Genomic DNA, 130,752 nt, shown 5'->3' on the forward strand with positions numbered 1-130,752 from the left:
ATGTAGTTATGTACACCATGCACATGGGCTACCATGGCTACCGCAACCCCTTCACCTGCAACATGTGCGGTCATCAGGCCACAGATAAAGTGGCCTTTTTCCTCCACATTGCACGCTCTTCACATTCTTGAGCTTTGATGCCCTTCTATATTTGATGGTCTCACTAATATGATATGTGATCTCAGTGAAGAATTGTTGATCTCGCTGGCTGGTGCTGAGCTCAGAAAAGTCAGTGAGTACTGACCCAGAGCCCAGATGACCAGCTGTTACGGCTGGTTGTGAATGACCCCATGTGCAGGGCATCACGCCAACTTTAACCCAGTTTCCTGTTGTGGGTGCTTATAGACTAATGGTCGTGGTTCTCTGAACTGCAGCAACACATAGGCTCTAGTCAGCTGTAGGACTTGTATATATGAGAGATTATTCCATATAAAAAATAATTATGAAGAATTAGTTGGAAGAGGATCATTTAGTATTTTTGTTGCTTAATAAGTAATTCAAGTATAATTGATTCAAGCCACCTGAAATTGATTTAGCAAAATTAAATTCATCTAAATAATGTTTACTTGGATTGTTTTGAACATTTGTCACAGTATTAGTTTGGATATATGCGGGTATTAGTTTATAGTGATTTAAGTTTAAATCTGTGCCAATGATTATATGTCCCATAAATCCATTAGGTTTCCTTCTTCTTCATATACTAAGGAAGATGATAATGGGGTTTGTGACCTTAACTGTCTCTTGATGCTGTCCAGGGTAAATGTAGCATAAAGAGGTTAGAAATATCCAAGTGATGTCATCTCTGTTTTGACACAAGATGAACATGGCTCTCCATAGTAGACTTGTGTGTGATGGGCTCCAGTTGTGCGTATATAGGCACAGTGCCCAAACTATAGAAAGAAACAATTATTATATTTTGCAAATCATATATTATCTATATAATGTTGGGTCTATGACACTGAAAGGTGTCTTTACCTAAATGCCATCTGCAAAGGACAGTAATGATACTTCACTGCAGTGTCAATAGCCACTGGTTGATTTTTCCAGTGACAAATTACAGAGATGTTCCTTTTTGTAACTTTGTACTCAGGGATAAAACGAGTGAGAGACGGGGCCCCCCATATCATATCTTGTGTGGGCATGTCTGTTGAGTCCCACCGGACCAATTGTATCCCAAGTTCTATAGTCACCTCGCATTCTGTCAAACTCTTACCTTGTATTTTGGAAAAAAGCCACACTTTACGATGGCAATTTTTTTTTTTATATACACCAGTTTAAACTCAAATTTAGGATTAAATTCACAGACTTTGTTAAAAGAGATGATTTTGAAAGAGGAGAAATAGCACTCTTAAACTTCCATAACTTCTGTCCAGTCCAGGTACTTGCAGCCATAGTGGGGCACATCAGGCTGCATTTATGTACAGTTTCTTCTGTGTGTGGTGCTCATAGCTAAGTTCTGGAAACATTACTCTCAAAGCAGAGTACTGGCTACACACACTAACTGTGGTTACTTGTAGAGGAGTACATGTTACTCTGCTAGAAAGCTGTATTATAGTAACCACAAGAACAGTTCAATTTTCCTGTACAGGGACTTACATACTACAAATCCAAGATGTTCCTTCCAGTGTAATTGTGTCCTGGGGCAGTGGCTTTATGTGTGTAGTCTGTGGTCATGTAGGGTTTGCCTTGTGTTCAGGTACAATGTCATATCAAATAATAAATCAGTTACTGTTATATATATATACATACATATATATATATATATATATATATATAAATTTGTATCTTCTTTTACCATCATATTTCTGAGAATTGTACTTACTATTTGTACAAGGACAACAACATTAATGTAAATACAAATAGAAGTACAATAATTGTGGCTGCAGTACCCTCACTGCTATATATATTGGCAACTGTGTTAACAAGTGGACAACCTACCTGATTTTCTAACTGATGAAACAAGCTGAAGTCCAACGGCACACTCCAAGTCCCAGTGAAGTAACAGTAGTTAGTCTGCAACTACAGCAACTGACCTTCCAGCCTTGCCTTTTTGTCCAGAAAAACATTTTTAATATATTTCAATTAGGATTCTGCAAATGAAAAAAGAAATCCCATTTTGCAGCTATCTTTTGTCTGCACTAGGAGGATGAAAATAAGAAATTCTGCACAACAGGATCTACAGCTGAAGTTTTCAAGAGGTTTGTCATTTTTATGTTCCTTATTCAAAACTATGTGAAACTTTCATGATGAAATTTCCTACAAAGACTGATCAGTAATGCAGTTGCTACATAAATGATAAAGACTACTTAACCTAAATACAATACAGCTTACCCACCTTATCAATCTATGTATGTATATCTCCAATGCCCATTCCCTCAGGGAACTCCTATCAAGAGGGTGGCCACAGAAAATTATCATTCATACATGGCATAATATATATTTCTTATATTTTCTATGTATTCATTTTATTTATTTTGCTTTGTCGCCGTCTCCCGCATTAGCGAGGTAGCGCAAGGAAACAGACGAAAGAATGGCCCAACCCACCCACATACACATATATATACATACACGTCCACACACACAAATATACATACCTATACATCTCAATGAACACATATGTATACACGCACAGACATATACATATATACACATGTACATAATTCATACTGTCTGCCTTTATTCGTTCCCATCGCCACCTCGCCACACATGGAATAACAACCCCCTCCCCCCTCATGTGTGCAAGGTAGCGCTAGGAAAAGACAACAAAGGCCCCATTCGTTCACACTCAGTCTCTAGCTGTCATGTAATAATGCACCGAAACCACAGCTCCTTTTCCACATCCAGGCCCCACAGAACTTTCCATGGTTTAACCCAGACGCTTCACATGCCCTTCACATCCATTGACAGCATGTCAACCCCGGTATACCACATCATTCCAATTCACTCTATTCCTTGCACGTCTTTTACCCTCCTGCATGTTCAGGCCCCGATCACTCAAAATCTTTTTCACTCCATCTTTCCACCTCCAATTTGGTCTCCCACTTCTCCTCGTTCCCTCCACCTCTAACACATATATCCTCTTGGTAAATCTTTCCTCACTCATTCTCTCCATGTGACCAAACCATTTCAAAACACCCTCTTCTGCTCTCTCAAGCACACTCTTTTTATTTCCACACATCTCTCTTACCCTTACATTACTTACTCGATCAAACCACCTCACACCACATATTGTCCTCAAACATCTCATTTCCAGCACATCCACCCTCCTGCACACAGCTCTATCCATAGCCCACACCACGCAACCATACAACATTGTTGGAACCACTATTCCTTCAAACATACCCATTTTTGCTTTCCGAGATAATGTTCTCAACTTCCAAACATTCTTCAAGGCTCCCAGAATTTTCACCCCCTCCCCCACCCTATGATTCACTTCTGCTTCCATGGTTCCATCCGCTGCCAGATCCACTCCCAGATATCTAAAACACTTTACTTCCTCCAGTTTTTCTCCATTCAAACTTTCCTCCTAATTGAATCGACCCTCAACCCTACTGTACCTAATAACCTTGCTCTTATTCAGATTTACTCTTAACCTTCTTCTTTCACACACTTTACCAAACTCAGTCACCAGCTTCTGCAGTTTCTCACATGAATCAGCCACCAGCGCTGTATCATCAGCGAACAACAACTGACTCACTTCCCAGGCTCTCTCATCCACAACAGACTGCATACTTGCCCCTCTTTCCAAAACTCTTGCATTCACCTCCCTAACAACCCCATCCATAAACAAATTAAACAACCATGGAGACATCACACACCCCTGCCGCAAACCTACATTCACTGAGAACCAATCACTTTCCTCTCTTCCTACACGCACACATGCCTTACATCCTCGATAAAAACTTTTCACTGCTTCTAACAACTTGCCTCCCACACTATATATTCTTAATACCTTCCACAGAGCATCTCTATCAACTTACTATATGCCTTCTTCAGATCCATAAATGCTACATACAAATCCATTTGCTTTTCTAAGTATTTCTCACATACATTCTTCAAAGCAAACATCTGATCCACACATCCTCTATCACTTCTGAAACCACACTGCTCTTCCCCAATCTGATGCTCTGTACATGCCTTCACCCTCTCAATCAATACCCTCCCATATAATTTACCATGAATACTCAACAAACTTATACCTCTGTATTTTCTATGTATTAATGATATTTCTGCCATGGCCACCACCTTGACAGTAGTTCGCTGAGGGCAGGGGCATCATAGATACAGAGAGATGGAATGAAAAGGTGGGTAAGCTATATGTTCATTTAGTTTTACCATAAGGCTTACTTGTCATTTTAACATATCTCTGATGCCCGTTCCCTCAAGGAAATCCCATCATGGGGGTGGCCTTGGCAAAATTATCATCATACATTGTGGAACAGGTCCTAGGGTTATACAGCAACAGGAGTTTGTAGAGGGTTTCGGAAAAGAAGGTATAATATGGACGGGGGAAAAAGGTAGTGATAGTGAGTTTGCTTGAAAGAGAGGCATGTGTGAAGAGGTACTAGAAAATATCAAATGAAGAATGGCAAAAGGTGAGAGTCAAATGAAGTAGAAGTGAAGATGGTTGGGGGGTATTTAGGAAAGCAGTGCAGGTGGGCATGTGATAAAGGGTAGTGAATGGTGGGATGAGGAAGTTAACTTGCTAGTGAAAGAAATGACAGAGGTGAATGCATGCTAATTGCAGGGAAGGAGTGCATGTGATTGGGAGATGTAGAAGAGAAAGCAGCAGGAGTTCGAGGATGATGTATGGGCTGGATAAAAAAAAAAAAAAATGCAGCTTTTTGTGGTAAGTAAGTGTTAGCAAACTTTTGAGTGAATAATACAGTGTTTTGGGAGGAGGTTAACACTGTGAGAACAAGAGAACAAATGGGAGCATCAATGAATAGGGCAATGAATAGTGGCAACATGGAGACAAATTGAAGAGATGAGGTGAGTATTTTGAAGGATGCTGAATGTGTTTGATGATAGGGTACCAGATTTGAGGTGTTTTGGAGGTGGATGTGTGTGAGGATGTATGTGAAGTGAAAGTATCACGGCAATTAGTTTGGTGAAGATGGAAAACGTGGTTAGTGGTAAACACCTTGCATAAGATGAAGAGTGGTAAAATGGCTAGAGTGGATGGGACTACAGTTGAATTTCTTAAGAAAGGGGATGACTCTGCTGTTGACTGGTTAGTTAGGATTTTACTGTATCTATGGCTAATGGTGAGGTGCCTAAGGATTAGAGGAATATCTATACAGTACCAATGTCTAAAGGTAAGAGGGTTAAAAGAAAATGTTCAAGTTACATAGGTATAAGTTTGCTGAGTATACTTGGAAAGATGTACTGGGAATGGTGAGATGCAAAGAGCATCAGCTCGGGTAGGAACAATGTAGCTTCAGGAGTGGGAGAGGATGTGTGGATCAGGAGTATGCTTTGAATAATTTACACATAAAATACTTTGAAAAACAAAGATCTGTATGTGACATTTATGTACCTAGAGAAAGCATACTTAGGGTAGACAGATATGCATTGTGGAAGGTATTGCTAATATATGTTGTAGGGGAAAGATACTAGAAACAGAGAGGAGTTTTTATCAAGAAAGGAGTATGTTCTTGTGGGAAGAGAGGAGGGTGATACGTTCTAGGTGAATGTGGGTATGTGGCAGGGGTGTGATGGTGAGACAGGCGAGTGCAAGTCTTGGAAAGAGGGGCAGGTATTCAGAACCTTTCAAGGCTGACAATAGTACCACATCATCAGCAAACGGTAAATGATTCACTTCCCGGGCTCTGCCGCTCCCAAAAGACTGCAGACCTGCCCCTTTCTCCAAGACCTTCATATTCACCTCTCACACTAAACCATCAATGAAAAAACATTAATCAGTCATGGTTCCATCACATATTTTCACACCATTTTCCATATAGTATCTCACAAAACCCATCATGTGCTTCCTCCAGATGCATAAACGCCACACACAAATCCTCCTGTTTTTCTATGTATTTCTTAAATAAATTCTTCATAGCAAACAGCTGATCCATACATATTCTATGGGTACAAGGCATGGGCTCTAGATGACAAAGTATGAAAGTGGGTGAATATGTTGGAAATGAAATGACAGAACAATTTGCCACATGGGGAGGGTAGATCGAATAAGAAATGATAAGGTAAGAGAGAGGTATGTATGAGAGGATTGAAGCCACTATTGCTGTTCCTTTCATCATCTGGCACCCTGAGTAAGAGATACTGAAAATGTACAAAAAAAAACTGCTGCCGTAAATACAGTTCATATCATTCTTAATGCAGTTATATATCTCTAATGCCTATTACCAACTGGAACTCCCTCAAAAGGGTAGCCACGGCAATAGCCTCCATAACTAGTGAACTCCAGTGCTGCTCCTTAGCCTTTGGTACCTCAATGTTAACAGGCCACTAGCAGAGGGCAATTCTATTGCAGTGTTCCTACCAACTACTGCTATCTAATGCTCCTGCCTAATGTTCCAACCTACTACTTTACCTAATGCTCCTGCTTAAATGTCCCTACCTACTACTACTGTCTATTGTTCCAAACATTTTGCCAAAAGGCAGGACTAGCACATACTGCTCACCACAGGAAAATCTTGAGTTAAGATGAATGAACTGTGTGAGTTCAGTGTTGGCAAGTGTTATGTAGTATAAGAAGAGATTGTATGTTTGTGGACATGATGCCAGCTGTCCACAAGTGGGTGAGGTGGAAAGGAAAGCCACCTGGGTCAGAGGAGTGCAACTTGAACACCAGGGAAGTGCTGGCACTAACCCTCCTGATACTCAGGCAGGTAGTACTGGTAATATACCTCCCGGGTCGTTGGCTGCCTACCAACTACTACCTATCTAATGCAGCTTTACAAAAATAAAGACATGAATTTATAGGAAAGATTATAAAATACTTATGAGATATGTACCTCCTTTGAAAGAAAAATGTTTATTGATTGAATAAAAATTTTCCAAGGCTTTTGATAATAAGATAATGCAAGGGTTGTGCCCTTAATGACATACATAAATGTATGCATATTACCGGTGTTTTGAATATTGTATTGCCTAAAGATACCTGCACATGCACACACATTCCACTTATGCAAGAAATTTACATAACTTCAAAATCATGGACAAACAAAACAGACTCGTTGGGCAGAATGCATCTGAAGGGAAACGCAGACACACCAGGTTGGACGAAGCTATTATTTGCCTATTTTGATACTTGTGGGCTGCAAATATCATATGGATTACCAAGCACCAAAATCATATTCTAAATCTTACTACTTAAGAGCTTCCTGCTAGTTCATCCTACATACTTTTTCAGCAACAAAAGAACCAATTAATCATAATTCAAGTTTAATAACAAAGTGATAAAATTTTTAATATAAAAAAGGATGCAATAATATCCAGCACCCTGAGAACTTTGTGGGATAGTAACTTTAGTTAATAATAAATCAAGACCTAAGCTTTCAGGAGCCACATAACAGCAACTCTTGCAGACTAATACCAAATGTCATATTTTTGCATTATTTATAATCATTTCATGGATGATACATGTACGAAAATAAGTATGAGAATAAATAAGGCCAAATATTTGGAGTTAGCTTATCAACATTTACATTTAAGTGAATCCTGGAGAATCAAGGTCTTGGAGGAGAGCAAGATACATCCCATTAACAATCTTCAGGCCAAAATGAAGCACGTTCTAATTTACAGTGAGTAGAGATGCTCATCTTTTTCAATTAATACTCCATTTTACAAATATTTCAAAGCAACTGTTTACAGATATTCATCTGACACAAAATCTAACTATATATACATTTTCATAATCACATATTAAACACTGGAAAATTATTGCCCATAACAATACTCAGCCAACTAATACATTTCCAAATATCTCTAAACAAAACTTCATCAACTAAAAAACCTTATGGCTAAATAAAAAAAAAGACAATTTTCTCATTTCTAGCAAAAAGAGATCTTTTAATTTCCACCATTATCAAAAACTCAATATTACAATATGTTTTGGTGCAGAACCTTATGCCATGATGAACTTTGAACAATGTTCCTCATAATGATACAGTCATGCTGCATACTCACAAAGCAATGTTAACCCATGCATCAGTGGAAATAACAAGCTGTTTGCCAGTAGCTCAGCCAAACTAGAAAACCCACTGAACAAGTGAGACTGTACAGCAAGTGAGACTGCACACATTAAGGAAGAGAAAATGTCAGTTTCATTGGAATATATATTTTTTTGACAAAAGGCAATATTCATCAATCAAAGTATATATATATATATATATATATATATATATATATATATAAATGCATTCTTCTAATGCTTAAGCAGCAAATACACTTTGATTTCAACCTTAGCTCTGAAAATCACCCGCATGAATGGTCTTGTAATTACATCTATCATGCAAGCAGGAGTCATTGAACAAATACTCCTCTACCAAACTGGTGGTTTCTCTGAAAACATTCCCACCCTAATTACAGTCCCGATGTTTAGTTATGCATTCCCATTATATGAATACAAAAAATACCATTTCCCATGGTAGAACATTAAGAAAAAACATAGATAAGAGAAATAAACATAAGCACTGGAAAGTGGGGTGTTATTGCTTTGTGAGTATTAATAAGCAAATACGTAAACATAAGTTTACACTGTCTCTCATTTTTGGGGTGGCAATTAACAATAAGCTATGAAAATACTACGATGCTGATGACCTTACAAGGCTCAGGAATTCGGCTCAAGGATTAGGGACTGTAAATGCAAACAAAATCTGTGACCTAAAGTTGACCCTTGAACTTGGCCAGATAATCTTTACAATGGAATTTGCACAGCAGGTCATTATTGAATTTAGACCCTTCTCAATTTGGAAGAAGGCAACAGTGAGAAAGATCAATCTTGTGTCACGTCTAAATATGATGGTGACTAACTGCATATATGTCTGAAGATCACCATGCCAGGCTCACAGATTAAACTTGTCTCAGATGTAAATGCAATCACAGTCCAAGAGAACCTAGTCTAACTCTTGCACTAATGAAGACTGATACTGTTATCTGCTGTGATCTGTAGTAATGACTCACTGTCAGGGTATATGCCATTACTGAGCTATACCACCTTCCCTGAGATAATGTTACTCTATACCAAAGAGAGATGATATAAACAGATGTCAGGTTTAACTTTTAAAGTATATTCATTAACTTGCTTTGACTCTTAATATGGGCCTTAAAATCCTCTTGGATGAGGTTATAACACTAGCGAAATGTCACCTTTAGCGAGGCTATGTCATCATCAGCTGACAAAAGAGAGTACAGTGTCGTCAAATAACTCTTCACTTCAAGGGAGTTAATCCTGTCCTGCTACTGAGCTATGTATAATGCAGGCTTAGAGCTGCAGGAGCCCCAATAAAGGGGATCCTGGGATTAAAGCCCTGGGATCCCTTTGTGGAAACAGTCCTATAGTTTATAATAACAATAATAATAATAATAATAATAATAATAATAATAATAATAATAATAATCCACTTGCTTAAAGCAGTTTCCTCTAGTGCATTCTCTTTTACCACCTTTATGTACAAATATCAATTACTCTGAATATGAAAGCTAAATTTATTCTGGACCCTCAGTCATTCTTTTCAAACATCAAACTGTATAAACATTTCATTAATGATACTGGATGGCAAAAGGGATATATGAAGGTATGGTGAGGTATTGTACTATTGCTTCACTGAATCTAGGATTTCACTGAGAGGGTACACAAGTTAAATTTCTTATTACAGCATTTTTCACTGACACTGCTTACTGCACCACATAATATACACCACTCAATCATTTAGTAAGAAAACAAATGTGGATCCATAAATATGGTTAAAAGTCTTTGGGTTAGAGGAAACTCTCAATCATTTGTTCTAAAATATCCAGTCATGAAATATTTGGATGCATTTATTTTCCACCCATACTGTTACTGCCACTGTCTTGGGTATGTATTGCACTTACAATGAAGTTCCAAGCATCTACAGCTTCAGGAAATTCAATATTCTATCTGTAATGTCCAGTACAAAAATAAAAACTGTATGATACCAGGCATATTGGCTGGTTGGATTATTGGAACCAGACAATATATTTGAGAGGAACCTATGGTACTTTAAGTAATATCCACAATTTGGACAGCAAGTTTATATCTTTCTGAATTTCACAAAAAAATGACCAAAACAGACCAACATCTGGGAAAATTTCTTTAATAACAATAGCTGCGAAGTTTTGATTCAAACTATTAGTTTGAAAATTTCAAATGTTGATCAAAAAAGAACATATCTTTCAGTGCCATGATGATAATGGACATCATATCACATCTGAGAGGGAAATATGTCATTATTTACAATTCACAGCATCAGTTTTGAATTATCATAGGTAATTCATGTCAAATGTTTGTTTTTAATATCATTGATGCATTAAACACTTCATTCCATAAAACATCACAAAACAAATACATGTTTCATCTTACATCCAGCATTTAGACAAATCTTTCATGTATTTCACATAAACAGATATATGACTTTCTGAGGTTGTAGCAATCACTTTCCTGTCATATGCAGAGGGTGCATTCTACTTACAGAAAAAAGAGAGTCTGCAGAATAACTGCTCATGTAATTCACAAAAAATATACACTATATATACAATGCTGCAAGTGTAAATAAGTAACAAAAACCAAACCATTAACATATTTGCATTTCAATATCTTTGCACTTCACTAAAAATTTTTTAATTGAATGCAACTCCTGGATACTCCCAGTTGACTAAAAGACAATAATAAACAATAAGAGTTTAAACCCACCTCTGTAAAATACTTGATAATTCAAGTTATACTGGGGAATCACACTATTACATACCAACAAAAAAAAAATGCAATGAACAGACTTACAGTATGTGACTGAAGTTCCAGATTAACAAAACTTTCAAAATAAGAGAGACTGAAACAAGTCCCTTATTTTTTCCGATAAACAAATATACAACTTTCGTCAAGACCTTTACATTCAAAACATTGAATTCATCAAAATGGTTATTCTAGTGGTTTTAGGATTCACACAATTATGAAATTTAGGTTAAGTAATTTATGTTTGCTGTGTTTCAAGTTGAAAATGAGTCTTAAAAAAACCCTGTATATATACAGTTCACATTAGTATAATACACTTTCTATACCATTTAGATACACAAGGCTAATTTGACTACAATATGCAAAACAATACAAAAAGAATTCAATTATGCACATTATCAATAACCCGCATGCCTGCCTAAGATATCAACAAACTCTTGTGTCCATGATGGATGCCATCCCACTCATCAAAAACACTGTACATCACTGGTAAATATTTTTTTCACAGTCTGATTGAATGTTCAAACCACTTGAATAAAAAAAATGTATAAAAGAATAATGTCATGGATAACTAATTTTCTAGGTAATGGTTCTTATGGAGATATTTTAGTAATATGATTAAATAAAGTTGATTATCATAACATCTCATTCTTCAAACCACAGACCAAGTTATACCATTTACGACAGGAGAGGATGGGATTGTATCTTATATAGATGGACAAAAGTATATGTCACATTATGAAATGAGCTCACACGAAAGTGAAAATGATTCTATACAGTGAAATGATCTCAATGTACATAACTCATATTCAATAGGTTTTGGCATTCAAAGTTCCCACTTTTTATCATATTTTAAAAAACAAATCCCTATTTTCTACAAAATAATGTATAACAAGAAAATGTAATGAAGAATTTACTGACTACACCTGATTGCAGGCAGTAATTTCGTCCTACACATTATATAAGGAATGCTAACCCAATGCACATCCTGCTCTCACTTGATTGGTCGATAATACAATACGAGGTCTTGGGATGTGTTACCCCATATGAAGTGCTGCACTGTGCGAAGATCCATATTTGGATCCAATACCTGAATTGAAAATAGTAAATTTACGAAAGTTAACAAAAACTTATCAAACACTAAAAGAGCTCAATCTACCAAAAATACCACTGATGCTACTTCACACAAAACAGCAGAAATTTATACAGTTCCAGTATGTGGTAACCTTCTCCATATTCACAATCCATTTAAACAAGCAGTCTCTAAATTTGTCCTCCTATCTGATTCTGAACGCTCCTATTCACTTCATTCATATCTCTTTAATGCTCCAATTCCATCTACACCTCTAATGCTCGTTTCCTCCAGGAACTCCCATCAAGGGGGTGGCCATAGCAAAAGAGTCTTCACTTATCCCTGTCTTACATACCTTCCTCACATACACCATTCCATGCATTTTTCTTCCCTTTATTTTATTCATACCTCTTAACCTTTCCTTCTTTCTAAATTCATTACCTCTACCCATTTCATGCCACCTCAGCAATGTTTATTTCATCAACTACACCTTAAGATTATGACCTTGTCTCACTACTTTCATCATTTTCCACATTACCTAATCTACTAGTTCAATATTCACCGACAAAAAGGCAGCTTTAATCTTTTAGAGGCTCTAGTCTTTCCACTATAATCTACACAACCATGACTTATGCTTGTATGGGCTCGAAGTGAGTAAAATTAGATTTACATAACATCACAAGGAAAGAAAACATAAAAAGAAGTGTGAATGAGAAAGGGAGTGAGGAACACTCCTAACACTTCTTAATCACAGTTAGACTCAACTTAAATATCAAAGTTGCTATATAAATTGCCAATGAGATCATACACCCATTCCAGCTGTAAGGGGAGAGTGAGTATCAATTTTGCCATGATCAAGCAGTTCACATGGGGAAAACTTGTCAAATACTTAGAAAAACTTTTCTAGCCTAGTTCCAGCAAGAATTTCCTTCAGGAAATTATCATTATCAAACAGACACAATGATGCAAGTGCTAAAGAAGTGAAAAATCCAAAAGCACTTCATTTCACTTCATGGACATACAAGATCAGCACAGTGGAATGAATGACATCAATTCTTACCAGAAGGATCCACATAAACAATATCTAAGTAAGGAAAGATTCTTGTACAGTAAGACTTTATGGAAAGACTGTTACACTATGCCATTGATTGTGAAAGTTTTTAATACATCTAAGCAATAGGCATCATCAGCAACAAGAAAATTTTCTTTTAAGTGCACATAACATTTCAAAGGAACATAACAAAATGAGTCTTCAGAAAAACAAAGATACTACCTTGTTTTGTAAAATGAGAGCCAATTTCTGATATGAATGCTTATATGAAAGCCTGTCCTTATATATGTGTGAATGAAATTATGCATGATGCCCAGATGTAAGCGTGTGATCATTCTGATCAATATAAATAATCACATTAATCTATCTGTAAATGGATTGAATCAGGGCATGTGAAGCATCTGGGGTAAACCATGGAAAGTTCTGTGGGGCCTGGATGTGGAAAGGGAGCTGTGGTTTCGGGCATTATTGCATGACAGCTAGAGACTGAGTGTGAATGAATGGGGCCTTTGTGGTCTTTTCCTAGCGCTACCTCGCACATATGAGGGGGGAGGGGGATGTTATTCCATGTGTGGCGAGGTGGCGATGGGAATGAATAAAGGCAGACAGTGTGAATTGTGTGCATGTGTATATATGTATGTGTCTGTGTGTGTATATACATGTGTACATTGAGATGTATGGGTATGTATATTTGCGTGTGTGGACGTGTATGTATATACATGTGTATGGGGGTGGGTTGGGCCATTTCTTTCGCCTGTTTCCTTGCGCTACCTCGCAAACGCGGGAGACTGCGACAAAGCAAAAATATTAATCTATCAAAATAAATGCAACACTCTTACCTTATCATTACAGAGGAGCTGTACACGCTCTTCAGCTATTGATGCTGTTTCAGCTTTATCGTCATTTCCTCGATCATTATTATTGTTTGTAGTTGAACCTGCATCACTGCCACCCCCTAATACTTTTTCATATACATGCTCTTGTACTTTTCGTATTTGGATGAAGTCATTAGCACTGAGCCGATCTCTGAATATATTGCATATCAGTTAATAGGGAGCACATATCTTCATAATATACTTAGGACACTACTGAAATTATAACAATATTGCATATCAGTTACTAGGGAGCACATATCTTCATAATATACTTAGGACACTACTGAAACTATAACAAACATAATTATATCAAATTCAAACAATAACTCTGAACCTATGTATAAGAGAGATCTAACCCTCCACCACTGATGAGTAAGTTCATGAGGAAAGCCTATCAAAAAACATAGGTTGTTTACATACAGTGGGCACACTGAATGAAAAGGGGCTAGATCATCAAAATTGATATAGTCTATAAAACATACCAGGGGTGTTACCAGACTCCACCTGCTTGAGGTTACATGGCAAGTGAAAAGACACTTTTGACAAGGGTACAACATTTGGAGTACATTCTCATCAAACAACTCACTCGTAAAGGAGTCTACATTTCCCTGCAACTGGAAGTAGCACAGTACTGAGCTGCAGAGCCCTTTATAAAGGTCCTGGGCACAGGACTCTTTCCCAGAAACTGGTCCTAAGGTAACTATGAATGATAAATAAATACATCATGAGTGCTGCCAGACTCTGCCTGATTACCATTTCACTGTAAGTGAAAAGTCACCTTTGGTGAGGCTTTATCATCAACAGTTGTCATACAAGAATGCAATCTTGTCAGGGAACTTCTTTCCTCAAAGAAGTCCATCCTGTCCCTCCTACTGGATGTAGAGCAAACATGAGGCTGTGGGAATCCCTGGATAAATAGTCCAGGATTTACATTACACTGCAGATACCACTACTACTAATAATAATAATGACATGAATATCAATAACAATGATAAAAATCATATAAGATTTATAATTACCCCAAGACCATTATCTATGAGAGTTCTGGTGTTACCCAAAACCCTTCTCAAGGCTTCAGCAGCCCAAGAGTGTATCACTCCTAGTAGCAGGGTAATGGAGTGAAAAGTTCTTCAACTAGACTATACTCCCAATGCTACAGCCTCACCAAAGGCAACTTGTCACTCACAGTGTAACCTCCAGCAGGCAGAGTTCCACAACACCAATAATGATATCTTAGGTATATGTCAGGGGAGGATCTAACAAATACAAACTAAACAGACACAGAGCAAAAAAGAAAAATGAAAACATAAGGGTAGTAGGTATGAATATATTTGTGAAAGCTGTTAAAAATAGGAACTAAAAATTGATTCAGTCAAGGATACCTCAAAGCCTCTTTCCTTCCATCTCTTTCTTGGTCTTCCCCTTCCCATAGCTCTCTCCAATTCTATCAAGTAGATCCTTTTTGTCAATCCTTCTTCTCTCATCATCTCCATGTGTTCAAACTATTTCAGTAAATCTCGGTTAAGTCTCACAAACAGATTATGCTTATAAACAAATCTCACTCTTACTGTAATTTTTCAAGCAGTTAACCTGCTTCACACCACATACTATCCTCAGGCATTTAATTTCCAACACATCTAGCCTCTTCGTTTCTTTTGCATTCAAGGCCCAAGACACACATATACAATACCAACAGGATCATCATACCTTCAAACACCAATCTTTACCATCCCAGACTCTAACATCTCCCTCTACACACTCCTCAATACACTCAGGATCTCAGCTCCCTCTCCCACCCTAAGACTCACTTCAGCCCCCATGTATCCATCTGCTGCCACGTCTACTCTCAGGTACCTAATGCACTCCATTTTTCATCATTCAAACTCAAACCTAAATCATCATAGCTCACCCCTCTACAACATCTCTACCTCATTTTTGCCCATATTAACTCTCAACTTCCTCTGTAGTTACATTCTCCCAGACTAAGACAACAGTTCCTGTTGTTCCTCTTACGAGTCTGACATCAGGGCCATGTCATCTGCAAGCATATAATGTTTTCCCTTCACCCCCTTCCATTACATTCCTAACATGACAACTACTACTGTGCTGCATCTAAAAAAAAGAATTTCAATAACTTACTTTTTCTCTCTCAATTTGAGAAGAGGCATGAGAATACATGAAAAAGTGTGCTCTGTTCTTGACTTTTACATTTCTGATGTGCAACCACTACCTCAATGTGAAAAAAAATCCAGAAACTTACTTTTTCTCTCTCTTAATTCCAGAAGAGGCATGAGGAAGCAGGAAAAAGTAAACTTTGTTCTTGGGCTTTGGTGAAGTCTTCTCTACAACAATGTCAAGCACCCAAGGGGGAACTGTTTCATTAAGAAGTACACCTTCAGTATCACCACCAGCATCTCCACATAGCAATCTGTACAGCGTTCTTCCTTGTATCTCACTGTGTACAGAAATATCATATTCAGCTAACAAATAACCATATTTCCACAACTGTTACAGTATTAGGAATAATGGAACGGCTGATGCATATGCAAAGTTTCACTTTTGTTATAATGCCAGAAATAATACAGCATCTAAAAGAAATTAAAATTCAATATCTTAGCAAAAGATAAAACAATCCTGTACCTACACAACATTAAACAGATTCAAAAAATAAAAACTTGAGGAAATGGGAGGTGATTATGAAGAGCAGATAAACTCTTGTTGTCAACTTACGAATGTGGCTTAGAGACAGCACATCAAACCTGAAGACTGCAGACTAAATCAAACCAAAAAGATGTGGACCAAAAAAAAATCATAAAGATAGGTTCCACTGGTTAGATGCTGACACAACATGACAGGATACAACACATTAGAAAAAGTCAGAGAAACCCTGGTCAGGTCAGGTTAAGACACACTAGGTTCACTTTAGTTAGGTGTTACCATATGACTATTTCTAAAGTCTTCAGAAAATGAAAGGGATCATCTTATGGGAGAAAAGCAAGAGTCAAGCCAAATACATTATACTTGGATGGGTTGTAAGTCTTGACTTTTCTCCAGTCTCAGTTTAGTTCTGTGTAGCATCCATGGTCATATCTCCTCCAAGTCTGCATTTGTCTCTGTTCTTTTATGTCTCCATTAACAACACAATCAAACTCAAGTATTATCCATTACAATTAAAATCTGATACCATGAAAAACATGTCTTTTAGTCAAACACCGCAACACTTGAAGTTCCTGATCATCAAAAAAATAATCAATTAAAAGCTTAATATATGAAACATCAAAACACTAAAATAATAAATACACCAACCATTAATCAAGTACATACCTTATAATAACTGGTGTGTGAGGAGGAATAGTGAAGTATTCATTGCCAGGCCTTGGAGTGTGGCCGTTATGGTTTGTTACCCCACCTTCAGCACCATCTCCACTTTCATTCTCCTCAAACATATATGTTCTTGGCCAGTGTTCAAATAATGCCTTTAACAGCAATTCCCCATAATTTACTGAAGGAGAAAAAAAAGATGAAATATAAATTCTAAAGAAAAACTTTGGGATTGTAATGCTTTTTATGTAACACACACACACACACACACACACACAGACCTCTATGGTATATCAGATAGTGTGATTGACCAAAAGTCATCATGGACCTACCTAGGGGTTAGGCCTGCATGAGTCTGAATCTAGGGTGCAATAGTTGGCCCACAGCCAATCCTAGTTGTTCATCCTCTCCTCAGGATTTGTCGATAAATGGATACCTGGCTTAGGTTGGGGCGCATGAGTGTGTATACACAAAGATAGGGTTGTGTGGAGGAGGGCAGATGTGTTGCAAATGAAACGTTTGAAGACAATATGTGGTGTGAAGTGGTTTGTTCAAGAAAGTAATGAAAGGGTAAGAGAGATGTGTGGAAACTAAAAGGGTGTGATTGAGAAAGCATATGAGGGTGTTGAAATGATTTGGACATATGGGCATATACATATAATGCTACATTATGAACATCATAAAATCTGCTTCTTAAAAGTTAAGGGTGATGTGGTTACTTGTGAGCAGATATTCCATATCTACAGGGGTCTTACACATTTGGTGTGGCTGGCTATTCCTACACTGCTCTCTTGAGCGGGGTGAAATTACCAGCTATTTGCAATTCTAATCTCCCATCCCTATCCAACCAATATGATGCTCCTGCCCTCTCTATGTTCTAAACATATTATTTCTTCCACTGCTCTCACAAGCTATCCACATCTGTCCCAACCACAAAGACTTGGAATCATGGAATGCAAATGGCTGCATCTTTCATGGGTTTGTATGTGGAAATGAGCCACATGAGGGCTGACCAATATGAAACTTACTTAAACAGTGAAGCTGTAGAATTCTCTTTCCCCCTCCTTTGTCTTTCTCTCTTCCTAAAGCCTTTCCATTTCTAAGAATCACATCCACAAACACTTAAGAATCACTAACCAATATGTTCATATTTTCTCATACTTATTTTTCCTTCCATCTAAGATGGCCATGGTTGATTTCTTAGAAAAAAAATACATACTCTTAAGATCAACACCATCTTGAGTAGGAAAGTCTGCTTCTTTGGCCGATACCCACGCAGACAAACAATCAACTTCATCCCGTTTCTCAGCTAAGTGGATTGTCAGCATCTGTGGAGAAGACACTCATTAAATCTGGATACGTGGGATGGATATGATCGATATTTATGAAAAAAAAAGAAATAAACACTCCATTCAGTGTGACAAACTACATAAATTTCTTTATAATGGCACCTACACTAACATTAACCATTTCTGTATAAGCTATTAATATTTCTTAGTTAACAATACATTTAAACCTTTAACACTCATATTACAGTGACTCTCAAGTGTAAATCATCATATAAGATATACATCTGGAGTGGTTCATCTCTAATCTTACATAATGCACTACAGTGTATTTGGAGATTACATTCAGGAACATGATCTGAAATCTTTACATTAAAAATCAGATGTGAACCACTAGTTCTTTGATATCTGGACAAACCACAGCTTAAAAATGTAGAACACCTCTGATGTCACTGATAATCTACATAATCAAAACTTGCATTATGTGCATAACATGACAAAGTTATAGTATGAACATCCAATCAAGCTGTCATACCATAACTTTCAGTTTTTCACCTTTATACTCACTATATGTTGCAATCTATGATATTTACTGAGTGACAAGGTGATACCAGATACTGTACTAAGTGGACAATGTAAATTGCCGTACATCCCACCAAATAATGCCAATCACTCAAACACTTGCTATATTGTCCCATTTTCCCTTATCTACACTAATGATTTATGTAGAACACTAAACACATGTAATAAAAAGTGAATGATAATAAAAGATCATTAGGCCTATACAGTGCAGTAAACAATGGTAAACAGTGCACAGATTCCTCTATTCACATACTGCCACTGACTTGCCTACTAAGAAACACAAAGAATATGTGGGCAGAATTCCTTCTCCCTTATCCCCATGGATAGGTTGTGGTATGCACATTGCATCAGATGGGTGGAACAGCATGGTTTCTGGAATGGCAGAGTTTTAGTGAATCAGGTGCTTACTTTGAAGAATGTGAGTGGGAAACATCAAGAAAAACAGAAAGATATGTTTGTAGCATATATGAATCCAGAGAAAGCATAAGATATGGTTAATAGAGATGCTTTCTGAAAGGTGTTGAATGTATGGTGTGGGATGAGAGCTATTAGGAGCAGTTTTTATCATGAGAGTTCAGCAGTCAGTGTGAAAAGGTAGAGAGGAAGGCAAGTCTGTGGCAGGGGTACATGATGTCACTATGGCAATTCAATTCATCTACAGATGTAGTGATGAGAAAGGTAAATGCATATATCTTGGAGAATGGTGCAGGTATGCAGTCTGTAAGGAGTGAAGGAGTATGGAAAGTAAGTCAGTTGTTGTTTGCCCTGGCAGCAGACTTGCATAAGAAACTGAAGAAGTTGGTTTCAAAGTGTGGGAGAGTGAGTGAAAGGAGAGAACTGAGAGTAAATGTGAATAAAAACAAGGATAAAATTTAGGTCTAGCAGTAGAGAGAGACAGTTTAGCTAGGGTGCAAGTTTGAGCGGAGAAAACTTTGGGGAAGGGAAGTGTTCTAGATACCTGAGAGTGGACATGGCAGAAAATGGAACCAAGGAGGCAGAGATGAGTCATAAGTTGGGTAAGGGGGTGAAAGGCTTCAAAGCACTGAGGAATGTGTGGAAACTGAGGTCATTATCTGGGAGGGCAAAGTAGGTGTGTTCGAAGGTACAGTAGTCCAAGAGATGTATGGATGCAGAGCATGGGCTACTGATACAAATGTATGGAAGAGGGTGGAAGTGTTAGAAATAAAATATATGATACCAATAGACAATATGTAAAGTGAAGAAGGTTGACTGAATAAGCAATGACAGGGTAAGAGATAGTAGTAATAAGAATAGTATGGTTGAGAGAGCTCAAGAGGGTGTGCTGAAATGGTCTGGACACATGGAGGAAAAGGGTGAGAAGAGGTTGCCAAAGAGGATATAAGTGTCAGAAAAGAAGGGAACAAGGAGAAGGGGTAGACCAAATTGGAATTGGAAGGACAGGATGAAAAAAGGTCTTGAATGCACAAGGCTTGAACATGGAGGAGGGTGAAAGGTATGCAAAGCATAGAGTGAATTGGAGCAATATGGTAATCCAGGGGGTAGCATGCTATCAACCGACTGAACTAGAGCATGTGAAGCAGCCGCAGAAAGGTCTTCAAGGCATGGTTTTGGATTGTGGGCAGTGGTTTAAGTGCATTACAAATGCTAGCTAGAGAATGGATGAGGGTAAATGAGGCATTTTCTTAATTTGTTCCTGTTGCTACTCCACTAACGTGAGAAATGGCAAACAAATATGAATATAGATTAAGTAATAATAATGATAATGACAATCAAAAGACTTCTTTTTTAGGTTCCTGCTGCTGCTAGGCAGCACTTCACACAGAAGTAGGGATACAAAAGACTTCTTTGGAGAGAGAAGGTCCTCAATAAGATTTATTCCTTGCTATCTAGTGATGATGATACAGCAGTGCTGAAAAAGACTGCTTACATGCAGTGTAACCATCTGCAGGTGGAGTCCAGTAACAAGATATTTGCACTACACTAGCAACTTCAGGTCTGTATACCAAAGGCTGCCTCATACAATTGCAGCTCAAGATATGTCATACCATAAGGAGAATACAAAAAATTACTACAATTAAACCAAGGCTAAAAAGTTAACTAATCCTGAACAGCACCAAGCCTGGGTCTAATATACTGTTGCTTTGGCTCATTTCATGTTCCCAATTACCCACTGGAAAAAAGAAAAAAAAATCATCAATTGGCCACTGAAAATATATGAAAGGCACAAAAATCACAGCCAATGGTGCTTCAGAAAAAAAGCCCCATTCTACACTTTCCTTCAAAAAGACATTTTAATACATTTTTACACACACAAGGTTGCAGATGACATCTCTAAGAGCCTTCTAAATGGCTTCTGGGGATAAGGGGGTCAGAGAAGGATGAGGGCTGCAACAGTGCAGAATGCTCTCCTTTAACAACTCAGAATACTCTCCTTTATCAAGAGGTGACACGTCTGTCATCTTTACAGATGCTCAAATACCAAAGACTTTAAAAGTCTTTCTGCATGGAAAGGAAAGCTGTTGCAAGACATGCAACCAAAGTAAAATTAACTGTCTAAGAATCATGGGTTCTCTTAAAGATACGAACCTTCATAAACATACATCAAGAGTGACTCTTCAGATTTAAAGCAAAGATCCCATAGGACTCTTCACTGTTAAATTGACTGATTAAACTTCACATACTTACTCCAGTTTTAAGGTCCACTGTAAACCAGCTAGGTACATAAATAGGCTTGTTTCTCTTTTCCTTTTCACTCTCAAAATCCACTTTCCCTAATTCTTCAACCTTTACAGCCTGTAAGTAAAAAAAAAAAAAGAGAAAATTATGCAAAACAACAGGCAGTGGCTATTACAATATGAACAGTACAATTTCTAAATCTTTAATAATAAAAGAGGCTGTCATTAACTATTTGGACTGTACAAGGAGGGAGCTTTACAATCATGGGTCCCTGGAAGCCCCAAATTTTGGGTGTAGGTACAGTACTTTAGAATTGACCTTGAAGGCCATCTTGAGGCTAACAAAGGCAACGCTGGAGTCCTTTGCAAGTTTTAAATGAAGTATATGAATATGGAAACTGCCATAATACAAGGAATCACATAATTATACTTAACACAAATCTTTTTTCTTTTTCTTTCATACCATTTGCCATTTCCCGCGTTAGCGAGGTAGCATTAAGAACAGAAGACTGGGCCTTAGAGGGAATATCCTCACCTGGCCCCCTTCTCTGTTCCTTCTTTTGGAAAATTAAAAAAACGAGAGGGGAGGATTTCCAGCCCCCCGCTCTCTTCCCTTTTAGTCGCCTTCTACGACACGCAGGGAATACGTGGGAAGTATTCTTTCTCCCCTATCCCCAGGGATCTTAACACAAATATCACCTTGAAATCAGAAACTGGATGTAAAAACTAAAATATCACCTTGAAATCAGAAACTGGATGTAAAAACTAGTTTCTATGTCACTTCAGCTGGCATCATGATGTGAATAGTGCATTATTCATTATAAGATGATGGAACAGTCTGCTCCTACTTCAAGACAATCATTAAAAGAACTGTTATTCCATCTCTTATCACAGTCCTTTCACTTCAGTTTTTGTGCCCTTTTTACCAGATAAAGCCTTTCTATTTGTTTAATCATCTACCTAACTTGAATACATTAAAAAATGTAATATAAAGGCAAAAGACACCAACAAACAAATATCACAAATTGAAATGACTAAACTTACTTTGGAAGGCTTTAAAAACCATTCACTCCATCTCCATTCCACTCCACCATCACCATCCTCAATCCCCAATCACCACCATCTTTGGCAAAAATCATTAAATACTGTTTGATTTACAAATGAAATGGCAACTGTCGCTGAATCAAAGTGTTTAATGTACATCATGAGAGAATGTGGTATACTGATGGAAGATGATAATCCATTTCAGGTATAATCCATACATGAGAATTAGCGAAATTTTTGGCCTAGAATGTATCCTTCCTTACATCATGGGTTTCAATTACTCATACAATGACTTTCCACTCAAACGACAGATGTGAAGGAACATAACCCAGTCATTCTGTGAGAACTCCCTGCATATGAAAACAGCATCAGACAAAATCACACAAGTGCTCGGAAAAGAAAGCTGGAAAGATCATTCAATGAAACACCAAAAGAAAGAGGAAACATATTTGGAGCAACTACAAAAGCTTTCAAAAGCAAACTATTGATTAATGGTTGAGGTTAATCCCTGATCAACATAAGATGCATGGCAGCAGAGAGAAACAGTATTAATGAACAAGACAGATGTGGTGAGAACTATGTGCTAACTCTGCCATTCTGGCAAAATCTCCTTATAGGTACATGTAGGTAGTGTCTCTGACACACAGATCCTCTTCGCCTGTCTTTTTTGTTCATCCTTTCTATACTTCTGAACCATTTCAGCACATCCTTGTAAGTTATCTGAATCAGACTACACTTACTGCCACATATGCCACATACCTCTCTTATACATGTTTATCAACCCTCCTCACACCATATATCATCCTCAAACATTTCATTTCTAACTTACATTACAAACAGACATACATCACAAAAACAAATAACATTTAAAACCTGCATTTGATGTAAGAAATACTCTGCAAAGATTATGACATACTCAAAGCACAACTAAGGCCCCATTTTTCTTGAATACATAAAAATCCCGAATTCTCCCATTGATTGGCTACAAAATGTATCCAATTCTGATATTCTACCAATATTACAAAACTGAAGAGGCATGGGCATCCTACAAAAAGTCTCTAAATCGCGGGCTTCATTAATAACACTCGGTGTTTTCAACCTCTACTTTGAAAAGAGAATTTATATATTTTGCTGCAGGTCAAGACAAATGAAAATTCATAAAATATATAATGCTTAGACATCTGCACAAAAGTACAAGTTACACTAACCTTGAGAATATCCCAAAGAACTACAGTTTCCTCAGTGTCACGAGTCAGTAAGTGCCTCTTGTCATTGAGCACTGTATATTGTTTAATGGACGGTCCACCCCGTATAGTCCAATCAGGTTGTGTCATCACAGGCCGAAGCTCTTGCTCCTCTTCATTATCGCAGTAATCCTCTACATGCGATAATCTGTTGTTTAATGGCTGCGGAAAGGATAAAATCTTTAACTTTTTCATACAGATTTGCCATTTCCCACGTTTGCAAGGTAGCAATAAAAACAGAGGAGTGAGCCTTAGAGGGAATATCATTCCTTGCCCTCCTTCTCTGTTCCTACTTTTGGAAAATTAAAAATGGAAGGGAAGGATTTCTAGCACCCTGATCCCTCCCCTTTTAATCACCTTCTATGACACGCAGGGAATGTGTGGGAAGTATTCTTTCTCCCCTAATGTGTGGGAAGTATTCTTTCTCCCCTATCCCCAGTAAATTCATATATCTTATTAAAACCCAGTTTGTTATACTACAAAATCTGGTTTTGTGTAGCTTACTTCTTTAAGACTTGACCATATTTTGGTGAGAAGAATAAGACCAAAGAATAATCAAAAGTAAAGTATAAGGAGAAAGGGTATGTTTTTTTTTTTTTTTTTTTTTTTTTTTATACTTTGTCGCTGTCTCCCGCGTTTGCGAGGTAGCGCAAGGAAACAGACGAAAGAAATGGCCCACCCCCCCATACACATGTACATACACACGTCCACACACGCAAATATACATACCTACACAGCTTCCCATGGTTTACCCCAGACGCTTCACATGCCTTGATTCACTCCACTGACAGCACGTCAACCCCTGTATACCACATCGCTCCAATTCACTCTATTCCTTGCCCTCCTTTCACCCTCCTGCATGTTCAGGCCCCGATCACACAAAATCTTTTTCACTCCATCTTTCCACCTCCAATTTGGTCTCCCTCTCCTCCTCGTTCCCTCCACCTCCGACACATATATCCTCTTGGTCAATCTTTCCTCACTCATTCTCTCCATGTGCCCAAACCATTTCAAAACACCCTCTTCTGCTCTCTCAACCACGCTCTTTTTATTTCCACACATCTCTCTTACCCTTACGTTACTTACTCGATCAAACCACCTCACACCACACATTGTCCTCAAACATCTCATTTCCAGCACATCCATCCTCCTGCGCACAACTCTATCCATAGCCCACGCCTCGCAACCATACAACATTGTTGGAACCACTATTCCTTCAAACATACCCATTTTTGCTTTCCGAGATAATGTTCTCGACTTCCACACATTTTTCAAGGCTCCCAAAATTTTCGCCCCCTCCCCCACCCTATGAGGTATATATACATATGCAAGGGTATGTAAGAGGTATATTTACATATGCAAGTGTGCAGATTATTTGTATATTGCATTCTTGATGGAAAATGGCTTTCTGGATTCAAGCGAGAGATAATCTATGCACCACATAAAAAGTCTGACTAGGTATATCTTTAAAAGAGTGCAGTACACTGTATAAAATTGATTCTAAATAATGCATAAATAAGCTTACAATAAAGTAATTGAGAGATCTTCATATTTACCCAACACTTAATGGCTGAGTTGGTGGTGGCTACATATAATGATGAGTTATCCGGAGTTAAGAGCATTTTAAGCACTGGGGCAGACTCCTGGCACAGCAACACATACTTATCAGGTGCACGAGTCTCACATTTGTATATGAGTTTATCTCGCCCACCAGAGTACACAGAAGTGAAGGTTTCATTTGCCTGGAAATTTACATAAAAAGGATAAGTTAAAAAAAAGCTTTGTAAAGTACAGCAATGATATTAAACCCTAACCATTGTCCCTGAGTCTTATATCACTGCACTTCCACACATAAGGCCATGAAATTCATTTATCAACCAGTGAGTCTTAAACTGAAAATCCATTCCTTAAAATCAGCATTCAAAATGGCTCATAAATGTCATACTTCAGTGAGAGGGAGAATAATGTCTCAGACTTTACAGTGTGATACAAAACAGAAAAATCCATGGTAGAATATGCAGTGCCAAACAAAACATATAAATCCAGTGGGAGAGCCAGTACCCTGGTTGGGGAAGTAAGGGAGTATGGGATATGACTCAGAAAAGTGTGAATGGGATCGAATTTACTATGAAGCATTAGGATGAATCTTCCTTCATAACCACGACCCAAAGAGAAGCTTCCCAAGAATCAAGGTATCAGAAAAGTAGAATGAGACAGCAACAAAAGGAAAACATATTACAGACAGTTTTGTGTGTTATGATAAGCTTTAAATTTGTAAAATACATGTCAATATTATAGGTCTGTGTGATGTGCCTTACTGGTGTCTGAAAATAACTAATACTTTCAGCAAAAGAGAAATACCTGTGATTAAAGTGTTATATAGAGACTTATGGTTGATCCAATGTTGATAACAGACAAGGAGGTGTTATTTCAATACAGGAGTTCCCCGCTTTCAGTGATCGTGTACTAACAAAGCAATTAGAAATATTAAACATATGCAGTACCTGAAGGGCCCATATTCCTTCTTCATGTATCCTAATGGTTTTGATGCAGCGCTGCTGACCTAATGACCATAGCCTAATTGTACCATCTGAGCTGCCTGATATGACTTGAGTACCATCACGATTAACCAACAAAGCCTTTACATTGTCTGTGTGACCTGTAAATGGAACATAAATTCAGTCAAAAGATAGAGAAGTGTAAAAATATCAAGGTTATATTTGTTGTTCTTCAAATGAAATAAGTATATGCTGAACCATAAAATTTACATTGTTAAGGCTGCAAGACAATTATCTGAGAGCATAATCAATTAGTTACAATATATTAGTAATCATTACCAGCTAAATTGTGAATTCAAATAGCAATGTATCTATTCTCCAAGACGATATGCCGTAAATTAATTACTTCTCTATCCATAAATCTGTTTTGAACTGGATACAAAAAAAATACAAGGAAGCATTCAGCCAATCACTATATGTATCACTACTGAAAACATGTGCTTGTTCATTCATGAAAAAGTACTATATATTACATGTTTACTGCATTTGAGTTCCAAAAATCAATCTTATTTGATGGCTTAGGTAGTAGGTGGTAGGCAGCCAATGACAAGGGAGGTATGTTACCAGTACTACCCGCCTGGGTATCAGAAGGGTTAGTGATAGCTTCGCAGTGAGCTAGCACTTCAGCAGTTGTCAAGTTGCACTTCTGTGACCCAGTAGCTGTCTTTTCTCTGTCTCACCCACATGTGGACTACTAGCATTCTGTCCACAAACATACAATCTCTCTTTCTCACCCATAACACCTGACAACACTTAACTTACATAGCTGATTCTTCAAAACTCTAGATTTTCCTGTGGTAAGCAATATGCACTAGCTGTGCCTTGAAGCAAAATGGGAGGATCAATAGTTAGAACTAGCAAGTAGGAACATTTAGGCAGGATTATTAGGTACAAATAGTAGGTAGGAACATTACGTAGAAATTGTTAGTAGGAACATCAGGTAGGAGCCTCTGTAAACACTACACTTCAGTTGCCCTCTGACAGTGGCCTGTTAAGGGTGAGGCACTAAAAGCAAAGAAGATGCACTGGAGTCTACTTGTTATAAAGACTCTATTGCTGTGGTCACACCTCTGAGGGAGTTCCAGGAGGGAACATGTATCAGAGATATAGACAGACAGATAGACAGCTTACCTTCTTGAAGCATCTTATCTCCACAAGAATAAATTTGTGGTTTATCAGCAAGTCATGTGGCAAAAGTGTCCTGGATCTCATGGTATATTGTGTAACATCAAAAAAGAGTTGGAAAAACACTAATAATTTTATGAATACATAATCTTCATCATAAAACTAGGCATTATGTGACAAGTCTAACTAATGCCTATCAGGACAAGCATCAATCACAAAGCAGGATCATGATCAAAGGCCACAGGCCACACTCAGCCAATCAGTGCACTGCTCTTTCATCTCTGGCACTTGTGCTGATTCTGTAAGCATCTACACCACTTATGAGAACTTTTAATGTGCTTTTTTTTGTTATAGTGATAATTCCTTTATTCTTTTACTGCATCAGGGATAATAACAATCCACATCAATCCATGATCATAGATTTTTCTCTCCACACCATTTCACATGATATTAAGCACTATTTTGGAATCTAAAAAGCACTATTACATATCTTGATTTTTTTTTTTTTTTTTTTTTTTGCCGCTGTCTCCCGCATTTGCGAGGTGGCGCAAGGAAACAGACGAAAGAAATGGCCCAACCCACCCCCATACACATGCCTTGATTCAATCCACTGACAGCACGTCAACCCCGGTATACCACATCGCTCCAATTCACTCTATTCTTTGCCCTCCTTTCACCCTCCTGCACGTTCAGGCCCCGATCACACAAAATCTTTTTCACTCCATCTTTCCACCTCCAATTTGGTCTCCCTCTTCTCCTCGTTCCCTCCACCTCTGACACATATATCCTCTTGGTCAATCTTTCCTCACTCATTCTCTCCATGTGACCAAACCATTTCAAAACACCCTCTTCTGCTCTCTCAACCACGCTCTTTTTATTTCCACTCATCTCTCTTACCCTTACGTTACTTACTCGATCAAACCACCTCACACCACACATTGTCCTCAAACATCTCATTTCCAGCACATCCATCCTCCTGCGCACAACTCTATCCATAGTCCACGCCTCACAACCATACAACATTTTTGGAACCACTATTCCTTCAAACATACCCATTTTTGCTTTCCGAGATAATGTTCTCGACTTCCACACATTCTTCAAGGCTCCCAGAATTTTCGCCCCCTCCCCCACCCTATGATCCACTTCCGCTTCCATGGTTCCATCCGCTGCCAGGTCCACTCCCAGATATCTAAAACACTTCACTTCCTCCAGTTTTTCTCCATTCAAACTCACCTCCCAACTGAATTGACCCTCAACCCTACTGTACCTAATAACCTTGCTCTTATTCACATTTACTCTTAACTTTCTTCTTTCACACACTTTACCAAACTCAGTCACCAGCTTCTGCAGTTTCTCACATGAATCAGCCACCAGCGCTGTATCATCAGCGAACAACAACTGACTCACTTCCCAAGCTCTCTCATCCCCAACAGACTTCATACTTGCCCCTCTTTCCAAAACTCTTGCATTCACCTCCCTAACAACCCCATCCATAAACAAATTAAACAACCATGGAGACATCACACGCCCCTGCCGCAAACCTACATTCACTGAGAACCAATCACTTTCCTCTCTTCCTACACGTACACATGCCTTACATCCTCGATAAAAACTTTTCACTGCTTCTAACAACTTGCCTCCCACACCATATATCTTGATAAACCTTTAAAAATTTCATATCTTTTCATATAGTGAAGAATCAGAGACAACCAGGTCACATTCAGCTGATATCAGTTGATTTTCTGCAAAAAACTGACAGTTACAACTTTCAGTCATCTATCTTACACCAAACAATCAAAAAAACAATTAACAAAATTTTTATAGTCCACATACCACCAGCCTGATAAATAAAGGGATAGATTGTCTATTTTTACAAAAACACAATCCAATACTGAATCAATGCTGTTACAGCACACCAGTTTGAGTGAACTATACACAAGGGAATAATGTGGATAACAACATGTTGCTAAGCACTGATTTTCCAGTAATACACATCAGTTATCCATTCATAACTTAAAGTTATCCATTCATAACTTAAAGAAGTTGAGATACAGATTCTGAAGCAGGACTGCTAACCATTTTGCCACTTTCTCCATTAATCCCATCCATTTTGAGAAGTCTGATAAAATTCTCTTTGAACTAATACACTGTTGCTAAGCTCTCTTTAATTGCATTCTAACCAAAAATAATATCAAAAAGTCAGTCCATAACATAAGAGAAGTAACCTTCAACAATAACAGCATCAGTTGCATACCATTACCTTTAAGCTTCATGAGTTTGTTACCAGTGCGAGGATCCCACACTCTAAGTTGTTTTTCAGTGCTGCCACTAACAATGACAGTCCCAGGTGCATTCATGGCTAAACTGTAGATAGAGTCCTTATTGCCATTTAAGGAGGAAGCTGAAAAATAAACATATCTATTTCAGTTCCTAAAACAAGACTTGTCCATTGAACAAAAACTGAATACCATTACCAGAGCAGTAAACACAATCCTACTCTCTTCTGTTTGGATAGATACAGGAACATGAATGAACATTTGGGAGTTTTCAGGTTATACAAACACAGGTTTTCAATACTTCCACTCTCACATAATGAAAATGGCTTCAATATTTGCAGCAGTTGCAGTCCTTTTATTATTACTTTTCCTGACTGCAACGAGAAACACAACATTTTTGAAATCATACTCTCAAACATACGAAAACCGTTCACAAGCTTATTCTATAACCTTTTGTCCCATAACATCATACACATAAACGAAAATATGATAGCTTGTTGCATGATAAATCAAAAACATCACAGCCTAATCACAAACATTAAAAGATATGGTAGTTAAATGGACACTCACTCACATAACCAGTCAGTTGAACGAATGTAAATAAACACTAAATGCTGTGCTGCCTATTTTCTCCATAACCTCTGGTTTATGTATGCTTATAAGAGGATACAAAACAACCTCATGAACAAAACATCTGTAACTTACCTACAAATAAAAATATAAGCAAAAACATAATACACATTGATAATAAAGGAAGAGTAACAAGGGCAAAAACTGTAAACACAGACACATATCAGCACTCTAGCTGCTTATATTGAAATATCAAGCATATAATAGTACATCAGAGGATAGATAAGTTAACACTAAATACATCAACGATATAACATGGAATAAATCAATAAACTCAACCTCAAAACACGGAAATTAAGAGACCATGTCACCATGTAGTCAGTTAGCTGCTCTCTGTGTACAAACAATGAGTACAGTGTTACTCCAAGGTGGCATCAAGCAAGGAGGTATGGCAGGCTTTTCTGGAATGGTAGGGGGTACTGATGCTTGTTGTAGTATAGAAAAAAGGTTTCTGATGTCATGGTGTAAGTCCAACTGTTTTAGTTAATGGAAAGAACATATGGGTGAATATGTCCACCTGAGGCAGCAAAGGGGTTAATCATACATATTAAAGAAGAAGAAAGTTGTTACCATTAGATAATCTAATCAATAACTTGGGTCAAATCTTACTTGTAACTGTGTTGTTGCTTGCTGTGAGGGCTGTCAGAGTTTGAACATCCCATAGGAAGATTGCTTTATCTAACCCTGCAGATGCTACTTGTTCACGATCTCGTGCATATGCCAAGGCTTTCACATAATCCTTGTGAGTACGCAGAGTTGACATGCAAAAACCCTATGTGAAGATATGATCCATGTAATGTACACTGAATTATCACATTTCATGAGTATATGCAGTTGGATTAGTTTTAAATGTAATACTTCAAGATCTTTAAGAGATACCTTCATAAAACTTACCAGTTTGTGTGGCATTATCAGATGAAAGATCATATTCTTCAACTCCTTTTAGCTGATACTGACTTTGTTTATGGTATGGGAGCATAGGCCAAAACACATCCTCAGGTCTTAGACAACTGTATCTAAATGTATATATATGCAACCAAACACCCTTCCCATTCTGCTCATATCCAATATATGTGGTATCATTTCAGTTTTCTTCCTTCTGATTATTCCTTTAAAATAAATGAACAAATAAACCAACATCATAAGAGTAGGCACCCCTATACATTTACACAGAAAATACATCAACATAAGCATATACAGTCTCCACAAAAAAAATCCTATGATTACCGTTTAACATGAGGCTTTCATACCACGATTTTTATTTGGGAAACAAATCCTGTCACAATACTTGGTTACAATGGGGATATCGCATGTCTGGAAGCATGCATAGTCATACAAGTCTAGTGTCTTGATTTGCCCATGGTATTAAGAGTAGAGATGCAATTTTTGCTCACTTTCTTCATGTTTACAGATATTCTTTGCCATTTTTTGTTCTGAATATCTTCCTTTATCATTAATCAAACATGGGTCCTACAAAGCTGTCCTAGAATAAAAGGCCCATATTCTTGCATGGAAGCATGAAATTTTCTTTTTACAAGTGAGATATCAAGATGTAGTGGCAGGACCATGTTCACCATCAGCACTTTTCTTTTTCTTCCTCTTCATGTCATCCCTTCCTATAAGGGTTTGGTCAATCTGGGATGACCAATACGGCAACAGATACCCTGACAGGGAAAGTCTTTTAAACACCTCACACTTTATCAAGGTAAGTATCAATTGCCTTATTGGTCTGCATTTTAGGGAGGGATGCCATTAGAAAGAAGAAAACATAAAGAGGTGAACTTGGCCTTACCAGTACACTTTGATATTTTGCTTGAAGTCACATTTTCTTGCTTCCAAGTATAAAGGCTTTCCTTCCCAAGGAAAACATTTTTGGACCCATGGTTAGTTACTCATTATGAAAAATATCATCTTGAACAGAAATAGCGAAAATATCACAAAACACAAGGAAAGTGACTCCACTCTCAATACTACATGGTATCTTGGGTGGTAAATCATGTCATCTGACATCCAGGACAGTACCATACTGCCAGACATAAGATATCTCCAACATAAGTGAGTAACAGAATTTGTTTCCTAAATCAAAGCTGTCACATGAAAGTCTTATGGTAATGGTAATCATCATATTTCTTTTGGAGAGTGTATGTATGGAGACTATTGCACAAGATGAAGTATGGCAAGGTGAAAACAACAAAGGGGAAAGCAGCTAAGTTCCTTAATAAATGGGGTGAAACCACTGTTGATTGATTAGTCAGACTTTTTAACAACTGTATGGCCCACAGTAAGAAGCCCAAGGACAGGCGAAATGGAAAAAAGTAAATGCTTAAACTAAAGAGTATAAGTACATTAAGTATACAGTACATGAAAAGGAGTATACATGAAAAGGAGTACAGGGAAATGGTGGCATGCAAAAGGCATCATACTGGGAGTGATGTGCCTTCAGAAGTGGTAGAAGTTGAGAGTGGTTCCAAATGGATGTGGATTTTCATCAAGTTAGTGTGATTTCACTGTGGCTGTTTAACCTAATCATAAATATTTTGGTAAGGGATGTAAATGTGAGGGTATTGGAGCAAGGGGCAGGTCCAAAATATGACAGGAATAAAAAGGCTGGAAGGTTAGTCATTCGGTGCTTGCTTATATAAGGCATACTCCAGAAATAAACTCCTAGTATTGATATCCAAGTTTGGGGTAGTATGTGAAAGGAGAATGCTTTGAGTTTATATGAAAAAAAAGTAAGGTACCTGTAATGAGGTATGGCTGGAGTACAACAGATGGTTTGAGTGTGTTTCAATGGGGAGGACTTATTGGATGGGGAGTGCTTTAGGTACCTGGGAGGGGATATGGCAGCAGATTACACTATAGGTATGGAAAGAAGAGAGGGTTGAGTGGGATAACCACAGAAAAACTAAATTTTGTCAATAATATGAAAGATCAATTACACTATATATTATACAGGAATCTTCAAATACATGCAGTACACTAACTAACAGACTAAAAAGACATACCTTGTGAGCATTCCATACTTTCACTGTAGTATCTGAACTTGCCGATATTACTGTAAAAAGAAAAATAAATTAAGAGCAGAGAGAATGATTTTTCATCTTAATACAAATTCTTAGCAGCATATTCTAGGGTTTGATATTTTCAGTCACTTAACTGATGATAATTCTATATCTCAGAGAAATATCAAAATGTATATTAAATACAACCATTTCATTTCATCTCAGGAAATCTACAAACCCAGCTAGCTCAACATATACACTTTAATCACTTTTCTAAGAGCTAAAGTGAATAATTACAATTGTATATCACACAACATATCATTATAAATAACTTACAATTTTTTCCCCCACAACATAGCACGATATCATTGACCCAGTCAGTGTGATGTTCCATGGACTGGATATAAGGCTCCTTCTGATTCTTGCAATTCCATATCCGTATGATAGAATCTCGGCCTGCTGAATATAATCGCTGGAGGTACGGGTCATATTGTAAAGAGTTAACGGATGATCGATGGAACTTCTCCACTTCATCGCGAATTACAAAAGAAATCTGCAGATGTACAGTAGAAAAAAAAGAAAACAAAAATATGGTTAATAATGGGAACCCATTTCTATAAAATCTTATCCCTCTAAAGGTGAATGTATCTTTGGACATAAGAAATTATGTGTATACAACTCTGGATCATTTTTGTAGGTCTCCTATAGCTTTGAGAGTGCACACTACTCTGAGATGGGAAATGAAGGACTCCTTTAGAACAAAAAAGTGCATAACATGACTGTACTCCTTTCTGCCCACCCATTGACAGTGCTTTAGAACACCACCCATTGATAATGCTTTAGAACAAAGTACATGACATGACTGTACTCCTTTCTGTACACCCAATGACAATGACCCAGTCTAACTAAAGCTGGCTTCTTACTTGCAGATTAACCACTAGCAATGCAGTCTAGTAAAACTGGTCTCGAGATATGTAACTGCAACCAACTATGGAAGGATTCAATGGAATAAAATCTAAATTTACGCGGATGTAAGTGGTAGATATTTCTTGGATGGGTAATATAGATATACTCAGTATGTGCAAGAGTAAGGTAGCAGGAAGCAGAGCATTTCTCAGAAATACTGAAAAGTGAGGGGTAAGAGATCAAATTTTATGAATGCACAGATGGTTACAAAAAGGAACAGAATAGCACTTTGAAAAGTTGGTCACTAGATATGATATTCAAGGGTGCTAGATCTAAATTTGCCAACACATGCAAGGGTTGATAAATACCTCTTCTATAAGTATTACTTTGGTGTTAGTGCCAGAAAGCTGGCTGCTTGTGTGCTCCCACTCCTAGCTAAACCACACAATACCTGGCAAGCTACTACATCACACTGTTACTGTGTGACCACTGGCAACTCATGGGTGGTACATTATGATAACTGTTTCTTCTCCTACACCTTGAACCTTTGGAACTCTCTACCCTCTCATGTCTTTCCCAGCAACCATGACCTGGCATATCTTAAAATACAGGTTTTTCACTTCCTCCAAAATTCACAAATACTTTCCCTTGTCTTTCTTTTTTCCCCTTTCATTGACCTCACTGTATTTCAATTAAGGTCCAGCCTTGATGTGGACTTTTGCCCATGTCTTGGGCCTCCAATGTAAAAAGAAAAAAAAATATATATATATGAGGGGAGAGAGAGAGAGAGAGAGAGAGAGAGAGAGAGAGAGAGGGGGGGGGGGGGGCATGGGTCAGGTATTTGCTTTGAAGAATATATGTGAGAAGTACTTAGAAAAACAAATGGATTTGTATGTAGCATTTATGGATCTAGAGAAGGCATATGATAAAGTTGATAGAGACGCTCTGTGGAAGGTATTAAGGGTATATGGTGTGGGAGGCAAGTTACTAAAAGCAGGGAAAAGATTCTATCTAGGATGTATGGCATGTGTGCAAGTAGGAAGAAAGGAAAGTGATTGGTTCTCAGTGAATGTCGGTTTGCGGCAAGGGTGCGTGACATTTCCATGGTTGTTTAATTTGTTTATGGATGGGATTGTTAGGGAGGTGAATGCAAGAGTTTTGGAGAGAGGGGCAAGTATGCAGTCTGTTGTAGATGAGAGGACTTGGGAAGTGAGTCAGTTGTTGTTCGCTGATGATACAGCGCTGGTGGCTGATTCGGGTGAGAAACTGCAGAAGCTGGTGACTGAGTTTGGTTAAGTGTGTGAAAGAGGAAAGCTGAGAGTAAATGTGAATAAGAGCAAGGTTATTAGGTACAGTAGTGTTGAGGGACAAGTCAACTGGGAGGTAAGTGTGAATGGAGGAAAACTGGTGGAAGTGAAGTGTTTTAGATATCTTGGAGTGGATTTGGCAGCGGATGGAACCATGGAAGCAGAAGTGAGTCACATGGTGGGGGAGGGGGTGAAAGTTCTGGTAGCGTAGGAGAATGAGTGGAAGGCGAGAACATTATCTCAGAAAGCAAAAATAGGCATGTTTGAAGGAAAAGTGGTTCCAACAATGTTATATGGTTGCAAGGCATGGGCTACAGATAGAGTTGTGTGGAGGAGGGTGGATGTGTTGGAAATGAGATGTTTGAGGATATGTGGTGCGAAGTGGTTTGATTAAGTAATGAGAGGGTAAGAGAGATGTGTGGTAATAAGAATATGGTTGAGAGAGCAGAAGAGGGTGTATTGAAATGGTTTTGGTTTGGTCACATGGAGAGAATGAGTGAGGAAAGATTGACATTCACATGGAGAGAATGAGTGAGGAAACACTGACAAAGAGGATATATGTGTCAGAGGTGGAGAGAATGAGGAGAAGTGGGAGACCAAATTGGAGGTGGAAGGATGGAGTGAAAAAGATTTTGAGTGATCAGGGCCTGAACATGCAGGAGGGTGAAAGGTGTGCAAGGAATAGAGTGAATTGGAACGATGTGGTATACCGGGGTCGACGTGCTGTCAATGGATTGAACCAGGGCATGTGAAGCGTCTGGGGTAAACCATGGAAAGTTCTGTGGGGCCTGGATGTGGAATGGGAGCTGTAGTTTCGGTGCATTATTACATGACAGCTAGAGACTGAGTGTGAACGAATGGGGCCTTTGTTGTCTTTTCCTAGCACTACCTCCCACACATGAGGGGGAGGGGGTTGTTATTTCATGTGTGGCGAGGTGGTGGTGGGAATGAATAAAAGGCAGACAGTATGAATTATGTACATGTGTATATATGTATATGTCTGTGTGTGTGTATATATGTATACGTTGAGATGTATAGGTATGTATATTTGATTGTGTGGACGTGTATGTATATACATGTGTATGTGGGTGGGTTGGGCCATTCTTTCGTCTGTTTCTTTGTGCTACCTCGCTAATGTGGGAGACAGCGACAAAGCAAAATAAAAAAATAAAAAATATATATATATATATATATATATATATATATATATATATATATTTTTTTTTTCAAACTATTCGCCATTTCCCGCGTTAGTGAGGTAGCGTTAAGAACAGAGAACTGGGCCACTGAGGGAATATCCTCACCTGGCCCCCTTCTCTGTTCCTTCTTTTGGAAAATTAAAAAAAAATTGAGAGGGGAGGATTTCCAGCCCCCCGCTCCCTCCCCTTTTAGTCGCCTTCTACGACACGCAGGGAATATGTGGGAAGTATTCTTTCTCCCCTATCCCCAGGGATAATATATATATATATATATATATATATATATATATATGCACTGGAGGAGTTGAAAAGTAGATGAAAACAATCTTTGGGACTATGGCTAAAGATAAGGAAAAAATGCAAATTGTTAATGAGATAGACAGGTGCAGGGTGCAAAATGTTTCAGTCTGCAGGTATTTTTAAGATGCTAAGGAAATAACTCTTCATTTTGTGTAATGCTGGCATTTTGAGTGCAGTAACCTATTTGTACCATACAGGGAGGAGGTTCTATAATTGTGGGGATCCATCTGAAAATACTGTCATACAACATTTCAAAATCTTGTATTTTATCCATGCTCATGGTTTCATGGCTCAGCTCATTCTATACATCCACTACACTGAGTATCATGTTATAACAGTATACTTTGTGCATCTTTTCTAACAAAAGTCTTGCTTAATTTCTTGCTATGACCTCCAGTTGCTCTTTCTCTGCATCTCTCAAAGAAATTGTCCCAATTCTTCTCTTTTCCATGGTGGGCAACTTTACAGCCTCCAACTTCTCCCTGTAACTCAGCTGGCAACTTACAGCCTCAAACTCCTCCCTGTAATTTAGCTATCTTGTTTCAGGTACCATCAATGCAGTCACGACCTTCACCCCCTACTACAACCTGTGGCTCACTTCAGCTCCCATGGTTCCATTCACTGACATGCCCACTCCCAGGTATCTAAAACACTTCATTTCCTCAAAGTTCCCTCCATTCAAACCTATACTCTAAGTAACCTTCTTTCTCTACAGCTAAATGTAATGAACTTGCAATTACTCAAATTAACTCTCAACTGTTATGCTGATTTCAGTTGATTTGGAAAAGTTTTCACTTCCAGCAGAATGCTCTTCCTGCTCAATACAAATAATCTTTTAATGGAGTATAATGCATGAAAGATATTTCACTAAAAAGATTTTTCTTGGTGTGTTGATCTTATGTTTATGTACTATAACTGAAAAAGTTTCCTACTTTCAATGAACTGCTAAAATTTTCCTGCCATAGAGAATTGATGTTTTCTGTCTCTTGCTATTAAGTTTACCTACTAGTGTTACCATTTTTTTTGTACATGTTCACATTTCCTATGTGAGCATGGAAGCATAAAGAACAGATAACTGGGCCTTAGAGGAAAAAATCCCTACTTGGTTCATTGCTGCATTCATAATTTTGGAAAGTAATACAGGAGGGAAGTATTTCCAGCCCCTCCCACTCTTGCCCATTAGTCACTTTCTAAGAAATGCAGGAAATATGTGGGCAGTACTCTTTATCCCCAGCCCCCAGGAACAACCTGTGTTATTCAAAATTCATTCCAATTATGAAGATCTGATATTTCATATTCCATGTTAGTTGGAATAAACTTTAAAAGCTTAGGTACACTTAAACATTTTTTTCAAATGGGTGCATCTTATGTATATATGGTAACAGTGTATCCTTTAAGCCATATCATACCGTAGCTCCATACCGATCAGGTCAGAAAGAGAGGACTGGCTGAATTACAGATATCTTCAGGCTTATTCAAATGTTTCCTTCTGCTTTCAAGTAGTCAACTTGACTGCTAACTATTTTGCACTCGTTCCCTCTTTAGCTTTCTTATAACCGTCTCCCTTAATTCAAACAATCTCCATGCTTAGCTTTATTACCTATGAAAATGGCTCTGATTCTTCCAATCTCTCATTTTCTCAATCTTGGCTCTTGTATGTCATTCTTCATGCGCCACTTTTTAATATCATAAATCAACTTCACGTCCTTCTCTTTTATTACTCCAATTTCTCATGTTACACTTTCTTGCAAGCAAGCTAATTCTCCTCCCAGTGGCGTTTTAGGTGATTAATGACTTCCTCACTTAAATAATGAATAAGCATTAAAGTTACCTGGACTTTTTTTCTCGTAGAATGAGTACTGTTCTGCCTGTGGCCTGCAATCATAGACATGATGTAAACGTCTTGTCACCCTCCTCACTCATGTGGCGCCTGCTGTCATACTTGATTCTAAAAAGTAAAATATATCAGTTTCTGTACATATTGTGACATTATCGTACTGAAGCTTGACTCAACCTTGAATACAAAATGTTACTTCTAATAAAATATCCTATTGAATGCTAGCATACATAAACTATTTATCTAGGTAATGCAGTGACTCTAATAAAAGGAAAAAATCAACAATCTCAGGTTTCAAATAAAGGACCTGTAATTTGAAATGACGAGGAGCTAATATAAATAATGGGCTGCAATAATGAAAACAGAGTGTAAATTTCTATGTAAAGTTCCAATACCTCATACTGCCATTTTCAATTAATCTATAATTAACCAAATCTTATGAAAGAGGCTTGGTACTGCTTAAGATCAATCTAAAGTTTCATGCAGACCAAAGATGCACCACTTCCAGTAGCAAGGAAATGTAAACTTTCGAGTCAGAAGTTCTTTGACAAGAAGGTACTCTCATTGATGCAGCCCCATCAAACATGACTCTTCTCTCGTAGTGCAACCCTGAGCAGGAACAGTCCAATAACATTCTTTAGTAATATTAGATCATATACATATAAGTAATTAAGCAATGTGGTTTCATGAGTTGTAGCGGATGTGTCGATCAGGTGTTTGCTGTGTGTGGCTTTTCTGGATCTGAAAAAAGCACGATGGGGATGACAGACATGTGAAAAGAGAGGTCACTATGTGAGGAGTAAGGATGGGTGCATTCAAAGGTACAGTTGTCCTGATGGTTTGTATGCATGTGAAGCTTGGGCTATAGATCTGACTGTAGAGAAGATGGGGAATGTGTTGTACAACATGAGGTGCGAGGGGAGTTTGAATGCCCCAAACACTTGGAGGAAGTGAACTGCTTTAGATACCTGAGAGTAGACAAGGCAGTAAATGGAATCATGGAAGCTAAAGTGAGTGACATGTTGCACGAAAGGGTGAAGGCAAAACACAAACACACACACACACACACATATATCTATATCTACCGTCTATCCCCTACTTACAACCTATGCAACTTACAAACATCTGTACAAACGACCAGACAAAGATATAAATTAAAAAACACATTCATTTTAACTATAATACTTAGTCGCTGTCACCCAAGTTAGCATGGTAGCGCAAGGAAACAGATGAAAGAATAGCCCAACCCACCCACTTACATATGTATATACATAAATGCCCACACATGCACATATACATACCTATATATTTCAACGTATACATATATACACATGTACACGTCCATACTTGCTGCTTTCATCCATTCCTGTCGCCACCCCACCACACATGAAAATGGCAACCCCCCCTACACGCACGAGGTAGCGCTAGGAAAAGACAACAAAGGCCAAATTCATTCACACTCAGTCTCTAGCTGTCATGTATAATGCACCAAAACCACAGCTCCCTTTCCACATCCAAGCTCCACAAAACTTTCCATGGTTTCTCCACAAAACTTTCCATGGTTTACCCCCAGACGCTTCACATGCCCTGGTTCAATCCACTGACAGCATGTCGACCCCAACATACCACATCGTTCCAATTCACTCTATTCCTTGCAAGCCTTTCACCCTCCTGTATGTTCAGGCCCCGATCGCTCAAAATCTTTTTCACTCCATCCTTCCACCTCCAATTTGGTCTCCCACTTCTCCTTGTTCCCTTCACCTATAACATATATCCTCTCTGTCACTCTTTCCTCACTCGTTCTCTCCATGTGACCAAACCATTTCAATACATCCTCTTCTGCTCTCTCTCAACCGCTCTCTTTTTATTACCACACATCTCTCTCACCCTTTCATTACTTACTCGATCAAACCACCTCACACCACAAACATTTCATTTCCAACACATTCACCCTTCTCTGCACAACCCTATATATAGCCCACGCCTCACAACCATATACCATTGTTGGAACCACTATTTCTTCAAACATACCCATTTTTGCTCTACGAGATAACGTTCTTGCCTTCCACACATCATTCAACGCTCCCAGAACCTTCGCCCCCTCCCCAACCCTGTGACTCACTTCCGCTTCCATGGTACCATCCGCTGCCAAATCCACTACCAGATATCTAAAACACCACTTCCTCCAGTTTTTCTCCTTTCAAAGTTACCTCCCAGTTAACTTGTCCCTTAACCTTACTGAACCTAACAACCTTGCTCTTACTCACATTTACTCTCAACTTTCTTCATTCACACACTTTACCCAACTCAGTCACCAGTTTCTGCAGTTTCTCACCTGAATCAGCCACCAGTGCTGTATCATCAGCGAAATACTGTATGTAAATTTAAAAATCAAGCTTAGTCGTATGTCCACCAGTGCTAACGGCTGCGTGTGTGTGATAGTGACAGTCAGACAATATCCCAGCATTATGTACATCTTATCATCTCTCTCAGTTCTCGTTCTCCGTTACCATTCAGTAAGCATGCATTATCAAAGGGAATCTAACGAATTTTCATGATGGATTAAACAATTTTTGTATCAAACCCCAGAGAAGATGATGACCAAGAGGAAAACCCATCACATGTTGATAAATCTAGCAAGACACCAAGAAAGATGTTCGATTTGGAATCAAAATGAAGGTAATCACCTAATGTGAAGGAGGAAAATAGTTAATGTGATTGCACATCTTCAACAGTAGTCCCATTGATGATCTCCACATTTTAAAGGACAATGAAAAATACATGAAGCAGTGAAAGGTTCAGCAAGTATGAAATCTACAATGATAACAAAGCAACGACAAGGGCCCATTCACAAAATGGGAAAGCTATTGATGCTGTGGATGGAAAATCAAATTAAAAAAAGTGTACCACTAAGCTTAATAACAATTCAAGTGGAGGCTAGAAGTCATTTTGAGACTCTGAAGGAGTGAGCAGGATAAGATTACAACAACAACTTCACAGCAAGTCATGGTGGGTTCAACAGAGCTAAAAGAAAATATAGCCTACACAACATTCGAGTCACAGGGAAAGCAGCAAGTGCTGACAAAGGTGCTGCCAAAAAGGTACAAAATTAATCAAAGAACTTTTTCTAATGAACAACATGGTGATTTAAAAATGTCAATTCATAAAGCGGGTGAAACAAAAACGAGGAGGTACCAACAACATTTGAGGTTACATCAGACCAAGGCTGCAAAGCATTTAACACTCTCAGAATAACGCTCCCAACACAAATGTTATTTCTCCCTGAATAAGTTGAGATCTATATCAAATGTTTCTTAGCTCTTTAATCATCCATATATGACGTGCTTTCACTTCATACAAAAATCTGGTTTTCAAGTATAGTGAAAGAGCAGGAAGTATGGCATTATATCACTGGAGTGGATAAAGTGAAATATAGGAAAAAAACACACAGAAAAGCATAAGAACTTCAAAACAAAACATAAACTTCATTAGTTGACTGGGTCCCCTAAAGTATCACGAATCTCAATGAAATCTTGTAAATGTATGATCAGGCAGACCCATATATAAGCCTCCACACTCTCACAATTTTTTCAGATCATTCAATGAAAATGAATGCCCATGTTCATGCCCCACAAATGTTATTAAATTTTCTACACACTACCCGGGCATAGGAACAACATTACTCAATATTCAAAGGGAATACCGAGTATTCAAGGGCAACGATGATGCAGAGGTAAACTAGTAAATGGCACTTCATAATTACCGAAATCTTATCAGATTCTACACCAAATAAGCTGACATATATGAAGTAAAACATACAGTCATCTACACCACCATATTTATCAATTCTTGAGAGTCTTATAAAAAACATCCGTAGGGCTTCTTCTGCTTTTGAGTACGACTAGAGAATTCCTTTTAGTTTGAGAGTGATTAAATTAGGCCAGCTTCATCATATGGCGCATAGAAAGCCAAAGTGGTCAAGATCCCCGAACATTACCTCAACCGCTACCGGGTTATCGTCAGGTACTTACTGTCGCTGAGAGTTGGCTCCCTAAGACACCGCTAAGATACCTATGGTTCGAATATGCTACGAATATCACCCAGTTTGGTGGTCGTCATGACCCTACTACTCACTTCCTCCAGCCAATAAACTGTCAATAAGTCAAGAATTCTGTGAGCGAAGTTCTTGTTTGTTTACCATGATAGCCTGGGGCGGAAACAGCTGAAGAGAGCATAGCGCTAAATTTCAATAGCACATAAATTATTGATGTATATATATATATATATATATATATATATATATATATATATATATATATATATATACATATGTATATATGTATACTGACATTCGGCACTGGCGGTCATACTGTATCTCTTCGTCCATTATCTAATGTGGTGAATGAAAATACAATATGGTGTTCTACACAAATTTATATTAAAACAGGTTGTTCTTCAACTAACCATGTTATGCATTTGGCTCATGACTCTATACTTTCTAAAGGGCTCAGAATAGCATGTGTGGTCGAGAACACATAAGTTTTGCCTTTGATTTTTTCTTTATTATATGGTTTCGTTGTTCTGACTTATCAAACTAACCTGTGTTAACTTCATATGATTATAATACAGCTATATTAATACTGTATACTTGAGATATACAAGTCATAGCGGATTATCTTTCTATCAACTTCCTATTTTGCCTTAATGAACTCTCCTTCCACTTTTCAGATCTCAGTAACTGGCCCTGAAATTCCTTTTTTTTAAGTAACTAACATTAAAATCCTTATTCTCATTCTGGCTAGATCATTGATGATAATTCCTGAATACAGAGCAGTAAGGAAGGGCCTTCCTGTTGCATAAGCTGCTCAGCTGGTGAGAGGTCGCACTCTCAACAAAAATTCTGATTAAAATTCCGGATATCCATGAAAGAGGATCCCACCGTCGACTTGAATCATAAATTGGAGACATTTAAACACTCATATTTATTTCAAGACCTTATGAGCTAAATGAGTGCAAAACCCTCCAATGAGGTAAACCTTTGAAGGCTTTTTTTTGGCCTATCCTTGGTGGTTAAATTAGTTTTATTGAATCTATGGAAATGCCTTTTCCATATATTCATTCAATGTAAAGTTTACATGAGATTTGTAACTGAATTAACATTTCAATAGCTACTGGACCATTATAAATTGAGATTACTTCTAATTTTCACCATCCATAAAGAGTACAGCTGCGGACTCTTTTCATCTTATTATAGAGCAGCATCAATCAAAATGTCCTGAGGAAATATTGTCCTTATGTAGATGTCTCCAAGATTCTAGTTTTTAGGGGTATATGACCCTAGAACTTAATATTCCCTGTAAGTGAAGCCTTTGTCCATCATTCACTCTCACAGCAAAATCCTAAAAGGTGTGGTGTCATTTGCTCTTCATTGTGAGGAGAGATTCGAACCATCAATTACTATAGGAATTAATAAAGTAATGATAATAATGATAATAATGATAATAATAATAATTATAATAATAATAATAATAATAATAATAATAATAATAATGACCCCGAATCCAGGTATCCAATGAGAACACGACCCAAGTCCATTGTAAACAATAATACACGACCTCTAACGGTAAACAGAAGTTATCTCCAAAAGAAATCAAGATGATGTTAGGATGCGGTACAGTTGTGAGAGGTTGGCAGGTGAAGTATAATCATATTTATCAAAATACCATCACAGTACTGTCGCGGACTTGCCTGAGACACCGTAGTGCGCTGAAATGCGTCCATGTACGACATTGTCACACTGGAGTTCAACGCCCATCACTCAAGACAACGGGTGGAAATCGACTCAAATTTGAACAAGAGTACTCTGTTGATAAGGACACTGTCCTCTTCAGATACGAGAACAAACGATATTTTAAGATGATGAATATATTTGCCCTGTCTCAGTTTTTCTTTTGGTCCTACCTAAGTCACTTTGCCTTCACGACGATGAAAAGTTCTCCTATAACCTTACCTTCAGAAGAAAAGGAGAGTTTACCTTGGTGGCGAAAAGTAGATTTTGGACGATACAGAACTGGGATTTCAACCGGAAGCTTCTTACTAGGTATTTTTCAAGTTGTAAACAGTGGAAAAATTGTAATGGGCAGTGTTTAATATGCCTATAAGCTAACAAAGTATACTTCGATTCCCTGGTGCCGACTAGTCGGCAAAATAGCCTTTGCTTCCAGTCCATAATGGGCATCAGAGAAAGAAGCACAATTATTCTGGCTGGTCAGCAAAATAGTATTTATTCACCAAAGATGACAAAACATTTGTGGATGAAATACCTTTTGAATTAGATGGCACTGATGATTAAATGGTATTTTCCCGACTAACTAACATTGGGATTAAATTTTTTTTTTTGCCGACTAGTTAGCATCAGGAAAACATTGATTTGCTGACACTCCCAGTTGTTATTACTAACCCAAACTGAACCTAATATACCCTAGAGAATTAATCTACAGGGATTGATGTGTGAAACATATACAGGGGATGATATAATGGCATCATTGATTGAGTTCGATAGCACCTTTTCAAACAATATTTTCAAAATGTTTCCATATTATTTTTATTGAAATGACTATTTATCAGTCATCTCCTTCACCAGGTTGGGGTACTTTGGCCATCTGTTGGATGTACACTCTACGCTCTGTAAGGTGTCTTGTGCTAAAGAAAGGAGGCAAGGATCTGGTCTTCGTAACCTTCACACCATTTGGCCGAAACAGAATAATGACTGTGCCTCTGAATAAGGTATAACTGGAGTGTTCTTTTAGTCATATGCTGTTATTACTATACTAATATTATCATTATTATTATTAACAGTTTTAATATTAGCATTATTATTCTGTAACCCATGGGGCATCTGCTTAATGACCATCCTACAATCAAGCTGGGAAATGAAGGACTCCTTTCACTCGTTTCATCCACAGTGGTGTAACCTTGCTGAATGTGACTTTCCATTCACATTCTAAACTCATGCAGGCACAGTCCAGCAGTACCCACATAAATACACACATTTTTGTATTCATTTATAATTGCTGTGAAAATTTACTAAGAAAGAATCCTAATATTACCCTGGATGTTTCTGAGGGCTCCTATATTCCACAGCTGTACTACCTCCAGTGGCAGGGAAATGTGAACCCCTTTGGAGTGAGAAGTTTTTTGATAAAACCAAACGTCCAATGATACAGTCTCACCAAAGGTGACTTTTCAGTCATGTATAACCTTGCTCAGGTGGGGGTCTGTAATACCCATATATATATATATCATACTTGATCGACGTTTCCCACACTAGCAATGTAGCAATAGGAACAGATAAAGTGAGGCTGCATCCACTCAAATCCATTCTTTAGTTGTCATGTGAAATGCTTTGAAACCACAGGACCTCTTCCTAAGAAAGTCCTGGTGTTATTCAGAAACTCTTTCCAAAGGCTCATGCAGCCCAAGGCTGTACTACTTCCACTACCAGGGAAACGTGGACTCCTCTTTAGTGAGAATTTCTTAAATGGAATGTACTTCCAGTGATGCAGCTTCACCAAAGGCTTGAGTGTAACCTCAAGTAGACACCTACACCTGCTTTGTGTCCCCAACCCCTGCCCTTTTTTTTTGTTGTTTCACAATTCATTCATTATGAGTATGAGAAACAAGAAATCTATTATGCTTGAGGAAGTTTATGCCATCCTGAAAGCATCACCCATAAATACTTTATTTTCATTTTTCTTTCCCTCCCTGCCACCTGCTAGTAGATGTTTTTCCTAAGAAATATTGATGATGGTTTTGTCTTGATAAAAAAAAGGAGTGAAAAGGTATTTGTTGCTAATTCCTTATTATTGCTCTTGAATTGACAATTTGAGTACACATTTGGAATTTCATTATGGAGCCAAAGGGTTAATGTTAGGCCTTGATGAGGATCTTTGTTCATTCTCAGAGCCTTCAAACATAAAATAAAAAAAGCTCATACAGAGCCCTCAAATACTGACTTTCTTCCTTTTGACTGTTTTGACATTTGCCAAAGAATATTGTATGTCCTTATGTGCATCTGTGGCTTCAAAAAAAGTGTCAGTTTTTGAAGTTGATTTAAGTAAAAAGATGTCCTTTATCCTTTGATTTATTTTCAGGTATCAGCAAAACAAAGCCGAATGTCAGCAAAGGTACATCTTCCACTCAAGGTTCAAGGAACTTATCTTCATTATATCCTAGACATGCAAGGGCATTTCACAAATACAAAACTTTTTGATTACTCTGCGGGTCTCAGAAGAAGTTGGGCAAAATAATTGTTCATGTATCATTTTTCATTATTAGCCTGGAAGACATTACAAGACCCACTGGGTACTGTTGATCCATCTCAGGAGTATAGGCTGCATCTTATTATTATTTTAACCACATGCAGTAATCTTTAACTGTGCATAGTTTCATTGAAAAATAAATGAAAATTTTGTGTTGCTTTGCTTTATCCTTCAGTAATCCTATCATTTCAATGAAAGTTACAAGAGACCTTCAGTGATTACAACAACCTTCACAAAAAAACTGTGACTGTGGAACATGTGCTGTTGCATATGATTTGTTTTGTTTTACAGATTCCTAACACTGGTTACAATTTCCTCAAAAGATAGCAGATGAAGCTCCACATTTAAGAGCAACACTTGCAATAAAATTTATGCTGACAAGAAATGGCATATGAAAGCATTCAGCACTTTCTTTAGTCTACAAAGAATTATATCTTAAACATCTACCCCCTATTCACTGACAGTTCCACTCTACATACTAAACCCCTTTCCCAACCACTCTAATATACTCTTATTAGAACAATCAGGGAAACCTATGGATTGTTACAATATCCACAAGTCTGAAGAAGGCACAAAGTATGCATATAAATGTGTGATGGTGAAAACTTGGATTCTAGATGAGACATGAGACAAGGAGATGAATGAATTATGGGTACAATGCTAGCAGACTGGTGAATTGCACCAAAACTGAGAGAAATCATGCAGTGTAAGGCTGACAGACATAGGTCACTGATGATTTTTCAGTTGAAAGGAGACGTTATTCCTGCTACAAAAGAAAGGGTAGCAGAGAAAGAAGAAAACATCAAGAAACTACTTGGGAGTATGGACATACCAGATGCAATTCTTCAGGTAGGGGTATTCTGGAAAACTGGTTGATACATTCAAGATGCAAGAGGATGTCTAGTGAAAGTTTGGTTCACCATGAACTGGTTCATCAAGGAGGTACTTAGACTACGAAGTTTGCTAACATTAGAATTCTGTACGATTATTATCAGAGGTGATAAACCAAGTGAGAAAGAAATAAACAGTGCAGTCAAAAGATAAAGAATGGCAAGCATTTACTTAGGATAAAGAACAACACAGCCCCACAAGTAGCTTACGGAGGCCAGGAAGGCTGGGTGGTGAGGTTCAGATTGAAAGTAATATAAACGAATGTGGTTGTACTGGTTGGAAAAGCATAGGAAATGGAATTCAGGGGCTGAATTTTGGAAAGGAAAGCTGATATTGTTGAAGCAGCGAAGATGAAACTTACTAAAGAGTATTGTCTGACCTAATCCCTTGAGATGTGTATATGATAGTCTGAAAGGGAGAAGATAAAAATGGAGTAAGAGTTTTTTTTTTTTTTTGATGAAGGATAGCATCAAATTCTAGAAAACATATATAAGTGGCCTATACAATTAGTACATAACTGGGAGAGTGGCAGCAAGAAAGAATTGCAATGAACCAGAACAAACATTTAGTGGATACAATATATGAATAATCATGATGATTTAGGAGAGATATTTCTCAAAAATGGTAAAAATCTATTACTGGGAGTTTTCAGTCATAAAGAAAATAAATAGAACCTAGATTTTCCTGAAAAAGCTGATTCTTAGAAGTGTACATGGAAAAATCCCCTGTATGGACATGTCAGTGATCTAGCAAGAATCATATTGATCACACTAAAGAGAATAGCTAGTCAGGGTAAGGGATTCTGAAAGAACTGTAAAGTGTGATAGAAAGAGTGGATAGGAACTAAATGATGAGTTCAAAAGTGCATCAACAGTAGAGGACACTATAGTCCCAACACCATCAGAACAGGATGTAGAGGAAGCTTCAGAAAGCGTTGCTACAGAGTAAAACATAAAGCATACGATCAAATGATCCTGATTCATTATAGGTACTAAGTGAGCAGGAACAATTAACAGGCCACTTGAGAAATAGTTCAATTCACTGTAGAAGGGTGAAATGAAAAGAGGAGTGAAGGAGGGCAAATATTATGTTGAATTAAAGCCCAATCTTTCTGAAAAACATGGTCTTTTATACAACAGAATAACTGCCTGGTGTGGTAATTGGAAAGCAAATGAGTGATTCCTTACATGTGGAAAGAATGCAAAAGAGGAAGTTTACAGGGACAGTGTATGATAGTACGATTAAAGGGGTTTCTGTAAGAGGAAGACCACTTGTAACATGGGGAACAGAGTAAAAAGGACCAGAGGGGGTAAAATGGGGAAAGAATGCATGGAATGGTGTATGCGAGAGGCATGTAATAATAGGGATAAGTAAAGACTTTTGCCATGGTCGTCCCCTTGATGGGAGTTCCTGACGGGAATGGACATCAGAGATACAGATAGATAGACAAATTTACATAGGAGAAATTGTCCAAGGGTGAGGCAAGATTGGTTTAGGGGAAGAAGCTTGGACATGACAAATCTCTCTGACTTCTAAGAGGGAGTGAGGTCCACTGCAGACAACAGAGGTGGATTAGTGGCCTATGTTTTCAAGGCCTATCGAAAAAGGCAAATGACACTGTATCAGATAGGAAGCTGGATTTCCGATTGGAATAACCGGGAAACTCCTTTAGTGGCTAGAATACTATCTTACTGGCAGGTAGAAATAGGCGTTTATATATATATACATATATATATATATATATATATATATATATATATATATATATATATATATATATATATATATATATATACCTCGCTGAAGCAGGGGATTGCGATACTGTTCTCCTGGGGAATGGGGAAGCCACAAAATGGATGAAGGCAAGTATGAATATGTACATGTGTATGTATGTAATGTCTGTGTATGTATTTATATGTTCATATGTATATGTGGGTATGTGGGCGTTTATGTACATATATGTGTATGAGTTGATGGGCAATTCTTCGTCTGTTTCCTGGCGCTACCTCGCTGACACGGGTAACAGCGATTATATATAAAATATATGTATGCGAATCTAAATTGAAATTTATCCATTCCTACGACTGTTGACTATATTGACCTCATTATTTGTTTCTAGGCATTTTGATGTATCAAAACTATTACACAATCTACTGATAAAGTCGAATCTTTGGTAAAAAAAAAAAAAAGTATTAACCCTGAATATTCCCTGTGGTGTCCCCACCTCTTGTTAAGCAACTTAAAATGAGCCACTTTTTTTTTTTTTTTTTTTTTTTTTTTAGGTTGCTATGTCGCTACTTGGCTGCATGCAAGGTTGGGCCCAAGTTAGGCTTCCTTTCCAACCTTCCTTGGCTGGACTGGGACTCCATTTATACCTTCCTTGTTTAGTCCAGACAAGAGACATCTTTGCTGTAGGTATTATCTGTAAATGATTGACTTCGTGGAATTTGTAAAGCACTCAAGCTTAATGAATCTTTAACACTTTTCAGCTTTGAAAAGTACATCTAAAAGCTCGAGCAGTTTATATAGAACTACGTCTTAGATTTATCTAAAAGATATCGAAAATCTTATCATTTATACAGGTATGCACATTTTGTCCTCTAAAAATGAATCTATGAATATATTTATATCATTGACTAAGCAGTTCCTAATTATCAATTCCAATGTCATTACGTAATTAATGTTTGAGACTCGTATACATTTAGCATTACTCGAGTACAAGTTCTGCTGTAATGTTGCACTGCAAGTGTCATATATTGAGGTAATCCTCTTCTCTATTATATAACCATGGATAAAAATTTTATGATTATTCCATTGACAAAAATAAAAAAGATGGCGCACCATATATCACAGCAGTAACTTCCTTTATCATTCGTAATCTGTCATTCCTAAGGTTTCCAAGTCTTATTTAGCTCAGCATTTCCATCCACCTTAATCATTTATTCTGCTAATAAAATCATTTTGAGGTATAATTCTCACATATACATAGATAGGTATAAAGCTACTTTCGCCATTTGTAGTTGATGCCTGACGTACAGGTTGCCCTGTACAAAAATGTACGTTGTTTCAAAGGTTATGGTTTAATATGGCGATGGACAACGTCCATATCAAACATGAGTGGGTTAAGTTTACATGTCATGCTCATCAATATTTTGAACGAGCATTACTATTACTGCTCGCATGCTCTTGAATTTGTAAACCTCGCGAGTTTACAAAGCAAAATTTGCCCATTTCTAATCACGTATTCAGTTTCCTTCTCCCTCAATAGCATTTGAATCAACCTTGGTCTTTTTGTAACCTAAACCTTGACATAACACACACCAATCGTTATGTGTGGCTTCTAATCTCTTCCGTGTAAGCTGTGGGGTGCACGCCACTCGTGTGGCTTCAAGGGTGCACAGTATTTCACATTTTAGCTAAAGCTTTGAGAGGTGGGGCACACCATTATCGTCTGGTGATAATATACCACTCTATATACTCACTGTCACACTCAAGAACATCCTTCAAGGTCAAATTTACACATATGGTTCGAAAATAATTGAAAATACTGAGAAACAAAATAATCTAAGGGAGCTGTTGGAGGATTCAAGGTCTACATGGTGACACTTCCTGCTGGGAAGATGGTGGTGCCTGCAGTAATCAGTGTGAGTGTTGACACCTGCTGAAGCCAATGTGAGTGTTGACACCTGTGGTATTCAGTGTGAGATTCGACACGTGTGTGTAGCCAGTGTGAGTGGTGACACCTGTGGTAGTCAGTGTAAGATTTAACACTTGTGGTAGTCAGTGTGAGTGTTGACACCTGTGGTAGTCAGTGTGAGCACTGGCACCTGTGGTAGTCCAGTGTGAGTACTGGCACCTGTGATGGTCAGTGTGAGTACTGGCACCTGTGGTAGTCAGTGTGAGTGTTGACACCTGTGGTAGTCAAAGTGTGAGAAACAACTAACCTTCACACTTCAGCCTCACCTCACCTCCTGTTCGCCTCCTGCTTCTGCACAGACTGAAGACACTCAATGACGGTAAGTGCTTATACCAGAGTGGGTGTCTTTTGTTGTTTAAACTAGTGTGAGTATCTGTTGTTGCTTACACCAGTGTGACAGCCTGTAGCAATGAGAGTGTCTGTTGTTGCTGATACCAGTGTGAGAGCCTGTAGCTACTTGTATCATAATTTAGGCTCCTACTAACACGACAAGTAACTGGATGTTCATTGTACCTGTCATCCTAGAGTAGTGCTTAAGTAACCTGGGTTGGATCGGCCCATCTTGGCAGCTATTATCGCAGATACTTCCACAAATGCTGCACTTTCTCCATCATACCTGAAAGGTGAAACACATGAAGTAATTTTCTGATCATTTGCTTAAAGTAGGTTGACAAAAGACGAATAATACCGTTGTTTAGGTAACCCTCCCTCCCCCATTCTTTAAGAAAAGTGAGCACAGATGGACTAGATAAAATTGAATTACCAACAAGATTGTTAAATTGCAATAACTAGAACTCTAGAGCTCGGTTATCATGGGACTCGAAGTAAGAGTTAAAACAACGAGTACTTCAAGGATCTAAAATACGAGATCACAAATAACTGAAAGCAATCAAGGATATCCTATGTGTACTTCCTTCAACTGTCAGGTTTTCTTCCAAGATCCAACAGACATTCTCATTTAGTATATTCTCTGAACAAGATGTCAACAAACTATTGGAAGAACTAAATAGTTAACAATTAGTGAAATTCGTGGACTAGATTTTAATGGAACGGAACATAGTGTTAATCTCTTATTGTATTCCCAGGCAACTCTCGGTGACTCAGAATCATTACATACCCAAGCATTTCTTGGTCAAAAGCCTAGCTGTAGCGGATGCAGGATTTACTTCTTACTACATTCCCCCTTGCAACTTTTGGTTGAAATCTAGCATTTTAATCACTTCATGAAGTATCTGAAAACTAATGTCGCCTCAAACAACTCGACAGATTCCCGTTTGAAGATCCATTACCAAATAATTAAGACGCTGCTCCAGTCAATCTAGAGTAGATAGGTCCCTTATACCACTGGCTTGCTTCTTATGGCCGTTGGTGACCTCATGGGGCTTAGGTCACGTTATTTTTTTTTTTTTGTCTTCCTAACCCATATAAGCAAGTCTTGTTCAAAACTTTTAATGATTTTTGTTTCGCCTTGTCGCAATGAAATGGTTGTAACATACCCTAAATGGCCAACACATTGCTGATGAGCCTTCATTGATCGCTACATCGCCTGTTCAGAATATATAATTTGGAAGGTTTTCTTCACGAAATTTCTACCATTACAGCAGTAAGCCCATCCTCTGAAGCCCTCCCTTTTTTTTTTTTAAAGGTTTTTCACGACGTCTATCAACCTTCCATGGATAACTTAGCCTCACGCAGCAATTCACCGTCACGTAACTCACCTTTGCGTATTTAGGTATAAATCATCTTTAACAAAACTGTTCCACTAAGAAATAAATTCTAATCTCACAGGAAAGAAGATATAAGATATTAAGTAACCAGGAGTCCATCCATATCAGCACAATATGTTATCAAGACCACATTTCCGGCCTTTCCATCCTGTCTCACATGTCTCTCTTCTTCATCAAAAAATATAAAAATCTACATTGATTTTTAGGTTATTAATGCATTAAGCTACTGTACTATGATTTTAATTCTCTAGTCCATTCAAATTACATCCCATTTTCATATATATAAGTTCACACGATGGAATCTTTATCCGCCTAAGTTGAATACAGAGTATCAAGATGGCCTTGTGAATTTTACCAATTAACTCATTTAAGAATCATTACTGCAAGGATTACACGATTAATAGCTTGCAATATACTCAATTGCTTATCAAATATCATATCAAGAGATTAATATTGAATATCGCAAGTCCATGGGTCACTCTTTGACCTTGTATTGCATAGAACAGTCATTATCATTTGGCATATCGAAAGATAATGGAAGATCTAGTTTGCTGGCATAACAGTAGTTGATGCAGTTATCTTTACCAGTCGTTAGAGTCAAGACAGTGACCCAAACTACCAAAATAAACCTTGAAAATCCCTAATTTCTATTACCACTTAATTTAGCAGCACAGTTGGAAAGAGTTGTCACACGACGATAGGTCATTAGATTGGTTATAAGTAGAGGAAACATGTCTAAGCTAATTCTGATACTTTAATCGTAATTCTCGAATCTATACAAGTCAGCATAGGTTGTAATTGAAGACTCTTTATAGAATTATAGTGATGCTTTTTTGTTTTAAGTGACATTGAATTCTGTTTACACCCAGGGGGGGATATCTCGTATTGTTTACAATCTGACACAACACGGGACCTTGGCAGGTGATATGCAATGGTGGTGGGATGCCTGGTGTAGAGGAAGAGGAGGGTGTCGCAGGCGATGAGACAGAGACCACATTCCCAGTAGACACTCAAACCAAGGAGGAGGAGGAGGAGGAGGACTCGAGAGAAGATAAGGAGAATCTGGAGGTAGCCACGGAAAGCAGCAGCAGCAGGAAGACTGCTGACACCGCGGCCTCCGCGGTTGCTTCTTCGTTTCTAGGGACCAAGATCATGTTTTTGTGCAAACTGTCTTGTGTCTTGCTCGCCGTCACCATTGTAGTTCAAAGCAGGTGGGTGCTCATGGATGTTCCTATGATGTATAGAATCGTATTATCGGCAGCTATGAGGTTCAAGGCTACTCACAGGCACCTATGGATCAGACGTTTTTCCCGACTCTGGGGTTATGCTAAGGGTGGATTAGGGTTGGGGGGGGGGGATACAAACCCTTGATTAAGGGTGTTAAATACAGTAATTGATTTTTATTCAGTACGTAGTATAGTTAAGCTCCTCATAATTGTTAGCTATGGATATTGAATGATTATGTTCTGTAGTGCTTTAAACTTTTAGTGTTTAGAAAATTCAGTAACAGTTATGAAGCATTAGTTTTGACTATATTATTGGTTAACATTTAATATGTGAATAGTAGTGAGGGTTATATACCTCAGGGAAAATGTGGGGTTAAGTAATTTAGGTGTTGGTAACATGCTTGTGGTAGAAATTTAATAGAACTAATATAAAACCCTCATCTTTTCTGATGTAATTTAGAAATCACCAGAACCTATAAAAGAATATAACAAAACCAGTGGTTGAAATATAAATGCCAGTAATAAATTTTTCTGCTCCTGGGGATTGTACGTTCGCTGACCGTTTCGTGTGTTTCTTGACATTGATGCAGTATGAACCTTACTTGCCAATGAGTTTAACATATATTTTGATAGACGTTACATATTAATTAGATGGTTATAGAATGAAATAGCTCCACATAGCTATTAGCTTTATTTGTGTTTTGCACTGCAAATATTTAGAGAATACAATAAGTGTTGTGGATCATGATTTAGGGGTAGTATATTTTATTGAACTATCCTAGATAAGGTGAGAAGGGTTATGTATATTGAGGAAAATGTGACGTTGATTAATGTAAAAGTTGATAATACACTTTAAATATCAATAGAACCCATGAAGATATTGCTGGTTATTATGCTGATTAGTTTGAATTGGTAATATTGTAATAGTAATGATATGATAGAATGTTATTTTTCACATTGGTTCGCCATTACCTACATAGTGAGGCAGTGCCTGGAACAGATAAATGATGATAATTATCTTTCCCATGTGTTTGCTATTTCCTGCATGAATGAGGTAGCATCAGGAACAGGTGACTGAGCCATGGAGAGCAAATTCTTGCTTTGCTTCTTCTTCTGTTCCAACTTTTGGAAAGTACTAACAGAACTAGACCCTATGTGCCCTCTTCTGGTCACTCCTTGTAAGGGGATGGGGCATCACGGACTGGCAGGCTACTGATCTTAGGACTTGAAGACTTACGCTGAGCAGACATTTTGACAACAACAAACAATTGTAGAGCTTCATCATATAATGGTAGAATGGCATTGTTCATTGGTATGGCCACTCATCCCTCCTATTATCATCATCATACATCCTATATTAATGGTACAACCTACCTGCATGACGCTAGACACATTTTCCTGAAAAAATATCATCCCAGCAGCAAGCATTTTCTATCCTGCAAAGAAAATAGATGAAGTTTTTGAAACTGTGTGTGGAGAATAATGATCATGCTCCTCACAACTTCCTCATCGTGTCTACAGACAACAGACTGGACCGTCTTTATATAGTCAATGATGTCGTATAATGTTTTAGTGAAAACATATCACCTCAGCAGCCATCAATTTCCAACCTGCTAAGGAAATTGATGAATTATTGGCAATTTTGTATGGGGGTTAGTCATCTTGCAACTTCCTCAGCATGTCTGCAAGCAGAAGACAAGACTGCCTCTTTTAGTACAATATACAGTAGAGAAGGATTTCCAGCCCCAACTCATGTCACTCTTAAGCTGTCTTCTATAACATAGAGGAGATATGAAAGCAGTACTACTAACTTCTAATGTAATACGGTATTCATTCACTCATTTTTTTACTGTAACCTTCTTGTACAATTATAATATGAAATATGATTTAATATTTAGTCTTTCACTTGGTTTTATTTGTACATTTAGAATCTTATGTTGCTCTGAGGTGTGTGGTTGTGAGATAGAGCTAAGTTCTCACATAGTACTTAGGAAATTTTGCTGTCTTGAGCCAGCCCTTTGGCAAAATTCTAAAACAACTTTAAACTCTGAGCTCAGTCCACCTTGGGGTAAAGTACAAGGATAAGGTTCAGTTAAGGCCATACCACTGTGTTAGCTTTTGTCATGATCTCAAAAGAGGCTTAAGGCCAGAGTTCAGCAAACTAATCTTAAGTTGTGAACATTTTCATTGTAACATGTCACATTGCTTTTTTTTTTTGTATGCAGAAGGCAGCTCTTCCAATATGACATATTGTACTAGAAGTAAATTCCTTCCTGGCCCTTTTTGTAAGTGATAATTCTCTACATGTTTGCAAGAAAACATAGTGCAAACTTTTTTAAGGAAAGACAAGAAATGGGAAGATTTGATGGTTGCATTAAAATTAGAAAGAATGTACAAAAGAGATGCAAAACAAAGCATGTTGTATATCTTCATCACTATCATGAGGTGAATGATGATATTCTGTGGTGTTCATGTTACCTAACTGGGATGAACTTCGATGATTTCTGATATGAAATTAGTGAATCATAGGTATGCTTTTATGTTACGATAGTGGCAGAAAACAGTAAACAGTTCTCTGAACACGTTCAGTCCTCTTACTACCTCACTACTCATAGTGGAATAACACAAAAAAACTATAGTTGGCAAAGATCTTAATGTAGAAGTGAATTGTTGTAAGGGCAAATGAGGTAATCCATGCCAATTTGGTTGTTAAAAACAAGCTCCAGCCTTCAGAAAATGTAAGAGTGTTTTTTTTAAATATACTACAGAAATTTATAAGGGATTTTGCCTTTCAACAAGTTTATTTTTATAAGGGTGAGAAAGTTTAATAGATGAATTTGTTGGAAATTGTGTTTTTTGTCAAGCATCAAACTAGCAACTGACGTGAAAGTCAGCCCCAAGCCTGCCCCAGGGGAAATATTTTCTAACTGTAGCAATATAGCCTGTAGAAATGTAAAGATTACTTAACAGTCATTCTAAATACCAAATTTACTGAAGTGGACTCAAGTCCTTTCTGTAGTCTTAGGTTTTTAGTCATTGTTTTATGGCATCTTGAACTTTAATGTGTTAATGTTGTAAAAATTGCTTTAGGCAGACTGTTTATGCAAAGTGTAGTGTTTAAAAACACATTAATAAACTAGGAATTTGTTAAAATCTTTGTAAAAATGGTGGACTACTAAATATCAGGATGATAAGGTGACAAGGTTAGGTTTTTATAGAAATACCAAAGAGACCTAAAAGATCGTTTTTAGAAATGTTTGTAAATATGGTAAGTCAGGACTCGAAAATATTATACCTTTAGCATAAACTAATGATATGCAATCTCTTCCTTTAGTTCCTGGGCTATAACATCAGAAGGGTAAGCAAAAGATTTCACATTAAAATTTTCTTGTGCCTTGTAAATGTTACGTAGCATTAGTAGATTTCTAGAGTAGATGATAGTGCTGTGTTATGTTATCTGTTTGCCAAATGCTGATTAATCAGATACTTTGCCATTTTCATGCTCATTTCTTTATAAATTGATTTTTTTGATTTTTGTATGGATATTTAGTATGGATTTTGTTTATGTAGCTATTGTAAAAATAAAGAGCTCAGCAGGAAAGGATTAAAGAATGATGTTATAAACTTCTTGTTTCGCTTACCTTGTGTGCAGGCTTTGATCTTGCATGGGATTTATGCTATTGGATAAAAGAACTTGATTAACCTTGAATTTTTCTATGTTGCTTTTTTTCACTTTGCTTCTCTATGTAATGTAATGATTGTCATATATAAAACTTGTGAAATGAATTGACTTAACATGTATTGGCCTCATACATCCTTATGGTTCTAGAAACGAGTGAAAAGTATGTGAAAGATTGCTGAAATTGTATATCCATGAATGTATATAGTTTCGATTAAAGTTTCTCTGTATCCATCTTCCTTGTCTTTTATTGTATCTTTACTCTCTACTCTTATATGTTCTCTCTTCTTTTTCTCTCCTTTTCTGTCTTCATCTCTCCTCTGGCTGCTTTTCTTCTTTCTCTTTTCTCATGTTTTCTCTCTTTTTATTTTCATCCCGTCTCCTTTTTCTTCATTCTTCTCTCTTCTTTTTTCTTCCCCTTCTCCTCTCCTCCTTTCTCTTCTTTCTTCTCTTCCCTTTTTTCGTTTCTTTCTTGTAGGTAGGAAGTCACTCTGTTAGCCAACTTTTCATTGGCAGTCAAATTTCACTTGTTTGACCCAGGTTGCAGTTTTTTCTCTGTACATCACCCTCATGTAGGCTGCTGTCTCTCAGTCCACAGACATACAGTCTCTCCATCTCACACATAATATCACTTAACATGTAACACACAATACTTTTTCTTACATCAAGATTTTCCTGCAATGAATGCTACAGGTTAGGCCTGCCTTTTAGCAAACCTTCATCATAGGTACTCATAAGTAAGTACTTGTCCCTTTCCTTTCTTCCCTCCCTCTCATCCTTTGTCTCTCTCCTTCTCTCTTTTGAAGAAAAGGATGAAATTCACATAATGAAGAAATAGTGAAATTACAGATACTGTAGTAATGATTGAGAAAATGTTAAGTTAAATGAAATGCAAAATATGACTATAGATGAATGTAATAAAAGTGATTATGAAAGCTCAGAGTATGAAGTGAATGAATATCGGTAAGAGAAGTGTGAAGAAAATGTTAATTAGTCAAGAAGTGATAAAACACATGAAAATAAAAGTGTGAGAAATATAATCACAAGAATGAAGTCAAAGAATGACAGAAAAGAAAGTTATGGAAATAAAGACACCAGCAATTCTAATGAACAACTTTTGTTACATCCTGGCATTATTCAACCCCTTAATTTCTACAGATATATATATATGTATGTAATTTGAATTATGCCTGTAGATGGATATTTACTCATCAAGTTTTTTGCCTCAATTTCAGTCATTTGCTCTGCTTGGATGATTGCTGAGGTGTTACTTGGTGATAATTTTTCCCCACGGTCAGCCATTCCAATAGGAATGCATTATTATGACTAATCTAGGGAGAAAATTGAGAAGCTTTCTGCTAGATGATCTTGGAGTACTTGAAATTGATGATTATGTGGAGAGTGACTTGATGGATATCTGACTCTTTCAGCTCTGAAAATTTACCAAATTGAACTTTTTTTCTTTTTTTTTTAGCCAAAGAGGATGCAGTTTTGCCAGTGCTCAACTTACATTGACAAAACTGCATCTGACTGGTGTGGATGATGATTTTAAAAACTTTATAGCTTTGCTGTTATAAAGATTTACTTAGGGATGGATTATACAGGTTGTACCTCTTTAATATGGCAACCTTGGGACCTGGCCATTGCTGGACCACAAAAAATGCCAGAATACAGAAATTGACTCCTAAAGTCATACACAGATGATGATTCGATCTCACAGTACTCACATAAAGTCTTTGTAGAAATTCCATCTTCTGATTTTTTCAGTAACTCCACCTTTTCAAGCATAGATAATGATTTATACTCATGCTTATTAGCACTAGCACCATCTTCTGCACCTCATCTTTTGGATGACATTTTGAAGGGCTAGATTACAGGTGAATATAAGAAATTAACAGGACTGTTGATTAGCGTAGCTGCATTGTAAACAGATTTTGCCATCTTAGCACTGCCAACAGTGCCACCTTGGTGGCAGATCCACAGACTGATAACCAGTGGTGGCAGATTCAAAATGTGCCGGACCATGAGAGTTGCCAGACCACAGAGTGTCGAATTAGAGAGGTACAACCTGTACTTGGAAGATAACCTAAATATGATTGTTGTACTATCCACTATATAGTTAATATAATTCTGTTACATCATGGGGTAAACAATATCCCACACTTTTAAACCACCCAATTCATGACTGATTTTTGTAAAATACCCCTGCACCGTGCCTGGTAATTCATATCCTTAGAGCACCTGTCCTAGGGATCTGCATCACTGTTGATTATGAGAAACAATCAGAGTTTGAAAACCTACTTTAGTTTAGATATACTGTCATAGACTGATCAACCTAATTGTTTTGCTTTTCACTTAATGGTAATGATGTGGTCCAAACTCGCATTGAGAAATTAAATTATTTTTCTCTAAAAAAATGGTAATGAATAAAGATTCCCTGACATGGTAGTTCTTTATTATCTTTGCCTGTTATGATACTGACTTTTGACTTTGGTGAGGGCATGCTTTATTGATTTCACTGTGAAATGTTTTCCATCTTGCTCAGGATTGGGATATGGATTATTGTATTGACAAAAATAAACAAAAACAAATTTCAATAATACCCTCCAAAAACAGTTTTTGCATATGTAATTAAATTCTGTTTGAAAAATAAGCTCTAACTTTTACATTCTCTACAGAGGACCATTGACAAGAAAAACTCCATCTCCACAGCCATTCTTCCCTCATCACTCCCTTGTGACGGACTTTTACACAGGAGATGTTGTGGGCTTGACAGAACGTCTTTTGGCATCAGATCTCTCCTTAGTTGTGTATTATGCTCCTTGGGATAGAGACTCTCAGATCCTACGTTGGGAAGTGGAGAAAGCTGCTAGATATCACTATGAACAGGTACACTGACAAAATTATATGCCAAGTTTTAAAATGTAATGCCAAATTTAGTAGGATACTGGATGATCTGTATCTGTTCAACTATGTCACTTTGAATGTTATGTGTAGTAATGTCTTTCTGCATGTATTTATCCCTGTTAACCCTTTTGGTGTGCACTTGATTTTTTTCAGTCTTCCCACAGTGCACAAAATTATGAAATACAATTATTTTTCTTAAAAATTAACTCAGCGCCTTCAGATACATAATGCATTTATGCTTGAATTGCCATTTCATCACCATCAAGTCATAATTTGACTAATTATCAGCTGTAGAAAATGTATTGCTTCTCAAGACTTTTCATCTGTTATCTCTAAGTTTCAAAATACGTGCCAAGATCCTGTCATTTAAAAAGATGTTTTGACTTATGGGGCTTTCAGTATACAGTACCACGTATTTTTTTTTCATATTTGTAAGCTGCTTCCCAAGTTAGTAAGGCATTGTCAGGGATAAATGAAGAAATGGCATCATTCACTCGCATATATTTTTTTGTAGCAACATCAGATTCCTCCCACCCATACCTATCCATGACTAAACATCAGCCTCCAAGTAGAAATAAAAAGCATACTCCTACCACTCCTCAGCAACCTTTGCTCATAGATCCCTTCACCTTCATCAAACATAACACTGGCAAAACACACACATCATGAAATGACCCAGCAAGGACTAAACAACCACCCTCCCGACTCGGGCTTAAATACCACCCCACCAGACAAATGTCCATCTGGGACCATGCTCATGAAATAAATGAGTCATACTTTCCTGTCAGTGCTGTGATTACTACAAGAGAGTGAGCTCTGTCTTGGACAAAAAGGGAATGTTAGGTGGCTTCTTTTTATCTGGATTGCCAGAAAGCATTTGAAGCTGTACTGAATAGGAGGCTGATTATGAAGTTGGATCACATGGCAAGAATAAGGAGGAAACTCCTTCAGTGAATACATTTTCTTGGTGGAAGGGAATAAAGGATGCGTGACAAAGGAAATACTAAAAATAGGCCATTGTGACCAGTGAAATGCCACAAGGATCTGTTCTGGGACCATTACACTTCTTGATCTATGTAAATTTTAGACTTGCCTTGAAGTATGTACTCTGATCTGAATATGTTTACAGACAATGCAAAGGTCACGAGGAAAGTGAAAAACATGGCTGATGAAATTCAACCCAAGCAAATGAAGAAATGAGGATGGAACAGAGTAAAAGAAGGCCTGAATATGATTATAATCTTGTGGAAAATGAGGTTCAGTATTCTGTGTGCTGAGGACTTGGGTGTTGACTTTCTCAGATAAGTTGCCAGAGTCTCATTAACTAGGAGAATGGTAAAGATAAACTGTCTGTGAGCAGATATTAGAGTAGCTTTCAAGTATATAGACAATGAATTATTTAGCAAGCTATTCATTTTTCATGTAAGGCCAAAACTAGAATATGTACAAAAACCTAATAGAGAATGTCCAGAAGAGGGCAGCAAAGATGGTACAAAAGTTAAGATAGCTGAGTTAAAGGGAAGGCAGGAGGCTTTAGATTTGCCTACTTTGGAAGAGAATAGAGGGAGGGATGGCCTAATCACAACCTTAAAGTTTTTAAACACAGTGTTGTGGACATTGAACAATTCTTTAAGAGATGCAGTATTGAGCAACCAGAGGACAGAAAATGAAATTAAGCAACAAACTTATCAAAAGATATGTAAAGAAGTACTTTTGTAGTGTAAGAGTGGTGGATGAATGAAGTAAGATGGCTGAGGATATGGATAATGTATATATAGATTTAAGAAAAATTGAAGGAACTGAAGTGTTTTAGATATCTGGGAGTGGACTAGGTATTTAAAGGAGATGTATGGAAACTGGAGTTCACCTGTTATGGAGACTTTTGCCATGGCCACCCCCTTGAGGGAGTTCCCAGAGGGAACAAATATCAGAGATATAGATAGATAGATGTGGGTAGTATCTTTCTTCCCTGCCCATAGTGATATAGGTTACCAACTAAATATTTTGAAATTTGTTTCTTTGTTTTTATGAAAACATAGTTTAGATAATTGAGAATTAGATTGCTAGTAAGAAATTTATTTTCAGATATATTTTGCTGCAATCAACTGCTGGCATCCATATTCAGAATGCAAAACCAAGTACAAGATACGCACCTTTCCAGCAATTGTACTTCATGTTAGATCTGCATCTGGTATGGAAACAAAAGCTTTAGCCTATGGAGGACCACGGGACGCTGGACATATTATCCAGTTTCTTTCAAGAACATTGCGACCACTCACCCATGTTGCTAGCCACTCCGATCTTGCCAGGTTGCAGATGGAACATAGTGTAAGTATAGAATAAATACAAGGAATTGTGTAATTTATTTCACTGTAGGTTAAAAGATGGCCAGTTCAGTAAAAATTTATCTTTAGTATAAGAATGTAGACCTGTCTGTACACATGCTCAGCAAGTTGCCAGATGCGTGATGAATAATCCCATATGATATTGCCAATATTTCATCTGTTTCCATGGCAGGATAGAAGTTCCTGGCTGCTTGGGTGAGTTATGATAGAGGTGTTATAAGTTTTTTAGGAAATGTCAAGATTCAAAATATCCTTTACTCCATTCTTCTATCTGCATTTTGGTTTCCAGTTTCAGTTTAGTCCCCCCACTTCTAACACATATACCATTTATACTCTTGGAAGTGACTATATCAGGTAACCATCAACCTTGATGTTTTGGTAAAATAATTCATAATCATATATCTCTCGTAACAGTGGACTTTAGTTCCTGTTTGAGACTACTTATGACAAGATTTTCTCATTAGATAGGGCTGGCTGTAGCACCCACTGCATATCTTGTTTGATTAGCAATACTGATTTTCCCTGCTGCCAAGGACATTGTATGATTGTTGGTTCTTGAATCATGGATTTTTTTTTTTCTGTCATTAGAGAGGGCGATACGACTATTGATTTTCCTGTTACAGTAGATGCTCAGTAGTAAAATTTGAAATTGTTAGAACTTTCTTCCATTAAAGTAAATTGCTTTGCATATTTTCATCCTTGATGATTTTAGAAATACTTAATGTGTAAAGGGTATTATTTGTTTTTTCATGAATTGTATTTTGCAGGCTGTTGTACTTGGTTTCTATGATTTCACTTCAGTGAGTCATATGCCAAAAGGCTTTAACTTGTACTACCTGGCTTCTCTTCGTGCCTTACAACATGACAACACTAATTCTATTGCTTGGGGTGTGGTCACCAATCATCGTGTTGCTAGAGCCCTGTCCTTCAATGCAACACAATCAGTCCATTTAGTGCTGTGGAATACTACTTTGGTAAGTTTTCAAACTTTTATACATTTGTACACTATTGTTCATGGTGTTAAAAACTATGTATAAGGATTGAAGAGAAAGTTACACATTTATGAAACTATAAAAGCATTTGTTAATTGGTCATTAAACTTGAAAGGAACCTCACAGGAATATTTTGTCATTTGTTATGGGATAGTATATGAAATTTTCTTATGTTTTAAGAGTAAGAAAAAAAGGTCATGTGAAAAGGGAAGATTATGGAAAAGTGAGCTTTATGAAAATATACTTTATATTTTACCTGTGATGTAACCTAAACTTAGTAACTTTGCCGTTATTCACATCAGTCTCACTATTCTTTCACACAACTCTCAAAGTTATATGCCAGCTTTAGCAGTTTCATACTTGAACCTGCCACAAGGACCATATCACAACAAACAGCAGCTGACCTCCCAGATTCCTCCACTCTCAAACAGACTTTGACTGTGTACCTGCTTCTCTCTCCAAGGCTCATGCATTCATCTTCCTCACCACTCCATCCATATACAGAATAAACAGTCATCATCACAACAGACCACCCTCCTGCTTGTAGTGGCTTTCCTCCCACACCATTTATACATAGCACCTTCCACGGAGCATCTCTATCAACCCTATCATGTGCTTTCTCCATGTCCATAAGTGCCACATACAAATCTTGTTACTCTGAGTATTTCTCACTTATATCTTAAATAGCAAACACCTGATAACCATATCTTTTATCATTCCTTGAAGGCACATTGTTCTTCCCTTATCTAATGCTCTGGGTGTGCTACCACCCTCTCAGTCATTACTTTCCCATACAACTTTGTAGGTACACGAAACAGACTTGTACCTCTGTGATTTGAACACTTGCATTAGTCCCATATGCCTTTATATAAAGCATGTATTTCACCGATCCTTAGGCACCACACCATAATCCCTACTTATATTGAAAATCCTAACTAACCAATCAACAACACAGTCACCCCCTTAAGGAATTCAGATGAAATATCATCCTCTTCTGCTGCCCTGCCACATGCCATCTTAAACAAGGCTCTCATCACCTCTTTTCACCAAACCACTTGCTATGACCTCTGTTAAGGATTTTTTGACAGATATAATCATTACATAGGAGCTGTCCATTATGTGCATGTGTGCATATAGTGTTTTAGTTAAGTTTTTTTAACTTTGCAGGTATTTACAAATGCTGCTTCTTCAGATAGCGAGGGCATCAGTAACTGGGTAATGAGACGGTTAGATGAGACAGCCACATGGCTTGACCTACCTGGTACCAAGAGTTTGGCATTAGATAAACTTTTAAAGGAAGGCCCTGCTTTGATACTCTTCACACCGGATAACCCATACCATATTGTCAATGATCCTTTTACTTTGGTAAGTAAAATTTTATAACATGAAGTGTTTGTGACATTCAAGATTTTTTTTGATACTTGATTGCCATTTCCCATGTTAGTGAGGAAGCACCAGGAAACAGACAAAGAAAGACACATCCACTCCCCCAATCCACAGCCAAGCCTCACAGGCCTTTCCGTTGTTTCCCTTGACTGTTTCGCGTGTGCTCTGGTTCAGCCCATTGACACCACTTTGCTCCCTGTATATCACTGCTTCAGTTTTTGTTTCATATATCCTGTGGGTCAGCCCATTCACAACACTTAGCTCCCTTTATATTACTGCCTCAGTTTCCTCTTATCCCATGCATGCCTCACACCTTCCCTCACATTCTGGACCTGATAAGTCGAAGTAATTTTCATTCCATCCTTTCACCTCCCACTTTGCTTCCTCCTTTTCCTTGATCCTTATACTTCCAACATGCATAGTATACCCTTTTAGTCTGCTTCTCTTTGCTCATAGTCACCAAGCGTCTAAGCCATTTCAGCACACCCTTTTCAGCTCCTTTCTACTTACTTCTCTTACTGACAGACCCCACTCTTACCCTGTCACTTCTTATTTGATCAACCATCCTCACATAAAATATTGCTTCAAATATCTCATTTCCAAGACATCCATCCTCTTCCATACTTATTTGTTTTTGGCCTGTGCCTCACATTCATTATATTTATTATACCATCAAATTTACCATCTTTGCTCTCTTTTTTCCATACACTCCTCACTACACTCATGGCCTAAGTTTCCTCACCCACCCAGTGGCTTACATCACCTCCCAAGGTTCCATCTGCTGCATATCCTTTCCAAGTTTTTAATACATCCCATATCCTTCAGGGCCTCTCTCTTCAAACTCACACTCCAACCAACCTGTCTGTCTCTACTGCTTAATGTATTATTTATTTAGATTTTATTTTATTTATTATAATTTGTCGCTGTTTCCCGCATTAGCGAGTTAGCGCAAGGAAACAGATGAAAGAATGGCCCAACCCACCCACCCACATACACATTTATATACATACATGTCCACACATGCACATATACATACCTATACATTTCAACGTATACATATATATACATACATAGACATATACGTATATACACATGTACATAATTCATACTGTCTCCTTTATTCATTCCTGTCGCCACCCCGCCACACATGAAATGACACCCCTCTCCCCCCCACATGTGTGCGAGGTAGTGCTAGGAAAAGACAACAAAGGCCACATTTGTTCACACTAAGTCTCAATCTGTCATGTATAATGCACCGAAACTTCAGCTCCCTTTCCACATCCAGGCCCCACAAAACTTTCCATGGTTACCCCAGATGCTTCACATGCCCTGGTTCAATCCATTGACAGCACGTCGACCCCAGTATACCACATCGTTCCAGTTTACTCTATTCCTTGCACGCCTTTCACCCTCCTGCATGTTCAGGCCCCAGTCGCTCAAAATCTTTTTCACTCCATCCTTCCACCTCCAGTTCAGTCTCCCACTTCTCCTTGTTCCCTCCACCTCTGACACATATATCCTCTTTGTCAATCTTTCCTCACTCATTTTCTCCATGTGACCAAACCATTTCAATACACCCTCTTCTGCTCTCTCAACCACACTCTTTTTATTACCACACATCTCTCTTACCCTTTCATTACTTACTTGATCAAACCACCTCACACCACATAATGTCCTCAAACATCTCATTTCCAACACATCCACCTTCCTCTGCACAACCCTATCTATATCCCATGCCTCGCACCCATATAACATTGTTGGAACCACTATTCCCTCAAACATAACCCATTTTTGCTTTCCGAGGTAATGTTCTCACCTTCCACACATTCTTCAACGCTCCCAGAACCTTTGCCCCCTCCCCCACCGTGTGACTCTCTTCTGCTTCCATGGTTCCATCCACTGCCAAATCCACTCCCAGATATCTAAATCACTTCACTTCCTTCAGTTTTTCTCCATTCAAACTTACCTCCCAGTTGACTTGTTCCACAACCCTACTGTAGCTAATAACCTTGCTCTTATTCACATTTACTCTCAGCTTTCTTCTTTCACACACTTTACCAAACTCAGTCACCAGCTTCTGCAGTTTTCCTTCCAATAAGCCACCAGCGCTGTATCATCAGTAAACAGCAACTGACTCACTTCCCAAGCCCTCTCATCCACAACAGACTGCATACTTGCCCCTCTCACCAAAACTTGCATTCACCTCCCTAACAACCCATCCATAAACAAATTAAACAACCGTGGAGACATCATACACCCCTGCTCTTAATATCTTCAATTTTTTTCATATTTTCTCAAACGAATTCTTTAAAGGAAATACCTGATCACATCTGTTGCAATGTTCACACTGTGGGATTTACAGGATTGAGTAGAAGATAGGGCTATGTCTAGCATGTTTATGTTAAGGTGCAATTGTATTTTTGTCTTGAAAATTGATGGGAAAAGTGTAAGATTTAGGATGGGATATATGTAGAAATTTAATTTTCTCACTGTTTAGTTAAAATTAGGTGACAGCTTTCCCATTCTGAGATGCAGCATAGGTCCAAATTAAGAGAGGAAAGATGTTAACCGTGAGATAAAAAGAATTTTGGAATCAAGGGGGAGGGAAATTAAAGAAAATCCTGAAGCCTCTTGATTACATATAGGTAACCATTGGTGGAAAGAGGTCACACCTATAAGCGAAGGATGATTCTTAGTTTTTTTGGTATGTAGTTGGTTTAAACTATAACAGTGGCATGTCCAAGTTTAAAGACCTAGCATTGCACCAAGGTTTAAATGTCAGTAACATGCTGTTTCTGCTTGGCTGCTTGAGTAGCTGATAAAGCACTATTATTTCAGATTTTTACCACTCTTGCTAATCCTCAGGAGACACCTTTTCTTTGGTCAGTACTGAAGGGTTTAATACACTCGCATTTAATTCTCATGTAGTAAGTTAGTAACTAATAATTTGTGTCCAAATCTTTTTAAATGCTCTTTTTTATCAGCTTGTACTGTAGTATCAATTAAGCTTCAATTACACCCTTTTTTATACTCACCCATAAATATATGAAATTTACTGTTTCATAATCTTTTGTATATTAGAGTGCAGGTCACCTACATGTATAGCCCAGTTTGTAACAAACTGGGTCGATTAATATCTGGAAAAAGATACCTATAGCCTTTGTATTGTGACTTGATGACTGCAGGAAATAACATGTGTAGATATTTGATACAGGCAAGCTGTGTTGATTTAGAATGACTGTATGAGCATTGCATTTTGCATAGATGGTTTAGATGTTCTAGGGTATAGATGTTAGAGGTTGGGAGTAATGGAAAGTACAGTATTTATAATTGAAACTGATTTGTTTTAATTAGATTTTGCATGGTCTAAGTTGGCAATGTTGCACAAGATTGTGTAGTACTGTATGTAATAGTCCTTGTTCTTTGTTTGCAGTTACGGGAAATCTCACTAGATTATAATAATTGCAATTACTCAAGCCGTGTGTCGAACTTGGCTCGCTATTTGGGTTCGGTAAGGTCCAGGGGTCGTAATCAGATTAGAAAGGCAGAAAGAGTATGCAGAAACTATCTTGAGGACCAGCTCCGTATTCTGCACTTGTCTCGGCAAAATTTATACCTTCAAGGTTGGTTTATGGTATTTTATGTATGAAAAGATTTATGTTTATGCACAAGAATATGAGCCTAAGGTTGATTTATTACATCTTGGATAAGAAAAGAATGTATTTCTATGCAGCAGTATGATGTGCTTCAGAGTTGCTGATATTCTTCAGAAACAACACTTTCTCTTCTGAATACTTACAGAAGTGTAAATTTAGTCATATTGACACTTATCACAGTCTGTAGCCAAATATACCTTCTTCTGTCAAATCACAGGACAATTCAGATGGAGGGCTTCCTCAAATATAGCTACAGATTCCTCCATTAAAACAGTACTCACACACAGTCCTGGTTATTTTGCTTTTGTGAAATGAAGAACTATTCTATTCCCCTGGATATTCTTGTCCACATCTGCATTGTGTATGTGGAAAGCATTTGACATTGTTCCTTGACACATTTCACACTAAAGTTACTTGATACCACTCTCCACAACAGTGAATAAGAATTGGTTGGCTATTTTCATAGCCGGCCTCCTTGGCGGAGTCACTCACAATGATGTCACTTCTAAATCGCTTAAATCCTACAGTGGAGTTCTTTGAAGAGCAGTTCTTTCTCGAACTCCCTTCAGTCTTCCTACATGACCTCCCATTAGTATTAGTAAGCCTCAACATTAAGGTCTTTTCATAAGCACAAGATGTCAAAATTACATCATATCACCCTGACACCACAGGAGCAAAATCAAACATGCAGCACTACTTTACACAATAGGAACAATAGCTCATCAGGAAATGAATTTCTGCATATCTACAGAAGTCATCAGTCACTCTTTTAACTCTGAACTTCACACACTTTCTGTGCCACCAACACCATCAAAACTTTTGCCTCCATGCTTACTCATGGGATTGGCGAGTACTTATTGGGGGATTCATATTTTGCTCTACTATGAATGTGGTTGATTCCATACTAGTAAGAAAACAGTGTTATGTAAGGTCATTCATGATGTAGTAGAGATATTTCCAGAAAAAAGATTGTTTTATCTCTTTTTTCATGTGTATGTAATGACAAAATTTTAATTTGTACAGCAAATTGATTGCAATTGATTACAGAGTACAAGAAAATTCATGTTGCATCACTTCCACAAATGGGAGTGATAATGGAATGACAAGCCAGTGGTTATGTTGTTAATTCCTCTATCACCACCAAAACTCTTACTTTCAGCTTCATTTATGAGATTGGCTAATGGCTTTTTTGTGAATTAATACTACATTACTAAGAATGTAATCATATTAGGGAGAAAAAACATAAGTTCTTTCATGAGAGTAGAACTGTTAGTAGGAAACTTTTGAATATCTTCTTTCCTTTCTCATGTTTTTAGAGAAATGGAATATCAATTTGTACAATGTGTTGAGAAACAAAGTATTACAACATAAGGATTTGGGCTCTATTACCGCAACAAGCAGGAGAGATGGCAGAGGAATCAGCCAACGGTGGTAGTATTAACTCCACCTGTCAACTATGCCATGAACACCACCAGAACCTTTACTTTTAACCTCACATTTGGGGCGGTTGAATATTTACTGAGGGGTAATCATTTTTCATATTCTGTAAATGTGATAGTTTCTGTATCATTGGGAAAATGAAGTTACAAGTTCAGTGATTGAGAAGAGATATTTTCAGAAAGAAATTTTTTTTTCTTCATATTTGTTCCCTGTTACTTGCATTGGCAAGGTAGTGCCAGGAACAGATGAAATAAAGGCTTCTTTTTTCACTTCTATTGTCCAGCCATTGTGCACTGAAATCATAGCCCCCTTTCAAAAACCAGGCCTCACAGGACTTTCTGTGGTTTTCCCCAATTGCTTTATATACCTTGGTTTAGTCCACTGACAACAAGTTACCCCTCTCTATGCCACATCACTCCAGTTCACTTTACCCTATACATGCCATATACCCTTCTGCTTATTTAGGTCCAAGCACTCAAATTTTCAATCAATTCATCCTTCCATCTCCAATTTAGTCTTCCCCTTCGCATAGTCCTCTCCACTTCTGACACAGATATGTTGTACACTGTATTGATACTGTACATGCAACTTTACAACTTATGACTTAGAATTGTATTGCCACCATAATTGAAAGGGAGTGCCACCTTCGCTGCCACCTATACCAGTTACAAGTTTGTTGCTTTCCCTTTAAGACAAGTGTGTTCATTGGAATTGATGTGAGAATGGATGTTTATGTTGCATATATCATAATCTACAATTATTCATTGCAAATGTACAACATTTCAGCCTAAAATGGAATAAAAAGTCTTTTGTAGGCTGCCTTAGGAATCTTATCACTTCTTTCAACACTGTGTCTATGAGAAATTGAGATCTTAACTCTGAAGGATAACCTTATGAAAGGAATTTGAACATAACCCATTGTAAGTTGAGAACTGGTGGTATTTGCTTCTATGTAGTTTTAAAAGAAGATGGCTTAAAAACTGAATTTTGATCAGACTATGATGTAACCTTTATTTTTCCAGCGACAAGTACCCTTAATGTCACATGATATCCAGTGTTAAGATCTAGCAAGTACTGTTAACTAGATCTTATTAATTGTTTGATACCACTCCTGTAGGTGAGACATGCTGTCACAGTATGCCATCAGATGAGGTAGGAACTGCAACTGTCAGTGGCCAAAGAAAAGTCTGTGATGTTTGTGCACATCCAATGAACAAACCTACCATTTCTCAGGGAGCACACTGCACCAACCCCAGTTCATGGTAAGAATTATCCAGTCCAAAGTAACTTTGAAGTCTGCTTTGTTGAGTGAAATGCTTTGAATATAAGAAGATACAACTAAACAGAATGAAGATTTGAAGAAAGTTTTTGATGAGAGAGAAAGGACATACAAACAAAATATGACAGGTTATGCTGCTAGGTTGAGAGGATGTTGATTGTTTGATGGATGTATAAAGCATGGACTTGGTTAGTAAGAGCTATAGGAGAAGCACAGAACACCTTTAGTAGGGAAGATATCTGTAAAGAAGTGGAAATGATACAGTGGAAACAAGACTAAGAAGAGAAGAATGTAAGGTAAATTACAGTAAATATATGTAGGAGATTTTATGAAATATAGAATTCTGAAAAACTCAAAGGCAATGATTTTCATTTGTGGACATTGAGAAAAGCAAGCAGAGAATAAGAATATATTTAGCTGTGAACTGTAAGGATGATATAAAATGAATGGAATTTGTCTTACTGGCAGCATTTAGGTAAAGTATGTTTGTTATATATCCCTGGGGATAGGGGAGAAAGAATACTTCCCAAGTATTCCCTGCGTGTCGTAGAAGGCGACTAAAAGGGGAGGGAGCGGGTGGCTGGAAATCCTCCCCTCTCATTTTTTATTTAATTTTCCAAAAGATGGAACAGAGAAGGGGGCCAGGTGAGGATTTTCCTTCTAAGGCCCAGTCCTCTGTTCTTAACGCTACCTCGCAAACGCGGGAAATGGCGAATAGTATGAAAAAAAAAAAAAAAAAAATGTTTGTTATATATGGGAGTGGTTTAGAGGACAAATCATAAACATATTCAAGAAAAACTTTTATTAGTTTATAATGCTGAAATTGAAGCACTGGAAGGACAAGACTTCCCATTTCCAAGCTAGGCTGTATCAGCCACCATTGCTTCCTTTCTTTCCTATCACCATGCCTTCTACTCTTCCATTTTTTATTATTTTTGCCCTTTTTCCTTGTGTAGTTATGTAAAGTGAAGTGTATATATGAACAGAGAGATAATTTGCCTTTAACTGATAGTAAACTCTCAATCAGTTGATGGAAAAAATGCTCTGCTTCTGTTCAGATAAATGAGAAATTTTTGTGTTGTTCATCAAAGTTCTGATCGTCTCTTTTATTAGAAATTATGATGTTGGAAGATTTTTATTTGTTTAAGACTGCAAACTTGATTTTTATGAATAAGCACCATGTGTAATCACACATCATCCAATGATTGAGGGCGATGGCACTGAATGTAATTGGGAGGGAGCTAGTGGAGAAGTTTAAAAGTTGTTATAGGTTGGATGTGCTGGGAATTGGGGAAACCCATATTCTTAGGCAGGGTGTATGGAGTGAAAATGGAAATGATTAGTGCAAGTAATAGGGGGCATGGAAGGAGGAGTGGTACTGACAGGTTTTTTTTTTTTTTTTTTTTTTTTTTTTTTTATACTTTGTCGCTGTCTCCCGCGTATTGCGAGGTAGCGCAAGGAAACAGACGAAAGAAATGGCCCAACCCCCCCCCCATACACATGTACATACACACGTCCACACACACAAATATACATACCTACACAGCTTTCCATGGTTTACCCCGGACGCTTCACATGCCTTGATTCAATCCACTGACAGCACGTCAACCCCTGTATACCACATCGCTCCAATTCACTCTATTCCTTGCCCTCCTTTCACCCTCCTGCATGTTCAGGCCCCGATCACACAAAATCTTTTTCACTCCATCTTTCCACCTCCAATTTGGTCTCCCTCTTCTCCTCGTTCCCTCCACCTCCGACACATATATCCTCTTGGTCAATCTTTCCTCACTCATTCTCTCCATGTGCCCAAACCATTTTAAAACACTCTCTTCTGCTCTCTCAACCACGCTCTTTTTATTTCCACACATCTCTCTTACCCTTACGTTACTTACTCGATCAAACCACCTCACACCACACATTGTCCTCAAACATCTCATTTCCAGCACATCCATCCTCCTGCGCACAACTCTATCCATAGCCCACGCCTCGCAACCATACAACATTGTTGGAACTACTATTCCTTCAAACATACCCATTTTTGCTTTCCGGGATAATGTTCTCGACTTCCACACATTTTTCAAGGCTCCCAAAATTTTCGCCCCCTCCCCCACCCTATGATCCACTTCCGCTTCCATGGTTCCATCCGCTGACAGATCCACTCCCAGATATCTAAAACACTTCACTTCCTCCAGTTTTTCACCATTCAAACACCTCCCAATTGACTTGACCCTCAGCCCTACTGTACCTAATAACCTTGCTCTTATTCACATTTACTCTTAACTTTCTTCTTCCACACACTTTACCAAACTCCGTCACCAGCTTCTGCAGTTTCTCACATGAATCCGCCACCAGCGCTGTATCATCAGCGAACAACAACTGACTCACTTCCCAAGCTCTCTCATCCCCAACAGACTTCATACTTGCCCCTCTTTCCAAGACTCTTGCATTTACCTCCCTAACAACCCCATCCATAAACAAATTAAACAACCATGGAGACATCACACACCCCTGCCGCAAACCTACATTCACTGAGAACCAATCACTTTCCTCTCTTCCTACACGTACACATGCCTTACATCCTCGATAAAAACTTTTCACTGCTTCTAACAACTTGCCTCCCACACCATATATTCTTAATACCTTCCACAGAGCATCTCTATCAAGTCTATCATATGCCTTCTCCAGATCCATAAATGCTACATACAAATCCATTTGCTTTTCTAAGTATTTCTCACATACATTCTTCAAAGCAAACTGACAGGTATGAATGAAAATTATCAGAGAAAAGGGAAAGGATGTGTATTTCTGTTATCACTGAGAGGGTGGGAGGGTGTTACAAAGCATAATCATGAATAGTGTGGTTAAGGATGTTCGTAGCAATTGTAGGGGAATAAGTCTGTTGAGTATAACAGGAAAAGTGTCTGCTGCAAGAATGTTGTTTGATATAGTGATGGAAGTGACTGAGTGCAGAATAAGTGAGGAACAAGGGTTTATAGGAAAGGTAGGGGATGTATGGGTCATGTTTTTGTTGTAAAGATGACTGGAAAAGTAGCTAGCAAAAGGTAAGAAGCTTTATGCAGCTTTTATGGATCTGGATAACATGTAAGGCAGAGTCAAGTAGAATGCATTATGGGATATTTTAAGGATGTAATGGGTAGGGGGACAGCTGTTGGATAGTGTGAAAGCCGCCTGTAGAGGAGCAGAGAGTGGATGGAAAGTTAAGCATAAGTTTTTGTATACTTGTGGGTGTGAGGTAGGGCTGTGTGATTTCACCATGGCTTTTTAGTATATAATTGGAAGACCACCTGTGACTTGGGGAAGTGGAGTGGAAGATTCCTGGAGGGAGAGAAATGGTGGAAGAATGTGTGGAAGTGTATGCGAGGGAGGCATGGAAGGACAGGGAAAAGTGGGGACTCATTTTGCCATGGTCACCCCCTTGATGGGAGTTCCCAAAGGGAATGGGCATCAGAGATGTAGATGGATAGATAGACTGTACTTAAGATGAAGATTTTTCTTTTCTAAACATTTGCCCCATTATATACCACAGAGAAATTTAGATACCTGTTCAGGTGCTAATGATTCTTCTTTTCTGAATAGTTATACCAGTTATATACAGGATTAATTTGCCTTTATATGGAAAAAGGCTTTCACATTTGTGGGGGTGGTAGGGTTTAGATTTTCATTTGTGGTTACATTTAGTTTTTTATGGGGAGAAACTTTGTCTTCTTAACCTTTTATAATGTGTACCATGTCTTTATACCTATGAATGTATGCACACACACGCACACAACCTTCTAGCTTATGCCAGGTACTTACACATTTACTTTGTTGAATTTATGACAGTTTGACTTAACATCTCTTCCAATGTGACCACGAAACTTGCCCTGTGCCACACTTTTCCCGTCATCAGTTGATATTACTGGTGTGTCTGTTCCTTTTGCACCTCTGTTAGCAGGTACATCACACTGTACTCAACAAGTCACTGTATCAAATGAGTACTGTATGGCAATTGGCATATGAAGGGTAAGGTGTCTTGATATCTGTTTCTTTCCCTTTCCCAATAAGATTTGTTAGCAATTATTTTTAGTTTGTTAAATATTTATTTGTGCTAAAATTAGAAGTGGAAAGTATGTAAAAATATTGAAGATTAAAATTATTAGGAACAGAAGAAAAAGGTGGGTCATTTTTATATGCAGTGATTTGATTATCTTGATTTAATAATTTTCAGATAGGTGTGAAATTTAGATCATCATATACCTTTTAGACTTTTCCATTATCCTATTTGTTATTATTCAAGTAGTGGCTCTTGAAAGACTTGAATATTTGATTATGTATGTTAGTGTTTCTGTTGATGCACAGTAGTGCATAATTGATTGTAATCTTTTAAATCTTTGATATTGAACTCAAATGTATGAATACTGTATACTTAGGTAGTCCAGAATAACAGATATTTCTCTTGTGGTATATAGGGAGGAGGAATTCGGCTTGCTCCAGCATGTGAATGGCCTCTTGACTGTGTTCAGTGACTCATGTCATGAGTTAGTACTTCAGTACAGTCCATGGGAGCATTATTCTGTCTGCTGCCAGCGCAATAGCACTCCCTCAAAGATAAAGACGACACTGACTCAAAACACAGACAACCAGAATGAAGAATTTGAGAGAGTAAGTAAATTGGTTTAGGTTCTATTTGCATCAGTGTGAAAGTTAATGGGATAACATGAAAAGATACTATAGTTCAGTATTGATTATATGGTCTGATTTGAGCCCAAATTGGATGATGATGGATGACCAAAAACACCAGATAACCAAAATTTTGCCTAAAAGTTTGAATATTTCAAGAGAAAATGCTGGAAATTATAATAACAAATTAAGACTGGGTAGATCATGTCCTTAACACCCCAAAATATGTACATTACTACAAATATCTTTCGTCTATCATCTGATGTGAAATTATCCTTTCATGGAGTGCCTTGGTTTCTGCTGCTCAGGCTGTTCATTCAACTGATATTCATCAATTTTTTTTTTAACTCCACCCCTATTTTTTACCATTTTTACTTGTTTCCTTCTTTCATACTTATTTGCTGTTTTTTATGCTTGTGAGGTAGCACCAGACCCAGATGAAGAAAAGGCCTCATTTGCTCATGTTCATTCTCTACCTGTAATGTGCAATGTTCTGAAACTACAACCCCTTATCAAAAACCAGACACCTCAGACCTTTCTGTGGTTTTTCCCTGGCCGTTTCATATTCTCAGTTACAGTCCATTGACATCATGTTTATCCCTGTAAACCACATTGCTCCAATTCACTCTGTCCCTTGTATGGTCAAAAATGGAGCTTGCCTGCGATGTAGGCTACTCTGCACTAGTTTATGATGCTGAGTAATAATCAGCTTTCCAACAGAGCTGAGGCATTTCTTTATCTCTTTCCACATACAGCACTGATAGCACTCTTCATCTTTCAAGATTTGATTAAAAAATTTATTTTTGGTGTTATTTTTTGTGCATAGATGTGTAACTTTCTTTTAAAGGACCTCATATTGAGGAAGATCTTAACAGTATTGATGATTTAATTAGATGGAGAATGGGCACAAAGATGATCGCATAGAAAAGCTTGTTGCAATGGCTGCAGAAGACCAGTGTAAGAGACTTTTCCATGGATCTCTGATAGCTCCTTCTGCAATTCTCAGGGATCAACATCCAGCACCTGATGTAACTGGTAAGTATTAGAGTCTGCTGTAATTTTCTTTATGTGAATATTAATTTATGACAGTGTTTCATTTTACAGAATAACCCATTATTTGAGTTAGGGAAAGGATATGCTTTTAGGTATTTGGAGAAAGGGAGGCTGAATACTCACCCCTGGCTTAATACTTTTGTGCATGGGGCCATAACAACATACCTTCCAGCTTGGGCCTCCTGTGCTAATGGCCTGGATGAGTTGGCAAGAAAGCAGGTTTTTTCACTTGCATCTTGATACCTTTTAGGTAGGTGGTTTAAATAAAAGTGTCTGAAGTGAACTTTGTAAAAACAATGGAAAATAAAAGAGTTCTTTGCCCTACCCTCCACAACAATGACAAAAAGTGGTTGGCCACTTTCAGAGTTGGCTGCCAAGCCAGAGTTGCTCACAAAGGCTACAACTCTAACACCTTTAAGCCCTGCAAAGGAGTTCCTCGAGGAGCAGTTCTTTCTCCATTCCTCTGAGTTTCTTTTTGCATGACCCCCATTACCTCCTGCAAACCACTGTATGAAGGTCCTCCATTTGCAAATTGCTGTAAAATCATAATCATATTACAGCTCCCTGACACCACAGAAACAGCAACAGACATGCAAAACTTTATTACACATTTGGAATGATATTCATCCAGAAAAGAATGCTTCTTCACAAAAGTTTTCAGTTGCCTTTTTGACCCTAGACATCCATGAATCCAGCCTACTTCCTCCTTTACTTTAAATGACCTGACATTTTCATTCAACAAAAAAATCTAATTTGGGTATCACATATAACAAATATGACATTCACACCCCTGTCCGCAAATATCCACAAATGCCCAGCACCTGAACAATGAAACAAAAATCCACTCATTACAATCCCACTTCATTATGCATTGTAAACAATTCTTTCCAACAAGTACCAGTGTAGATGATATTGCCTACACTGTAGGAAAAGTTTGTGGTAGTGTAATGATGATATGCTTGTCATTTATCATGTAGGTAATAAAGATGTAATGAAGGAGAGACAGTAAAGGATAAGAAGTTAATAGAAATTATTGAGACACTGGATTGGACATTAACACAGTTAGAGGATATAATGTAAGAATTTGGAAATCTAGTCAAAAAATATAAAGAATGTCAATAGATGGGAGAGGAAATACTGGATTTGAAAAATGCTGTCAAAGGATATGAAGATTGAATTAGTTCAATTGAATGGATGGGATTCAGGAGAAATATAACAAAAAGAATGAGGGTGCAATGACTGAAGAGAAAAATGATTCAGAAGTGGAGTGGATGCACATCTTTTTCATATGCTCAGGTATGTTAACACACCACCTACTCATTTTGGAGCCCAAACTTCCACACATATTCTGATAGCAGTCTGTATGTCAACTTTTGATTAGATTATGTTATTTATGTTTTGATTACTTTGCAGGTCTAGGATGCAAGACAAACAAGACATTGGCATTTGTAGCGGTGGACTCGCTGCATCACAAAAATATAGCAGAAAGACTTGGGGTTAATGTGTCCGCTCAAGAGCCTCCCAATACTGCTGCTGTTATTGTGGACCTTCAGAGAGAGGGTCACTTCATTATGGATGCCAGTTTATCAAAACTGACTTTGGCTAATTTCATTATCAACTACACACAAGGACTGTTGGATCGGTAAGATGAATTTCACTGATACTTCCCTGAGGTTGATATTCTTACTCGTAAGTGGCATGACACAAGAAAGCCAGGAGGATATCAAGACTATCCTTCATAGAAGATGATTGTTCTGATTTTATTTTTGTTGAAAAGAAGAGAATTAAATGTGATAGAAAATCTGGAAAATATGTTTGTATGTAGGAAATTTGGTTGTGATTTTTTTTGAAATGTGATATGTCATGTTTTGGGCTCAGAGCATTGCATCGGTTAAATCTAGATTTGGCATTTTTTGTGTGTAAAATGAGACTAATATTTTTGTTTGGTACCTTTTTCTTCTGGAGCACTTAGAAGAAAATCCCAGTTGAGGCTGTAATGTTTATCATGATTATTCACATGATACCTAAACACACACCTACATGGACACAAGCACACGAGGAGAAATGCCTAGAAATTGAGACTGTCAAAGAAGGTAGAGGACACAGAATGGGAAGTAATTCTAGGATGAGAGAGACAGACTGGATATTGATTTAAAGGAGCAGAAATTTGGGGAAGTTCATCAGGGACTAACCTTAAACATATATACAGTGTCCTTCTAATTGTTTCTGTAATTGCTCTTAGTATGTCTTTTATTTTTGTAGCTATTGCAATGAATATTGAAATTTGGTAATGTAAGGTGTTGAGAGGATCAAATACTGTGTTAGAGACAATACTCTCTAGAAAATTTATGGGTATATGATGGGAGGTTTAGTAAGATGCAGAATATTCAAGTTCGACTCAAAAAGGGAAACAATGTAGATTATAGAAAGATCAAGAGATATGCAGATGGAAGAAGAATTGGTACTGCTGGACAACTGATGGGTGGGCTACAGCAAAATCACTGGGGCTGGTAAAGCATGATGTACATAGTCATAAGTCCTTTATGATTTTTGAATTAGAAGGACACTCTGTTCCAGCAAAAGAAGAAAGTGTAGTGAAGAAAGAAATACTGGTGAGAGAAATATCAAAGGCAGTAGACATGGTAAGTACAGTTTATGAGATCACCTGTGTAACCGTCAGATTTTTGAGACGCATTCAAAGTCCATGAAAAAGTTTGAGCAGATGTGTAGTTGATATAAAACAATGAAAAATTCTAGATAGGAACTTTTATCATAATGTATATAAACATTTCTACTGATATAATTGCACATGATTGTTAATGGTTTATTCATCTTGTGACTGAGTTTTGCTGTTTGATAGTAGATATCTCCCTTTCAGTCATTTCATCATTTTTGGACCTCTGAAAAATTGAAAGATATTTTAGCTGAAAATCTTGAGTTGATGGTTGCTTGAGACAGTTGGATACTTTATTGCATTTTGTAGGGAAAAAGAATGGGAAAAATGGTCAAGATACAAAGGTACAGACACTGAAGGTTCCTTTAAAAATGATGTGTAGTTAGAAGGTACACAGGAAAAGTGCAAAACTTGCTGACCATGAAGAATTTCAATAACGTTTTTGTCAAAGGAAATGAATCAAAGAAAGAGTGAGAAAGAAGTAAAGGGAACATTCAGAAATCTTAAAAACTAGATATCAGAATAATCCAGAAAGCACATCATTCTCATCCCAAGCACAGAGAGGCCAGTTATGTAAGTAGTAAGACTGAAAGTAATGCATATTAGTACCAATGGACTTTTTTATTGGAGACTGCAGTCACAGACAAAAGTCTACTTCAAAGCTAGGCCTTAATTGAAATATACCGAAGATTATGAAGGGAACAAGAAAAGATGGGAGAGTATTTACAGATTTTGGAGGAACTGAAAAACCTGTCTTAAAATGTGCCAGGTTGTAGTTATTGGGAAGCACATGAGAGGGTAAAAAATCCCATAGCTTCTAGGTGTAGAGAAAGAAACATTGAAAAAGAACAAGTGGTGAAAGCCTTGCTTGAGATGAAGTGTGACTGGATTGGATGAAATAGCAGTTTCATATCTTAAGAAAATGGATGACAGTGTTGCTGATTGGCTTGTTAGGATTTTCATTGTATATATATGGATCATGGTTGATATTGATGTATAAATATACCAATCGAGAGGTTACCTAATTAATGCATATATATGGGTTGAGTGGTTGAATAGTAAGGCAGATCTCTTAATTCTGGTACAATCTTTGTTGTTCATGTTTATCTTTTTGTGCTTCTTTAGGTGTGATGAACAAACTTGAGAAGAACATTATAGTTTTGGCCTTATGCAAGATGGGAACAGGTTGAATTTTTCCTTGTCTGTGTTCTGTTACCTATTTGTGCACCCAGGGGAGAAAGCTTTACACTTGAAGGATCTCGTTTCTTGTATGATATTTACGTTCAAGATGATATTCAAATCTTTGTAAGCTCTTGGCTTTCATGGTCTCCTTGGTTAAACTAATCTACCATTAACTAACCTTACACTAAACCATTATTCTTTACATCCTTCATAAATGTCCTCTTTCTTAGCTTCTGATCATGCTTCTGATCATGGCCTCTGGTAACTCTGGTATTGCACCTTGTGAAGAACTGTTTAGTGTCATCATCATTCACTTGATTTAGGAACTTAAAAGCTGTTATCAGGTCATCCCTTTCTTGTTTTTCTTTTTCAGGTGGACAGCTATGTAGCCCGCAACCATTCACAGTAGCTCTGACCTCTTGATTTTGGTACCATCTTGGATGCTCTTCTCTGGTCTCATCAATCATATGTTTGTGTTTCTTTAGGTGCAGTGACCAGACCTGATAGGCATAATCCAGTTTTGATCGAACATATGTCATAAGTAGCTTGTTAAACATTTCTGTATCCATATACGTGAAGGCAGTTTTGATATTTAGCAGCAGGCATTTCACAGATATGATGTGAAGCTCCGGCAGCAGACTAAGTGCAGTGTCCACCCCCTCAATCTCTTTCACACCGATTCTGGTAACTTATTTCCTGCTAAGGAGTATACTGGGTTCCTCTTATACTGTGTCCCATCCTTTTTACCCTGTGCTTACTTGGACTGAATATCATCATCATATCAGACCACCTTTGGAGTTTGTCAAGGTTCCCTGTTTAGCTGATGCTTAATTTCTCCCATGAACTTGGCATCTTCTGCAAAAATGTTCAGGTATGAGTCTAATGGTTCTGGCTGGTCAGATTCATACACCAAGAATAGCAATGGGCCCAAGACCAAGCTTGCTCTGTGGCATTCCACTTATAACCTCGGCCCATTCTGAGAATGTGCCTCTTACCTGGATCCTTTGTTCTTTTTGACATGGGTATCCTTAATCAGCAAAGGAATTTACCCTATATTCCTGCCTGTAACCCTAGGTTCTTAATCATTCTCTTAGGAGCATAGTGTTAAAGGCTTTCTGGCAGGTTAGGTTCACAGTCTACCCGTTCATCTTTCTGGTTTATGACTGTTGTAAAATCCTTAGAAGTTTGTAATGCTACATCTTTTTTTCTGAAGCTTGCCTGTTTCCTAGTTAAGGAGTTCCTCCTTTGTAGATTGTCTTTTGATTGTTTTTGATTACCAGAGATTCACAAATCATACTTATCAACAAAACAGACCCAGAGTTTTTTTTGCCTATGTGTGCATATGTTCTTCGTTAGGTTCTGATTGTGCTGCTTCCTTTCTTTCTCATTTTGTTGTTAATCTCTTGTTATTCTTTTCTAAACTATTTACCCTTTTCTTTGGAACCTATTATCCATTGCTCTTTTTCTGTCCTTTGCCCATTGCATTATTACTAATTCATTCTCCATTTCTTTTAACTTGATTCCAGTTTAATGCTGTATTCAGTTTTATACTGTTTTTTAATTTTTTTTTTTGAATAAGGCTTGAAAAAGTAGACAGAAAACATGAACATGTTGGAAACTAGGTCTCGCTCATATCATCTGTCTATTACACATTTTTTAGGGCTGAATTTGTATTGAAATAATGTATATTGCTTCTGCTACAGAAATTATTACTTTCCAGAACCATGGTTTCTGGAAACAAGGAAAAGAGAAATTGTGAACCTTCCCAAGTGTGTATCCAGGAACTGACTTCAGAAAATTACTTCAGAGTCACACAGCAGACAGGAAAGGTGAGAGTAACATCTTTTGTCAAATTTGCATTGTAATATCAGGAACATCTGGGATGAATAAGTATACTTTTGTGAACATTTGCATTGTTAGGTAACTTCATTACTGTATAGTTTGACAGCTAATTGGTCTGTTTTAACAGTAAGATAGAAACTTAACCCATTCATTGTTTTCAAGTGCTATAGGCAAGCCAGTATTTTATCTTCCATGGTAGTGTCTTCTTTTTCTGGCATAAGAGTCCCACTTTTTTTTCTTTTTGGAAGGTAGCATTCTAGGCTACTTCTTAACATTGTGGATAATTTGCAGTGCATCCAGGTGGGGTACATTACCTGAATGTCTTATTTCATCAAATTTATCATAAAGTTAGGAGATGTGGTTTGAAAAATGAAGAAATAAAGAAAGTAGAACTTGGCTCCAGTGGTGATAAAATTTTTACACCTTAGATATAGATTTAGTAATGATCTTTCAGATGATGCCAGCCCTCCTCTTTAAGCAAAAGTGATGATTTTAATGACTACTAATAAAGTTATTGGATTTCTGTTTTGGCTACCACTTTATACACTATATGGATTCTCAATTTTCACATCCTGGTAAGACCATTGAACCAGAAAAAGATGATTAGGTTAAAAGCATCATTTGTAAAAAAAGAAAATGCAGAAAATGAGAATAAGGAGAATAGAAGTTGAGACTGTGTCAGCTGTGACTTTACTGAGAGGTTTAGTGAAATATCCTGGGCTTGCTTTAAGGTGATGAATACACAGTGGCCTCTTTTTGACCAGCTAGGGCACTTTTAGCCTCCATGGTAAGATTTGACAGTGTGTTATGCTGTTGATCAGTATCTCCCTCCTTAAAAGTTATTCTCAATTAGCAACAGTATTACATGACAGGTATACAAGAAACAAATGCAGTACTTTCATAGGTTGCAGAAATATTCAGTGTTAAGTAGATATGCAGTACTGTGAAGTATTATCTCGTTTATCATGTATTATGTATAGTATTTTGTTACTTCATAGTGGCTTAGCTGGAATGAAATCTATTGCTTATTGTATCAGTGAGTATTATTGTAGAGCTTATTAGCCTTTAGTGCCTCACCCTTAACAGGTCACTGGCAAAGGGCAACTCCAAAGCAATGTTTCTAATGACTACTACTACCTAATGTTCTAACTTACTACCTCTACCATATGGTTCTGCTTAATTCTCTTACTTACTACTTCTACTTAATGTTTCTACCTAATGCTCCTATTCCTACCTACTGCATTTTTTTTCCTTGGAGGCTCCAGTCATGGACTTAAGTCTACATCAAGGATGGGCTTTAATTGAAATACAAAAGTTATTGAAAGGGAAAAAGAAGAGACATGGGAAAGTATTTATCACCATTCTCCCATACTACTTACCAGGTGTACTCAGCAAACCTGTACTTGTGTAATTAGAACATTCACTTTTGTTCCTCTTACAGGTCAAGTTGTTCAGTCAAGATCTTTCTAGCTGTCCTGTCATAAGAATTCGTACCTTGATTTAAGATTTTCCAACCCAGAGTTTAGGAAGGTTACTTTGAATACCCATTTTGCTGTCATTCAGAAGACTACTTTTGAAGCATTTCTTGAGATCAGCAGAGATAATTAGTAAGGATAACTCCTCCTTGGTTTCCCAAGCAACATGAAAATTTTTTGAGGTAGTGTATACTTTTGTAAGACTAGTTTCCTTAGCTTTACATGGCATTCTTTTGAAAGCCATGTCAATAAAATACTACCAAGCTAGTACTTCTAGGGAAACTTTTCCAGGGTAAATTTTCCGGAGATCTCTAACATTCCTCAACAGCGTCACCCATTTCTTTGGTCTTGATGCTGAGGGTCAGTCCTATAGGCATTGAGCATACCCTCTGCAAGTTGGAGTTATCTCCATAAGATAACTCTTGCATATGTTTTTTTGTCATCTTTTCTTATTAACCCATCAAAGGCGGGTAACGTTGTTTTTTACATCCATATAAGGTGGCATATTTTAGGAATAGTAAAATATCAAGGGGTAAGCCAATACATACATGAATAGATGAAATTGGATGAGCAATGAAAGTAAGAGGTGTTACTCACACGATACTGTGTCATAGCTGGCTGTGGGAGGAGTGGATTAGTGCTAGGCAGGGGAGAGTGTGACCTATCTTCACCTTACATTGTCGTTGCCAATAGATGTCGACCCCAGCTGGGTAAGCGTGGGTGGCTTTGTACAGGTGTGTCCAAACAGAGAGCATGATGATACATGTCAGAGATACCCCATCACCCAGTATCACTATACAGTTACAATGCAAAAGGGTCCAACATTACATTATGTTGCCCGCCTTTTCCTGCACAAACATTAGATAACAGCTGATACTGGCGCTGACTGCAGATGGGTGAGCAAGGGTAGCTGTTTACAGTAATGGGTAAACAGGGGTGAAGATAGTAGATGACAATGATGCCATATCGTCAAAATAAAAAAAGAAAATTGTGACTCAAAATAGCCCAACATTATGTAACGTTGCCTGGCTTCTACCATGCAAACGTTAGGTAATATCATGCTGGTAAACTATTGCTGCTAATGCTGTTTGAATGGTATGCAATAGGCGAGCGGCACAAAAACTACCAGAAGGAAGGATTTTTTAGGGTCCTCACCCATAGAGATCCATAGAAATTCTCTCATATCTTGTGTGACACCAACCCAGAAAGAAAAGTTTTTCATTCTTCAAAATCCATTTTTTTTTTTTTTTTTTATTTTCATTGCATACCAGTAAATATAACAAAGTTTAATTCTTTAAGAGAGGTATGAGTTAATCCTTATGATTGTGTGTATATAATTATCCTATTGTTTGTATTGAATATTTTTTTCTTCTTTCAAGATGGTTGTAGTACTGCACTACAGCAGCAGTTGTGCAGCATGTACTAGTGTGGGACATGTGTTCATGACTGTGGCTCACATGGCCCGCCACATCCACAATGTTACTTTCGCTCGTATTAACACAGTCGATAATTCTCTACCATGGCATCTGCACTTCGATAGTCTCCCTACCATTATTGTGCATCCACATTATAGGTAAGTTGGGCATGCTTCATTACAATGGATGTGCTTAAACTGGCAGTGGTAGACTTGCTGGCCTCAGATACCCAAGGAAGCATTACACTGGAAAAATACTGGGAATTTTTGTTCCTTTCTCTCTCACTGTTTGTGTGTGTGTGTGGTTTTAGATGTCTTATGAAAGGCAGCATAGACACATCTGATGGGAAGTCTCTTCATCATCCACCCAGCAACTTGGAATCTACAATTTGTAAACAGTTTGATACACATTTCTAGTTATATCCCAAGGCAGCTTGGCTAATGACCAGTTAAGCCCATCATTAATCAGCAGTTAGCCCACACAGCTAGAAGCCGTGAACCACTAGGGTTCTCAATTTTTTAATCAAGATAATGTGTAACTGCTATTAAGAAACGTGATGGAAGGAGTAAGCAGAGCAAGTGTATGTGTTGTCTCTATACAATCATAGAAAATAATCTCTCACACCTTGATTGTAAAAGTAGAAGGAACAATTTTCAGGGGTTTTAAAAAGGAAGATACCTAACAGTTCATTATATTAAGCAGCACTGTGAGTACTATGGCCTTAAAGGTTGTTCATGTGCCTGAATCTATTGAAGATTTACAAGTCAAACAAGTAGGGTAAGTGGTACATAAAAGTGTTTGTCTCTGGTAACACTGGATCTACTGTACTTTCATACTGTATCTTTACACTGTATTTTTAAAGTTTTAATCTTATTTCCATCATCAGTGTGCTAAAAATGATGGCAAAAGAGTAGAGGATTTAAAAAAAATTCATGGACGTATTCATAAACAATGTACATTGGAAATGGGGTTACAACGGCATTCCAAAGCCTTGGGCGTTTATAGATTATTGTTGCATAAATGCAGTAAGGGAACTTTATATTTAATGTTATGTTTTATATTTAATGTTGAGTATTTGTCAGTATTAACCTTTTCATGGCTGTTATTTTTGGCTCAAGCTCCCTTCTTGGGCGGACAAATCTTGAAAAATACTAAGAATTATTTTGATAATTTGTTTGACACCTTGAAACATTATTTTACCACCACTGTTTCACAGCTGTCTGTGGACACATTCTTGTTAGCATAATATCTTGGGAACAGTCCTGACAGAAAGTTCTCACTGAATCATTGATAGCACCCTGTGGTGATGAACTGAGGAAAATTTGGGGCATGTAAATGCACAAATCTGCATGTTGATTTGGAAAATATACCTGTACAGGTATACAGGAGTGCTGAATGATAAGTTCAATTTTGTAACACGTGAATGAAGCAAAGACGCATAGTGTAGAAATTCTTGCAGATTGATAAGCTTGTTACCTTTTTTACTTTCATTTGTGATCATTTCTGCAAGCATGAAAAAGATGCTGCAGGATACTTCCTGGGAAAAGTGGGTTTAGGACCTTTTAACCCTTAGCCTTTGTTGGCAGAAATACTGGATATCTCCACCCATCACTATCTCCTCAATAAGGTACTGGCAGCTTGTTTGTTTTGGGACTGCTTTCGGCAGCACGCAGTTGTCTTGGATTGCATTCTGATATGTTTTCAACTAGGCTGGGGTAAACCATTGAAAGTTCTGTAGGGCCTGGTTGTGGATAGGGAGCTGTGGTTTTGGTGCATTACACATGACAGCTAGAGAATGGATGTGGGCAGATGTGGCCTTTCTTTGTCTGTTCCTGGCATTATCTTGTTAACATGGGAAGTGGCAAACAACTATGGAGAAAAAATATACATATGTTTGTTTCCTGCTTTAATTAGGTAGCACCAGAAACAAATAAATGGCCTCATTCATTCATGTCTACTCTCTAGGTGTCATTTGTAATGCACTGTAGAAGAAAGTTCATTTGTTTTGTGAGACTGTGTTAAGTTTGCCTGTGGCAGATGTTTATCTTAAGAATGACAAATACTATTTTGGGGACCATTTTTTGTCATAATTTGGCTCCTTGTACGGAACAGTATTTCTTCTTATATCTTTCATTCTTCTGTTTGTATGTATTATCAATTTTTCACACTGACATTATCTTTTAGTCATAGATGATTGCTTGACTGATTCTTGTACTTCATATGAATATTTTTCTTTTCAGGAAGAGTGATAGTAGAGTATTTGACTCAACCCATCCACTAACCCCTGCTAGTTTAATGTCCTTCTTAGTGGCCAATCTTGATCCTAGTCGCAGAATTGCCCTGGCTCTGTCAAACTGTCAGGATCAGTGTCATGAACAAGTTGTGCAGGCAGCCACAGTCATGACCACTCAGCTTCACCATAAACTCACAGCCTCTACTGTTAGACTACAGTATGTCCTGGATCGGCTTGTGAGATTAACGGGTAAAGACACGATACCTCAAGATGCTGCTCATAGGGAAGCTCATTACTATGCGTTAATGAATAGAAAAATGCAGCTTGTCAAAGATATAAATACAGAAAGAGTTAGACTCTACCATCTTAGTCAGTTACAGAAACTGTTACGAGTGCCTCCAGAAAATAAAGAATTAACACAACATAGTGATCTCTTAAAATCTGTTTATTACATTACACAAAAAAGTAATAAATTAATGAAGGAAGCTCTAGACCAAAGTGTTTCTCACAATGAATTATAGTGGAGCGAGTCTTTATAGTTTAATGCTGGAGTTTTACTGTGATATGCCTATACATATATACATAAATATTACACACATAGAAGCACACCTCACACAGAATATGCATACACTTCACAAAAGATTTTTATAGAGAAAATGCTGTTAATGATATTTATGCCTTGTGAGGCATTTCAAGTATGAAAGGATATGGAAATGTGATACAATACAGAGTCTACCAGAAGAAATGTATGGATTTTATATAGATATTTGGATGGGTTGGGCAATTTTTTTGTCTGTCTCCTTGCGCTACCTCGCTAACGCGGGAGACAGCGACTAAGTATAATATAATGATAATATATTTTCCAAATAAATGTTAGGGGGTTAGAATTTTCATGATTAGCAGGTGAATGATCTAACAGTATTCTCTTATTAAAGTGCTTTACTTCAAAAATGAATGCTCCCTCTTTGCTGCTTAATGAGCATACCATTGAGAACTTGTTAATGTTAGTCCTTCAGAACATGTCCTATGTTGTTAGGGTGTAAGATTTTGGAAAGGTTTAATAGCATGTGATAATCATGATGAGGAACATCACAAAGAACGATGTTTCAAATTCTCATTAAAATGATAGGCAGAATAAAAATAATTTTGAGGAATTTTTTCTTGAGCTGCACTCTTGTATTGATAATAATGCAGATCATTTCTTAAAACACATCTTAAAGAGGTTTCAACAATGTCAAGTTCCATTAAACATATCTTGGTCAGTTTCTTTGGCCTTCTCAAAGCATGAGCTGCAGGCACCCCATGTTTCCAGATTGTGGTCTTCATGATCATGGTTATCACTAAGTCTTCCATCTTTCTAGTATCTTAAAACACACTTGTAGAATACACCAAGTTCCTGTTGGTATGTCTTTTTTTTTAGCTGCATTTAGGAGCATTCTTTTATGAACTAAGATTAAACAGCATGAAAATGTTTCATCCACCTTTTCATAATGAAAATTCAAACCCCTTATCTTTATTCTAAAAAAGAAAAAAAAATGCAGTCCTTTAGAATATATAACACTATAAAATCTCAACACTTCCTATGGTAGAGCTTGTACATTTATAACTGGCTAAGTGACATACAGACCAAGATTTTTCAGAAAATAGTTCATATTGAATTATTGTAAGTAAAAATAGGCTTTAGCAGTATCAGATTTGGTTTATTGTTTCATTAAAGAATTTCTAGAAGGCAAGAGGCTCCATATAATGTTTTTTGGTGTGAAGATGGGGTTGCTTGACTCCTTTTACAACTAAACCTGCTAATATTCTGTTTACAAAAATACAAAAGTAAGATTTATATGTATTATTTAGAATATGCACCATTTCATTCGGTTGGCAGTGTCTTGTTTAATGCATGTACATTTACCCAACTTGTATACTGTATCATTTGTAAAGTAAATGTGCTTTAGTATTGGTATTCCAAAACTATTGAAAAGGGGAAGCTCTTTAAAAGAAATCTTATTTGCTTTTCTTCATTTGTAATTATGACTTTGATGGTTTGAGATGAGGATAACTTAAATTGGTAGTCTTATTTATGTAACAGCTTTTGGACAACAGTTATAATTCCATATGTAATGCAGACATATCTATTGTTTCAGGATTTTCCTTTTTGTTTTCATGTGTATCGAGTGGAATCCTTCCAGTTAGAAAGAAGGATAAAGGTGCCAGAGTGTAGTTGAGAACAGAAGACCTACAAATCTTGTCCTAATCTTAAAATATAGTTCTTCCAGTTGAGGTAGATGCTGAGGTCCAGATTATGAGGCATTGCACACTATAATGAGGAATAGAACAAGATTTTTATATATCATCTAGTAAAGTTCTGCAATAACAAAAAGCATATTAAAAGAATGGATGGTTTGTGTTTTCAAAACTTTCTCAGGTATCCTTTCAGGGTCTGAAATGAACTCCCAGTGCTTTACACAGCTGAGTGGTGTATGTAATGATCTGGTTACTTTTCATGTGCCAAGAGCTGATCATGTATACATTTTATTGCTTCTTATTTCCAGAAGGTTGTCAAGCCATTGTATGTACCGTAGCTAGCAAAATGTAGTGTCAGATTTTTTCTCATCTTAAATTATATGCGACAAATCAATGGTGTGAAAATTCAGGATAGTATAAGTTATCAAGTGCCATGAAGGTTGATGAAAAGAGTTGTGCGGCTCAAAGTAATATCTGTACATGATTCAATGGTGGAGATTAGGAGGATGGCCAACAGTGTGCCGATTGCCATCCAGGAATTTTAGAAAAAACATTTGTTCATGTATTAGTCAAATAATATACTAATAGATACAAAGGTTACTAAGTGGAGAAATTGTTCAGTGAATTGGAATTAGGTGACACTGGTTATGGATAGAATGGCTTTGGGAGGTTACCTGTAATCAAGGGAATATTTTTGTGCATAAACATAAGATACATATACCTTTCACTTACACATGTAGTGTCTGATATTAGTGCCCTCTTGTGCCAAAATTGTTTGATTTTCTGGCCATGAAATTACTGCCTTAGCCAATTGAGTAACAAAGGCATGGTGATAGTGAAGCAGACTTGTATGTACAGAAGTCACTGGAGCATTAAAATGGGGAAACAGGATGTAAACCACAGGCAGAAATTAATGGAGCTTAACCCTTAAACTGCAGTTACAGGAAAACCTTGGTACCACTGTATGTGAAAAAATTAGAAAAAACAAGTCTTGGCGCTATCTCGCTGTCGCAGGGGGTGGCACTGGGAAATGGATCTTTCTTTGTCTGTTTCCTGGCACTACCTCACCAATGTGAGAAACAGCAATCAAGTATAATAAGAAATATTTATTTATTTATTTATTTTACTTTGTCGCTGTCTCCCGCTTTTGCGAGGTAGCGCAAGGAAACAAACGAAAGAAATGGCCCAACCCACCCCCATACACATGTATATACATACACGTCCCCACACACAAATATACATACCCATACATCTCAATGTACACAATATATACACACACAGACATATACATATATACACATGTACATAATTCATACTGTCTGTCTTTATTCATTCCCTTCGCCACCCTGCCACACATGAAATAACAACCCCCTCCCCCCTCATGTGTGCGAGGTAGTGCTAGGAAGACAACAAAGGCCCCATTTGTTTACACTCAGTCTCTAGCTGTCATGTAATAATGCACCGAAACCACAGCTCCCTTTCCACATCCAGGCCCCACAGAACTTTCCATGGTTTACCCCAGACGCTTCACATGCCCTGGTTCAATCCACTGACAGCACATCGACCCAGGTATACCACATCGTTCCAATTCACTGTATTCCTCGCACACCTTTCACCCTCCTGCATGTTCAGGCCCCGATCACCCAAAATCTTTTTCACTCCATCTTTCCACCTCAAATTCAGTCTCCCACCTCTTGTTCCCTCCACCTCTGACACATATATCCTCTTGGTCAATCTTTCCTCACTCATTCTCTCCATGTGACCAAACCATTTCAAAACACCCTCTTCTGCTCTCTCAACCACACTCTTTTTATTACCACACATCTCTCTTACCCTATTATTACTTACTCGATCAAACCACCTCACACCACATATTGTCCTCAAACATCTCATTTCCAGCACAGCCACCCTCCTGCGCACAACTCTATCCATAGCCCACGCCTCGCAACCATACAACATCGTTGGAGCCACTATTCCTTGAAACATACCCATTTTTGCTTTCCGAGATAATGTTCTCGACTTCCACACATTCTTCAAGGCTCCCAAAATTTTCGCCGAAAAATGAAAAAAGGAAATCCTTTATCTACTTTTGTTTTGCCTTGGTGAAGTGTTGAAGGTATTAAAGCTAAATTAGGTGTACAATTTAAAAAGTAGCTTGAAAAAATAGAAGTATGAGATTACAGATGTATGCATACAAAAACATAAGAAAAATATAAATTCATTGTCTTTCTTTTGTTAAGCCATAGCGAAAAGTTGAAGTTTATGAATGCCAGACTTTGTGTGATGTTCAAACCTTGGCGAAAAATCTCGACATGTATTTTGCAGTTTAAGGGTTAAGCTTCAGTTGCCTGTCTTGGGTTTAGTTATTTTACTGTGTTAAATGTTGATAGGAATTTCAGCTTGAGAGACCACCAGGCAGCAATTTAAAGGGACTTATATACATGTACTGTATATATAGGAACAGGCAGGAAGAAAGAGGGAAATATATGTTTTGTATTCATAGGAATTTATAAAGGTTAGTGTGTGTCCAATCTGAACATGGGAAGGGAATGGGTTTAGAGTGTATGTAAAAAATGAGGTGCAAGTGTGTATATATGCAGATTTGTGCAATAAATGAAGATTTAGCATATGACTTTGTTTTTACAAGCATAGAACCTTTTTTTTGGTTAGGTTAATTCCATGTGATGCAAAGCTACTAAAAGTTAAGACCAAACAGTAACAAGGTCTCTCTTTTGATGTGGCGATTTTGGTGTAGAAGTAAGAACTTTTGTTATACATTTAGGAAATGGAAAATTCTATGCCTTTTTCATGATAAGCTTCAAAAAACCTCTTATTGCCGATCTATATATATATGTATAAGAATGTTTAAACTTGCTTTCTGTTCAGTAATTGTGCATGTGATGGATAGTTATCTTCCATGACCATGACCAATATTGATTCTTTAAATAGAATTTGAAGATACTAACGAGAAGGATGAATAATGTGTTCAGACTGTAAATCAGAGGCAAAGTCTAATGAAAGGAATGCTTCAGGCAGTGGAGAAAAAGTTTGATGCCAGAGCCTCCAGTATTGTTGATCGAGATTGAAGATTTTATTGTAGCTTTAGGAGTGTGGACTAAGTGTTTGCTTTGAAAAGTTTGTGCAAGAGATCTTTAGAAAGAGATTTGTAAATGGCATAAATGAACCTGGATAGGGCTACCAGAAATGCCTTTTGGAAGGTGTTACGAATATATGGGGTGCAAGGAAAGCTGCTGAATGCAATAAGAAAGGCATACCAACAGGCAGTAGGAAGGGAGGAAGGCGAGTTGTAACATGTAAAGGTGGAAAGTGAAAGATGTGCAATTACACCATGGCTGTTGAATATGTTTTGGATGGGATGGTGAGGGAAGTAAATGTGAGGTTCTAGAGAGAGGGGCTGGTGACAGGAGGACTGGGAGGTGTCTCTTAATGTTTGCAGGTGACAGAGCTCTACTGACTGACTTCGAGATAGAAACTCCTGTGTCATAGCATGGGAGAGTGCATGTAAGGAGGAAGCTGAGGGTTAATGTGAAAAATGCAAGATAATGAGTTGTTACAGAGGGATCAAGACTGGATGGTTTGAATGGGGAGAACCTGAAGGAAATGGCATGCTTTAGGGACCTGTAATGGACAAGACAGTAAATCTAAACATGGGAGCTAACATGAATCAAAGGTTTGGATTGGAGGCAAAGATTCTGGATGTGTTGCAGAATGTGTTGAAGGAGTCACTGTCTTTTAAGGCAAAGACGAGCATGTGTGAAGGTATACTGGTGCCAGTGATGTTGTGTGGATGTGCATTCTAGGCCATGAATGATGACAAGAACAGAAGGGAATGAATCTGTTGGAAGTGAAATGCCTAAGGACAATGTGCTGTGAGGAAAGTTGACTGTGTTAGAGTGACAGAATAAGAGTGAGATGTAGTAGTAAGTTGAGTTTGATTGAAAGGCCAGCTAGAGCATGCTAAATTTGTTTTGGATATGAGTATACCTAGTAAGTTATATGGAGAGTGATGATTTAGAAGGTGGTGGCATGCATAGAACATCAGACTGGAAAGGAACATTGTGGCTTTAGTAGTACAGGTTGTGTATACTAGGCATTTGCTTTGAAAAGCTTTGAGAGTGAGAAAGGGATTTGTGATTTGTATGTGACACTTATGAATCTGGAGAAAACGTAAAACGGTTGGTAGAGATGCATTGTTGAAGTTCCCTCAAACATTTGGTGTGGGAAGAAGACTACTAGAAGTAATGAGTTTTTGCAAAAAGAGTAAGGTGTGTGTGTGAGTAGAGAGGTAGGTCCATGTCAAGGATGTTTGATGTCACCATGGCTGTTTCATTTGCTCAAGGACGAAGTAGCAAGAAAGGGGAATAGGTTCCTAACCGAAACAGAACTGACCTCACCCAGGCTGTGCTGTGAAATGGATAAAGTACTGTAGATAGAATCTTTGTCATTTTGTGAATAGCAGCTTACAATTTTGAAAAATCTTCAGGCAGGACTATTTAGTGAAACATATCACTAAAGTATCTGTCTCCTTGATTTGAAGGTACTAATAACCCTTGCATTTACCACATCTAATGGTAGTTTATTGTGGTGCTTTTGAAATTTTTATGCCCAGAAATGAACATCATATTTCAAATAAGGTCTGTTTAGGGCATTGTAAAGAATGTGTATACACTTGCTATATCTCTGACCACTCCAAAATTTTGTCTAAATCACTTTGAAGATTTAGGAAATCTTCTTTGGACTGGTTTTATACAAAGGATTGATCCATCCTTGTATGGAGTACTGCACTCACATCTGGGGTGGTTTTTAGCTCTGCATCCTTAGCTGAAAGAGTTGAGTTGAAAGCTGTACGACTTATAAACTCTCCCAGGCTAATTTCAAAACTTGACCCACTTCTCCTACTCCGTAATGTTGGCCCACTTTCCCTCTTCTATAAGTGTTACTCTGTGGTTATAGCTCTTTCCCAAGATCTTGCTGTTTGTGTGCCCCAACACTGACTAGAACACACAATATTCGGCAAGCTGTTGTGTCACATTATTGGTGTGTGGCTGTTGGCAACTCAAGGGTGGGCTGTTTTGATGACTGTTTCTTTCCTCAGTGCTTTGGAACTGTTTACCCTCTCTTGTAAACCCTAATAACCATGAACTGGCGAATTTTGAAATACAGGTTTTTCACTTCCTCCAAAATTCGTAAATACTTTTCCTTGTCTCTTCTTTTCCCCCAATCATTTCAATGAAGACCCAGCCTTGATGTGGTAGACTTTTGTCCGTGTTGGGAGCCTTAAGAAAAGCGCGTCATCGGAAATATATCAAGATTCTGCTGGTGAGTCCTGCCTCCGGGTGGCTGATGTGCATGATGAAAAGAATGGGTCCTAGGACTGAGCCTTGCAGTACCCCACTCTTCACATGCAGCCAGTTGGATACTTCCCCGAGTGACACCGCTCACTGCTTCTTGTCTGTGAGCCTAGCCATTATCCACGCTCAGATTCCTTTTTCCTCCGGCGAAGTCTTATTTTACTCACGATTCTACCAAGAGTCTAAAACATCAAGAGACTATTTCGTCTCAGTGTATACATCTTTACATGCCTGAGGTCTCCTCTGTATGTATACAATCTTCCCCTCCTGGTTTACTTTCCCAAATAAGGCTTCGTTATTTGTTCTGGTCGTCACCTCACTCACGTGGGAAATAGCGTACAAAGAAGCGCATTCACGTACGAAGTGGCTATGATGACCCTCTTCCTTTCATGCGGCAGTTCAACTCTGTCCCACTCCATCTGAGCAACCTCGTTTTGGCCTCGCCACAACTATACCGTTTACTGTGCTGCGTCATTTGACCAACACACTGCCTGAAGTGCTGTCCTCTCTACCGGACAAGGAGAGGCAATATGGTGCCTTACCAGCTGCACAATAGTATTATCAGCATATAATCATTCATGAGAATGGGAGGTACGTCAGACGAATGCCACAGTGAGGCCTTTACTGGGAAAGATGATAACTTATCAAGGAACCAGGTGGTGGATTCACCAGAAGGCTCACATCTCTCACTATCGAGTACCATCCAGTTATACGTGGCTGTGTGGCAGGAGCTCCTGATATCTCTCACTTGCACCATTCGACAGAGTAATGTAAGACAACACCACTATATTCTTGTCAGCCTCCCTTCCGTGAAACAGTTTTAACATACAATTAGAGAATGATGCCAAGGAGTAGTGAAGGAAGGAAGGAAGTCATACCCCAGCCACACGACAGGTCCTTTTCAACTCTTTGTCCATTAAGGCGACTGTTTCATTACAGGAAATATTCAAAATAGTAATTCATGGACTAGTACGAAAAATGTGACCTTCACAAGACGATAAATTACTTCATTTGAGAGTGGAAGACTTTCTCCCCGTACAGTACAAATAGGTATTACGAATATGTAATTACATAACCAGACTCGGTATAAATATGTGAAATCAAGTTTGGTGAAAACGACTTTGCCATCTTTACATAATTATGGACAAAGACAACATCAAAGTGACCGTGTATGATGCGACTTCAGCTTACGAAATAAATGGACCACGTCGCATCTGCCAGTGTGAGGCACGAGTCTACTTCCTAAACTTCCCTAGGCTTTTCTGCTTCCCTCTGTTCTCTAATTCACGATTTCCTCTCGGCAAGTTCCACTGCGGTAGTCGTCGATTGCGCGACCTACTACCCCCAACACCATCCTATCACTGGTGGTGTTCCTCAAGGTTCTGTCTCATCCCTTACTCTTTCTTCTTCTCTCAGTAAATGATTTCACTGCGAGGAGGAAGTCACCTTCAGCGAGGCTGTATCATCGTCTGTTGACGAAAGAAGGACTCCTCAACTCTACATGAGTCCATCACTCTCCTGCTACTGGAAGCAGCGCAGCCTTGGAGTTACGGGGGCTCCTGGAAAAGGGGTCCTGGCCTTAACCCTGAGACCACCCCCTCCCCCCCTTAAGAAAGTGGTCCACGGGCAATTTTGCGATAGTTGATGACACTCATGAATTTCACGTTTCCTCTGTCCAGCTGATCCTTTATCAAACATGTGTAATATAATCACGACTTTCCAAACATGATGTCTATGAGTGAGTGAACTGCCATTTCCAGTCCGCCTTTAAGCTGTGAGTGTAAGCTGGAACTGTGTGTTCCCCGGCAGGAGGTCTGCTGTACTATCTTTGCCTGCTGGACTGCTGCTCCTCCTTGTTGTGGCACCGGCCACTGCCGCTCCTGCTGCTCCTCCTGCTGTCTTGGGCACTGCTGTGGGTCGTGTGTCTGGTGAGATGGGCAGGCTGCTGCGTCTTCTTCGTGGCCAGGCGAGCCCCTGGGAACAGCTGGCCATCGGACCGTCTCAGACGCCCCTCTTCCGGCAGAATGGTGAGGCGTTGACCCGCTTACCTCCTCCAGACGCTCATTTCAGGGGCTTCCTAGATAACTTGCTGCAGCTCCTGCATCTTCTTGGTTACACCGACGAAGAAATCACACAGGTGTGTGGGAGAGATGCAGGTAAACCCTTTGATAAACTTACACTTCTGTTTTGATATGCAAATCATGAGGACGATTATTTCTCTTTCAGTGGACTGGCCTTTATATCAACGCTAAGTACAATGATAAACGTGGCAGTCTACTGGTTAGTGTAAGTGGTAGTAAAGAAACTTTTTAAAGGTGACCTCACCCATCACCACATCTGACTATCATCACCCACCACCACACCTGACCCTCCTATGTATCTTGCAGTGGTTGGGTGACGTGGCTACAGATGTGGAGTACCTGTTGTCACAGCTGCCACCACGTTATGTGATGATGTAAGTAGGCCTAGCTGGATGTTATGTGATGTCCGGGAGGGACTGTAGGATGTAGGCTGGGATGTGGGGATCACGATGCCCAGGAATGCTGGGTGTAGGCCTGAGTGTAGAGACCATGTCCACGAGTGTCGAGTGCAAGACTGGGTGCTGACCACATGATTTCCAGGGGATGGAAGGTTTTTTTGACACCTGAGTCTGCAACAGGTGTTCTGCTTCCCCGTGTGTGGGGAAGAGGGGAAGGAAGGGGGCGCCCCTCTCTCTTACATAACGCCCCTTGCCTGGTGAGGAGCAGATGTTTAATGCATGTGTTTGTTCTCAGCGTTGAGGTGGCAGCTGGGGACATCCTGGCGATGGTCCATGATGGGGACCTGGACCTGGAAAGGCTGCGACGCGACCTCCTCATCATACATGACATTTTGTGGCCCAGCGTCGTCGACAGGAGCTAGAGGCTCAACATTTTCTTGGTCGCAGACGTTGCCCCTGTGGCACACCAGGGGCTGGCTAGCCCTATACATCCTTAGCTGTGGTTCCTGGGGATCTATCACTCTACTTAGCTGTGGTCCCTGGGGGATCTATCACTCTACTTAGCTGTGGTTCCTGGGGGATCTATCACTCTACTTAGCTGTGGTCCCTGGGGGATCTACCACTCTACTTAGCCGTGGTTCCTGGGGATCTATCACTCTACTTAGCTGTGGTTCCTGGGGGATCTATCACTCTACTTAGCTGTGGTTCCTGGGGGATCTATCACTCTACTTAGCTGTGGTTCCTGGGGACCATCAATGCCATGAGGATGACGAACACAGTGTGCATCAAACCATCACATGTAATGGAAAATAAATGAGTATGTTCGAGACTTGTCATTTGTCATCACGAAACCCAGCTTTCATCTGTCTCACTCCAGACGAACATATACGGTAGGTGGCGAACGTATCTTGATAATGGTGGTGGTCGTGTGCGCTGTGGTACAAGAATGACATCAGAGCAACGGCTTAACGGCTTAACGAACCTAGCGGAGGTGATGGGCTCCGCTGGCATGAACGCCAACACCTAAGAGGAAGGTCTGTGTTGATGCGAAGATGTGGACGATGATGATGGCTTTTACATAGGGTATGGGTGGCTTCTTAAGAGCGTCGAGGAAGCCACAGATGACGAACGGCAACCATTAACATACGTACTGACGCGCGCGCAGGATCGAGACGCGAGAGCAAATGAACTAGACCGTAAACAAACGCGGGGATGTTCTGAGGTAGTGTACAAGAGGTGTGGTTGGTACGAGATGAGAATTGCATAAGTCCAGCCCGATTTCTCCGCTCGTAGGCTACACCAACTTCTCAACCGTAGCATTATTAGTCAACTAGCGATCGGCCAAGATAGAGTCTGTGTCTATATGTATGAAATGATAATCAGAGATTGAGGTACGGTCGTGCATACACCCAGTTCAGAACCATCAAAGAAGTTGTGTGTTCATCCATCCAGTTCGTGCTTGGGGATTGTGTGTGTGTGTGTGTGTGTGTGTGTGTATGATGGACATGGCATGGACAAAACATGCCCCCAATCAAGGCCATCTCTCGTGTGAAAGAAAAACAAGAGAAAAATGATGGGGTTTGTGCACCGGACCACTGAAGACTGAAAGGTTATATGAGGAGGGAAAGACGAAGGAAGGAAGGAAGGAAGAGAATCCCACAGTTTAGCTGTTCCAAGGGAAGAAGAGGGAGGAGAAGGAGGCATCATGACGGACAATCCTCGAGTGGTGGGTCTTCGCAAACAAGCTGTGGGAAGCAGCAGCCAAACGCCTGCCACAGGTCTAATAAACCTCGGGGGTGTGTGGGGCTCGAGGACACATGTAGACACCTCACGAGAACAGTGGCCCAGATGATACCTGTAGAGGACAGAGAGAGAGAGAGAGAGAGAGAGAGAGAGAGAGAGAGAGAGAGAGAGAGAGAGAGAGAGAGAGAGAGAGAGAGAGAGAGAGAGAGAGAGCAGCAGCAGCAGCAGCAGCAGCAACATGGTGGCGGACGGAGAGGGAAGGTTGAAGACAGGAGGTGATGATGATGCCAGGAGAATGAAATGAGACGTGAAGGTTTTTGATTCCTCTCTGGTTAACAGCGAGGAGGAGGTGGAGGAGGAGGAGCCACCCCAGATGTGTGAGCAGTCCTCCACACTCGGCCGAATATAGATAACCAACTGTAGACATGAGACAGCTGCTCACAACAAGAACAATGACGTCACCTGTACAACACTCCCAGGTTATGAGAAGCAGACTTTGTGATGTTGTTATGTGGGGCTTTCCAGGACTGAGTCCAGGATACGGTTATACTCAACATGGTCGTGTTAGTACAGGGTTGAACTGTCATGTTCTGGACTTGAAAACAGAGGGGAAACAAATGACTCACATTATATATATATATAAACATATATATATATATATATATATATATATATATATATATATATATATATATATATATATATATATATATATATATATTCCTATGAGTTCACTGGGAAAATGAAACACGATAAGTTCCCAAGTGCACTTTCGTGTAATAATCACATCATCAGGGGAGACACAAGTCAGTTGATATACATCGAAGAGACGAAGCTAGAACACCATTTGGTAAACATATATATATATATATATATATATATATATATATATATATATATATATATATATATATATGTGTGTGTGTGTGTGTGTGTGTGTGTGCGTGTGTGTACGGGGATCTTGGATTTTAATATTATTTGAACAATACTTTGTTTCAAAGTGTAGGAGATTATAAACTTACGCACTTGACCGGAGAATGACATAACTCGAGAAACGTGACCAAAATGCAGCTCGAAAGTCATGGCGAACGACGGAATACGCCGTCTGGCGCCGGAAGACGCCGTCGGGCGACGGAATACGCCGTCGGGCGCTGGAGTGGTCGTGTGTTGGTTAGGTTACGTCGGACGGGAAAAATATACGACACACGTTCGTTGCGTAAGTGTTTACGTTTTGGCAGGATGCAGAGATAGCCTCTGCCCACCAGCTTTCCGGCCGTCACACAACCGTCACCCTAGCCGTCACAGGTGCGTCACAGCGTCACGGGAGTCTCTTCATCTCCCTCCACATCCATGGCAGAGCTGTGGCTAAGTGAACCTCACCGCTGTACTTACAATGTGAAGCAATAAGTCAACATTTGTGGCTATATAGCATATGGCTATAGCACAAGTGGTAGCTATATATATATATATATATATATATATATATATATATATATATATATATATATATATATATATATATATATACATACAAATGGATTTGTATGTAGCATTTATGGATCTGGAGAAGGCATATGATAGAGTTGATAGAGATGCTCTGTGGAAGGTATTAAGAATATATGGTGTGGGAGGCAAGTTGTTAGAAGCAGTGAAATGTTTTTATCGAGGATGTAAGGCATGTGTACGTGTAGGAAGAGAGGAAAGTGATTGGTTCTCAGTGAATGTAGGTTTGCGGCAGGGGTGTGTGATGTCTCCATGGTTGTTTAATTTGTTTATGGATGGGGTTGTTAGGGAGGTGAATGCAAGAGTTTTGGAAAGAGGGGCAAGTATGAAGTCTGTTGGGGATGAGAGAGCTTGGGAAGTGAGTCAGTTGTTGTTCGCTGATGATACAGCGCTGGTGGCTGATTCATGTGAGAAACTGCAGAAGCTGGTGACTGAGTTTGGTAAAGTGTGTGAAAGAAGAAAGTTAAGAGTAAATGTGAATAAGAGCAAGGTTATTAGGTACAGTAGGGTTGAGGGTCAAGTCAATTGGGAGGTGAGTTTGAATGGAGAAAAACTGGAGGAAGTGAAGTGTTTTAGATATCTGGGAGTGGATCTGGCAGCGGATGGAACCATGGAAGCGGAAGTGGATCATAGGGTGGGGGAGGGGGCGAAAATTCTGGGAGCCTTGAAGAATGTGTGGAAGTCGAGAACATTATCTCGGAAAGCAAAAATGGGTATGTTTGAAGGAATAGTGGTTCCAACAATGTTGTATGGTTGCGAGGCGTGGGCTATGGATAGAGTTGTGCGCAGGAGGATGGATGTGCTGGAAATGAGATGTTTGAGGACAATGTGTGGTGTGAGGTGGTTTGATCGAGTAAGTAACGTAAGGGTAAGAGGGATGTGTGGAAATAAAAAGAGCGTGGTTGAGAGAGCAGAAGAGGGTGTTTTGAAATGGTTCGGGCACATGGAGAGAATGAGTGAGGAAAGATTGACCAAGAGAATATATGTGTCGGAGGTGGAGGGAACGAGGAGAAGAGGGAGACCAAATTGGAGGTGGAAAGATGGAGTGAAAAAGATTTTGTGTGATCGGGGCCTGAACATGCAGGAGGGTGAAAGGAGGGCAAGGAATAGAGTGAATTGGAGCGATGTGGTATACCGGGGTTGACGTGCTGTCAGTGGATTGAATCAAGGCATGTGAAGCGTCTGGGGTAAACCATGGAAAGCTGTGTAGGTATGTATATTTGCGTGTGTGGACGTATGTATACACATGTGTATGGGGGTGGGTTGGGCCATTTCCTTCGTTTGTTTCCTTGCGCTACCTCGCAAACGCGGGAGACGGCGACAAAAGAAAAAAAAAAAAATATATATATATATATATATATATATATATATATATATATATATATATATATATATATTCCTATGAGTCCACGGGGAAAATGAAACACGAAAAGTTCCCAAGTCCACTTTCGTGTAATAATCACATCATCAGGGGAGACACAAGAGAGAAATATAACAGTCAGTTGATATACATCGAAGAGACGAAGCTAGGACGCCATTTCGTCTCTTCGATGTATATCAACTGACTGTTATATTTCTCTCTTGTGTCTCCCCTGATGATGTGATTATTACACGAAAGTGCACTTGGGAACTTTTCGTGTTTCATTTTCCCCGTGGACTCATAGGAATATCTTGATCACGCGCAAAATTGTGATCCTTTCCAATATATATATATATATATATATATATATATATATATATATATATATATATATATATATATATATATATATATTACTCGTATAGCACAAGTGACAGCTATATACCCTATTCGCTTGTAGAGCCCTAGTATTAATATACTATATATGGCTATATGGCCCCAGTGATAATATACTATATATGGCTATATAGTATATCGCTCGTGGTAGCCATATACATTATCCATATATCAACGTACATGCCCCAAGATATATATAGAGACATTATGTTCCCCAGCACCTGATCAACATTATAATTTCCATCACTAATTTCATACTCGCGTCTACGTCGCCTGGATTTTCTCGATTAGATTTCTATGTCTGTCTTGTGGTCTGTTTCTCACTGTTGCCCACCTGTTTGCTCACGCAGTCTGTTTCTCACTGCGGTGCTCTTCTGTTATCCAAACAGTCTGTTTTTTTCTCTGCTGCCCACCTGTTTGCTCACGCAGTCTGTTTCTCACTGCTGGGCTCTTCTATTGTTCAAACAGTCTGTTTCTTTCTCACTGTTGCCCATCTGTTTGCTCACTACTGTTGCCCATCTGTTTTGCTCACGCAGTCTGTTTCTTTCTCAATGTTGCCCATCTGTTTGCTCATTACTGTTGCCCATCTGTTTTGCTCACGCAGTCTGTTTCTCAATGTTTCCCAACCTCTTCATTTCCTCATCCTCACACCCTAGTAATATCATCTTGACAAGGAGACTAAGAGAATATGCCATCATCTCCTTGTACTCTGGATATTATTATCATCCTTCACTTCTAAGCCTTATCTGTCTTCCGGTGCCACAGCTCGGAGCCACAACATGGAATAACTAAAAGCACTCACTGTGGTAGCTATATCCAAGGTCGATCTTGCCCTCCAGGAATAAATGTCTTGGAGAGAAATAAGATAGATGCTCTATTCATTGCTTATTCTCCTTCTATTCTAGGGAGAAGTGATCTATTCATTGCTTATCCTCCTTCTATTCTAGGGAGAAGTGATCTATTTATTGCTTATTCTCCTTCTATTCTAGGGAGAAGTGATCTATTCATTGCTTATTCTCCTTCTATTCTAGAGATGGGTGATCTATTCATTGCTTATTCTCCTTCTATTCTAAAGATAAGTGATCTATTCATTGCTTATTCTCCTTCTATTCTAGAGATAAGTGATCTATTCATTGCTCATTCTCCTTCTATTCTAGAGATAAGTGATCTATTCATTGCTCATTCTCCTTCTATTCTAGAGATAAGTGGTCTATTCATTGCTTATTCTCCTTCTATTCCAGGGAGAAGTGATCTATTCATTGCTTATTCTCCTTCTATTCTAGAGATGGGTGATCTATTCATTGCTTACTCTCCTTCTATTCTAGGGAGAAGTGATCTATTCATTGCTTATTCTCCTTCTATTCTAGAGATGGGTGATCTATTCATTGCTTATTCTCCTTCTATTCTAGGGAGAAGTGATCTATTCATTGATTATTATTATTCTTATTTTTTAGAGATTTTTGATCTATGCACTGCTTATTCTCCTTCTATTCTAGAGATGGGTGAACAAATCACTGCTCATTCACCTTCTATTCTAGGGAGAAGCGATCTATTCACTGCTTTTTCTCCTATTCTAGAGATGGGTGAAAAAATCACTGCTCATTCACCTTCTATTCTAGAGAGAAGTGATCTATTCACCGCTTTCTCTCCTTCTATTCTAGGGAAAAGTGATCTATTCATTGCTTTTTCCCTTATTCTAGAGATGGGTGAACAAGTTCACCATTGTCCTCTGCTATGATGGAGACAGGCCAGCCATATGGGCCACACAGAATTCGCTCATTCCTTTACCACATCGGATGAATTTCAGTCCATAACACAAACACCAACAGCGACTTACTCTCAATATGTCCAACAAGATTAGAATTTACTCAGTAAACAACAACTTTACAGCCTTATCAAGTCGGTCAACACAGCCACCCAGGAGCGGAGAGTCAACAATCACACGTTTTCAGCCTAGCGGTCGCTGGCTGTTTGTGTTGGCCAAGTCTGGGCTGTTTGTGGGCCGCGCAGCGGCGTGAGGAGGTGGTAGTAGTAGTACTACTACTACTGCTGGTGCTGCTGGTGCTGCTGGTGCTGCTACAGACGAGGTGACCCTGATGTAATAACCGGAGGTTTGAGACAGTGGCCTGTGGTGAGCCCCCTCTCTCTCCCCTCCTCCTCCTCCTCCACACTAAGGGATGGGAATGGCTTTGTGTGTGAGTTTGTGTGTGTGTGTGTGTGTGTGTGTGTGTGGGTGGGTGGTGGGTGTAGCGTTGCAGTACATGGTAAAGCCACGTAACGAAGAATCTGATGGTTTACATAAAAGGTTCTCTGCTGGAGAGAGAGAGAGAGAGAGAGAGAGAGAGAGAGAGAGAGAGAGAGAGAGAGAGAGAGAGAGAGAGAGAGAGAGAGAGAGAGAGAGAGAGAGAGAGAGAGAGGGGGGGGCGGGGGGACAAGCGACGTGTTAAGAGGTAGACAGGATGACCCAGACAGGAGAGGGAGACGGCATGGTTAGGTCGAAGATGAAGACAGGACAGGTAGACAGAAGATGGAGACAGGACAGGCAGTCAGGGAATGGAAACAGGACAGTCATAAAGAAGATGTAGACAGGACACTTAGACAGAAGATATAGACAGGACACTCAGACAGATTCAGTATACTTAAGGCGACTGTAGGGTATGGGAGAGGCAGCGCTGTGTATACATGTAAAGTCGCACGCCATCTACTGACTCACTGTGACGATGTGAACTACGTAGGTATGACCGGTAAGAACCCGCACCCACACCACTTAACCTCCAAGAAGGAGGAGGCCCAGCACTACACAGACACACAACACCACAACAAAGATCGCCTGTCAACACCCGTACTGAGAACACGAGGATACTGAAACACTGGCCACTTCAGGTAAAAGAAGCTACGCCCTAGATCATCAAAGCACTGAAACATTGGCCACTTCAGAAGCTACGCCCTAGATCATCAAAGCACTGAAACATTGGCCACTTCAGAAGCTACGCCCTAGATCATCAAAGCACTGAAACATTGGCCACTTCAGAAGCTACGCCCTAGATCATCAAAGCACTGAAACATTGGCTACTTCAGAAGCTACGCCCTAGATCATCAAAGCTTACGTAAGGCAAGTTCGGTCTCGAACACTCATCCTCTACTGCACCGAAGATGACCTCACACTCACCACTTCCACCGGACCTTCGGGGAGGCGGAGACCTCAAGGCATATCCATTTCCGACGCCACCGTACCCACCAGGATACACCGCAAGTGCGCAGAGGAGAAGAAAAAGAAAAAGATGACTTACACAATCTCCTCCTTCCCCTCCCCCCTTCCCCCCCACACCCAATCGGCGTCCCCTTCTTGCGTCAGCTACGGAGTGGAAGGAAACAGACGAAGAAATGCCACATCCGCTCACATCCACAGAGGGACTGTCACGCGCATTGCACATAGACACGTATATGACCTCAGATCACCAGAGGAACGGAACGGGCCAAATTAATACTGTTAGAAAGGTTTTCTTCATGTTCGTACTCAGCGTTGAGACATGCATGGTGCTGAGGGGGTCAGGTGGGGGGAGGTGTTGAGTGGACGGAGGGACACTGAGGTCTGTCTGATCTGTGGGTTTGGTGGCCATTCTGACAGATGTAATTTACATGGAAATCCGGAGTTAAGCGTCGTACAGTATCAAAATATATAGCCACACACACACACACACACACACACACACACACACACACACACACATGCACAGGGGCCTCCGTGGCGTAGCGTTTCGCGTTCCAGTCAGCATGGGCCAACCCGGGGTCGTTCTTGCATGGGTTTGAATCGCGGGCTCGGCAATAGGCCTATACCCAACCCAGGTGTTCATCCTTCCTTTGGGGCTGGTCGATAAATGGGTACCTGGCTTAGGCCGGTGTGTGTGTGTGTGTGTGTGTGTGTGTAAAATTTCCCTGTAACACACACACACACACAGACACACAAGCTCAAAAGATATTGCCCCACAAGCGTAAAACACCCTCCCCGGATACGGATAATCACACACATGCACTCTCTCTCTCTCTCTCTCTCTCTCTCTCTCTCTCTCTCTCTCTCTCTCTCTCTCTCTCTCTCTCTCTCTCCTCCAGTGAAACAATGCATGTCGTTCTCTTATGGACAAACTACATCACTGATTACCATAATTTAATGCGTCACTCCTCAAACAGTCTAAGTGCGCCACAGCTTTCTGGACAGCATACGTCACTTCACTAACCAAGTCCACCAATTCCACAATCTCTTAATAGCTTACACCCCGTTGCAATCACTCCAAGCCCCGCTCGAATCTGTGAAACTTAGTGTGTTTGAGTGGTCCTATGGTGCCACTGCTGATCTAGGAGGCCCTCAGCAGTTTGGAAACGAGAAGTCTTCCTCCATTGTCCTGTCAGCCACGAAGACTTCATCTACCGCAACTCTGGAGAGGCGCAAGACCCCAGTGGCACTCACTCACCTTCGTGGACTTCACCGTGGCTTTCGAACTGGGCAACCACATCATCAGGAAAGCCGAGGGGCGTCTCGTCTCGTGGCCGACACCTTTCCTTACGGCGAGACCCCGACCGATCCTTCCCCTCTCGAGGTGGGCCCCACGCTCACCTCACTAACCCCTCGCTCTCCGGTGTTCCCCAAGGCACAACGCTGGGACCACTCTTATTCCTCATCCCTTCTCAGTGACGCCCAGAAGGGGGACACGAACCAAAGCAAGGGAGTAACGTAGACGACTCCCACCTTCGGCATCACGATCATCAACAACTCTCTTGACTTCGTAATCAGATGAAGACTACGATGTCGCACATCACCCTGCGTGTACACAACATCTTGTCCCCTTAGCGTCACGCTGCGCCCTCACGTCCTACAGGGAGTGAGAGACACGATTTCTTTCCACATTTGGTCGTCCATTCCGCTGTTGCCTTTTCCAAGGATAGTCGTCACTGACGACCGACAAGGCTACTGTACACACACACACACACACACACACACACACACGCAACCCATCTGTCTGTAATGAGTTTCGCTGAGAAAAAAGAGAAGGTTAGAAGGTGATCTGACACAGGTCTTGACAGATTACTAAGAGAAGTGTTGGATAATCTTAATCTAATAATGGAGAAGAAGTTGTAGTTTAACGTCTTGCTTTGAGAACGCCAGTTCTTGTTTTCAACAGGAATGTCAATATATGGGTGATTTACCGATGAGGGTCGTTGACAGTAACGCCATATATACGTTTAAAACAAAGCCATGACGTCTGCTTCGTTCAAAGTCCACATAGCCGTCCATTATGGCTTACGCAAGTCCAAATAGGACAGATGTTCCTCATTCAGTCATAAATGTATTCTTCCTTTACTTCATACTTAAAAATCTGCGTATCTGACCTCTCCTGCAGTTGTAGGGATTCAAGTGGTCTACTGCCCTTTGTATTCCTTTAGCATAATTGTGTTTGTTGGAGTCCTATAGGATAAAAACATGTCCGTGGGATGAAAATACCACATCTTCCGTCATCTCGGCTCAGGTACGCGTCCTCTTATCCCGTGTGATGGCTATGATAATGATAGCCACGGCAGACTCATATCTCATGTATTGTATCAAATAAGAAACGTGACTTTACTGGATGCCATAACTGGTAACCTAAAGAGAGATACGAGAACCTCATAGTTGCTAGTGAGTTTCTTTTTCCCTCCCCCTCCCTCAATCGAGTGGTTGAAACGCTGAGCAATGACAGCGTCTATCACAAAAAGGGAAACTCGATAGAGGGATAGATTCACTTCATGGCAGGTTGGTTCTGAGGCAACTCGTCTTATCGGGATTTGCTGTAAATAATCCGGTAATTAGAATGTCCGAAAGAGTGGAAGCCATTTCTTCACATCCGGCTGAACACACCCAGGCGACGCTGTCCACCGCGACGACCGCCAATGCGTCACCTGGAGCAGAAGGAGAGACTCTCACCAGTGCACGGGGGAGCGTCTCTTCTAGTTCACATCCACCCAGGCACCAAGAAACTCCAGAGGGAGAAGATGAAGGGACGAAAAAGCACTAGAGTGACCGGGAGACCTAAGATGTTTTGGTCGAGTTTCGTCTTCGTTTTCATATCTATATTTGCAGAGGGAGAAGGTAAGGAGAAGGGTTGTTTAAGGACATAACTCAAGCACTTATTCCTAAACCCTTGGCTGAGGTAAGGGTCAGTGTGAGCATTACGAGTGTGATAATGATAGTGATAAAGAATGATAAAGTTATAAACAACGATTCACTGAATTCAGACAGCCATTTCCAGCGTAATGATACAGTTGATATTACAGTACTATTGACTAGATTACATTAGTCACAAGAGAGCTCAAGATTAAGATGGGGGAGATGGATACGTTTGCGTTTAGGATAAGCGCATAAGTGAGGTATGTATATCTACATAGTACAGGAAGGCTTAAAGAGCAAATTCTATAGTTTATATACATAGCATGCATTTACTGGTGATTTACTTGGACATAAAGAGATGAAAAGTTACACATTGCTAAAATTGTAGTGTGCGTGTGAGTGTGATTACTATTTGTGTGTCAAAGGGAGAAAGTATTTCACTCGTGCTGTTTCGTCTCGAATATATATATATATATATATATATATATATATATATATATATATATATATATATATATATATATATATATATATATATATATATAACCACAAGAAAATGAAATACAGTAAGTTCCCAAGTGCACTTTCGTGTAATGATCACATCGTCAGGGGAGATACAAGAATGGGAGAGAAGACGTAGAATATTCAGTTGATATACAAGGAAGAGACGTAGCTAAGACGCAACTGATAAACAAGCGTTACCGAATGGTGGTGTTCGGATCTGGCATGATGCCTGTTATGAAATTTTCATGATGTGGACAAGAAAGGAAACAGTTTACAAATTTTGCCCACGATAAAGCTACCAAGACTGTATAGACCTCTTTACTAATAGTAATGTTACAGTTCTTTGTGTATCTAATAATACAAGATTCAGTGATATTTCTCGTGGTAAAGGAGTTACAGTTAATGAATGAATTAGTGTTACTCCTGTCGATACAATGGTCATGATTGTTAACATGATTAAACAAAGCATTTGATTATGTTCTGCTCTTATACTAAGTTTATGCTGCTTAAGTCTAATGTAAAGATCCTTATCAGTCTGCCCAACAAAAAACATATTACAGTTTTTACAAAGGATTCCGTAAACACAGCCAGCAGAATTTTCTGGTGAGTTTTACATTAAGATATTCTTTATAGTATTGTTATTGCTGATGACTACATTTCCATTAAAGGATTTAAGCAACCTGGGAAGAAATGTAAAATTATCACTAAAAGAGAAAACTAAAAGATTCTTGGTGTCAAGGGGAGGTTTGGGTTTAACTCTACAAAATGATTTCTTTGTCAGCTTAAGATCAAGGATACTTTAACTTGGATCCAATAGAATGTATCTTCACAAACTCACCATCAATAGATTTCGGACTGCATATACGTAATGCCCTGAGGAATATAGACTGGAATGATGATAATTTAACTCTGTAATGTTGAGGTAATTATGAATACATGAACAAACATTGGTGGATTTTCTGTTTATGCTAAACTTAAACATGTTTCTATCCCTGTGGATCATACAATCTAAAAATGGTAACATAATAATTATCCACCTCCACAGTACAGTTGATAGAAAGTGTTAAACAGTTCAGTAAAGGGAGAAATGTTTGCAAATTTTGGTTTGTTGGCCAAACACGAAGAACATCATTTATATACCTGAATCAAATTGCCTTAGAGGGTAAGATATCACTTAGTAATTTTGTCGCAAAGAATTCCATGTAAAGATTACTTAATACTGGTGAAAGAGGGTTACCCATCGCCATCCCAAATTTCTAAGCATAATATTCTCCATTAAACTGTAATACACAGGCTTTTATACACAATTTTATCAATTCAATAAACAGAATTTGAAGCAGGTAAATCAATATTGTCTAAGACATCAACCGAATATTCTAAGAGACCATCAACTGGAATTTTGTGAACAAGGATGAAAAATTAGAATTTACCTGTTTGAAATCAAAATCAACATCGATATCATTAAATTTGTCAGCAAAAACTACATTGTTCTTGATATTAGAATTTGATATCTTACCCACTAGTGGACTTGATAAAAAAAAAAACTAACCATTTTGATAATTTAGATGTGATGGAAAGTTTGGCTTATGTGTTCTAATAAGTCCATTCATATAAGAAATGAGTTTAAGAAGATATATTCTATTGGATCCAAGTTAAAGTATCCTAGATCTACCATTGATAAATCCCTTAACTTGGCAAAGAAATCATTTTACAGAGTTGAACTCAAACCTCTCCTTGATACTAAGAATCTTTTAGTTCTTCCTTTTGGTGATAATTCTATAGCAATTCCCAAGTTGCTTAAAGCCTTTAAACTAAATGCAGCCTTCAGCAATAACAATACACACACGGGGGATGGGTGCCATCAGAACCATAAGTCTTGCTTGTGTTCAGAAAGAGAAGCGCTTTTCGGACAGTCCACAAAGAGCTTACGGGAAGGGGCATAGGATTAGTAAGAGGAGCATCAGAGGATGAAGGAATGTTAGAGTCATCCAAGGAGGAGTTAGAGGAGAAACGGGAACCAAAGAGAGTTGCTCTGTCAATGGGAGAGATAGCTATAGTACCGTCAGAACGGAAAAGTGAGGAGAAAGGTAGAGCGACGCTAAGTTGTTAGCGACGCCCTTAAGCTAAAGACGAGAAAGACATATCAGTGGATGACGAGGAGAGGTTATCGCACTTCCTTTGAATAAAGGAACGCTTCACCTCACGGAGAACGTGCCTGCAGTGATTACGGGGCAGTGACAAAAGCTGAATAGGAGCCAGAGGAAGGTGAGTTTTTCCAGGTCCGATATGCCTGATCCCTTGCCTGAATGGCCTCAGAACAAGAACGGTTGAACCATGGATTGGATGAAAGAGGTCGCCTTGGAGGAAGAGGAGATAAATGCTTTTCCACTCCCGCAAGAATAACCTCTGCTGTGCGTCTGGCGCAGACAGAAGCATCAGCACGTAAGAGACGGTAATTTACCCAAGGAAAGTCAGATAGGAATTTTCGTAAGTCATTTCAGTCAGCTTCGTTGAGGTGCTAGTATTCACGTTTAGAAGGAGCTGCTGAAGGAGGAGGAGGAGGAGGAGGAGGTGAAGAGGTGCCGTTAGAACAGATACATTCATGAAAGTGTGATCAGATGAACCAAGTGGGGGCGAGACTGTGCAATTACACTGGGTTGGACTAGAGTTGAAAAACTGATCCAAAATATTAGGCGAGTGGTCACAGTGGTCAGGAAAATGGGTAGGGAGGGAGACGATGTGTTCCAGACTGCTGAGAAGGTGTGTGTGTGTGTGTGTGTGTGTGTGTGTGTGTGTGTGTGTTGCACAATGATGGGCGGGGTCTAGTATTTGCTGGGACTTATCGTGTTATCAGCATATATATATATATATATATATATATATATATATATATATATATATATCTTTTCTTTCTTTCAAACTATTCGCCATTTCCCGCGTTAGCGAGGTAGCGTTAAGAACTGAGGACTGGACCTTTGAGGGAGTATCCTCACCTGGCCCCCTTCTCTGTTCCTTCTTTTGGAAAATTAAAAAAGAAAAAAAAAAAGCGAGAGGGGAGGATTTCCAGCCCCCCGCTCCCTCCCCTTTTAGTCGCCTTCTACGACACGCAGGGAATACGTGGGAAGTATTCTCTCTCCCCTATCCCCAGGGATATATATATATATATATATATATATATATATATATATATATATATATATATATATATATATATATATATATATATATGGTCATGCTGTTCGAATCAAGCCTTATCTTTACCTTCACCTTTCGCCCTAGGCCATGGATGCTGGAACCAGAGAAGAATGCAATCGTTAGTGAGGAAGATAACCTGTGAGAAACCGCTGGTGACGCTCATTCGCCTGCGTGTGCCCGTCAGCTATGATTCGGTAAGAAGAACCTGCCTGTGACCAGCAGGTTGTGAGGTGCGGGGGAAAGAAGGGGATTCAATGCCTCTCTGGAGGTAGGAGGAGGAAGAGGATAAGAAGAAGGGGATTCAATGCCTCTCTGGAGGCAGGAGGAGGAGGATAAGAAGAAGGGGATTCAATGCCTCTCTGGAGGCAGGAGGAGGAGGATAAGAAGAAGGAGAATGGTCTTATCGCTTTATCACGTCATATCATACACTCTGAAAAAGTTATTTGCATTCGAATTTCTTTTTCTTATTTGGGTTTTGGTGATATATATATATATATATATATATATATATATATATATATATATATATATATATATATATATATATATATAGTCATTATCTGAATCACTGCAATTTTGTTTCTGGAGTAGACACACATGTTTGTAGTTTAAGCTCTTTCCTTCGTGAATATTCAAAATGTCCTTCGAAGCTCGCTCACTGAGCGAACAATATCACTGTTAATCTTCATTCCTAAATGACATAGGCTTTCATAAGCACGTAGGAAATGTTCTGACCTCCATCATAAGGGGAAAGGAAAAAGACGACGAATCTGTTAATCTGATGCAACAAGGAAGAGTATTGGATAAGGATATCCAGTCGGGTTGGGTCTGTCACACACCTCCATCTCGAGACGTTCCTTCGCACTGTCATGTATTCAATCGCTCTGTCCTCTAGGTGTATCTCATGTGTTCAACCGCTCTGTCCTCTAGGTGTACCCGAGTGTGACTCTGGCCAAGCGATGTAGCGGCAAGATGTGTGCATCAGCGACAGAGGAATGCGTCGCTACACACTATATCAACAAGACAATTACGGTAAGTCATGTCTGCGGGATAGAGTTCCTAGGGATTTCTCAAATTCCGTTCAAGTTGCAACATGGCATAATATATATATATATATATATATATATATATATATATATCCATATGACAGCCCACACACACACACACACACACACACACACACACTCATCCTTCCCTGTTATAAAGGCGTTGCCCGTTCGAGTCAAAATGTGTGGGAGGAGGTTCGTGTGAGAGTTACCGCAATCTACAGCGATCATCTTTTTTTTCTTTCTTGCAGGTGGAGGGTGCCAAAGACAGACGTGAGATTCACTGGACGGACTGTGTTAGGATAGAGTACCAGGAGGACACAAAGTGTACGTGCAGGTGTATCACGAAGCCAGAGGACTGCGAGGCCAACGAGGTAAAGTGAACATACGCGAGTAAAACTTTCGGAAAGCGTCTCTATGCCATGTATCGCCGTCCTCCAGTATTATCCCCTCATCTTCGGTCGTACGTGCTCCTCATCTCTACCCCAACGCCTTGCATCCACACAGCGATGTTTGGGGCTTAATATACCTTCAAACATATCTGCTTTCGCCCCTCAGTGACAACCGGATGCCCCTCCTCATAGCATACTTAGCGTCTCTATTTTGCACTCTCATTGAGTTAGTATATCATCCAATCATGTCCTCATACCATATCTCCTCCTTACTCACGTATACTTATGTATGTCGCTCTTCTAGAACCACTTGCCCACTCCATAACAGGTCACCTTTTTCAGCAACAATGCCACAAACTGTCCTCCACTTCTATTCACTTTACTGAACACCTCCAAGTGTCTCCCTCCCTGCTACAACACCTCAGCGGCCACGTCACTCACTCCCGCATCTAAACCACACCCCCGTCGCTACACTCGGTCTCTTGCATCAGCAGTGCTGACACACACACACACACTCTCTCAGCTCCTTCCAAAACGCTTGCCTCTCATCATCTTCCTCAGGGCCACCAGTTGCATAAACATTGATAATCCACTTTCATCCCCCCCACATATTAGTCTGCAGGTCCTCTCTATCATATATATGCTCCAGGAGCGCCTTTTTATCCTTATGAAGCTCCGACAGCGCTCAGGAAGGTGTCCACGTCCACCAGTCGGGACCAACGCTAGTCATAAAGTGTTGCGGTGCTTCTGTATGTACGTCTACGTGCAGAAAGTGCATGGCAGTGGAGACGTCAGAGCTCCGAGTACCACCGTCCCCTGATTGGCTGTCTGACGAACCATCCTTTCTCGGTGATTGGTTGTTAGTCGTTATTAAAGTCCCGTCCGCCCCCTTGGCGTCTGTCGCAACCCCTTGTCTCAGCTGCCCCTGGCTACCCTGAAGAATCCTTCCCTGTGATGTGTAAGATTTGTAAGGACTGATGTCCTCTGCCTCAATTAATGTTGTCTCCTTCTTTCCTGAACCATTATGCATTCTTGCCATTGCAGGAGATGCCCATATCATCTATGTGAACCACGACTGGGTTGTAAGTTCTGTGTCCTTGTATGTCTCTCTTGTGTTCATTCACCCGTGTGTGCAGATCACGACCAGGTCATTCGAAATACCGAACCTCACATCCGCCACACGGGATTTGGTATATCATTCCACCCTCTAATTTCTCTTTGTTTTCTTTCTTGTTTGATGCTGTCTCCAATGCCTGGTCCTGCAGTGCTAGCTACTTCATCCCTCTCATTCCAAATGACGATAAGAATAGGATGGTGCTTTGCTAAACATGGGAATAAGAGTAAGCTAACACCACAAGAACAAAAATTGGAGAAACTATCATACGTGGAAGAAAAAAACGAGAGAAGAGATCCACACTCCAACTAATAGGCTTCTTTTCAATGCTAAATCCAGTGCCAATGCTTTCATTCCCACTTGCTCTCGTCTTTCTCCTTTTGACATAATCTTCCAAACTTAAGACACCAGCTTCTACAGTTTCTCACGCGAATCTGCCACCAGTGCCGCATCATCAGCATCATCACCCTACTCACCGAAAAGCCTCTCTCTCTCTCTCTCTCTCTCTCTCTCTCTCTCTCTCTCTCTCTCTCTCTCTCTCTCTCTCTCTCTCTCTCTCTCTTCCCCCTGTGTTTGCGCTCTAACCTAATCTAACCTGAGGATACCATTCAACCTAATCTAACACACAGACAAGGAAAACGTAGGGAGGGCGAATCTAAAATCCCCTCATCCAGCTCCTTAAACTGACGTTCCTCGTCCAATTACAGATATACAACAGAGCCTTGTGCAAGTGTGTGTGCGACGCCAAGGAGGAGGAGAGGTGCAAGAATTCCAATCTCTACATGTGGGATTCGAAGACGTGTACTTGCAAATGCACCAGGGAAGAGGAATGTGACGTGGGCAGTGTATGGGTGACGGAGCTGTGCAAATGTGTGACACGCCACGGGGCAAGTACAAATACACATGTCAGATCAATGCTAACATATTCACAACATGTCTCAGGTCACCAGGTAAGTAATGAGACACGCCTGGGCGTTTCAGGTCAGCAGGTAAGTAATGAGACATGGCTGGACGTGTCAGGTCACCAGGAAAGTAATGAGACAGGTCTAGACGTTTCAGGTCACCAGGTGGTGCGAAGTCACAGCTGGGCGCTTCAGGTCACCAGATAACACGTCTGGACGTGTCAGGTCACCAGGTAAGTACTGAGATGCGTCTGGACGTTTCAGGTCACTAGGTGGTACGAAGCCACAGCTGGGCGTTTCAGGTCACCAGGTAAGTAATGAGACACGTCTGGACGTTTCAGGTCACCAGGTAAGTAATGAGACGTCTGGACGTTTCAGGTCATCAGGTAAGTAATGAGACACGTCTGGACGTTTCAGGTCACCAGGTAAGTAATGAGACACGTCTGGGCGTTTCAGGTCACCAGGTAAGTATTGAGTCACACAGCTGGGGACCGAAGAAAACGAGACGTGGGTTGTAATCCTCCCACAGGCACAGACCACAGTATCAACCAGCTGTTTAATATAATCACTCCAAAATATAGAAAAAAATGTATATAGAAAAATACCTTTTTTGTTGTTGTTAAATGTATGTCAATAATAATAATAATAATAATAATAACAATAATGATAATAATACTTTTTTCTGTTAATAGATACACTAAGAACGAAAGGTAACATAGGATTTACGAGTTTAATGTAACAGACTGACATATTGTACACACGCACACACACACACACACACACACACACACGCGCGCGTCTCAATATTCAACATAAGAAATATATAGACAAGAAAAATCATAGTTCTATGAATTGTTGATTGTGGCGATGAATTATGAAATCACTCGATGAATTATGAATTCACTCGAAGTCAAGGTAACGGGTGAGTGACCCAGGTCTTTGTGGATATCATTTATGAACAATATTTATGATAAATGAAAAAAAAATATATATATAAAATTATATTTAATGAATGTAGTTAATCATGACTTTAAATGCTGTACGAGTGGGGGGGAGTGAGCTGTTTAACTCCCCTCCTCTTCCCTCACGTCTCCAGGCCTCTCATGTCTCCATGTCTTGTTATCATACATTTAAACGCCTTCTTTTTCCTCCCCCCTCACAGTCAACTAATACAGGATGTTGACACCTTAACTAACGTTATTTTTCGGTGAGCGTTTTTACACAAGCGTGTGCGAACCGTTTTCGCTCAACTATTTGAACGTCATAGAGGCATTTGTATATTTTACTCTTTTATCATCATCATTTTCGGGAGAAAATGTAATAGTTCTCATTGAATACATTATAAACTATACACTATTCGTGTGTATATGGCAATACTGTTGCTTTGTATGTGTTGCACACACACTATACACCATTCGTGTGTGTATATGGCAATACTGTTGCTTTGTATGTGTTGCTTGTTTAATAATGGCTACGAACCAATCATCACGAATTCCTCTTGGCGTTTTTCAAGTAGCTAGTTAATCCATTACGGTCAATAAAGGTCAAATAATGATGGGGAGGGAGGGAGGAGGTGAGGGGGATGCGTGTGCTTGGGTTTCTGTATACGATCCATGTTCTGAGCGGTTTTTTATATATAATTCCCAGGTTTTTCACCTTATCACTGATATAACAGTGATAAGAAACTCTCTGGTCATGGTCGACAGTGGTGATCCAGCTTATATCTCCGATAGATGGAACAGGAATTGGTGATATGTGGGGGAAGATATATTATGGGTGCCTTTTGAACCTGGCTGTACACACACAGAGAGAACTGGTTGCCCAGAGACACAGGGAGAGACGCAGCTAAATGAAGTGAAGAGAGATGTGTGTGTGTGGGGGGGGATACAGTGACAGAAAATGGGATATTAAATGGCCAACGTTATGACCAGATAGCTAAAGTCTAGACACACAAAGAGAAGGATAGTCCAGGGGAGAGAGGGGTTGGGGGGGAGGAAATTTGCGGAGCATAGAAAACGGTCAACACACTGGAGGGGGGTAACGCAAAGATCACACAATGGACGGGGTAACTCAAAAAAAATATCACACACTGGACGGAATAGCGCAAAAATATATGTCACACACTGGATGAGGTAACGCAAAAAAATATATCACACACACACATACACACACACACACGGAGAATTAACCCAATTGGAATATACGGGGGTGAAAGAGGAAGAAGAGGAGGAGGAGGAGGAGGAGGAGGAGAAGGAGGAGGTTTCAGAGTCAGTATATGATATAATAACATACTCCTATCATTTCTGCTACAGGCGCATGGACTGCCGCAACTACCATCATCTCTCAACGAAGTGTAGCGAGAGGAAGGAAGGATGCAGACAGACTCCGACCGTAGTGTTGGAGGAACGTTTAAGAACCTTAGATGTGAGTTTTCGTGGAGAAATCAGTCCTGAACTCTCGAGATTGTAAAGTCCTTCGTCACAGACAAAACAGAGGGTATGAAGTGTGTGGGATATTCCCTTAAGGATTTAGAATACACTGCAGGACTGTGTGAGTTGTCGATCCTCACTGCAGGGACTTTGTGAAGTGATGTCCTCACTGCAGGGACTTTGTGAGTTGACAAGCATCCCTCACACTGATATTTCACAAGTGTGTGTGGCACGTCTTCAAAACGGGTCGCTGTGTGACCATTTCACGTATTAGAAATGGCTGATCAATCAAAGCATACTTGAATGGTCAGTCATTGGTAGATTAATGAACCTGGGGTCTTCTGTAATCAATGGCCCGTACAAGGTAATCATTTTGACCTGTTTGGTGAGTCTAGGGGAGGGGGGTCTTCTTAATCTATGGCCTGTACGAGATAATTATTTTGATGTGTTCTGTCATGGGTATTTCTACTGTTTGGCTCTGGGAATCGTATGTACTGCCCTACCAACTGATAAGAGGGCAAGATTATCAACAAGTAAATGAACAGATGATTGTAACCATGACTCAATTTTGTTTTCGTAAATTTGTTCACCACAAAATCTTTTCTTGCACATTGTTATATTATCATGTATTGCCTTCGTGTCTCCTTACTATATATTTCTTTGCCATGGACATGATCCCTCTGTTGTATTTCTTTCGGCAATGCCACTTCGAACTTTACAATATGTTCATGCTTCCGTTTTTGTTTTGTGTTTTATTAATAGGGACTGTTTATTCTACCCCTGAGAGATATCTTGATGTATTTTCTAATCTTCTGTAATGTGTTGAGTGATTATAATCATGCATGAAGACCATCTTTAAGGTGATGAAGAGATCAGGACTGATCATACAGAAATTGCCAAATTAAGTCGTCCTCCTTGTATATACAGAGAGAACAATATATATATATATATATATATATATATATATATATATATATATATATATATATATATATATATATCCCTGGGGATAGGGGAGAAAGAATACTTCCCACGTATTCCCTGCGTGTCGTAGAAGGCGACTAAAAGGGGAGGGAGCGGGGGGCTGGAAATCCTCCCTTCTCATTATTTTTTTTTTAATTTTCCAAAAGGAACAGAGAAGGGGGCCAGGTAAGGATATTCCCTCAAAGGCCCATTCCTCTGTTCTTAACGCTACCTCGCTAACGCGGGAAATGGCGAATAGTTTAAAAAAAAAAAAAAAAAATATGTCATAGTCTGAACTTACAAACACTTGCCTAAGCTACTGGTCATGAATTTGAGCTTTATAAACGTGGAACAAGATGACCCACTGGTTCGAACTTACCGCTACTGCCCTACGCTAAGAAAATCTGAGCTTTGAAAAAACTCTGAGCTAACGTCTTCGTCTCATCTTGCAAAAGACACGCAGTCCCAGATCAATGTCATGTAGTCTGAACTTATCAGAAAAACTCTAAGTTGATATCACAGACTGAACTTAACACAACCCAAGCTGATATCATAGACTGAACTTAGCAACACAACCCAAGATGGTATCATAGACTGAACTTGCAACACAACCCAAGCTGATATCATAGGCTGAACTTAACACAACCCAAGCTGATATCATAGACTGAACTTGCAACACAACCCAAGCTAATATCATAGACTGAACTTAGCAACACAATCCAAGCTGATATCATAGACTGAACTTGCAACACAGGTCCAGATCCATACTACAATCTGGTAAAAAAAAAAAAAAAGGAAAGAAAATGAAACTTTTGAAGCGAATATCCATGTCTGAACTTAAAAGACACTGTCCAGGTTCAGTGTGAAATAAACAATCTCTTTCCTCATACATAGGAGGCAAGAAGAGGCACACACACACACACACACACACACACACACACACACACAAACAACAATGCAGTGGTCTACACACAAGTCAACATAGATTCCATGTTATACATTCAATTTCAATTTCTTTTTTTCCCTCCCCCTTTACATTACTGCAATGTCTACTGTCGGGTGTGGCGCCAGGCAGTGAGACCATGGAGTACCCACGGCACCTCGGAGGTAAGTAGATGAAGAGGATGGAAGTCCATTCTTTTTTCTTCTAGTTTCTTCTTTATGCCGTCTGCACTGAGGACGATCCTGGTTATTTGAGGGGAGGGAGGGACGGAGGGAGAGGGCACACCGCCGTAGCCATCTCGACGTGAGAGAGAGAGAGAGAGAGAGAGAGAGAGAGAGAGAGAGAGAGAGAGAGAGAGAGAGAGAGAGAGAGAGAGAGAGAGAGAGGGAGTTGCCCGCCCGTCCGTCACCCCTCCGTGCATCATGCATCGCCACAGTGCAGCCCTCATCCACGGCGGGGGCTTCGCGAGCCGCGCCGGGGCGCTGGGAAGCACAGAGATGGCAAGAAGAGCAGAGATGTGTGTGTGGGTGGGTACATACGAGGAGCCATGCATGAGGAAATGAACAGCAAGGATATGAGAGAGAGAGAGAAAGAGAGGGAGAGAGGGAGAGAGGGCGAGGGGTCGGGAGGTGTGTGTGTGTGTGTGTGTGTGTGGATGTGGCAATGTGTTACATGAGAGGAGATTGGAGATTGGAGGAGTAGCAGCTACAGGCTCATACCGGTTCCATCATCTCGGGATGCCAAATAGTCCCTCGAGAGTCGTTCCCGCGGCTCCCCAGTGTGGCGCGGGAGGGGGATGGTTGAGAGGGAGGGAGGGAGGCAGACGACGACGACGCAGGAGGTCTGACCCTTTCCCTGTTTTCACTCTTATTTACCTGGGCTTCCGCCTCGAGGACGCCGCCATCCGAGGTAACTACGTCCGAGGGCGTGGTATGAGGCCGCCAAGACGACCCTCGACCACCCACCTCCCCCTGGTGATGAACAGTGCTTCGAGGGGCAAATACCCACGTAAACCAGGCAATATATCACGGGGGAAAGTCCAGGTTAGCGGGAGGTGGTGCGACGACGGCGGAGGAGGAGGCGCTCGGGCGGGCGGGCGGGCCGACCTCCTCCTCCTCCTCCCCCTCCCTACCTACCCACCTCCAACGCCATATTCGAGGATCAGTCGGGAAATAGAAATATGAAATTGCCGATTTTCCTGTTATTTTTCAGACGCGCTGTGACTGAGGAAATTGTTTCTTCAGTGGCAGTGGTGGGGAGGGGAAGGGAAGGCCTGGCTTGATCCAGTGGTAGGGTCTTCGGCCTGAGTTTTCACGCATCATCTCTAAATATGGCAGCGGGGTTTTTTTCTTTCGTTTTTGTTTTTACCAGAGGCTCATTTGCCTTTATGGTCTACCTGAGTTGATGTGGGTAGATGTTTATATTCTGCCGGGGTTACTGTGGGTAGATGTTTATGGTCTGTCTGGGTCTATGTGGGTAGATGTTTATGGTCTGCCTAGGTTAATGAAGGTAGATGTTTATGGTCTGCCTAGGTTAATGTAGGTAGATGTTTATGGTCTACCTGGGTTAATGTGGGTAGATGTTTATATTCTTACTGGGGTCTATGTAGGTAGATGTTTATGGTCTACCTGGGTTAATGTAGGTGGATGTTTATGGCCTGCCTGGGGTCTATGCAGGCAGATGTATATGTTCTGCTTGGGTTGACGTGGGTAGATGTATATATACATGTTCTGCTTGGGTTGACGTGGGTAGATGTATATATACATGTTCTGCTTGGGGTGTAAGTAGGAAATCCACCGTACTTTCTGAAAGATGATGGCATGTTCCCATACAACACTGAACAACTTGGGAATGGCCAGGTAAAACAACACTGGCTTCTCCTCCTCCTCCTCCTATCCAGTGATAAGGGCACTGTTCATAATCACTGATAAGGGCACTGTTCATAATCACTGATAAGGACACAGTTCATAATCACTGATAAGGACACAGTTCATAATCACTGGTAAGGACACTGTTCATAATCACTGGTAAGGGCACTGTTCCCAGACTCCGTGACCAGTTCAGATGTCACTTGCGTCAATATCATCTTCATAGATACCTGAGTCCATTAACCTGAGACCCAGGTTTGTTAACACGAGACTACAGACATGGAAGACCAGGTGTACGAGTTGATTGTGTGTGGGGCCAACAAAATGCCAAGGCAGATTAGGATGTACAGTAATGATTCGCCTAATCCTTACAGAAGCAGTTGATACACACACACACACACACACACACACACACACACACACACACACACCTTTGACCCATTGGTTCATTCATATTCGTGATTCGTATCAATCAAGTAATTGTATTTTTTTTTTTCGTTCACTGGTGAGAAGAGAGAGTTGTTGACCTCACCTCGTAAGTCAAGTTTTTGTATAGATTGACGAAATTACATTGCCTAGATGGATGATGTACATGCGAGTACAAGACTCTACGAAGAGAAAAGGTAATTCTCTATATAACTCAAATACTTATTTCAAAATGTAATTCAGTGAGTTATTTTTCCAAAACGTATATCAATCTTTTACTGAAAATGTAATCCTAACTATAAATCAATTATTTTGAAATGAAGTTCCAATATTCATCAAAAACGTGATTCTTAATGTAATCCAATAATTCACATTCACCGTAACACACTGGACTTGAGTGTGTGAGGGCATGGCAGTGGGTCATTAGAAGCTGAATGGTGTTTCATGAGTATGTATACGTATGTATATGTGTAGATGTGTGTGTGTGTGTGTGTGTGTGTGTGTGTGTGTGTGTGTGTGTGTGTGTGTGTATCAGCTTAATGCTAAGGCATCTTGGGCAAGGGCGTGACAGAAGAAGCTCTTGGTAATACTGGCCACACGGGAGTGACCCGTATGTGTTGCAACGTCATCCATGCACACGGTAAACCAGTCGTCTTTTGTTTACACTCACGCAGCACCTCTACCTCCAGGCCTGTCCGTGTCGTGAGTCTCAGGGGATGTCGAGAACCCCACCTCCCCAGAGAGTAAGGCCCCCCCAAGACCAATGTCTGTGGATAACCTTTCCACTCGGGTTATCAGTGTGTTTATTGCTTATCCCTGTGGTACAAGCCTTTCCCCTGGCGTCTATCTGGGGAAGAAGCCTTTCCCCTGACGTCTATCTGGGGAAAAAGCCTTTCCCCTGGCGTCTATCTGGGGAAGAAGCCTTTCCCCTGGCGTCTATCTGGGGGACAGGCCTTCCCCTGGCGTCTATCTGGGGGACAAGCCTTCCCCTGGCGTCTGTCTGGGAAACACGCCTTCCCCTAGCGTCTGTCTGGGGGACAAGCCTTCCCCTGGCGTCTGTCTGGGAAACACGCCTTCCCCTAGCGTCTGTCTGGGGGACAAGCCTTCCCCTGGCGTCTGTCTGGGGGGACAAGCCTTTCCCCTGATAAGCAGTGTGTTTGTGTGGCCATGTTTGGCAAAGCCCCATCACTCCTCATGCTCAGTCTACCGACAACAGCTACACAACAGGAATTTCGGGCCAGCCCCCACCGCTTGCTTAGCCCCTCCCCGCGAAGCGAGACTCTTTCGTTTCTAGTAGGATGGGCGAAATTTTGCACGAGAACGCGAATGAAAGACAGAAAAGGCGTGTTCCAAACTAAAGATCTGTCTATCTATCTATCTATTATCTATATATATATATATATATATATATATATATATATATATATATATATATATATATATATATATATATATATATATTCCTATGAGTCTACGGGGAAAATGAAACACGATAAGTTCCCAAGTGCACTTTCGCGTAATAATCACATTATCAGGGGAGACACAAGAGAGAAATATAAGTCATTTGATATACATCGAAGAGACGAAGCTAGAACGCTATTTGGTAAACATGCTATATATATATATATATATATATATATATATATATATATATATATATATATATATATATATATATATACATACTTCATCACTGGAAAGCTTCAAGCTAAGGGAGGTATTCAAAGCGTACTGAGATATACATACGTACATAAAAAGGTTTTTCCCCCCCCAACGCCTCTCCTCCTCCTGGTTCCGAGAGCCGAAGGCTGAGGCTGACGACACATACATATTCCAGGGCCTGAGACAGCACAAACATCCTGCACCTGAAGTGTGAGAGGATGTCGTGTTGAATAGAGGCCGCTTAAAGGTAAACACGATTACGGTGGGTGATCAATACCGATAAGCCACTCACGTCTACAATCATTACAACGGGATAATCAAAGGGATTCTTTCGCAAGTCTGCCTGCGCCAGATTACCTAGGCTTAATGTAAACGCATCTGTGTGCCCCCGCGTGCCCCTCAAGATGTGAGGCCGAAGGAGGTGTGTTTAAGGAGGGCTTGCGAGCCTGGGTTCCTGGTCGCAGACGGTAAATATGCTCCATGGCACAAGATAGTTGGTATGGGTTGTGTGTGTGTGTGTGTGTGTGTGTGTGTGTGTGTGTGTGTTGGGGACCATTAAGATCTATCTAACTGTTCGTGAAGCCTCGAGTCCAGAGGTTTAACCAGGGGTCGTTTGAGTCCGGGAGAGATATGTATGTGGACTGGTGACTGATGCATTACGTATATGTAATCCCCCAGTGAGGATAGAAATCTCTATGAATATAGTTGATATGTGATGCAATACTCTCTCCTCAAGCCGCGTATCTCAAGCTTAGGGTGAAGACGACAGAGTGTGAATTGTGACTGAGCGAGTGATGAAGACCACCTTTGCCTCACGTGTGACTGAGCGAGTAATGAGGACCACCTCCGCCTCACGTGTGACTGAGCGAGTGATGAGGACCACCTCCGCCTCACGTGTGACTGAGCGAGTGATGAAGACCATCTTTGCCTCACGTGTGACGACGAATGAGGACCCCAGCCTCACGGTGATGACGAGTGATGAGACCACCTTGCCTCACGTGTACGACGTCGAGACACTTGCTCACGTGACTGACGAGGACGAGGACCACCTTTGCCTCACGTGTGACTGAGCGAGTGATGAGGACCACCTCCGCCTCACGTGTGACTGAGCGAGTAATGAGGACCACCTCTGCCTCACGTGTGACTGAGCGAGTGATGAAGACCACATTTTGCCCATCAATCGTTGTTGAGGTCAGACACTTAACGAAATCTGCCAAACTTACGAATTTCGTTAAACTACGAAGGAGGACATGTTCGCTGCCAAGCTTTGTTGGCTACGGACGTTCGTTCTGCTGTCACCACGAACTTGTGGCTGTCTTCATAGTGTAAGGGCGTTTGAGTACGACTGTACGGGCCTTTGAGTACGACGGTACGGGCCTTTGAGCAAGACGGTATGGGCCTTTGAGTACGACGGTACGGGCCTTTGAGTACGACGGTACGGGCCTTTGAGCACGACGGTACGGGCCTTTGAGGACGACGGTACGGGCCTTTGAGCACGACAATACAACCCTTGAACACGACAGGACGAGCCTCGAGCATGATTAGACTACAAACCTGATAGATAGATAAACAGATGATAGATAGGTAGATAAAAGACAAATAGATCGATTGATATATATACATAGATATATAGGTATTCATATAAGTAGATTAACATATATCCATCTTCTCTTAAACCCGTAGCCAACAATAAAGACACGGGGACATAAAACTGGAGACTTGAAGCATTATGATTTTTTTTTCCTTATTTTCTTTGACCAAATTCCTCACAACAAAGCTCTAATATGCCCTGGGTAAGAAAATGACTAAGTTTGTACTTGGCGTGTGTAACTTTGGCGCGCGCCTCGTTTAAGTTGGGGGCGAAAAGGAAAGTAAAATCCAAATGAGCAACTTTAGTTTGGACATTAAAATGGGTGTAGTAACTTTCCCCCACACACCCTACCGACACACTTTATAAACTTGCTTGGTCAAAAATCTATTTAATCTCGGCGCTGATTATGTTCTCGGGCGTCATGGTTTAAGTGGCAAGGCTTTGGAAATAGGGGCAAGCATCAATGGGTCTACGTCAGTGTGGTAAAGGGGGCCAGTCGACACAGAGAGACACACTTATGTGACGTGGTAGACAGAGAGGGGGAACAGAAAGGAACGGGACAGCCATCTCGGTTCAAGACCCTAATGTAATCACAACAAATCATTATCATCACAATATAATTTCTTTATCCTTGATATTCCCATTTTCTTTCTGTTCAAGCCAGACTCCAACCAGAATTGGAAATGAAGGCCTAGAAGTCTTGAAGTCTACAGGAGTTATCGATCTTTTACAAGTGTATCTATCACAAGTGTATCTTTTACAAGTATGTTTGCACAAGGATCCTGCTGATGTCAAATCCAGAGGGACGAGTCTCAAGTTGTAGATATGGATGTTATGCTAAAAGAGAGATATGAACTTCATCATTGCAATTTATTTTTCCTTAACTTTTCTTATCAGAAGCACGATGACTGATAACTGATCCCCATTATCTTTTTTTTTTTTCATGGCAAAATACGCCACCTGTTTGGATGCTCCTGGGATGTGGTCTTTCTCCTCTTCCTTGCCTTTTAAGTAACAAGAAACACCAAGCACTTCAGGTGAGAATAAACACAACGAGGGTGCTTGCACTTCTGTATAAAACATACCTTTTTTTTTTCGTGATTGTACATCTAAGCTTAGATTGGAATTAGAATCGAACCAGCTGACAACCAGCTGCCATTAGATGCTTAATGAGCGAATTACCTACCTTCGTAAGGGAACACACGTACTTTGATAACTGTAAAACACGAAATTATTCGTAATCACAACAGGATCAATTTCTATTAAGGAGCTCTGGTGTTACCCACGACCGCTCTGAAGGCTTCTGCAACCCAAGGCTGCACTACATCCAGCGGCAGGGGTAAGTAGACTCCTTTGGATTGAGAAGTTCTATGATGAGACTGTGTGCCCAGCGTTAGAGCCTCGCCAAAGGTGTTTCACTCGTGATATAGCCTCGAGCAGGAGCAGAGTCCGGTTACACCAACCAAATCCAGTATGCAAAAATAATCATTATGATCAGTGGCAAACGCTGGGCAGAAATGACCATCATAATGGTCAAAATGAGCTGATGACTCCACAGAAGAAACTACGTCGATAATTCGTTGATTGTCGCCGCGTCAACAGATCATGATGTCTGATCATTTCCTCCTAAAATTTCAGATTAAAACACCGAGCAACTGAGATTTGACGTTTATATTCTCTGATCAACCTTTAATCACCTCTTTTCATTTCACCAGATCACTTGCTATGACTGCCTCGCACGCATGCTTCTACGTCCAAAACACCCAACATCTGCTATCCAATCATCAACAGTCCTTCGAAATACTCACTCAGCTTCACCTCTTCATTGTCTATTAACTCTTCCCCATCTGTTGCCTTCACCAACGCTCCCATTTGTTCTCTTGCTATCTTGACATTATTAGCCTCCTTCCAAACAGTTTCATATTCTCCCTGAAGTTTGCTGATACTCACTCACCCAAACTCTCATCTGCCCTCTTTTTTCAGCCCCTGCACCTCCTTTTTTGAGCTCCTTCCTCTTTCTCTTGTACATTGCCTAATCACTCGCACTCGTTCCCAGGAGATAACACCCGAACAATGCTCTTTTCTCGTTTACTAACTCATCATCTTTCTTCTCTACTTGGTTACATTCACACACATTCAGGCACCCTAGCCTGAGCCTTCGAGGAGGATGAGCACTCCTCGCTTGGCTCCTTCCTCAGTTCGACTTTAAGAAATAAAAAATACAACATGGGAAGGGTTCCCCGCTCCCCTTTTGGTCGCCTTCTACGATATGCAGGGAATACATGGGAAGTTTTCTATCTCCCCTATCCTCAGGGATGGGGGAGATAGCTTACACACACACACACACACACACACACACACACACACACACACACGTTTATATATATATATATATATATATATATATATATATATATATATATATATATATATATATATATATATATCATTAAATCTTCTATCACTGAATACACAAAGAATTATAATCTTAATATTAGTGATGGTCTATATAAACTGTTGAAAAAATTTGTAAACAATTTTCCTTCTTGTCCACATAATAAGTATATGATACGCTCGTTGTTTGTCTTGAACAATCACTTGTTTACCTAATGGCGTCCTAGCTACGTCTCTCGTTGTATATCAACTGACTGTTATAGTTCTCTCTTGTGTCTCCCCTGATGATGTGATTATTACAGGAAAGTGCACTTGGGAACTTACCGTGTTTCATTTTCCTATGTGAGTATGTTAGCGGCCTCCGCCGAGGAGTCCACACGCTCGAGGTTATGTCTCGAGTGGGAAGTCACCTCTGGCGAGGCTGCATCACTGAAAGTCCAGTCCCGTCGAAGAACTTCTTACTCCAAAGGATCCTACGTTTCCCTGTTACTTGAAGCAACGTAGTCTTGGGCTACAGGAGCCTTCGAAAGGGTCCTGGGTAACACCAGAACCCTTTCATAGAAATTGACCTTGGAATGATTATCATAATGATAATATATATATATATATATATATATATATATATATATATATATATATGTATATATATATATATATATTCCTTCCAATCCACGAGGAAATGCGTCACGACAAGTTTCCAAGTGCACTTTCGTGTAATGATCACATCATTTCCCCCTGGATTAGAAGGAATTTACTAGGTTACATGCTCAATTGCGGTC

At 39.4% G+C, this 130,752-nt stretch overlaps 6 protein-coding genes across 15 annotated transcripts in view; 5 read left to right on the forward strand and 1 right to left on the reverse strand.

The window, feature by feature from the left end:
• hb (zinc finger protein hunchback) overlaps nucleotides 1-1,778 on the forward strand; it is a 108,546-nt gene extending 106,768 nt beyond the window's left edge. For both annotated transcript variants that reach the window (XM_071665184.1, XM_071665183.1), the window contains one exon: nucleotides 1-1,778. This exon is cut by the window's left edge and continues 3,043 nt beyond it. In XM_071665184.1, coding sequence (XP_071521285.1) covers nucleotides 1-131 — 131 coding nt within the window. In that variant the 3' untranslated portion in view covers nucleotides 132-1,778.
• Nucleotides 1,779-6,972: 5,194 nt separating this feature from the next.
• On the reverse strand, nucleotides 6,973-52,735 carry LOC139750418 (WD repeat-containing protein 48). 6 transcript variants are annotated; one of them, XM_071665190.1, is made up of 15 exons: nucleotides 52,634-52,735; nucleotides 39,206-39,322; nucleotides 33,999-34,215; nucleotides 33,666-33,715; nucleotides 31,270-31,432; nucleotides 30,009-30,155; nucleotides 26,576-26,730; nucleotides 25,628-25,813; nucleotides 24,036-24,233; nucleotides 21,794-21,901; nucleotides 18,478-18,586; nucleotides 17,262-17,439; nucleotides 16,198-16,392; nucleotides 13,902-14,088; nucleotides 6,973-12,029 (listed from the first exon to the last, which is right to left on the reverse strand). In XM_071665190.1, the coding sequence occupies exons 2-15, from the start codon at nucleotides 39,263-39,265 to the stop codon at nucleotides 11,934-11,936; spliced, it is 2,049 nt and encodes a 682-aa protein (XP_071521291.1). In that variant the 5' UTR covers nucleotides 39,266-39,322; nucleotides 52,634-52,735; the 3' UTR covers nucleotides 6,973-11,933. The 6 variants fall into 6 exon arrangements, with proteins under 6 accessions (XP_071521291.1, XP_071521293.1, XP_071521295.1 ...); XM_071665192.1 differs by lacking the exon at nucleotides 52,634-52,735 and adding an exon at nucleotides 43,410-43,427; XM_071665194.1 differs by lacking the exon at nucleotides 52,634-52,735 and adding an exon at nucleotides 43,346-43,425 and having other exon boundaries at nucleotides 30,015-30,155.
• On the forward strand, nucleotides 44,802-47,688 carry LOC139750414 (transmembrane protein 223). The gene is made up of 3 exons (XM_071665181.1): nucleotides 44,802-45,311; nucleotides 45,855-45,997; nucleotides 47,365-47,688. The coding sequence occupies exons 1-3, from the start codon at nucleotides 44,867-44,869 to the stop codon at nucleotides 47,518-47,520; spliced, it is 744 nt and encodes a 247-aa protein (XP_071521282.1). The 5' UTR covers nucleotides 44,802-44,866; the 3' UTR covers nucleotides 47,521-47,688.
• Nucleotides 51,783-94,181, forward strand: LOC139750416 (thioredoxin domain-containing protein 11). Of its 4 annotated transcripts, none has more exons than XM_071665187.1 (15): nucleotides 51,783-52,439; nucleotides 54,769-55,058; nucleotides 58,408-58,431; nucleotides 61,431-61,641; nucleotides 63,745-63,987; nucleotides 64,772-64,978; nucleotides 66,164-66,361; nucleotides 69,816-70,005; nucleotides 72,596-72,740; nucleotides 77,230-77,422; nucleotides 78,334-78,475; nucleotides 79,907-80,135; nucleotides 84,070-84,178; nucleotides 87,046-87,239; nucleotides 89,322-94,181. In XM_071665187.1, exons 1-15 carry the CDS (start codon nucleotides 52,434-52,436, stop codon nucleotides 89,833-89,835), a joined length of 2,895 nt encoding a protein of 964 aa, XP_071521288.1. In that variant the 5' UTR covers nucleotides 51,783-52,433; the 3' UTR covers nucleotides 89,836-94,181. The 4 variants fall into 4 exon arrangements, with proteins under 4 accessions (XP_071521288.1, XP_071521289.1, XP_071521286.1 ...); XM_071665188.1 differs by having other exon boundaries at nucleotides 51,783-52,095; XM_071665185.1 differs by having other exon boundaries at nucleotides 51,783-52,067.
• Nucleotides 94,182-97,568: 3,387 nt separating this feature from the next.
• Nucleotides 97,569-100,230, forward strand: LOC139750122 (uncharacterized). The gene is made up of 4 exons (XM_071664460.1): nucleotides 97,569-97,694; nucleotides 98,734-99,061; nucleotides 99,312-99,379; nucleotides 99,699-100,230. Coding segments are annotated over exons 1-4 (525 nt in total). The 5' UTR covers nucleotides 97,569-97,692; the 3' UTR covers nucleotides 99,826-100,230.
• Nucleotides 100,231-110,312: 10,082 nt separating this feature from the next.
• LOC139750123 (uncharacterized) lies at nucleotides 110,313-120,867 on the forward strand. The gene is made up of 6 exons (XM_071664461.1): nucleotides 110,313-110,526; nucleotides 114,328-114,437; nucleotides 115,174-115,275; nucleotides 115,541-115,663; nucleotides 117,503-117,682; nucleotides 120,010-120,867. Exons 1-6 carry the CDS (start codon nucleotides 110,328-110,330, stop codon nucleotides 120,052-120,054), a joined length of 759 nt encoding a protein of 252 aa, XP_071520562.1. The 5' UTR covers nucleotides 110,313-110,327; the 3' UTR covers nucleotides 120,055-120,867.
• The last annotated feature ends 9,885 nt before the right edge of the window (nucleotides 120,868-130,752 follow it).

This window comes from Panulirus ornatus, chromosome 9 (genome assembly GCF_036320965.1).
Source record: "Panulirus ornatus isolate Po-2019 chromosome 9, ASM3632096v1, whole genome shotgun sequence".
Lineage (NCBI taxonomy): Eukaryota > Metazoa > Arthropoda > Malacostraca > Decapoda > Palinuridae > Panulirus > Panulirus ornatus.

Excerpts from the sequence above, each read along its gene's own strand:
- LOC139750122 (XM_071664460.1), top strand. Across the intron at positions 99,062-99,311 it reads CCGACGAAGAAATCACACAG|TGGTTGGGTGACGTGGCTAC; the intron begins GTGTGTGGGAGA and ends TGTATCTTGCAG. Across the intron at positions 99,380-99,698 it reads CCACCACGTTATGTGATGAT|CGTTGAGGTGGCAGCTGGGG; the intron begins GTAAGTAGGCCT and ends GTTTGTTCTCAG.
- LOC139750416 (XM_071665185.1), top strand. The coding sequence starts at position 52,020 with ATGGTGACACTTCCTGCTGGGAAGATGGTGGTGCCTGCAGTAATCAGT. Across the intron at positions 52,068-54,768 it reads TGGTGCCTGCAGTAATCAGT|GTGATATGCAATGGTGGTGG; the intron begins GTGAGTGTTGAC and ends GGACCTTGGCAG. Across the intron at positions 80,136-84,069 it reads ACACAAGGACTGTTGGATCG|AACCATGGTTTCTGGAAACA; the intron begins GTAAGATGAATT and ends ATTACTTTCCAG.
- LOC139750414 (XM_071665181.1), top strand. The coding sequence starts at position 44,867 with ATGATGTTAGGATGCGGTACAGTTGTGAGAGGTTGGCAGGTGAAGTAT. Across the intron at positions 45,312-45,854 it reads AACCGGAAGCTTCTTACTAG|GTTGGGGTACTTTGGCCATC; the intron begins GTATTTTTCAAG and ends CTCCTTCACCAG. Across the intron at positions 45,998-47,364 it reads TGACTGTGCCTCTGAATAAG|GTATCAGCAAAACAAAGCCG; the intron begins GTATAACTGGAG and ends ATTTATTTTCAG.
- LOC139750123 (XM_071664461.1), top strand. The coding sequence starts at position 110,328 with ATGCGTCACCTGGAGCAGAAGGAGAGACTCTCACCAGTGCACGGGGGA. Across the intron at positions 110,527-114,327 it reads TATATTTGCAGAGGGAGAAG|GCCATGGATGCTGGAACCAG; the intron begins GTAAGGAGAAGG and ends CTTTCGCCCTAG. Across the intron at positions 115,664-117,502 it reads AGGACTGCGAGGCCAACGAG|ATATACAACAGAGCCTTGTG; the intron begins GTAAAGTGAACA and ends GTCCAATTACAG.
- LOC139750418 (XM_071665190.1), bottom strand. The coding sequence starts at position 39,265 with ATGTCTATGATTGCAGGCCACAGGCAGAACAGTACTCATTCTACGAGA. Across the intron at positions 21,902-24,035 it reads TTCTTTGGGATATTCTCAAG|GCTGTAAAGGTTGAAGAATT; the intron begins GTTAGTGTAACT and ends TTTTACTTACAG. Across the intron at positions 18,587-21,793 it reads CAGTGGACCTTAAAACTGGA|ATGCTGACAATCCACTTAGC; the intron begins GTAAGTATGTGA and ends TCTTCTCCACAG.